The sequence below is a fragment of the Trifolium pratense genome, linkage group LG5 (genome assembly GCF_020283565.1).
Source record: "Trifolium pratense cultivar HEN17-A07 linkage group LG5, ARS_RC_1.1, whole genome shotgun sequence".
In the NCBI taxonomy this organism is placed as follows: Eukaryota; Viridiplantae; Streptophyta; class Magnoliopsida; order Fabales; family Fabaceae; genus Trifolium; species Trifolium pratense.
This window is the reverse complement of record NC_060063.1, coordinates 47,969,663-48,096,241: the sequence shown is the minus strand read 5'-3', so window position 1 is coordinate 48,096,241 and position 126,579 is coordinate 47,969,663. Positions and strand designations below refer to the sequence as shown.

The following is a 126,579-nucleotide window of genomic DNA, read 5'->3' as shown; positions in this document are numbered from 1 at the left end:
TCGGGTACGGAGAAATCGACATTCTCTCCTTTTTGTATCACCCACGAATATGAAATCTACTCTCTTACCTTAGATCGACGAACTCACGAACTTTGCTCTTGGATCTCTAGCTTTCTCTCTTGCCCTAGCTCCTCCTCAAGCTCTCCCTTCTCTCTACTTCTCCAAAACAAAGAGAAAATGACTTCTTTCTCTCTCTAAGGGCTTCATATAGCGCCCCCCTTAAGTCCAAGGCCCATTGAGCCTCAAGCCCAATTGCTTAGCCCAACTCGCGTCAACTCTCACTAACTCGCGCGTTAACTAATGCTCTCGATAAATAACATAAAGTTACTATAACCCACTTGGGTTGGTGCATTGGTATTGGCTTGGGACCTGGGAGTGTGCTCCTCTTGAGGTCTGAGGTTCGATTCTCTCTGGCGCCAATTTGAGTGGGCTAATTTAGCTTCTTCAAAAAAAACTTAAAGTTACAATCTTACTTAAAAGTCATGTCACCAAATAAATAAACACTTACATAGTTAATAATAAATTTGGGCCGTTACACCTAGAGTAGGCTGTTATGATAAACTAGGTCAACAAATAACTGTGTTATTTTGTTTCTTGTGTTTTACGTTTCTTTATTGTTCATCTAGTACTGTGCTGACGTGAAGTTAGAACATTAGATCAAACATCATTTCGACTTACAGTGTTGAAGCATTGCTTTCATCATCGATATACTAGCATGCCAGAATTTCAAAGCTTTCCAATCTTCCATAACAGTTTGTTAATCATTACTTTTCAGCCGTTTTTTGACAGTCATTGATGGCGAGGACGTTTAATCCATCCTCCCATCAATGGTCTTGGCTCCGAGTCGGGGCTATATAAAGCCTTCTCATGCTGACACAACTACATTCTACTTCTATCTTAAAACATTTGCTTCACGCACTTGATTAACTTTAGCGTCGGAGCAACTGCAGGTACAATACCCCTTTTCACTCACCAGAGCTGAAGAGGAGCACCACCGGACAAGGTCAAATCTGGCTAACCTTCATTAATAACTTTATTTTACGATAAAAGTATAATTAACCATAATAATCACAACTATTTTCTGGTCCTTACTAATCTAATACAAAAAGTCAGCTATACCTAAGGGAAAAAATTACATAAAGAACATGGTCCTCACGACTAAGATATGAATGATCATGCAGGCATTACACAAATATTTTACATTTCATGTCTCTTCTTTATAAGTAGTTACCTACCCATTGGCCTTCCACAACTCCAAATTTCCTTTTCTTCCTCAAAATCTCAATCATGGAGAGCTTCTGTCGCGCCGCGAAAAATTCTCGAGTGTAAACACTCGAAAAGAAACAGAGTCGCCACCGAATTTTATTTATCCCAAGGAACGGAAAGGAAAATATCGAGAAAACCTTGAGGGGTGAGAGAAATGGGTTCGGGAGTTGGTTATGCGAGGGGAAGGTATTAGCACCCCTCACATCCATTGTACTCAACGGGAACCTTTTAGAGGGAGACTGTTTGTTTGCTTTAATGTGTTTTTAATATTTGCTTAATTATTTGTTTCTTGCTTCATCGATAGAAAAATGTTTATTATTGTTATTATTATTATGGTCACAGGGAAAAAGGTTTTGTTTTTTTATTATTGTGCCCGACATGATGTTGAATCCTGCTCCTACGTATTCCAAAGTGCAATCGGAAAATTAGGGTTTCGTAGTTCAGGGTAAAAAAAGTTTGTGGATTGGTTGCTTTTAGACGCATGACGTCTAAGTCGCATCCTCATATTTAAACGCTGCTTGTATGCTCGCACTTCGGAGGCTTAAACGTGGTTTGTATTACGAAGAATGTCGCATTCTTGTATTTAAACGCTTCTTGTATGCTCGCACGGTGGAGGCTTAAGCGTTGTTTGTGTTACGGAGAAAGGACGAAAACGTCACGCATTTTGTGAAAAGAGTTTTACTTTTACTGCGTGCGTGGGCAGTGAAAAATGTTTGAGTGTGTTGAGTTGATTTTAGGAATTTTGTGTAAATGTTTTAGAATGAGAATGGTCCGAGACACGATTCATACGTCAGGGCCTCGAAACCATTCGGGTAGAGAAAGTCATATGTCAGTCCCTTCCTTTTTCATTCTATTTATTGATTAAGTGTTGAATAAATTTAAGCAAGACGAAGAAGAAACAAACCAAGCAAACAGAATATAGACAATATATACATATATGCACCAACTGAAGCTTTTGTCAATCTTGTCGATTTGCTTAATCATACTTATTTGAAAGAAAAAAAAAGTTGAGTTATGGAGTTTTTTAAAGTAAGGTAGTGCTTTTGAAAGTGTCAAATCAAGTAAGCAATCCAAACATTAAATATGAACTTATTAAAATAAGCATTTTGATTAATTAATCACTTAACTAATAATCACTTACTTAAGTGTTTAACCATTTAAGCACTTAGTAACTTAAGCACTTTTAATCAAACAACTTAAATGGTTACTCACTTAATCAAGTATTTAATTAATTGACTAATTAATCAATAACTCAAATAATCATTTCCAAATGATAAGCACTTATTTAAATAAGCACTTATGTGAATAAACTCTTATTTGAATAAGCACTTATATAAATAAGCACTAAAAATTAAGCAAAACGTAACTGTGGGTGCAAAGCTGGGTTCTGGAGGTGAAGCAATAGCAATCTGCAACACCAGGCCCAGCCCAGACTAATTTTCGTCCAAACAAAAAAACAATAAACAGAAGATGATCCAGAGTGGCATGAGAACAGAGGCGCACAGTAGACGTCACAGATCTCAGCCTTTGGATTACATCAGACGGATGTGATTTAAAAATCATATAACAGATCTCGGTCCTTGGATTAATCTGACGGACGCGTTTTAAACTAAAGAGGGAGCCAATGACGTGTTGACACGTCATCGTCTTCAACCTCAAGCTTCTTCCTCACCATGAAGAACAACAACACAGCGGCCATTAAAGCTTCAAATGAAGCTCGGCCCTGAACAACAACATCAACAAAACTTTGCCGAAAATTAAAAGTTTATATACCGTTTTGCTTGGTTTTTCGCGTAGATCATAAATATAAACTTATATTTTTGAAAAGGTGTTTGCATCTCAAACAAAGTTCGAAACTTTAAAACCCAAAAAAACTTTAAAATTCACATTTGTACGAATTAAACAAAATAAAGGGTTGTAAAAGCTTCATATGATGTTCAGGAGTAAAAAGTGTTTAGAATCTTACTGGTTTCGAGCTTTGTTTTGGTGGGTTAACACCTACTCTTTTCTTTGCTATTTTGAACTTTGAGTAAGCTCCTCTTGACGGTTTTCCTTCGTTTTTCTTGTTGTTTCAAGCTACTGAAAGTGTTTAGAGGCTTTTGGGTGAAGAAGATTGAAGTTTGGAAGGTGTTTGAGTCAATTTCGGATTTTGGAAAAGTGATGAAAAAATGAGATTTTTCTGCTATTTTTCTCTCCTCTCGCCCTCCCCTTGTTCTTAATTCGCTCTCAATTTATGGAGAGTGTTGCTAAGCTCTCATGTCCATTGGATAAAAATTGGATTAGCAAAGATCAAAGAAGAATGAAATGACATGAACTTTTCCTTGCTTACATTGTTGGTGAAGACCAAAACTAAAAATGGAAAAAGTTGAAAACAAAAATCCTTAGAACAGGGGTGGGAGGCGCAGCACTGGTTGCTGTTGCTACTTTTCTTTTTTCTTTTTCTTTTTTTTATTTTATTTATTTTTTATTATAATAATAATAATAATAAAGAGAATGTTAACTTGTGCCCTTAAGGGCACATGTTAAGAAGCTAAATGTGGAAAACATTTATTGAAATTGTGGTGTATTTAATTATCTAATCATTAAATTCTTTGTATCATTAAATGCTATATTTCTATTTTTAAGTAGCTTAACATGTGCCCTAAGGGCACAAGTTAACATAACCCTAATAATAATAGGATGAAAAATAATTGTAAAAAGAGGTTAGGACAAAATTATGGTATGACAGCTTCCAAAATGAAAAACAGATTATGGTTGATCCACATTCATTGAGAAATTCACCTATCAAACAAGTGTATAACCAAGAAACTAAAAAGTTGCCGACTATAATCACTACACCCCCTACTACCCTTTTGCACCCTCCAACACTACAACCTCCAAAACTAAGGTTTTTGAGCCTAAGTCTCCCAAATTCAGTAAACTCATCGCCACGGTTCGATTCGGTTGAAAAGCTGAAATTCGGGAGCTCGGGACCACTTTTTTGAGAATCCATGGTTGTCAAACTCGCGAGTAGACTCTTAAACTCGTACGAGTTTACGTATCTAGGAAGCAAAAACGAATTGAATTGCACATAGAATCGATTTTTATAAACTCGCGTAAACTCGAGTAGATTCGCATAGACTCGTATAGACTCGCGAGTCTATAAAATTTTCTAAAAAAAAATATATTTTGCATTTTTTTATTTATAAAAAATCCCCAAAATACAAAACTTTTTTTTGAAAAAAAAAACAATTGAAAACCCTTAAACATATTTTTCTACTATATGTATGTACTACGTACCAAACGTTTAGAATTAGAAACCTTGAAACTAGTTGCCGGCAAGTTTACAACAACGTCGAAAGAGTCTCTTCCTCCCTTCATTGTAGCGGTGCTTTCACGATCATCTCTCTGATCCTCCAAGTTTGTGTTTCATTCTCTCATTGTGGCTGTGCTTTGGATGTTTGAAGACATTATCATATATGTTTTATGATTTTTTTCTGTATGTAGTAGCCAATTAAAAAGTAGCTAGTACATTATTTACCTACTTTGCTATTTTGTTTGTTTTATTATGGAGTTTTTTTTTGTTAACAATAACAAGCTTGTTTGGAGTTTGAAATTTGAATTTCTATGTTAAGCGGGTGTTCTATTATATGTCATTTATGAGTAACTTATAGGCTTTTGAAACTCATTTTTAAGTTTCCATAAACTCGTACGAGTCAAGTCTGCGAGTCGAATCTACGGCCCTTTACGAGTCTGAGTAGACTCGCGAGTTTGACAACCTTGCGCGAACCTACTACTAATGTGACCACTACACTTCAAGAACTTCTTCAAGAAGCTCATTTTGGGAAGAGTAAATCATGTGGTGATGGAAGAGAAAGTGCTTCTTTAGAGGAATTTGATTTTGATCAATGGTTGACTAAACTAAGTACAAAAGATTTAGAAAAATGGGAGTGGCATTATGGTACTTTCACAAAAACAGAACAAGAACATGTTATTAAGGAAAGTCAAAGTCCTAAGAATGTTTTTAAACAAATGAAAACAACAACATCACATGATGGATTCAAATGCAATGCTCTTTGTCTTTTTCTTCCTAATTTTGCTGGTAAAATAAAACCAATTAAAACAAGAAAAGAATTTACAGAAAAAGTTGCGGCAACAATGTCTAGGAATGTTTCATTGGAGAATTTTGAATGTGGCTCTTGGGCTTCTGCAGCTATGTCTCATGAGATTGATGGAGATTCTAATAACTCTTACTTTGATCTTCCATTGGAGTTAATGGAATATAATGCTTGCTGCTATTGAAGTAGATTCACATTCACCTATTAATTGTTCTTCTGCATCTTTTGGTTATGAAAAAGAAATTAAAGGGGTTTTGAAATATGGCTCAGCTAGAGGGAGTGTTAGAAAATCGGATGCGTCAACGCGACACATTCGGTTTTCTTTATCACCTTCTTCTCCATCATACCCTGCATCTCCAGCATTTTGTATTAGTCCTCGTTTGAAAAAAGCTAGAGAATATTTTAATGCATTCTTAGCAGCAGCACAAACTGCATGAAAGTGTTGGAGATCATTGATCATCCTTCAACACTCAGAAAAGTTGTATTTGTAGGTTGTTCTGTTACCATTATAAATCACTTGTTGATGTATTTCATGTTTTCAATTTTATGTAATCAAAGATGTAGTCTAACTATTTGAGTTCTGTAATCTCAATTAAGTTAAATATAAGACAGCTCTTGACATTTTGGAAATGAATTAAAGATTCAGAAAATTAGAAGCTGATATATCATATATGAAATTCAAAATAATGAAAAATAGAATTACTACATTTCATTAAATAATGAAACCTATTGTGCAGAAAGTGGTCACAACACAAACAATATTCTGGAATTATCACAATTATACAGTACTGCAGAGACTATAAAAACATAAACCAGAAAATCAACGTTACAAAGAAAGATGTTATAATTCCATCCTCTAAACAAGAACTTCTGCTTATCTTTCCTGTATTAACGTGTCTTCCAGTGCCAATTGTCGTGGAGACATTAATCGGCAAAGAACCTACATTGTCGAATTTAAATTAACAGCACGATCAGAATCAAATATAACATCGACAATAAACAATTATATATAGGCCTATGAAATTCACTATATGTATCTGAAACTTACAGTTATAGTCAGCCCATCCAATGTGTTGACCGTCTAGATCATAAACAAAAATTTTGTCTTTCAGTACGAGATCTGCCAAAACACTAAATGGTGCTGTTAGTAGTATAATACATGTAGTTTTGAAAAAAAGACCCTTAACAAATTATGAACAATAATATTGAAGTACAAGAAATTATATTCTAATTTTTAAATTGATATACCGCCTAAAATTGTCGTGCCTTGACCTTTGATCTTCAGAAATCCAATACACCACACTGCTACACCATTATTCTGTAACATGCATCGTAGCAATTAGTAAGATAACATATGGTATATAAAAACCGAACAAAGAGAAGCATAGGCTGAATATTGAAGCTTGAATACTTACAATAGGATTTTGCTGTATAAGGTAGTCTTGGGGCCTTAGATTCAGTGATACAGCGAAATTGAGACTCACTTTAGGGAAAATGTCAGTGACACTATATAAGCACGTTAACGAGAAAAGAGTTAGAGAAAAAAGAGCATAATTGGCAATAAGAAATGCATAAAAAGTAAAAAAAGTAAAATAAAAAATTGTATGAAGTATTGAGCTTAACCTGTCAGGAGTTACGAAACACTGATATCCCTTGAATGAAACAGTGTGTACAGATTGTGGTATTGCAGTGGTAATCTGCAGTAGTAAAAAATTATTTTTCTATTAACGTTTGATAAAGTTCTAAGCAAGCAAAATACATCAAACATATGTTTGATAATGGAATGAAACTCACCGCATCAACAAAAGGATCATACGCCTCTTCTGCAAGGTATGCCAAAGTTGTTCCAGAATCAACAATGGTACCTCTGTCTTTCGATGTTGCAAATACTGATGCATCGATTTGCAATGCCCAACCATTGACAGATATGCTCTCTAGATTTAAGTTGTAATGACGCCTAAAATATGCATGAAGGGTGCAGTTAGCTAATGACACGACCCGACCTCATGTATTAAATTCTATCAATCCAAATGTATCAAAGTATTTTATCCTTAAGAGGATACAAATGTCTTAGGCGGAAACAACACAACTCACAAGACCACCCCTATTCCTAATAGCCTAGTGTTATCGGCCAACACTCGGTGGGATTTAGTCCCACATCGGATAGATAGGACTCTTGAGAAGAGTTTATAAAGAGGAGGAAATCCTCACCTTACAAGCCGGTTTTGTAAGGATGAGTTAGGCCTAGATATTCGTGACATGGTATCAGAGCCTATCGGATCTATCGTTGGGCTTCCGACATCTTTCACGCTTCAGACCCATTGCGTCGGGCTGAAGCGTGAGGGGGTGTGTTAGCGGCCAACACTCGGTGGGATTTAGTCCCACATCGAATAGATAGGACTCTTGAGAAGAGTTTATAAAGAGGAGGCAATCCTCACCTTACAAGCCGATTTTGTAAGGATGAGTTAGGCCTCGATATTCGTGACATAGAGAAGATACGAAACAATATTTCGGCTTTTCTAATGACTTGTAAATTTATTAAACAACATTACAAAATTTTTACAATTCTAATAACAAGATATGCAACCTCAAAGAGTACATTAATTTCTAAAACAGCAAAACCAACTTCAAAACTCAAAACATATATTTACCAACAATCATATTCAGCTATGATACCATAAACAAATTTGAATATATGTAGTCTATAAAATTTATCTAAACTGCTAACTTGGAATCATTGTATTGTTATCAAGACAAAACAGCTGTTATAACTTAACTTCAAATTTCATCAAAAAAAAGTAATAAGTTTAAACTTATTGCTAAACTTGAATCTTAACCTTGTTTATAATTAATCTTACATCACCTATACCATAATTTGGGTATTTAAACTCTTAAATTCTCACTCTTAAATTCTCACTCTTAAATTATGCATAAAAACAATAATGAATTAATAAGTTTAGACTTACTGTGATAGATCAAGCGATGTATACACAATATCAGCCTCTACGATTTCGCTCCACCAACGATGTCTCCACTCAGACAATGGGAGAATACTCTAGGAGTAACCCCTTGCGCGGAAAGCTGAGAGATAACCGAAATATCTTGGTGGCCAAGTCCGATTATTCCATCGAGTGCTTTCTCAGATTTAGAAAGGTATCCACTCCTATAGTTACTACACCTGCTCAATTCACAAAATAACGGTTTCCAATATTAGAATAAAACAATAAACAAGAAAAAAAAAACGATACTATCAAGTATCAACCATATTAGGCTCAAGAAAACTCACCCGAAAACAATAGGAGCTGAAGAAATTTTTGTCACAGCTCCTTCGAAAATAGTGTCCAAATGTAGTCGGTCTGACATGTAATAACCAGACGTGCCAAGCAATGGTCCACCATCAATTCCATACTTAAGATTGTAATAACACTGATTGTTCTGACAGGTTCCAGTATTGCACCTTTGGTCAGAACAAGGGATTGAGGATGAGGTTGATGAATGTTTAGGCTCAAAAAATTTGAGCTCAATCTGTGACAAAATCCATAAACCATATTGATTATTGTTATGTACATTTGGGAAATCAATTTTTGTTAACCTATATTTCTATTTGAGATATTTTATATGTAATTACTTTTCTGACCATTTCAATCTATATGTTTGGCTATCTGTTGAAAGACTATATATCAAACTATAATGACTATATGCAAGATATATAGAGTATGAGCATCTTGCATATATGTTTGGTTAATCATTTATATTTGTTATAGATGCATCTTTCAATAAGAGACTTTTCTTGGTTAATCCATGTTGGGAACATAGAATCTCAATACAATGTAAGAATATTTTACAAGAGTATTAATAATGGTGAACAAAATTTATACATCTACTCTAATTCACCCTAACCAATACTAAATTTTGGATGATTTTCTTTTGATTCGGCTTGCATAATTATATATGCGTCGTTAAAAATATATATCCAGTTTACTTATTCTTTTATATCAGTTAAAGTTTACATAAAAATATAGCATCTATGTACCGGTGAAGAGGTACCTACCTCTTATGCAATTTCACATATACCTACAAAAGTCCTATATGTAAAAACCAACACAGAAGCTTTAGCATAAACAGGGGGCCAAAACCAGAACTCAAGTACAGCAGAAACATAGCATAATCAGGGGGCCAAAACCAACACAGAAGCTAGAAATTACTATGATTATAAATAAAAATATAATGATTTTTTTTTATAACATATGTTCATCTTTGCTCCATGAAATATATGAACTTTCCACTAACAAAAATGATCAAGATTTAAATCAGTCCATTAATACCTTGATCGAATTACTATTTGTGATTTAATATTTCAACGTATAATATTACAATGCAATTTACCTCCAGTCCACTTGTCTGTGGACAACCATTGCATGAGCTGCAACTGACCCAGGTAACATCGCTTCCGGTGTCAATCTGGACGTGAAATTCAACCGGAGGAGTACCCAACGATATGTTTGTATAATATAATCTGGAAACATCACACACACACACACAAAGAGAATATATATAAGATATTATCCAAAATTCAATTTTTTTGCCATTCGAATATATAACTAGAAATTGATTAACAAAAGGTAACAATAATTAAAGACAAGATTAAAATTTCTAAAAATTACCCGAGGAGTGGAAGCTGGGAGTTACCATAAACCTCAAAGTAAACAACATCTTTTGAAGACTTGAGAATTCTACCATGTCGGGTCGTGTCTCTAGCTCGTAGTTGGTCCAAGTCAATTCCATTATTCGACGGAAAAGCTCTTTCCAACGTAAGAGCAAGCGGTGATGCCGCCGCGGTAGTTAAGATGGCGGCGGTGATGATGAAGATAACTGAAGTAAAATACAAAATTCAGCCAATGCTATAGAACACCAAAATAAGCTCTACTAGCACCTTATTTCAAATAATAAGCTCAAAATTCTAACCAATAAAAGTATACAACCAGCCCCTTAATTCAAGTAATATGCCAACAATTTGTATATGTACGTAACAAGTAAAATTCAAGAAAAAGAACATCAAAGCCAAAAACAAAAAGAAATTATCCATGGAAAGATCTATCTTCTTAAGTGAACTAATTAAGCACTTCAAAGGACTTCAAACTAGAACAATGGAGATGGTACAATATGATAGGTACAACCCCACATTGATTGAGGTCTATCAGCACGATTTTGGGTATTAAGTCGATATCTCCGACTAGGTAGTATCCCACTACCCTCCCCATAATTTTCTGGGCCAAATGAGCACCAGTACCTTCACATAGAACAAAATTTCAACATGAAAGAAAACGTAAGTATTTGAATCAACCTATTAGTTTTTGCACATGACTTCTGAAGTATCAACCTCTTAGTTTGCTAGTATGCTATGGATTCTAAATGCAGGGCAACAAAAGGAATATAGTTCAAACTTACGACAATTTATATTTTGTAACCTTCGTCGTTAGGGAATTTAACAAGAATAAAATGTTCAAAAAGGAAAACCTGACATTATTAATAATTATAAAAAAATATAATTATAAAAAATCTTCTAGTCACAAACCAAAAGTGTAAAATAAAAAAACTTGTTAATAATTTTAAATAAAGTTTAAGAATGAAGGCAGAAACTCACAGCCTATACTCAATATATCTGTCATCCTTGTACTCCTTCAAGGTGCCAATAATTCGTCTCCTTCCTCTCTCGATATGAAACCGAGTTGGGCACAACACATTAGATCACTCGCCGATTATACACGCATCAACTCTATTATAAGGAATAAGGGAAACTTGGTCTAAGTCAAGTGAGCAGCAGAAAACCAAATTTTCTCCTTGCTATGTATATACCGCACAAGAATCTCATAGCATTAATGAGAAGGACACCCTGAAACAACATTCAAAAAGACCCGTTTGAGATAACAAATTAAAGATTTGGTTTTACAAAGTTTTCAGAGTTTTAAAAAATGAAGGCAAGTCCATGATCGCTGTGAAATGAAGTACAATACCTATTTGGTTGAGTATTCAGAAAGGAGGATTATGTAAAAAATGAAGGCAAGTTCATGATCGATCAATGTGAAAACGGGGAATATTTATCCTGATGTGAGCGAGCCAAAAATAGAAAAAGAGACATCAAGCTTCAAAATTTTGTATTCATATTAATTAGAGTAGTACTTAATAACTAAGATTTTTCAAAAGGTTTTATATATATTGCTTCACACTATCTCGTTTGACACTGAAAATTTTAAGTTCATAAAAGGGGGATTATGTAGCACTTCTATTGATAGTTGATACAATTTGTATGCTCAAAAAAATATATTTATATAGTAGTACTCAATTATTAAGTAAAAAAAAAGTGTTTCAGTTTGTCACTTAATTAGAGTTCTTAACAACTAAGATTCCATATAAGTTTTTTTTTTTTTTTTTACCGTTTTTAATTTAACTTTAAAACTTAATTTAACTTTAAAACAATTGGGTCTCATTCTCATATATTCACTCATTTGGGAATTGGGATGGTACAATACACACACCTTTGATATGCTTAGAAATGTTTGAATAAGTGGAGGGGTCCATTGTACAAATTTATGTGTCACAAAGCAACAGTGATTTATGTGTCACAAATTTATGTTTGAATATTAAAGTAATGATATTCTAGTTTCTAGATTTGGTACTAAAGGAAGGGGAAGATAAACATTTGTTGTCTCTTGAATTGTGACACAAATTTAAAAGCAATGTGCATGTAAACTATCCATATATAGTACGTGAAATGGAGAGATATATTTTCTTTTTGACACAAAAGTATTTTTTCGTGCAGTGCAGTGTGTGTATGTTTTTAGCTTACTTTTTTCAGTTGTGGATTGGAGAATAATATTTTGGGTGGTGTTGTGCTCTTCTGTTGTGGTCTTTGTGGATCAAATTTTTTACTTTCTTCAATGTGACTACTAGGTGAGAATAATCATGTGGATTTATTTTTCATTTTCAATTTAAATAAAATTAGAAAATGATATCTACAAATCTTAATTAATTCAACCGATACAAATTTTGAAATTATTGACTTTGTATTTGTGAGTTTTCAATGATTTGTTGTTTCGTTTATTAATCAAAATTAATTATTTTTTAGGTTGATTCACATTCAAATAGTTTTCAATGGTTTACGTAGGTTCGATAATATTTTACGTAGAAATTATTTAGTTTGTGTGTACGAGGTTTCAATGATTTTCAACACATGATGGATTCAAATGCAATGCTCTTTGTGTTTTTCTTCCTAACTTTGTTGGTAAAATAAAACCAATTAAAACAAGAAAAGAAATGTTTCACATTCACCTACTTCTGCTACATCTTTTGGTTATGAAAAATAAATTAAAGGGGTTTTGAAAATAGGATTCAAATTCTTATCATCTTCTCCATCATACCTTGCATCTCCAGCATTTTGTATTAGTTTTGAGCTAATATTTTTTTCTTTTTGAAAGGATTCAAATTCTACAACAAAAATTTTATTGTTTCGATATTAGTTTTGAGAAATGATGAAAAATTATGAGGTATTTTAACCAAGTTAAATTGAGTGAATTCCAGAATCCTCCAATGAGATTTATAATATAAATAAAAACTTATTCAACATCGATTGTTTTCCATGGTCAATTATATGTTATCATTTCCATAGTTATTTTGAAGAATGAGTTAAAGATATTGTTAATCAATGTTAATGAAGAAAATACCAAAGTAACTTCAAATGTGATGTATAAATAAGTTTTTTAAATGTATAAACATCTATATATATAATTTCTAGATAGTTATGCAACCACTAATCTAACCCTAATCCACGTCAGTTACTTATATCCAATTAAACCACCCAATAATGTCACATCACTTCTACTTACATCATTGTCATCTCTATACATTTTTTCATATCATACATTTATATACCTATGACTTTTCATTATACACTCACTCAACTAATAATAATAGGTTTTACTAAATTATACGCACTAATTAATCTTTTATACTATATATTGAATTATAGTGTCCAATTAAGAATCAAATGCACAATGTATGAGTATGACCACAAACCGTTTTCATAGCGACATGACAATTTATGGATTACCAACTTATTTTGGTAGACGCAATAGGATCCATTGTAATCTTTTCGAAAAGTATAAACACATCTTTAATATCTATCTTATATTTACATCACTTTTTTTATTATTATTATTTTGTTGTTGTTGATGTTATTATTATAATTTTCATAATAATTATTGTTTCAATTTATACGAATGATTTTTCAAGATTACAATATAAAATACCTCATAATACCCGTGCATCACACGGGTGTGGGACTAGTATATATATATATATATATATATATATATATATATATATATATATATATATATATATATATATATATATATATTATATTATATTATACCCAAAAGTGACCATATGTATTTATTTTAAAAAGAAAAAGAAAAAAGACAATATAAAATTGATCTATACTGATGCCACGTTGCCATGTGAGAGAAATTCCAAATTTTATAAAATAGTAAATATGTAACCATGGTGAAAATGCTACTCTATCCGGACACAAATATGAGAAAAAATAATTATTTATGTGGTGTTTAAGAAATTTAGTTAAGTGTAATTAATTTTCTTGATTTAATGCAAAACATGAGTTAAGTTCACTGTTTTATCCTTTGAAAAGTGATTTATGCCTTAGAATCATATAAACTTTTGAAAGTAAAATGATTAAATAAGGATATATTAGGAATAGTAGTATTAAATAATTTAAAAGTAGTTGACTTTTGTTTATATTTGTGTCCAGAATTTAAAGTATTTTTTTCTTATATTTGTGTCCGGAGAAAGTACAAGGAGCAGTTTGTCCTTTTACCAATCCGGTATTGCCAAAGATATATATTTGAGGCGCTTGAAAATCGTTCCCAGAAGTATTTTAGGGAACAATTGTTAGGCGTAAAAATTTTGTTTTGGCAACAATTGTAAAACGTCGCCAGATCGATTTTTAGGCAACAATTTTTATGTGTTGTCTAAAAAAGTGTTGCCATAGACCATATTTATTGTAGTGTCGTTTTCATTTCCAAACTTTTCGTCCTGATCTTCGCGTAAACATTTTTGTACATGGGGCCCACGAAAACTATGTTTCTTTCCTTCCTACTATCAATCCTCTCACTTTCACTAGAAACAAACACACCGTAAGTTCTCACTGATCCTCTCACTTTCCTCTCTGATGTGTTTGGTAAAATTAGCGATTCAACTGTAACACTCAAACCCCTTAACGTGAATTTATTGAATATAAATAAATAAAACACTTATGAAATTATCATAAGTGTTAGTAAATAAATTATCATATATTCACTATCATATCTATAGCTTTAAAAGATAATTATCCTAATAATAACAACTTAATTAAAAAATATAATATATATCTATACTATATATAAAGAGAATACATGAGTTTTGGTGTGAACTTTTCATAATATCAACAATACACTTGATTTTTTTTAGTAGCAACAAAATTTTTTTATTAACAAACTCACCATAAGACACGTCAGTTTTTAGTAGCAAAAATCTTTTATTAACAAACTCGCCATAACATAAAACATATATTTTTTTTTTTACATAACTTAGACAAAGGCAGGCGCGGAACGCGCGTGCCTGGCCCGTTAGTTATTATAAATTCTTTTATTAAAGTAACTTATATTGTGTTTTTTTCATTAAAAAAGACACTCATTATTTTAAGAATTTTATCAAAATTTGTTAGGCCTACTTCTCCTTAAAAGAAGTAGAGAAGTAAAAAATAAGTAAAGTCAAATGGGTATACCAAATCAAATTTCAAAATTCCAACCGTGTCCCACTCTCAACCTTTTTAAATCAAGTGGATTGTATACGATTTAAAATCTCTGATTTAAAAATTTTCCACTAGTGAATATCCAAATTGATTCAAATGTTGGGTTTTAAAGGGTTGTGCCAAACTTAATTGAATCCGCAAATTAGTTTCGTTTGTGGTGCTTAAGGATGTATCCATGGCCAACTTCTTGTTCTGGTGGAGAGTTGGTGTAAAGTGAACCACTCGGTTGTGAGATGGTCACTATGTCCTCACTCAGAAACCTTTAGGTAATGAGTAGAGTATTGTAATATCTCTGAAGCTTTTAAGCAAGGAGATTAGTTGTGTGAACCTACTCTTAAGCTTTGAAGTAAGGAGTTAGGATTGTGTTTGAAGTGTATCTTAACAATTGAGTTGCTACTGAGTTTACATCACGGGTTGTGTGATTGAGAGGAAGTGAGAGGGGTCTCATATCTAGGAGTTCCTAGGTAGAAGTTAGCACGGGTAGTGGTTAAGTGAAGAGTTGTAAATGGGGGAGTTTGGCTCTAAATTAACACTATTATAGTGGATTTTCTTCCTGGATTGGTATCCCCCAGATTAGGTGTGTTTACACTGAACTAGGTTAACAAATAACCTGTGTTATTTACGTTATGCACTTTATTTAACTTTTCTATTGTGTTATGTACTGGTATAAGATGCATGATGTAGCATCTGTCACAGCATCTGTCCGCCAGCCTGCCAGAATTTCACATATATATATATATATTATTTATAAAACCATAATAATATTATTTTTAATTAAAATTACAATATTAAAATCTTAAAGATTGTGTTTGTATACTAATGTGTACAAACATTTCAAAAAGTGCAACTATCAAACATAAATCTCTCAAATATTTGGTGTACAACAACAAACCCCTTGTTGACACTTACCACCAAAACGAAAGCCCTTATCTTTACATTGAAGGGAACACCCATATGTGTTTACTGGACAAGTCCCCGTAAGAAAGCAAGTTCCTGAATTTGTCAAATCAGCTTCTGCTACAATCAATTAAACGTTATTTTAGAAATATCATCTAATATACAAGATATTGTCATTTCAAACCTATGATAGAAATTTTCAAAACAAAAATGCTTCTAAAACTCACAACTTAAAACAGAAATATAAGAATTTAAATTACTGCAAAACATTTTATTTATAACACATCAAAATTTGGTGTACAGCAACAAATGCCCGAGCCAATAAAACAATTGCCACCAAAATGTAGCCCCTTGTTCTACAATAAGCAGAGCAATATAATAAAACGACTTATTTAGACAACTCCCTGAAATAAAACAATTTTCTTGATTTGTGAATTCAACTTATGTTACATTCAATTAAAAGTTATTATAAATATTTTCTAATGTACAAGACATTGTCATTTCAAACATATGATGATATAATTTTTCTTAAAAAAATGTTTCTAAAAAACAAACTTATAATAATCTAAAACACTGTTATCAAATTCTACAATTACAAGACATTTCATTGACAACATAACAAAATTTAGTGAAAGAATTGATTTATTACCAACAAATATCATTGAAGCAAGACACATAACTGCAATTGTAAAACATAGAAGATTGATGTGGATTGTCATTATACTTTGATAGGTTGAGAATTAAGCTGTTAGAATAGGCTATTTATAGTCACAAGAGAAGTTAATGTGTATTGCTTTTTCCTTTAAGGTCAAAAAAACATAATTACGGTCAATAAAATTTATTATATAATAAAAACGTTTGGTTGTATATACTCCCTCGGTTTCTTTTTCTTTGTCGTTTTAGAAAAAAATAATAATAAATTAAGAAAATATATTTTTGCACCTTATCTTCCTATTATACCCATATTTTAATTCATCAATAAATTCCATTTTTTGCACACACTTTCTCTTTCCAAAAAAAAACTGTAGTTTTTTTAAATATATAGCATTAATTTGTTTTATTGAAAATGATAAGAGTATTTGATAATGTGTATAATAGACGAAATATAACATTAAATTATTTAAACGACAAACAATTTGAAACAATTTTTTTTTCTAAAACGACAAAGAAAAAGGAACGGAGGGAGTATATATTAGTAAAAATAATTATATACACGGTCAACGAGATTTATGATTTTACTATATATGCTATATTTTACTTTTTGACCCTTTCATAAAAAAAAATTGAAATGATTTTAATCAAAAAATTTGGTCCGTACATTGAAGATAACTCATGTTTATTCTTCATTTGTTTAATTAATTTTTATAGTAATGTTCAGTACAATACAAAAAACTTTTTTGCAAACATTTTAAAATTTTAACAAGTAATTAATTAAATATGAATTTTCGTGTTTTCGACGATGAATATTTTATATTTAATTCATCTTTTATTTAAAATATATAAATTTTTGTGGGAGGAATTCTATATGAAAATTTTGTTCTTCAGCGGACAGATGTGGGGCACGATGTCTACAAGAAAAAAAAAACACAAGTATAACTAGATCTAAAACTTGAGATCTTCAATTCTTTCACGTACTTGAAAACGTTCTGTTGAGTCTCTCTTTTTTTTTTTTTTGGTTTTCACCCTCTGGTTCTTAGGGGAAGGCCCCCTAGTAGTCCAGAGTTCGGGGCAAGTTCTGGCATCAAGTGGTTCCAGTTCCCTCCCAAATGCAGTTGCGGGGGATCGAACCGTGGTTCTCCCTACCAAGTTTAGCGTCAATCACCACTGAACCAACTAACATTTGGTTGTGTTGAGCCTCTTTATATAGTGGAGAAATAATTATATGGGCACATCCCCAAATAATTATTTCTTAGGCACACACATAAAATAGAAAAAATAAATGTTTAATAACTCAATCACATCATCTAGTATTAATTAATTACTTTATTTTTTATTTTAAAGCATGCATGTGTGCCCAACACCTATTATTTGGTGTTGTGACTAAACAAGTGTTCCTCTATATAGTGATGCAACTCTTGAGTCTTAAGGTATGCTTGAGTTTTGAGTTGCAAAAGATAAGATTTGTATTAAAACTAACTTTATCAAAAGATAATGTTTGTTTTAAATATTTCAAAGTTAGTTATGATTCCAATCATATCTATAACAAACAAGCTTGATAACAAATCTTTTGATTACGGACAATCTTTAATTTCGTGTGTATGAGTTGTAACAGAAATGTGAGAGAAACATGCACAAGATAGACTTGTGTAAATCATTCAACCTGTAGTTGTGTCAAGATGTTGCACTCAAGCTAGAACATCTTGTCCCACATGTTGAACTAGCAGATTTGTACTACATCAAAAAATTAAAGAAAATTTTGTCAAAAAAAAAATTAACTTCGAAAAATTTATCTATTTTGACTAATTTTCTTTTCGAAAAAATACCTAGAAAATAAATTCTGAAGAAATAAATTTTTTTTTTTAAAGAAATAAGAAGCCAAATGATTTTTTTTCCTGATGATTGTTTGTTTTTGCGCAGGTCTTTGAGGGCCAGTCATTATCCAAAGCTGTCAAAGAAAATGGTTGGAAGGAATAAAAAAAGCTACTTTTACATATGTTAAGGACGGAATTTGGAAGTGAAATAACTCTTTGAGGGGTCGTCATTATCCAAAGCCGACAAAGAAGTGATGATTAAATTGGTTTTACAAGCTATTTCGGCGTATGTTATGAGTATTTTTCTTATCGCATATACTATAGGACTGAAAAAGATTCAAAAATTGATTATTATTTTTTTTGTTTTGATTGGGGCGTTGGTTAAAACCGTACAGGAATTCGATGGCTAGCTTGGGATTGTATGGCGTGTCCTAAATAAATTGAAGGTCAGGACTTTACAAATTTTCACCTATGACTATGGTTGTGATGAAAGTACAAAAGCAAGTATTTTCGTTATATCGTATCCACAGGGACTAGTGTGATATCAAACGGTGATTTGCAATTTCCATGATTTTAAGTGCGGGTTTTTGTATGATTTGTTTCAAAAACATAAAAGTGCGATCGATAAAAAGGATTTTAAAACTTTGGATAAAAAGAAGTTGTCGGGACTAGATTCGTTATTTCATTAGCATGTATCAATCAACCATCAATATATATATTTCATTCACCAATCATTATTATTATTATCACATATCACGCATCGAACGTATCCGTGTCCAGATTACGCCGTGAAATCTATTATATCTATTAACGTTCGATGTCTCGAATCATTAATCGACATAATAGCATTGAAGTGATTATTAAACTCAAAATCTATGTCTAAACCTTGAAGTTTAATAAGTGATTATCTTTACTCTTGATTTAAAAATATATGTCTATACCATTCAAATCTTAGAAATAAACGATTAAAACAAGATAACACTCATAATGATTGATAAATAAAACATATATATTGAGATTGAATCGACTACATGATCACAAAATAACTACATCTAATCCCAACAACAAAGAAATTTAGCTAGACATGGTAGAAATGAACTTACAAGAACAAGGAGTAAAAGGGATGAAGAACATCTCTTGATTTCTCAAGTGTATTGATGAATCCACCTTACAAAACTCCTCTAGAACTCTTAAACTAGTGTTTTTCACGTATATGAACTATTACAAAATGAGATGATATCAGAAAGTGGCTTCTGACTGCTATTTATAGATTTTCAAAACATAGCAGTTCGCTGAGCGAAATGATGTTCGCTAAGCGAACAGGTTACTTAGGCAAGAGATTTCTTGACACGTAGCAAAAAGCCTGACTCATCATTTATTCGTTGAAGCTCGCTATCTCTCGCCATCAGACCATAACTCTCTGCCTTTGTTCGCTATCTCTCGCTAACCTTCGCTGAGCGAATGTTCATTTGTTGTTCTGCTCGCTGAGGCTCGCTGATCTTCGCCATGGACCCTTAACCCACTGGTTTCGTTCGCTGCAGCTTGCTGTGGCTTCGCTGAGCGAAGGCTTCAAAATCCTGCCTTTTTATAGCCATTCCTAACAAAATGTCTTGGGATTAATTTTTCTTTGATCAATGTTATATTTACATCAAAAAGGGGTTTTAATCAAAATTTCTTCATAAATGTATTGGTAAGTGCCCATAATTCATGATACTTTTTAACTAAAATTGGACACTTATCAGGTTGCTAAGCAAAGATGAACTTTAATAAACAAGCCACAGACATAGTGGCTAAAATTTACAAGATGAGGTAATTTTCCGATACTCTCTTTTTTATTCACATCTAATAATCCTAGTTTTGTTTGATGTAGCCTTTGATTAATTGTTTCAGACCAGATTTTTGGGTTGAACCAAGTCTAATGTCACATATATTGGTCTATATTGACAAACCCTTCACAACCTCACATGGTATTCATTATTCTAACATTTACTTACACCTCAAGTTTATACTGATTTGGATGTCAGGGTGTCTTCTGTAGATGATGATTTGGCAGATGCTAACTAGGATTTTTTATGATGTGGAATTAACATATCCCAAGATGAAATTTCCTAGTTGTTTAACAATAATTTGAGAAACCAATTTTCCGATATACATGTTTTGAGCTTGTCTGCTGCAAGAATGTGATAATTAGCTTAGTGGTTGTAAAGTCTTTTTCTAAAGGGGCAACTGAGTTGGCATGAGTTTTTAAGCATGAAACAATACCATGTGACATCTCATTGGCCCTTGTCTCCAATCAAATAATAGCCCACAAGTAACACAGCCACACAATTTAGCAGAAAATTATTTCCACAAAGACTCCCAATATCTATCTATATATACTCGTCATGACATTCTCAAACAGCAAAACAAGTCATCTACAAAATACAAATTCAAATATTTCTTTCATACATAAGCTGTTGCATTCTTTATAAGTGTGTGTTGCAACTCATAATAAGTTAATAACAATATGGGATTTCACTTACCTGGTATTAGAAAGTCATCTTCAAAGGTTGTGGATGAAGTCCCAAAAGGCTATCTTGCGGTTTATGTCGGAGACAAAATGAAGCGGTTTGTGATTCCCATTTCATTCTTGAATCAACCTTCATTTCAAGAATTACTATGTCAAGCATAAGAAGAATTTGGATACGATCATCCAATGGGTGGTCTAACAATTCCTTGCCGTGAAGATGCTTTCTTAGAACTCACTTCTCACTTCAAAGTTAAATTTCACTAAAGGAGAAATTATGACATAGGATTTAGTTAGTTGACACAAATTGTATAGCACAAACTTTCATTTTTCATTCTTTTGTAAGTAGAAATGACATCCAATTGAGATAATTATGAACAGAGAAATATTTGACTTTTTGATCAAATTTCAGAGAGTTTTTGTAAACATCTTATTTTTGCTCAAAACATTATATATATATATATATATATATATATATATATATATATATATATATATATATATATAAACAGCCAGATTTTTGCATAAATCCTCTTCGTTTTCTTTATGTTATTCCTGTTTATAACATCTTCTGTTCTAACCAACTCATAAAAATTATAATACCACATCACGAACCAACTCTTTCAAAACCTTAAATTGTTAACTGAAATCAAATAAATGGTTTTATATCATATATCTCTATTAACAGTTCAAACTTGATAAAGACATATAGATATTAATGTTTCACTGAAAATCAATCGCTAATGTGGATATTGTGGATTTAATGACTATTCCTAGACTTGGGTCAGTCACCAGCCAGTCATACAATCAGCTTTGATACCAAATTGGGTCATGAGGAAATTTTGGAGGATCATCACAATGATCTAAGAGCAATCACATAAGTGGCTTAGACACCACATTTTCACCCAAAACCTCAAGACATCAGCAGGTATTATGGGACACATTACTTATACGATGCTCAACATCCACTTTTTCATATTCATCAGAAGGTGGTAATAGAAGACCATAAAAAAAGGCTGCAGATCCTTTGGATGTAAGCTTCGGCGTCATTCCAAATGCTAATGCAGGGTTAAGAGACATCAATAAACAGAGCATTGCGAACCAGAGTTAATGTGATGTAAAATTGGCAAATATTCCTCTTTCATGGAAAGAGTGAACAGGTCGCTTAGGAGCCATTGGACTCTTACTCACACTTGACATGCCAACATCCCATGGACCTCTAAAATAATTAATGCATCTCTAAATTGGCGGTATGAGAGCCAAAGCAAATTTCTTCAAATGTTAATACTTATCTGCACATTACTACTAGTCATTGGTCTACTAGGACTAGGAGCATAAATTCAATTAATGGTTGCATGTTATAATGTCTTATGCAGTCAAAATCAATAGCTTTATTTGTCATAACAGCTTGCAGGGCTAGTACGTTGTGAGGAGCACGGAAAGTCCTTTTGATTGTACAGTATTCATCAACACCCCACTGTTTCCAACTGCACAAGTACTACCACACAACATATAATTTAATTGCTAACTGATCAGACATTGTTGTAAGGTGGGAATTGCCCATAAGTAATCACATGCATTGGCAGTTGGCAAGGACCCGACACGCTTTAATTCTCTAGTGAAGTTTTCCGATTCATTGGCTGTGAGGTTGACACTTATGATCTTGAAAACACTTTCATTTTCTCCAACTATGGAAGAGTTTTACACACAAGGTTTTACAGAGTGAGTAATAATTGAATGACCGTGTACATTTTTTATACACTGACAGTGCACAGTCATTAACCTCTTTATTTAACATTTTATTTATTTGATGAAATTGGTTATAAAAATAAGTTACTCTAATACATTGAGTAGCTGATAAAAGTGGTTCTTGTCTTGTTCATACCTTCTGCCAATAGCCAACAAACAATGTTGCTATATTAATGATCATGAGCCATTATGAACCACATTGATAGCTCAGAAACAATGTTAGGAGAAAAGAAGAGAATCAATATAGAACACAAGATCATGAGCCATTATGAACCACAATTTATATTTTTATAAAACCAACCCCGTGAAATTTGCACAGAACTTCGCGGTCCTTGCCTCCCTAAGTAAGTATCAATAGTTGTTTAAGACATACCAAAAATTTGAATACCAGAACTCTTGCATGTACAGGTGGGGTAATATGTTGGTTTTATTTATAGAAGGTGGGACTTATATTATATACATTATCACATTTGGTCTTTGGAAAGACCTCTAGACAATCCCGTGTGATCCTGTACATGCTCTTGTCTCACTGTAGTTAGTTACTATGACCAATCCTAATTAGTATTGTACTATACTAGAGCTCTTCTTAACCAATCACTCAAGTAGCCAATGGTTTCTCAATATTCTTTTATCTATATATATATTCATGGCTTCAAGCATATAGAACCAACATAAATCATTCACATCCTAAAGCATTCAAATTTCAAAAACTTGGTTATTGCTTAAAATAACAGTACCTCATCAATAGTCATTTGACATCATACAGTAATCATTACAAGGCTATGCTCTACCATTAAGCTATTTCCGCCAGCTACGGTAGTGGCGAAGCACTACTGAGCACATCTCTGGTTCTTCATTAAACATGTATACTCAGTTTTATTATTGCAATCCAACTTGGTTAAAAATGATAAAGTTATCATTAGTTACAATTAGTGGATTGAGTTCATTCATCCAATCCAGATCAACACTATCCTCCTCCAAAGAAATACTCTCCCATTCAACATTCATCGATTCTTTCGCCTCACAAATCAATTTATTGTGCAGTAAATAAATATCCTAAAACATGAAGGGAAAGAAAAACTAAGCTCAGTTTATTTGTTTAGCAAAATTTGTTAAAAGAAAAACAAGAAAAGAAGCAAAATGAGCTGCATAATGTTAACCATGACTCCGACACCAATTTCTCACTCTCTCAAACTCGTTATACCCCCTCTTTTCTTAGACCTTCCCGCTTATTAACAAAATTCTATTTTTGGTTAAAATCATAATAAAGTTCTTGGTGTATGGATAATGTACTCTGAAGAGTGCGTCACGCACAGGTGTCCTGACTAGTATCTAATAAAAAATAATACATGAATATCAATTATATTATTTGAAGTTGAAAATGAGATATTTCTCATCCAATAATTATATTATTTGCAGAAGAATGAAACATAGAAACAACAATTATGCAATGTAAATGTGATAAAATACACCAAGACCATATCTTATATGAAAACTGAGAGCTGAATTAGAAGATTCAATTATTAACTAGTGCCCTATCTGCGACTTTAATGTTTACCAAGCATGTGAAAACTTAAAACAATTTAATTCAAGTTATTTTCAATAACATTATCTTCAAGGAAAGGTTCACAAATTTACCTATCAGTGATTCTGTTTCTAGGTAAACCTCTAATTCTTGTGCTTCATTTTCCTATTGTAGAAGACTCTTGCCTGTAGTGTAATCGAGCTTTGGTGCTTCTTTATTAACTTAATGAACAGCACATAATTCACCCACAATAAGAGGAAACAACAGCTTTCCCTCAAGTTCAATGTTAGAGGGTCCCTGCAAGTATAAATAGAGTTGTTAATTACTTGCTTAGCTAGCTCTGCGGTCATAAAATTTGAATTATTTTCAAGTTTTGTTAATGAGATATACACTATTTAACTCAATGAATTATAGTTCCTGTAGTCAAGTTACAATTATGCTTCAACTTTCAACACATTTACATCAAGGTTTAGTTATGATGATATAAAATATAGACAAAAGCATGAGTAACTGAATGTTGATGAAATCTTCCATGTCATCAATGTATTCTTTTAACTGAAACGTGAAAAGGGAAACAGTGATAGATAAAATGTGGTAAAGTTGGAAAGAAAAGGGTTAATGTTGATCAAAGTATGTTTTTAACAACATCTCAAGCTCTTCTATATTTTCTGCATTACGTTCGCTACTTCTCATCCTCTTGTGTACACTCCTAGCAATGCTCAAGCTCTTATCAAGCCTTCTAAAATCAGGTGGTGTTAAAACAGGAGTGACTGATCTATATCCAAGCATAAACTGATCTCCATCAAATGACAGTTATATCCGTTTTTCTTCTCCGTAAGGTACATTTCAGCCATATCACCGTCATCATCCATAAGTTGCTTTATTTCGACTCTAACCTGAATATATAAATACACGTCCATAATATTGGCTCGGCAAACATGGTACCTATCAATTGTCATTTTCAACCGTTAAGAAATAATAACCATAAAATGAACATCACCTTCTGAACCCTCCTAGTAAGGGCAACAAGTCTGCTTTTCTACGAACGATCGCGTTCCAAATTCAATGACCTATGAATTTCCAGATGTGTCAACACGAATCCACAATTTAAGACCTCAGCCTAATTAAACAGGAATAGAAATAATAAATAGTGACCCAATTCATGAAAAATTCATTACCAATTTGGAATAGCCAAAGCATAGTCTAATAATATAAGGATTTTAGTATATTCAATAAACCGTTGATGATTGAAAAATATTAAATTGAAAGTTACTTTACACAAGAGACATTTAACTTACAATAGGAAAAACTAATTCCTTAAGTAATAACATGAATGGTAAAAACAAGAATAAGACAATCAGATTTAAACCATGCATTTTCTGCCTCTAATGAGCCATTGACTTCTTTTTGGCCTAATCAACCTAACCTGATAATGATTTATATTGAAATTTCAGATGTGCCAGAAAGAAAGGATTTTATAGTTAATTATAGTAAGAAAAAAATACAAGAATTAATCGCATGCCATTGCGAACTGTGCACTTGTGGAAGACATACACTGAGAGGGAGAGGGCTTCAGAAGAAATAGAAGTGCTGTCTAAAGGTTGTACATGAGATAGCGTTATATTTTATTGGTGAGCATTGTCCAGGAAGATACTTCAGATAGCGCTTTCTAAGGTGAAACATATATTTTCTTCAGATGTAATATTTTTTTACTAGATACATACTCAAAGGTTAGGACTTTAGACAGCGCGTTTGAAAATAAGCGTTATTAAAGAGGCGTTGTTATTTCTCCACTTTGGTGTAGTGTAAACATTATGAAGAATCATATTATGTGCTCATGTAATAGTTTTTCAATTACTTATTGTGTAGAGTTAGTAAATTCTAATTTCATGAGTAATGAAAGTATGTACTACAATTGTTCTTAACTTATATAATCATGGATTTACACTAATTATTTTAGTGACTATCACTCAAGATGTCAGACAATTTTAGGGACCGCAATCCAAGTGCAAGTGACTCAAATGCCGAAAGAAGAAAAATAGTATTGGCTCTACCTGCAAGCAATGCGCCAGGAAATGATAGTTGCGAAAGAGGTCCTAATATGTCGCCCCAAAGAAGAGAGGTAGATTTACCAAAGTGGAGAAATCAGGGCAGACGACGCCCATATTCTCGTAGACCAAGAAGAAATATACAAAATCTGCTACAAATAATTATGGAGGACCGAAATCACGATACTAATTGTTTAGTTTGTGGAGAAGGAGAATTTATCGGTTGTGCTAACTGCCCCTTCACTTATCATACTTCTTGTGTCGAGAAGCAGGTAATTGATTTTATTTTTATTTTTAGTTTGTTTTGCAACATATATTGATGTATTTGTTGAAGTTGCACATAAATACATACAGAGTAACTAATGAATTATTTGTTTTCTTTTTTATAGAATATATTGCAGAGGGATACCTCCACGAAATTGTTATGTCCGTATTGCATATGCAAATATTGTGAAGTCATTAATCAATATTTAGTCACGTGCTGCCAATGCCACGAGAAGTGTAAGCTTTCTTTAATGGTTAAAACATTGCATATTGGCAACATGTGTTGAACCTTTTGTGAATTTGAACCCAAGGTTCAACACATGTTGCTAATTTGAAATGTGACTAAATACTGATTAATGTCTCAACAATATTTGCATATGCAATAAGGACATAACAATTTTGTGGAGGTATCCCCCTGCAATATACACTATAAAAAGGAAACATAATTCATTAGTTACTGTGTATTTATTTATGTGCAACTTCAAAAATACATCAATCTACGTTGCAAAACAAACTAAAATAAAATAATTCAATAACCTGTTTATCGACACAAAAAGTATGATAAGTGGAGGGGCAATTAACACCGTTGATAAATTCTCCTTCTCCACCATCTCCACAAACTAAGCAATTAGTATTGTGATTTCGGTCCTCCGCAATTATTTGTAGCAGATTTTGTATATTTCTTCTTGGTCTACGAGAATATGGGCGTCGACTTCCCTGATTTTCCCACTTTGGAAAATCAACCTCTCTTCGTTGAGGCAGCATATTATTAGGACCTCTTCCACAACAATCATTTCCAGGCGCATTGCTTCCAGATAGAGCCAATACTATTTTTCTTCTTTCCGCATTTGAGTCACTTGAACTTTGATTGCGGTTCCTAAAATTGTCTGACATATTGAGTGGTAGTCACTGAAATAGCTGTGATAAAATTCTTAAGTAGTGTAAATTCATGATTGTATAAGTTAAGAACAATTGCAGTACATACTTTCATTACTCATGAAATTAGAATTTACTAACACTGCATAAGAAGTAATTGAAAAACTATTACATGAGCACATAATATGCTTTTTCATAGTTTTTGGACTACTGAAAATGCTTACTCTAGTAATTCAAAAATGCTAACCAAATTGGAATTTGTTTAGCCAAACTGTAAGGTCGTGTTCCTTCATGCATTCCAGTAAATATGAAAAATAAAAAGTGTTGGTACCAAGTCTTGGTACTAGTGAATTTTTATTATTTGACTGACTGAACCAGTGAAATAAAAATGAGAAAGAAATGGTCCAAAAAGAAAAAAATATAATAAAAACATAGGGCCAAATACATATATAAGACATCCACTGTAATGATTTATAAGTCAGAAAAATTCAAAATCAAATAGGTCACAACAGCTAGATCAATATTGGAACAAATCTTAAAATTTGTAAATTAATGCAAAACAACTAATGCAGCTTCCAAATACATAAATAATATTGTTAATAAGGCCATTCAGTTCAATATAAATACACTAGCCTACCATTACCTTTTCCCATTACTTTAGGGTTTGCAATTTCAGACCAATTTCAACTTTTAGCCAATAGCTCACTGCTAGAAACGCGAACCTAGTCGGAGAAGACAGACTACTCAAGTCTAAACGCGTTGTCTGGTGACTCGCTCTTCTGGTACGTATTTTTTCATTCTTGTTATTAGATCAATTCTTTCATTAAATTATTCACTGCATATTTTCAAAAAAAAATTCCAACTCTACGCAGTATTTCATATATTTAAATTTGCTTTTTCAGTTGTCGCTGCTCAAACATCAAAGGAGTCCAAATAATCTACAAGTGAGAAACATAAGGCGAAGATCTGGTTCCAAAATTGACGGTATGTTTGCTCATTTTTAGAAATTTATGAAATAGTTGAGATTTTAATATGCATTTAATAATTACCACTTCCCCCATCAGGGAGAAGTGTTCGGATCTCTTCGATTGAAATGTGAATTGTGTAGATGGCAACCTCATTATGTATTTGGAAGCTTCATTATTTGTTATGCTTGATTAATGCTTCATTATTTGTTCTACTTGATTTTGAAATTTTAAGACTTAGACTTCATTAAAGTGGATTGTTAGTGTGTGTGTATTTGGTGCTTAATTGCTTGAATTTTATTTGTCATGGATAATATCTTTCCTCATCAATCATTTTTGTTTCATCAATTCATAGTCACTTGAAGAAAGAACATATGTTTATTTGTAACAGCTAGTTTTTGTGAAGAATCTTATAGATGAAAGTTTTTGACAGATGAAATTCCTGGCACACAGTGGACAGGTGTTGCTCAAGATGTAGCAACACTTGTCTGTTGTAGACAGATGTTGTCACAGGTGCGCCAACACTTGTCTATAAACAGAGTAAATAACATAAAACGATACAAACAGTAAAGTAAATAACACACGAGAGTTGTTAACCCAGTTCAGCCTAAAGCCTACTCTGGGGGATACCAATCCAGGAATGAAGTCCACTATCAGCAGTATTACTTCGAAGCTAAACTCACCCGTTTACAACTTCTCACTTAATCACTACCCAATGACCCTTCTACCTAGGAACTCCTAGATATGAGACCCCGTCCCAATTCCCACCTTAGCAACACAGACAGCGCTGCTATTCAACTCAGACGATTACAACGATTGGAGACACACTCCTAAAAACTAGGATTCACTCTTGCTTAAAAGCTTGCGAGTAAACCACACAACACAATAGAACAATCTCCGTACTTCAAAGCTTAGGAGAAGTTCACACTTACAACTCAATAACACTCAGGTCCTAAGCTTGCATCAATGAGACACAAGATAGGCTCACAATTAACACTCTAAAATCCCTAAAACACACGCTTTGTAAGAACACGATTTTAGATGCTTGAAACCATATGCTTGCCTTCGTATTTATAGTAGTAGAACGACTTGGGCTTCAAGACAAAATTAGGGCTTCTAGAATTGCGGCAGCAGTGATATATTTTTGAAAACAATAGTTATATTTTTGAAACCGCAAAAATATATTTTCCAAAAATATAATTCCTTTGGAAAATAAAACTATGGTTTAGCTGCCTCATGAAACACATTAAACACGTGCGCCTTCCTCTGTAAGAAACCTTGACATAATTCTTCAAACAGATCTTCAAAAGATTGAGTAGAAAATAAAAACATCCAGCTGGCGCGCGCAGAACAGAGTCAGGTGTTGTTCCAAAGTGTCACAACATTTGTCACAACACTTGGGGTCAGCACACTTGTCTCAACACTTGGCTAAAATATGTTTTTGCAAAATGTAGCCAACATACAAAAACCCAACAATCTCCCCCTTTGGCAAATTTTGGCTAAAACAATATTAGACCAGTATATAGAGAGATACAGTATTACTTTTCCTTCGAGTCAACATGAACACACAACTAGGAAAGAAAGTAACACATAATTAAAAACTACTTCCAAGATAGTTAAGTAGCATCAGAGGCAATGCAACAGCGCAACAAAACATCTAGCCTCATGGAACAACACAAGGGAGAAATAAACTCCCAATAGTAGATGCTTAGAAATAGGAGAAATAAACTCCTAATAGTTTAAGGCGCATTTCATCAACATAAGAACAACAGGGAAAAATAAATTCCCATAAACATCTGAGAAAAATAAATTCTCAGTCATAGTAGATAGTGGACTCAATAGTCAGGTGCCATAACTCTTGGCACAACATTTGTCATCAAACATTCAGGCGATCAAGAGATAATTTCACTCACACTCCCCCTGAATTCATGCATACACACTCCAGAGAAAGAATATTTACTACTCCCCCTCAGTACATGCATATTACTCACACTCCCCCTCAATACGAGCATACGAACACTAGCACAAAAACAGTCACCAGATGTGAGAACATCTGTTCACACACTTGTCACACACACACACTACTCCCCCTTTTTAGCCACAATTTAGACAAACATCATGCATAGGAAATCATAGTGTACCAGAGCATAGAGAATATCAGTGTGCAGTTATTACAGACCATAGAGCACACACAGGTGCTAGAAATTCAGGGCCTAGCCCATAAAAGAACAACAAAAGAAACACCAAAAGTACATCAGAAACAAATATAAGGAAACATCAGAAATCAGATTGAAGAACTTTCATCAGAGTCCTCCATCACATCCTCAGAACCATCCTCAGACTCACTAGCCTCTTTTCCTTCTTGTCCGTCAGGCTCACCCTCAGCCATTTCAGCAGCTTCCTCAGCCTTGAGTGCCTCAATCACACGGTCTATTTTCAGCTTCCTGGCCTCAAGAGCTCTGCTGGTCTCAGTCAAGTCTGCAATCATCTGCTTCCTAGAGAGGACTCCAGCCTGGACAGATGTGCCAACACCTGCTGCAACATTTGTCCCATCCAGCAGTCTCTGCTCAATCACCAACACCCCTTTCCTTTTGCAAGAAACATCAGAACTTCTTAGTATATCTGGGTGTTGTTCAAGCATAACGTTGCATAGCAGAGTGGGAAAAGCAACTGGTTTCTCAACAGCATATGTTAAAGCATGGCTCAAAGTTTCTTGAAAGAAATAAGCTCCATAGTCAAAGTTGGCTTTTGTACCCACAGCATAAATGAACTTACCCAATCCTCTTGCAATATCACCTGAGTGGGTGGTTGGTACCCAATTATGGGCAGCAATCCTATTTAAAACAGCATAGAATGGTGAGAGGGAAGTTGCAGACAACTTTGCCTTGCTTGGCCACACCTTAATTTTTCCACCAGTGAGGACCTTGCAGATTTCATTATCTGTGGCTTTCAGAGGAGCCACTTCTTCAGAATCCCTTTGCAAATATTGGTTGATCACAGTTGGAGAGAATTGAACACACTTTCCTCGTACAAAAACTTGCCTATATTCAGGGCTTTTTGGATCATTGCAGTCTGCAGCCACATTAATCAAAAATTCCTTCACAAGCCTGTCATAGCACTTGTCCAAACCAACCACAGTTTTCATCAAACCTGCATACTCAAGAGTTTCTACAACACTAGGGCATTCAAGGATATCAGCTTTCAAATTTCTTTCCAGAGCTAACCTTCTATGATACACAAACTTCCACCTTGCAGACCCATTTTCCAGATGAAATGAAACATTATCTAATGGAGCAGATGGAACAGATTGAGGAACCTTCTTCCTTCCTACACTTTTCCTAGATGTGCTGCCAGATGCAGCAACATCTGTCTCCGGTTCAAAATCAGAATCACTAGTTGGAGGGGCCTTTCTTTTCTTGGTCTCTGACCTAGGGACCACTTTACTGACAGGTTTTGGAGGTCCATACACAGGCTTTTTACCAGTAGCCTTTCCAGCATTAGAGGGTTTGGGAGTTTGGACAGGTGTGTTAGTAGCCTCTACAGCTTTACCAGCCCTACTTCTAGTCCTCCTAGCCACACTAGCTTCAGAATGTGCAGGAATAGCCTTATCACTAACAGTAGTTTCATTTTCATTAACAATTATCACCTCAGGAGTTTCATTCACAACTTTATCAGAACCAGCTTCTTTATCAGTATCCTTAGGTGGGGGACTCTCATCAGACTCAGAATAGTCCACAAGGTTTTCTTGTGCCAAAAATGTGGTAACATCTGGCACCACATTTGGCGCAGTGCCATGTGTTGCAACATTCGGCGCAACATGTGTCTCAGGAGCAGTTTTCTTAATGGACTCATTAGCAACAGGATTATTGGTCTCAGTAGAAGCACCAATATTATCATCATCAGCAACAGGGGAGTTAGGAACACTTTTCCCCAAATTTTCAGACACAGTAGGTTTCTCTAAACCTAGGTTTTCAACAGAATTTGGAGCATCAGAGTTTTGATTAAGTGAGTTCTTACCAGATGTGTCAACATTAGCCTCTGCAGCTTTTACGACAGGAGTAGCAACACCACTCGATGGAAGTGGATCAACATGCAGTTCAGACATTGTAAAACTTCTTCTTGATTCAGACTTCGATTTCTTGCTCTTACGCTTTGAAACTTTAATCGAAGCGGAGGGAGATGAAGGATTTGTATTTGTTCGAGATGATTTATCCTTCTTTGCAACAGATTTTCTCCTCATCGTTGGACTTGTGGAAGGTATGGTGGTCAGAGGAACAGCATCGATTACCACCTTTTGTAGTGATGGAGTAGCATCTGACTTTGTTGGTGAAGATTTGACAGAGTTCGACATGATTTGGAATTGAAGTTTTCTGAGAAAAGACAAGGTTGGAGAAATGTTGATGCGGAAGATGGATAGTTTTTGAGCGTGAGAGAGAGAATGAATGAGGAGTAATGATTGTGGTTGATGGAGGTTGTGGGAAGTTGAATGAGAACTTCCTTGATTTGCGTGTAACTTAAAGTGATGAGAGGTAGTTACACGCATTGCCTGCTGTAACTGCTATTTGTCTTCAAAAAGGCAAATTCCAAGTTTGCCTCTTAAATTTTCAAATTGACTTGCATCCAACGCTTTAGTAAAAATGTCTGCTAATTGTTCTTCCGATGCAATGTGCTCAAGTGCAATAATTTTTTCTTCTACAAGCTCCCTTATAAAATGATGACGTATATCAATGTGCTTAGTCCTACTATGTTGAATAGGATTTTTAGAAATGTTTATAGCACTCAGATTGTCACAGTAAAGTGTCATGACATCTTGCTCCACACTATACTCCTTCAACATTTGTCTCATCCATAACAATTGAGAGCAACTACTCCCAGCTGCTATATATTCTGCCTCAGCTGTTGATAGAGACACACTATTTTGCTTCTTACTAAACCAAGATACTAGATTGTTTCCCAAGAAGAAACAAGCACCAGAGGTGCTCTTTCTATCATCAGCACTTCCAGCCCAATCTGCATCACAATATCCAATTAAGGTAGAATCATTACCATGAGTGTATAGAATACCATAGCCACATGTTCCATTGACATATTTGAAGATCCTCTTTACTTGAGTCAGATGACTCATCTTAGGCTCAGATTGGTATCTAGCACAAACACCAACTGCAAACATGATATCAGGCCTGCTAGCTGTGAGATATAGTAAGCTCCCAATCATACTTCTATAGAGACTTTGATCCACATCAACCCCTTTCTCATCTTTGGTAAGCTTCAAGTGTGTAGGTGCAGGTGTCCTTTTGTGACTGCCACCTTCCATACCAAATTTCTTCACAATGTTTCTTGCATATTTTTCTTGAGAGATAAATATGGTGTCTTCCATTTGTTTGACCTGAAGACCTAAAAAATAAGTTAGTTCACCTACAAGACTCATTTCAAATTCAGATTGCATTTGATGCACAAAATGTTCCACCATTTGTCGCGACATTCCACCAAATACAATATCATCCACATATATCTGAGCTATCATTAGCTTCCCTTTTTCTTCTCTTACAAATAGGGTTTTATCATTACCACCCTTCTTGTATCCATGGCTGACAAGAAATTCAGTCAATCTTTCATACCATGCTCTAGGGGCTTGTTTCAATCCATAAAGTGCTTTCTTTAGTTTGTAAACATGGTTAGGAAAGCTTGGATCTACAAACCCTTTTGGTTGCTCAACATATACCTCTTCATTTAGATAGCCATTTAGGAATGCACTTTTTACATCCATTTGATATAGCTTGAATTTCAAAATGCATGCCACAGCCAAGAGTAATCTTATGGATTCCAAACGAGCAACTGGAGCAAAAGTCTCATCAAAATCTACTCCTTCTATCTGGGTGTATCCTTGTGCTACAAGTCTGGCTTTATTTCTAGTAATATCACCATTTTCATCAGTTTTGTTCTTGTACACCCACTTTGTACCAATAACATTTATACCATCTGGTCTAGGTACTAGATCCCATACCTCACTTCTTTTGAACTGAGTTAGTTCCTCCTGCATAGCATTGATCCAGTATTCATCAGTCAAAGCTTCTTTAACATTCTTTGGTTCAATCTTTGATATGAAACATGAATTGGAGATTGCTTCTTTTGATCTTCTTGTTGCAATTCCTTGATTTGGATTTCCAATGACAAGTTCCAGAGGATGATTCTTCTGTGTTCTAGTAGATGGTCCCTTGTTTGGTCTAGGAACCTCTGTAGTAGACTCAGAATGTTGATCAGGTTCAGGTTCAGTTTGATCATCATCAGGTGTTGGGACAGGTGTTATGACATCTGTCTCTTCAGCTGGATCTGCACTTGGTGTATCACTGTCATCAACAACAACATTAATTGATTCCATCAAAGTTCTTGTTCTGGAGTTAAAAACCCTGTACGCTCTGCTGTTGGTTGAGTAACCTAAAAATATCCCCTCATCACTTTTGGGATCCAATTTTCTCCTAGGTTCTCTATCTGCTAAAATGTAACATTTTGACCCAAATACATGAAAGTACTTCACAGTAGGCTTCCTATTCTTCCATAGTTCATACAATGTTGTAGTAGTACCTTTCCTTAATGTTACTCTGTTGTGAATGTAACATGCTGTATTCATGGCTTCAGCCCAGAATTTGTAAGGAACATTTTTGGCATGCAACATTACTCTAGCAGATTCCTGTAAGGTTCTATTCTTTCTTTCAACCACACCATTTTGTTGAGGTGTAATTGGTGAAGAGAATTCATGAATTATTCCTTCAGCAGCACAAAAATCAGCAAATTTAGAGTTTTCAAATTCCTTACCATGGTCACTTCTGATTCTTACAATACCACAGTCTTTCTCTTTTTGAAGTTGTACACAAAGGTTTTTGAATTCTTCAAAAGTCTCAGATTTTTCCCTAATGAAATTCACCCAAGTATACCTAGAGAAGTCATCAACAATAACAAGAACATATTTCTTACCTCCAAGACTCTCAACTTGTATGGGCCCCATCAGATCCATATGTAGTAACTCAAGAACTCTAGAGGTGGACAAGTGTTGCAACTTTTGGTGCGACACTTTGGTTTGCTTCCCAATCTGACATTCACCACAGATATTGCCTTCCTGTATCTGTAAGATTGGTAGTCCTCTGACAGCTTCCTCTGATATGACTCTCTTCATGCTCTTCAGGTTAAGGTGTCCTAATTTTTGATGCCACAGCTTAACCTCTTCATTTTTAGTTAAGAGACATGTAGATACATTACCTTCTTCAAGAGGGATCCACAAGTAGCAATTATCTTTTGATCTAACACCCTTCATAAGGATGTTTCCTTCATTATTGCTGACTAGACATTCATTTTTTGTAAAGTTGACTCTCATGCCTTGATCACATAGTTGGCTTATACTAATTAGATTGGCAGTTAGGCCTTTTACAAGGAGAACATTTTCAAGTTTTGGTAGACCATTGTCAATCAGTCTTCCAATACCTTTGATTTCCCCCTTTGCTCCATCTCCAAATGTCACAAAGCTTGTGGCATAGGATTTTACCTCTTTCAAATACTTTTCAACACCAGTCATGTGTCTGGAACAACCACTATCAAAGTACCAATCTTCTTTTGATGATGCTCTGAGAGATGTATGAGCAATCAAACTTTTCCCACTGCTTTCAGCTGTATACTCCTTGGTATTTGTTGTATCATCTTTTTGCTTCCATTCCATCTTTGTTTTAGTGATGGATTGATCAGATTCTTGTGGAATTTCACTTGGATAACCATATAGTTTGTAGCAGTAAGGCCTTATGTGCCCCTTTCTTCCACAGTGATGACATCTCCATGAATGGTACCTGCTTCTTGGTCTAGGTATAAACCTAGGTCTCTGCCATCTTTGCTGATGTGGTGCCACATGTGGCAACACTTGTCTCTGCTGTCTGGGAGACAGGTGTGGCGACATCCTGTCATGCATTTTTGGAGGTGGTTGTTTACTTATCTCAGGCATATATTTCCCCTCTTTGTTGTAATCCATAATCCTATTAACATTTTTGTATTCATACCCAATACCAGTTTTGGATTTGCTAGGAACAGGCAGAGTTTCCAGGATTTCATCTAGATCACTTCCTTTGAATAGCCTAAGAACATGCTTCTTTAAATTCTCAAGATGAGAGTTTAATTCAGTTACCTCTTCATTTAGATGGGCTATTTCAGTCAGTTGTTTGATCTTGTCAGCTTCTAAGTTGATGATAGTTGCCTTCTGTTCCTCAATGATCTTTAAACTATCTTCCCATTTAGTACTAAATTCAGAGATTCTTGACATATTAGCAGCTCTCTCAGTTTGCAACTTAGTGATTGTTTCTTTTTGTTCTTCAGAGACTCTGCAGACTTCTGCACTCTTCAGACACAGCTTTTTATATGATTCAGCCAGTTCATCAAAGGTCAGTTCTTCTTCACATGATTCAGTGTCAGATGTGCAAACACTTGTCAATACATGTATAGCCTTTGCAGTATCAGTTTCTCCTTCAGAATCTTCATCTGACCAAGTTACAGTTAACCCCTTCTTTTGTTTCTTCAGAAAGGTACCACATTCACTTCTAATGTGACCAAACCCCTCACATTCATGGCATTGAACACCTTTATTTGGAGCTGATTTTTCATCTGTTACAGGTTTTCTGAAGTTCCTGTAAGTGTTGCGCCCAATGTCAGCTGCACCTGTCTTAGGGCGTTTGTCCATTCTCTTCAGTACTTTATTAAATTGTTTTCCCAAAAGAACCATTGCATCAGAGATGCTTTGTTCAGACTCTGTGTCACTCAGTTGATCTTCTTCCTCAGCATTTGAAACAAAGGCAATACTTTTGTTTTTCTTATCCATCTTTTCATTTGCAGCTACCTCATAGGTTTGTAGTGAACCAACCAGTTCATCTAGCTTCATATCTGTGATATCCTTTGCTTCTTCTATAGCTGTGACTTTCATGTCAAACTTCTTAGGTAGAGACCTGAGCATTTTTCTTACCAGCTTTTCTTCAGGTATCTTTTCACCCAAGGCATCAAATTGATTGTCAAAGTCAAGTATGGTCATGTGAAAATCCTGAATGGTTTCATCATCATTCATTCTAAGATTCTCAAACTTAGTTGTTAGGAGTTGTAGCTTAGACAACTTCACTTTAGAGGTACCTTCATGAACAGTCTCAAGAATTGTCCAAGCTTCCTTAGCACAAACACACTTTTTGATGAGTCTGAATATGTGTTTGTCAACACCATTATATAGTGCATATAATGCTTTTGAGTTTGCAAGAGCAAGCTCATCCTCTTCTTTGGACCATTCTTCAGCAGATTTCAACTCAAGAGTTGGTTTGCCATCTTTGTCCATCTTCACAGGTGGAGTCCACCCTCTCAGAACTGCCTTCCAAGTCTTGCTATCAATTTGTTTTAGAAAGGCCATCATGCGGGACTTCCAATAGTCATAGTTTGAAGCACCAACCAGAAGAGGTGGTCTGGTAACAAAACCTCCTTCTTTGTCCATCCTTGCCAGAAAAAGTTTCCCTGGAGCTCACCCTAAAATTCAGAACAGGGTGCCTGCTCTGATGCCAATTGAAATTCCTGGCACACAGTGGACAGGTGTTGCTCAAGATGTAGCAACACTTGTCTGTTGTAGACAGATGTTGTCACAGGTGCGCCAACACTTGTCTATAAACAGAGTAAATAACATAAAACGATACAAACAGTAAAGTAAATAACACACGAGAGTTGTTAACCCAGTTCAGCCTAAAGCCTACTCTGGGGGATACCAATCCAGGAATGAAGTCCACTATCAGCAGTATTACTTCGAAGCTAAACTCACCCGTTTACAACTTCTCACTTAATCACTACCCAATGACCCTTCTACCTAGGAACTCCTAGATATGAGACCCCGTCCCAATTCCCACCTTAGCAACACAGACAGCGCTGCTATTCAACTCAGACGATTACAACGATTGGAGACACACTCCTAAAAACTAGGATTCACTCTTGCTTAAAAGCTTGCGAGTAAACCACACAACACAATAGAACAATCTCCGTACTTCAAAGCTTAGGAGAAGTTCACACTTACAACTCAATAACACTCAGGTCCTAAGCTTGCATCAATGAGACACAAGATAGGCTCACAATTAACACTCTAAAATCCCTAAAACACACGCTTTGTAAGAACACGATTTTAGATGCTTGAAACCATATGCTTGCCTTCGTATTTATAGTAGTAGAACGACTTGGGCTTCAAGACAAAATTAGGGCTTCTAGAATTGCGGCAGCAGTGATATATTTTTGAAAACAATAGTTATATTTTTGAAACCGCAAAAATATATTTTCCAAAAATATAATTCCTTTGGAAAATAAAACTATGGTTTAGCTGCCTCATGAAACACATTAAACACGTGCGCCTTCCTCTGTAAGAAACCTTGACATAATTCTTCAAACAGATCTTCAAAAGATTGAGTAGAAAATAAAAACATCCAGCTGGCGCGCGCAGAACAGAGTCAGGTGTTGTTCCAAAGTGTCACAACATTTGTCACAACACTTGGGGTCAGCACACTTGTCTCAACACTTGGCTAAAATATGTTTTTGCAAAATGTAGCCAACATACAAAAACCCAACAACAGATATAAACTAATTTTGTTTATCAGACAATTCAAATTATACATTAACTAAATCAACTTAATAACACTAATTTTGACCAGACAATCGGAATCAATAACTGCATCACACAATTACCGTAGAGAATCCAATTCCAATTTCAAACTGCTAATGAATGTTTGTGCAAATGTTTCTTATACAAAAATGATTTTTTACGCTAGCTATATAATGTTTTGTCGCAAATATTTTGACAAATAAAATTGCTATTGTATGATCCAAACTTTCAGGGACAACACCAAAGAAGATTGCCTATAATCTTAGGGACCGCGGCCAAAGAACATGCTATGAAGATTTAAGTGATTCTGAAATTGAGTTGCACGTGAGTTTTGACAATGAAAGAGCAGATGATAATAAATTGGTAAACTCAACTAATTTGCAGAACTCAAAAGCAGATTCTATTGACAACAGAATTGTTGTATTAGCTTTAGAAGCAATGAAGACGGCTGACAACACAACTTCGGAAGCTCAAAGAGCAATGAAGACTGAAATGGCGGAAACTAATACAAATATGAAGACTGAAAGGGTGGAACCTAATACAGATCTTCTGAAGACTGAAATGGTGGAACCTGATACAAATCTGAATGCAGCAGGAACAGAAACAAGTAACATATCCGGGGGAAACTCAACAACAGGTGAGGAAAATGTTGCAAGGGAGAGTGGTGCTCAAAGTGAGATTCAGATTGGCCAGGAATCACCAAAGAGAGTCCCAATACTTCCAGACTTGAATTTGGAGCCGCGTCAGGATGACATTTAAAAGAAATGTAAGGGATCCTTAGTATAAATGGTGAATATGTGTTAAGAAGGGATCCTTGGTACTATGTAGAGTTGTGGCTTAACAGTTTCTATGTGTTTTTCTCTTTCCGTGGAGATTTATATTGTTGTTTCAAAAACAAACTTCTCAGGTTGTTAAATTATACTTTGTTTGAGACTCGTGCTTATTTTGCTAAATCTAATAATTATGAATTATTTATATTTTTCATCAGTGGCATATTTATTTAAGTATGAACGCAGTTTTGTCTTTGTAAATTTGACTTCTCGTCATATAGGTTGCTTTTGTTCATACCCTTGTTTGGCATCATCAACTTTAGAATTTTATTACAGAATTGTGTGTTTGTTTCATGCAATTTCAGAATTTGTTCATGAAAAAGAGCAAAGAACATTTACACGACAAATATATCTAATCATAGGAGTTGTTTTTTCTTTCCCAAGGGAAGATGGAAATCACGACAAATCCTTCATTCGAGTAATGAGTAATGACAATTCACAATAGCAAGCAAACAAAACGATAACAGCCTACACATGGGTTGAATCTAACGGAAGGGAAGGGACTAGACTCCCACAACGTAGCAAGCCAAAATTTGAATCTCGTTGCAATAAATGTTCACATTTAGTGTCTGATAGTGCCTAAAAAGAATAACGCGCAAAAAAATTTGATTGAACACTAAAGAGAAATTACTAAGTTTAACAGGTGAATGCTGCAACAAAGAGCATCAATATGGTTTTGATCGGTGCAGTGAAGGGACAATCTGCTACCTTAATAGTATTTGTGCAACACAAACCTATAAAATACAACAGCAAAAAGAAAGTCTTATCCCACTAAGTGGGATCGACATAGATCTTTTGTAATAGCCTAATTAGATAGTACTTGGCAATAAATCAGACCCATTCATGATACAATAATGAAATCAACCAAATTTCAGCACACAAACAAATCAAATTTCATGCTTATATTCATCAATACAATAAAGCATCATTAAGATCAAAGTAATAGAAAATTGAAACCAAAAACTATGTACCTTTGTTAAAATGAAGTCCACTAGCTTGCATTGATGCTTCCTCAAACGGTTCCTTTTAATTAAAATTTTAAAGTAGCAACAATATTACCTATAAAAGAAAACGTGACAAAATATAAGTGGATATAAAATTCAAGATTAAGATTGGTCAAATTGAGAAAATATAAGTTGAGATGAAAATATAAGTGAGGAAAATGTTTCAGGGGAGCGGTGCTCAAATTGAGATTCAAATTGGTCACGAATCACCAAAGAGTGTCCTAATACTCCCTGACTTGAATTTGGACCTGCGTCAGGAAGAGATCTAGAATAAATGGAAGGGATCCTGAGTACAAATGGTGAATGTGAGTCTAAAATTTGGTATTATGCATACTTGTGGTTGAACTGTTTCTATGTGTTTTTTCTCTTTCCATAGAGATTTAAATTATACTTTATTTGAGACTCATGTTTATTTTGTTGTATCCAATAATTATAAACTGTTTATATTATTTATCAGTAGCATTTTTATTTTCAACTAAAAAAATAACGCGCCAAAACTATACTTTGTTCGCATTTAGTGTCCAATAGTGCCTAAAAAAATAACGCGCCAAAAACTTAGCTTGAACACTAATTTCCATAGGTGAATGCTGCAACAAAGAGATTCACCTATGGGAATTAGTAATATCTCTCTTTAGTGTTCAAGCTAAGTTTGGCGCGTTATTTTTTAGTAGAAAAAAAAATGCCACTGATAAAAAAAACTACTTTTTTTGCACAATATGTTGCTATTACATTATTTATGCAACACAAACCTAGAAAATACAACTACAAGTCTACAACAACAAGAACAAGCAAGCAAACCTTATTGTAATAACCTAATTATGTACTTAATGATAAATCAGATCGATTCATGATACAATAATGAGATCAACCAAATTTCAGCACACAAACAAAGTAATAGAAAATTGAAACCAAAATCAATATACCTTTGTTTAAATTGAAGTCCACTAGCTTGCATTGATGCTTCGTGAAATGGTTCCTTTTAATTAAAATTTTAAAGTAGTATGGATTTTACCTATGAAAGAAAAAGAACGAAAATATAAGTGGGGATTAAATTGAAGATTGATTATGAGAATACATAGCGTTGGATAGTGTTTACCGTCATCAGGTATGGTGGCTGGTCTATCACCGGCAGCGAAAAATGGTTGCCATGGCAGATTCCGGCGAAAAGTGGAAAGCAGCTCGGTCGGTGAAAATGATTAGTTATATGTACAACTTTAGGGTATGCTTGGTTCGGGGGTTTCGGAGGGAATCAGAGGTAATATTTTAAATTTTGTGTGTTTGGTTCAATATTTTAGAGGGTAAAAAAGAAAGGGTGATGCTAAACAGTGCCCCGAAGCATTTGTTAAGCATACAAAAAAAAGAAATAAAAGAAGTATGTTATTCAAACACAATTTTGAGACACAAAATTGACACATATGTAGATTTAAAATATCTCCGCTCCCTTCCTTTTTTGTTGGTGTTGTCGGCGACAAATACAAATGTGGATTTTAATAGTTATTTTCTTATAAAAAAGAAATTCTTTTCAATTTAAAAAAATATTCAATACACTTTTATTTTATTTTTCTGCATAAATCGAATATCTCTGCGCGCAACTGCATAGACTAATCCTCCCTCAAACCTTACGTAATTAATTTAACATTGTAATTTCAAAACATTTTTAGTCCCGTTTGTTTTAGATTCTATTTTGTTTAAAAAAGAAGTTAGAATTTGCTTCCGGTGATTTGAGTGGCTTGTATTTGGGTTATTTGGAAGAAGCTAAAATTTGTTTCATGAATAAGTGATTTGAAGGTTCATCTCACCTGGATTGAATTGTGATGACGTCTAATTTAATTTATGTGTCAAGTGTCACATTTGTCTTAAATTATGGTGTATCACACACACTCTGTGTTTGTCTCAAATTTTTCCTAGATATGTTCATGAATAAGACAGTACAAAGTATTATGAGATGTTTAAACTTCAAAAAAAAATTCTCAATATATACTTACCCTAAGAAAGATATATATCCAGAATTGATATCGTATCTAACAAGAATGGAAAAATACGTACCAGAAGAGTGAGTCATCAGACAACACGTTTAGACTCAAGTAGTCTATCTTCTCCGACTAGGATCGTGTTTCTAGCAGTGAGCTATTCGCTAAAAGTTGAAATTGGTCTGAAATTGCAAACCCTAAGGCAATTGGAAAAGGTATTGGTAGTATTTATATTGAACTGAATGGCCTTAATAACAAAATTATTTACGGCTTCATTAGTTGTTTTGTCGATTAATTTACAAATTTTAAGATTTGTTCCAATATTGATCTAGCCTTTATGACCTATTTGATTTTGAAGTTTTCTAGCTTATAAATCATTACAGTGGATGTCTTATATATGTATTTGGCCCTATGTTATTCTTATAATTTCTTCTTTCTGGACCATTTCTTTCTCATTTGATCATTTTTTTTTATTTCACGAGTTCAGTCAGTCATCCAAACCCAGTAACACCTGATTCCAACTAGTGACTCTAGTGTTAATAAACAAGAAATACAAATAAAAATGGCAGTATAGTAATTTAGTGTTGAGGGGGTATTTAAGAACAAACCACTCACTTTGCCCTTCATTCTCCATAACCATTTACAGAAAACAAAATCAAACTCTCTCACCTCTCTCTTTCGTTCCACCACCATCAGCCCAAACCCATATCACATTCCATATAACTCAGCATCAATCTTGCATGCAATTGAAGAAATATATTCATAACAACAGCTAGCGTTAAGTGCCTTTGTTGGTTTGGAGGAAAAAATAAGCAACCCTAATTTGTCAGCGCATTCACTCATCAATTTGACTGCTGGTAAGCATGCATGAGACACAGAAACATCCCAATTCAAACTCAATAAGTGTTGAATGTTTTTAACCAAATTGTGCCCCATAAAGGCTTCTCGGCCTACTTATTTGAGTAACCTAGGCAACTACAATCGAATCACCATTCAAATTTATTCAAATAAGTAGCTCGAGAAGCCTTATGGGGCACAGTTTGGTTAAAAAAATTCAACACTTATTGAGTTTGAATTGGGATGTTTCCGTGTCTCATGCATGCTTACCGACAGTCAAATTGATGAGTGAATGCGCTGACAAATTAGGGTTGCTTTTTTTTCCCTCCAAACCAACAAAGGCACTTAACGCTAGCTGTTGTTATGATCTATTTCTTCAATTGCATGCAAGATTGATGCTGAGTTATATGGAATGTGATATGGGTTTGGGCTGATGGTGGTGGAACGAAAGAGAGAGGTGAGAGAGTTTGATTTGGTTTTCTGTAAATGATTATGGAGAATGAAGGGAAAAGTGAGTGGTTTGTTCTTAAATACCCCCTCAACACTAAATTACTATACTGCCATTTTTATTTGTATTTCTTGTTTATTAACACTAGAGTCACTAGTTGGAATCAGGTGTTACTGGGTTTGGATGACTGACTGAACTCGTGAAATAAAAAAAATGATCAAATGAGAAAGAAATGGTCCAGAAAGAAGAAATTATAAGGAAAACATAGGGCCGAATACAAATATAAGACATCCACTTTAATGATTTATAAGTCAGAAAACTTCAAAATCAAATAGGTCACAAAGGCTAGATCAATATTGAAACAAATCTTAAAATTTGTAAATTGATCGACAAAACAACTAATGAAGCCATAAATAATTTTGTTATTAAGGTCATTCAGTTCAATATAAATACACTAGCCTACCATTACCTTTTCCAATTGCCTTAGGGTTTGCAATTTCAGACCAATTTCAACTTTTAGCGAATAGCTCACTGCTAGAAACACAAACCTAGTCAGAGAAGATAGACTACTTGAGTCTAGGCATGGCAACAGAACCCGTACCCGTGGGTACCCGCCCGAACCCACCCCGAGTTTGACGGGGAAAAACCGATTTGACTGGGTTTGGGTTCGGGTTCGGGTTTGCTATTGTATGATCCAAACTTTCAGGGACAACACCAAAGAAGATTGCCTATAATCTTAGGGACAACAGCCAAAGAACATGCTATGAAGATTTAAGTGGTTCTGAAATTGACTTGCACGTGAGTTTTTACAATGAAAGAGCAAATGATAATAAATTGGTAGACTCAACACATATTTGCATAACTCAAAAGCAGATTCAACTATTGACAACAAAATTGTTGTATTAGCTTTAGAAGCAATGAAGACGGCTGACAACACAACTTCGGTAGCTCAAAGAGCAATGAAGAATGAAATGGTGGAACCTAATACAAATATGATGAAGACTGAAATGGTGGAACCTAATACAAATATGATGAAGACTGAAATGGTGGAACCTAATACAGATCTACCGAAGACTGAAATGGTGGAACCTGATACAATTGTAAATGCAGCAAGAACAAAAACAAGTAACATATCCAGTGGAAACTCAACAACAGTTGAGGAAAATGTTCAGGGGAGAGTGGTGCTCAAAGTGAGATTCAAATTGGCCAGGAATCACCAAAGAGAGTCCCAATGCTTCCGGACTTGAATTTGGAGCCGCGTCAGGAAGACATGTAAAAGAAATGGAAGGGGTCCTTAGTATAAATGGTGAATTTGTGTTTGGAAGGGATCTTTGGTACTATGTAGAGTAGTGGCTGAACAGTTTCTATGTGTTTTTCTCTTTCCGTGGAGATTTATGTCGTTGTTTCAAAAACAAACTTCTTAGGTTGTTAAATTATACTTTGTTTGAGACTCTTGCTTATTTGCTAAATCTAATAATTATGAATTATCTATATTATTCATCAGTGGCATTTTTTTTTAAGTATGAACACAGTTTTGTCTTTGTAAATTTGGCTTCTTGTCATATAGGTTGCTTCTGTTCATACCCTTGTTTGGCTGCATCAACTTTAGAATTTTATTACATTGAATTGTGTGTTTGTTTCATGAAAAAGAGCAAAGAACATTTACACGACAAATATATCTCATCATAGGAGTTGTTTTTTCTTTCCCAAAGGAAGATTGAAATCATGACAAATCCTTCATTCAAGTAATGATAGTGCACAATAGCAAGCAAACTAAACATTAACAATACAATCAATACAATACAGCATCATTAAGATCAAAGTAATAGAAAATTGAAACAAAAAACCATGTACCTTTCTTAAAATTGAAGTCCACTAGCTTGCATTGATGCTTCCTAAAACGGTTCCTTTTAATTAAAATTTTAAAGTAGTAACAAATATTACCTATAAAAGAAAATGAGAGAAAATATAAGTGGAGATGAAATTCAAGAATAAGATTGGTCAAATTGAGAAAATATAAGTGAAGATGAAAATATAAGTGAGGAAAATGTTGCTGGGGAGTGGTGCTCAATTGAGATTTAGATTGGTCAGGAATCACCAAAGAGAGTCCCAATACTCCCTGACTTGAATTTGGAGCCGCGTCAGAAAACATCTAGAATAAATGGAAGGGATGCTTAGGACAAATGGTGAATGTGAGTCTAGCATTTGGTACTATGCATAGTTGTGGTTGAAGTGTTTCTATGTGTTTTTCTCTTTCCGTGTAGAGATTTAAAAAATTACGTGCCAAAATTTGGTACTATGTGTTTTTCTCTTTCCGTAGAGATTTAAAATAGCGCGCCATAATTATACTTTGTGTCCAATAGTGCTAAAAAAATTACACGCCAAAAATGTAGCTTGAAGACTAAATAGAAATTACTAATTTCCATAGGTGAATGCTGCAACAAAGAGCATCAATGTGTTTTTCTCTTTCCGTAGAGATTTAAGATAGCGTGCCATAATTATACTTTGTGTCCAATAGTGCTAAAAAAATTACGCGCCAAAAATGTAGCTTGAACACTAAATAGAAATTACTAATTTCCACAGGTGAATGCTGCAACAAAGAGCATCAATGTGATTTGATCGATGCAACGAAGGCACAATCTGTTGCGTTTACAGTATTTGTGCAACACAAACCTAGAAAATACAACTACAACTTCAACAACAAGAACAAGAACATACCTAGAAAATACAACAACAACAACAACAACAACAACAAGCAAGCAAACCTTATTGTAATAACCTAACTATGAGATCAACCAAATTTCAGCACACAAACAAATCAAATTTCAAGCTTATATTCAGTCAATACAATACAACATCATTAAAATTAAAGTAACAGAAAATTGAAACCAAAGTCCAAATTCAATGTACCTTTGTTAAAATTGAAGTCTAGTAGCTTGCATTGATGCTTCCTCAAGTTGTTCCTTTTAATTAGATCCATAATTAAAATTTAAGTAGTATCAATTTTACCTATGAAAGAAAAAGAACGAAAATATATAAGTGGAGTTGAAATTCAAGATTGATGATGATGATAATGATAAGAATACATAGCGTTGATTGGTGTTTACCGTCAGGTCTGGTGGCTAGTCTATCACCGGCGGCGAAAAATGGCTTTCATGGCAGATCCAGCGCCGAGAAGAGGGGGGACCAAGCTTAAACCCTCAACAATTGTTGTGCACCGTCGGTGTAATTTTTTTTTAAGCTTCAAATATCATAGATAAAAATAAAAAGTGGGATACAAAAAGGGGATCAAGTCTAAACCCTCAACAAAGGAAACAAAAGAACTACCATAGGATATGTATGCAATTAATATGTTTATATAAGTTAATAATTTATCATGTTTGAAAAAATACAAAAATGGAATTTAAATTTTTTATTTATTTTTTAATCAATACATTGAATCTAATTAATATTGTGTAATAAATTAATACATTGAATCTAATTAATTTTTTATTTATTTTTTAATCAATACATTGAATCTAATTTAAATTTTTTATTTATTTTATAAGATACAGTAATAAATTAATATATTTGCGTGAGTTAAGAATTTAGCATGTTTGAGAAAAATACAAAAATTGATTTTTTTTTTTTTAATCTTTAATACATTGAATCTTATGAGTATTATGAGATTATAAGATAAGATATGTATGAAATTTTGGATTTTTAACCCTTTATTTTGTTTGGATTTGTCCAATTTATAACATTTCTTTCATTTGTTTTGCTTTTTACTTATTTTTTGTATCTTGACATTTTCTTATCATCTAGATTTTGCACACTTTAAAAATGTTGTGCACCGTCGGTGTAATTTTTTTTATACAGACATTCAATGACGTGTTGCCACATCATTTAATGAATGTGACACATCATGTGTTTTTAATGACCATACATGATGTGTCGGTATATTATTGGACGCATGTGCAAAATAACTTTACACCGACAGTGCATATAAATTAAATTCTTTTTTGTTGATATATGACTTTATTCAATCAAAAATGATTTTATATAATTAATTTTGTGATTATTCTCGAAAGATTTTTAATCATTACATATATATAGTACAACTATTTCTTATACAAAATACATATTTTAGTTTTTATAAAAAAAAATATCTTTTTAATACTCAGCAATTTTAAAACATTTTTAGTCCCGTTTGTTTTAAAACATTTTTAAAACAATTTTAAATACATATTACCCTTTTTATTATGCTTACACATTTAACTATATTTTTTATAATAATTTTTCAATTAGCTGATAAATTTTTTATGTTTTTAAATGATATTAATTTTACAAAAAATGACATATATTTTTTCGATAATGAGTCGGCCCGAAACCCAATGGGCTAGCCCGACATAGCCCAATTTTTATTTGGGCTACATAGACTTGGGCCAAAAAGGACCGGCTTCATTTGGGCTAGGTTTTTTGCGGCCCGATTCCCCCAAGCCTGTGAGCTAATGGGTCGGCCCTACAGTCTGCCATTTTTTACATCTCTAGATATGAGTGGCTTGTATTTGTGTTTAAAAAATAAGTTAGAATTTGCTTCCTAACTAGTGTCTCATGAGCAGGTGATTTGGAGGTTCATCTCGTGTATCTTGAATTATGATGATGTCCAATTTTATATATGTCTAGTGTCTCATCTGCCTTGAAATATGGTGTGTCTCACCCAATGTTTATCTCAAGTTTTCCCTAGATATGTTCATGAATAAGAATACAAAGTTCGTCAAAAAAAATAATACAAAGTATTAAGAGATATCTAATTCACATTTTTTTTCTCAATATATACTTACCCAAAAAGGATGTCCATCGTGGCAAATTGTTTCCTCAACCAGTGACAATACATATGATAATAGTATCCCATGTCGGTGTTCACTTTTTGAGGTGGTTTGCGAGCTGAGACTGTTCTACCGGTTGCTGCCGCGTGTGTTGGCTTTGTCGTCGTCTGAATTGTAGGGTGTCTTCGAGCTGAGACTTGTCGGCCTAGGTTCTCATTCTACCGTTGTCTCATCAACTTTTAGTCGGAAGGAGCTGTTTTTTGGATTCTGATGGGCCGGTCACTTTTGATTCGAGATTGGGAGTTAACATCGATCTAGTGGCAACTTTGGGGTTGGGTTGGTGTCTTTGGGTTTAGGAGGTGGAGCTTTTAGGTGGATTTTGTTTTGGTGTTTATTTATGGCGTTCCGCACCGACAATTCGACCATAAACACATAACCTGAGAGACCTGAACCCCCAACGGTTCAACAAGTACACAAAACAGAGGGTTAGATAATATAATTAATATTAGTGGATACAACGAGTATCAAACACTAAATCAAATAAATGCAGTTGAATAAATTCAATTCAGACAACTCACACATGTATTAAGTATATTCAGGTATGTAACAGACATACTCATTCACCAATTTGAGGAATACAAACATCCAACAAATAAGGAATACACAAGGACAAATATCATTTATCAATTACGAATGCCACATAATTTCTAATGCATTCTAATGTCACATAATAATGTCATGTCATCTAATGCATATCTATATGCATGTGGTACCAATTCATCATAATATTGAATAACTTAATCCAAGTGTTTTAGATCATCGTCTCTAAAACATTCTAGATCATCGTCTCTAGAATAACAGTAAACTAGATCATCGTCTCTAGGATACTCATCAATAGGCACAACTTATGAATGCATGAAATGTGCATATGCCAAACATAAGGTTCATCCTAAATCATAAACATCAACATCGTTTAATTAACAACATAGTTAATTAACTTCATCAACATTGGATAACATAATCCAAGAATCTCAACAAAATAATTCATCACCATAATTCAATCAACATATTCACCATCATTTAATCCATAGAGATATACTCACATCATTGCATAATCATCTAAAAAGATATATAAATCATGCATCAACAATAAACCATTAATTCCAATTAAATAAGCATATGAAGTTAACTTAATATATATAAAGTATGCCAACATAATAGCATAATGCAGAAACCAAGATTTAACTCAGAAATCTAACTCCGGAATTGAAATCTATGCGAAAAACTGGACAAGATGGATCCCGGATAAATAAGTCAACAAAAAGTCAATGCTGGTCAACAGAACAGAGTTGCAGGTTAGCGTCGGCCAAGTGCGTCGTAACTGCACTATTCATACCGCAGAATTGTTGCAGGACGCGTTTTGGCTCGAAAATACTTCACTAATCACTTAAAACTCACAAAATCACTTATTTAAGCTTCGAAAAATTATATCTCTATTACTAAACTTATGGCTTATTAAAAACAACTTAAAACATCAATTATAAGCATTTATTTCGTGGGTTTTCACTTAAACTCATAAACTTACTAAAATCCACAAGTAACAACAACAACAATTAAAACATGGATTTTTATTACATCAAATTATTTTTAGATCATGCATAAACATATGGAATCAATAAAACAACACAAAGATTCATAAAAATTCACATTTCCTTTAACCCTCACAAAACCCCCCACTTTAGAGATAAAGAGAGTTTGAGCTGGTGAAGAAAAGCACTTCTCCCCTCTCATAAGAGAAATGCAATAGGGGGAGAAGTGCAATGCAATCAGAAGAATCATAGGGAGAAGTGCAATCAATCAGAAACCAAAAAGAAGAAGACAATCAAAGATGAGAAACCAACATTATGCCAACAAAGAGAGGATCAACCAAAGAGAAGGACCAAACCAAATCAAAGAACCAAATTAAACCAAACTGATACAAACGAAACAAGATTTTCCGAGACACGTAACTCATTGATGTCAACAGAATCACCAAAACTATCATGTGCCATCACTTGCAACACAGGAACAAATTAAACTTAGTAACCAACTAATACTCATTAAATTGAAACCTTGACCAATCAACAAATAAAAACTGCAGCCCAACAATCAACAAATTGACTTTTTTTTTTCTCCATGGAAGGTGACCCAATTAACACAAATCGATTGATTTGAATTTTCAACACAGCAAAGTCGTGCAACAAATCAAAAGGAGGCTTAATCACGGAATTGGATCCTATGAAGTCAGCAACCATGTAGTCAGAAGTTGCTAACCGTCTGATCAAAATTGAACGCATAGATCTTGATGCAGTTTTAATTTTCTAAAATATTAAAGTTTCTCACTTTAAATTTAAATCGTCTAATCTCAATCAGACGACCCTGATTTTACTGACTGCATGCAGTCATGGTCTTTGAATGCACTACATCCCTTAATCACACATGTGACAATTACCAACTACAATGAAGAATAAATCTAAGAATAGGAACAAACGACATATCGCAGCGAACAAACTAACAAGACGATTCCCAACAAAACACCAATATTACCAATTTCACTATACCACACAAAGACGATTCCCAGCAGATAAAAATTGAAGTGTAGCAGCTGATTTTAGGATAGGCCGTGATTTTCCAGTACGTAGAGAAATAAAAGCAGCAGATTATATATCATTTCATCAGGCTTAATAAAGAACTAACTATAATTGTGATAGGCTTTATATAGAAGTACAGTATATAATCTTAATCTGTGTCTTTAAAATAGTATTTAGAGAAATAAAAGCAACAAATTATATTTTCAATGGACTGAAAGAAATAACTATAATTGTGATTGGTTTTATTTTTCAAAGAAGCATAGTTGTGTTCCTCATGAGAAGAAATTTTTTTAGTTTGTTTGGAAACTGAGTTTTCCGCAGTTGGAACGTGTGGTAACCTGGAAGCCACACTTTGGAGTGGCAAAGCCGCCCACCCCATTTAGGTCCGACCCGTCTAAAGTCCGTCCAAAAACGGGTCTGGGCGGACCATTTTAGGCATCCGAGTTCAAATGTCAAGCCCCCCGTTTACTAACGAGTTGGCAGGTTGCGGGCCGGCCCACCAAACAACTTTTTATAATTCTTTTTTATTTCTACTTATAGATTTATGATATTATTGACTATTTTTTATATATTTTTTTAAGAAAAAAAAATATTATTCAACGATGCATAATAGAAAATATCGAGTCTCCCCCTAGGGAGCTTCAGAGAATTCTTTTTTACGACTAATCTGGGGCTTGCATGCATAGAAATGTTCGTTTAACTATGTAGTTTCATTTCTTTTAGGCGTTAGCCCTCTACTATACCAAAAAAAATAATAATAAATTATACTACCCTGTCCTTAATTATAAGACTCTGTTTGACAAAAATGTACTATTTTTTTTTTTTGATGTAAACTATTTATTTACCTTTTGTTTTGACCGTATTTTTTTAATAATATATAAATATAAATATTAGCATATACGATCTTGTTCAATTTGTTTTGATGATTATTTTCAAAATATTAAGTTTTTATAATTTTTACTAATAGACAATTAAATATATTAGTGATTAAAATTGTGCATTAATGTACGTGCAGTAGACAAACAAGATCTTATAATTAGGGACAGAGGTAGTACTAGTAAAATTAAGGGTAAATAGGTTTTTACCCCCTACAAAATATGCGAATTTTGTGTTACCCCTGCAAAATAAAAATTTTGGATTACCCCATCGCAATATCAAGATTTTTTGCTTTTGCCCCCTCAGTGGGCAAGTTGGACACTGGCTGGACAAATTTGATGATGTGGCATCTTATGTGGCTTTAAATTTAGTTTTGATTAATTTAATTGATGACTCATAAATAATAATTGCCTAAGTGGATTTTAATTTATTTTTTATTAATTTAAAAAAATAATCTTGCAGAAGAACAACAACATGAACACCTTTCCTTGTTCAACCCCATCAAACCCCGTCTTTCTTGTTGTCCAATGTACGATCCTATGATGATGTTTTTATTCTACTTGTAGAAATTCTTCGACGCAATTCTTGAGTGATTTCACAAACAAGACGTTGGAATGGGTTCATCAATTTGAAATTCTTTGACGCAATTCTTGAGTGGGTTCATCAATTTGAAATTTTGGGGTGCAAAGAGAGTTGTTAAAGATGAAGATTTATGAGTTTTTTAAGTTTTGTTTTAGGGAAAAAAAATCCAAGCTCTTGTTTTTATGATTTTATTAATTTTTTAAGTTTAGTTTAAAAAAATACACCTATTAACTGACATGACATAATAAATAAATAAAAATAATAATAAATTCCATGTATGCGTGTCACGTCAAGATTCTACCATATCATCTGCCTTGTTGTGTAACTGGGAGTATTACATAGAATCTTTATATTATAGGAGAATCCCAATTTTTTTTGCAGGGATAAATCAAAATACGCCTATTTTATAGGGGTAAAATTCTATTTACCCTAAAATTAACGAACTCAAGTCTTGTAGTAAATAATAATAATAATTAATAATATGTTCTTGTAGAAGCAAAAAGCTATGTTTACTTTCATTAAGGAGAGGGTATGGAGAAAACAAATGTATTTTAAAGGTGCTTATTAAATCTGTTTTGCAATCAATTTCAACGTATTTTATGAGCAATTTTCTCCTCCTTTCTCCACTTTGTGATTCACGCATACCATGTTTTGTTTAGTATTCCTCAGTTAGGGTTCCAATTTAGCCCCAAATGAATTTATATATTTTTTTTTTTTTTATTTACTTAAGTTAAATGTTTTTATAAGAATGTAATTATTTAATTGTTTTCAATTATATTTGTTATTAAAAAAAATACTATGTTAATATGTACCGTTTAATTTGCCACATAAGTATCTTTCTCGCCAAACTAGTTAAAAAATGGGATGGAGACCAAAAAATGCAAAACAAATCAAAATAGGGGGACCAAATTGCTTATCTTGTAAAATAAGTGGACCAAAATGGTAATTAAACCTAAAATTTAATTAGTGTTGTACTTGTACTAAAATGGTTTTATAGAAACTTAATTAAATTATTAATGTGGTTTAATTCAGTTCAATTTATAAACTATATATACGATCACCACCTTAAATTATGGATCGAGAACATTTTTGCAAAGGGACCCCTGGTTGGAATTCAATATGCCTAATACAATTAGTCAACATAATTATATATTGTCATTTCTTAGTGTAGTATTTTTTTTTTTTATTTCTTAGTGTAGTATTTAGTTTTATAATATATATTTAGTTTTAAATTGGCAATTTGCTCATATATAATGACTTTAATATATCTTTTTTTTACAGTAATTTGTTAAATTTAAAGTATTTAATTTGGTGACTTATTAATGTGTTGTTTAAAGAGACTTTTTTAACAACAAAATATATTATTATTATTAATAATAACTGATCTCCGTAGACGAACAAAGACTGGGAGAAACAGAACTACAAAAACAGAGGCGTCGTATATAAGCGAAACATCAATGAAGAAAACCAAAACCGACACCACTTAATAGAGGTCAACTTCTAAGCTCATATTTAGAAAGACACTCCTCAGCTTCCAGACCACCAAAGAAGACACCAACTCGACTCATAGATACGCCACTAGACTCTAACTTCCGATCTCGAAGCAAAAGTGATCGGCCCATCAGAATCCAAAAGGCATCTTCGCGAGCCAAAAATTGATGGGGGCAACGCTAGAAAGAAAGCCTAGGCAGATAAGTCCCGACTCATGGTCCGCCTCCAAATTATTAACGCCGACGCGAATGAGGTCCAACCAGATACAAAGAAGACTACAAATCTCAGCAAATTTGGAAACTGACAGAGACTAAAAAAGAATCATGCAAATCTTAACAAATTTAGACGCGATCAGAGAATCAAGTATCGAGATAACTAATCTCACACGACATCAACCACGCACCACGTCACACCTCACCACCTCACCCTCTCGTCACCTCCACCCACCACCACCACTGCTTGGTCTTGAAAACACCAAACCACAACAAATCACTTTCACTCCAAAAATTGGCAACCCAAAAAATGGGCCAGCACCACAGAAACCAAACGAATCCGACCACCACACAACCACCGGAAAACACACAAGACCACTAAACGAGCCAACAAATAGGCAAACCACACTTGAAGTAGGGAACTCGCGACCACACTCCCAGATCTGATGCAAACACCTAGAAAGAACCACCACTAGTGACAAAAAACCGGCGAATAGAAACCATCGGCGAAAAAACAAAAACAAAATTCCAAGCCTTTCGACTTAGAGATCACACAGCCACCAACCCAGAGATTTGGAACCAGAACCAACCGAACCAAGCAAGAACCTTCAGACCGCTGGCAAACATTGGATCTACCATTTACGCGGGCGAACGACAAACACACTTACAAAAACAGAGAGCAAGAGATGAAGACGGAAGAAGCTGCAGCGAGGTCGGACCGTCATGCGATGTGGAAGCTCAGGGTAGGCAGCGTCTAGCTATTTCAATTTTGGCATTTTTTCAGTTGGACTAGGACTTGTAGACAAAATTTAATTAGTGTTTTACTAAAATGGTTTATAAAAACTTAACTAAGTTATCAACGTGGTTTAATTTCAATTTATAAACTATATATATTTTATTTAGTCAGCTAACTTTGTGGCTAGAAGTTCCACATTTATGATGGATAATTGAGGTATACATAATTCAAATTCCGAACTTTACATATAAAATACGACGTCCCTTATCAACCGAATTAAACTCATCTGGACATTTATAAACCACATGTGATCACCCCTTAAATGAGTACATGTATTTATGTATGAGGAAGAGACCACTGATGTCCGATTGGAATTCAATGTGCCTAATGCATTTAATCAACATAATTATATAATGTCAATTCTTATTTTAGTAGTAATTTAATTAGTTTAAAAAAAATTTATAAAATATATTTAGTTTGTTATTTAATACTAGCGATCGGAAAAAAAACATGTTTTATGTTATGGTGAATTTGTTAATAAAAGATTAAAAAAGACGTCTATTATGTGTTATGGTGAGTTTATTAATCAAAGATTTTTGTTGCTAAAAAAAATCAGGCATATTGTTGGTATTATGAAAAGTCCACACCAAATTTTTTTTTTTTATCCTCCCTATATATAATATAAATATATAGAATAGATATCTTGGTCATGTTAAACTTAACTTATTTATATTTGGTGACTTATTAATGTGTTGTTTAAAGAGACCGATTGGGCATCTTATCCAACAAAATAAAAAATGACCAATTGAAATTTGAATTTGACATGCTATTGTGCGGTTAATTTAAAAAGTCCCGTAATAATCTTAATATCGTTGAGAAAATAACTTCGACAGATTAACTGGCGGACATGGTTAAATTCTCTTCTTTGAAATAATTTCTTTGTATGAACTTTGCTCAGTCATGTCCTTGGTTGCAGATTCCCTCTTAGCTTAATTGTATTTTTTAGAGGGTGTTTGTGTTATCCTTTTTCGATGATTAAATTGGAGTTATAGAGGATAAACTTATAATAGATAAGATGTATGCAATAAACTATAATAATAATAATAATAATAATAATAATAATAATAATAATAATAATAATAATAATAATAATAATAATAATAATAATAATAATAATAATAATAATAGCATTATAGCAGCGTTAAAGCAAACTCTTTTTCTTCATATTTAGTTTGAACAAAGTAAGCTAAGCATGGATAAATATTTTTTAGTATGAACAAAGTAAACATTCGCACATGGTTGTCATAGCATTAGCATTCACACATGGTTGTTAGAGGAAATTCTTTTTCTTCATTTTTAGTTTGTCCAAACTAAGGATGGATAAACATTTAGACTTTAAACAAACAATATGAGATTAATTATATGCTACATGTTTCCCTTATTATAATTGTTTATAGCCACTTACCCTTTAATTAATCAAATGCCACATCTATATAAACAGAGGCGCGCGCCATTCACAAATTTAAACAAAAACACAATTCATCCATATCCTTCCATATATACCTTGAAATAAATAATCCTTCGATTAGAAGAAAAACAAAATGACAACTCCCCTTGTAACTGCTGCATTTCGTTCATCTCAGCGTAATCAATGTTACGTGTTCAATAATGAAAAGTATGTGGTTTTGGATTATGGTAGAGGATTTGATAAGAAAACTAGAGTTATTGGTGGTCCAATTCATATTGCTGATGGATTTCCAATGTTTGCAAACACCCCATTTGCAATTGGAATAGATGGTTCCTATGACAATGATGGAAATGACACATTCTTTTTCAAAGGAGATCAATGTGCCAAAGTAGACTTCGCTCCGGATACCGGAGATTCCAGATTACTTATGGGTCCTATTTCAATCACATCCATGTTCCCTGATCTCAACGCAAACACACCGTTTGCGACAGGATTAAATGCTGCAATGAGGTCCAACACTGGGAAAATTGTATTTTTATTCAGTGGACCTCAGGTCGGCTCTTTTAACTATGAGACAAGGCGTCTCGAGCAAACTAGAAGCATTTCCGATGCATTTCCTCAATTTGTTGGTACAGCCTTTGAATTTGGACTTGATGCAGCTTTTAATACTCACGATAGGAATGAAGTTTACATTTTCAAAGGAGAATACTATGCACATTTCAATCTTGTAACTAGCGAGTTTATTGGTTTTATCAGGAAAATCCGTACTGATTGGCCTGCTCTTAAGCGCATAATATAATATATCCTCATGCATGCATGCATGCGGAAAATCGTGTTATTTAAATTTTTCAACTCAATGTAATGTCATGAGTATGTGTGTGCTAATAAGTGTGCTAGGCTAGCTAGCTAGTTCCTGCTAGTTTGCCGCACATCTTGTGGTTTTTTATATCTTGTTTTCTTCATGTTTTATTTTACAACATCAATGTAAGATGTATGTGCGTGTGGTTGTTCGGTTCCTTTTCTTATTGTAATAAATATGTCACTCGATTTACTTTCCATTTGTTCTTAGTAAGACATACATATAATTTTTTCACCTCAACCACCACTTAATTATTTGTCTCGATTTACCCACGACTAAACCATCAATAATATTAATAGGATCTGACTTGTTAGCATGTTCATTAGCTTTATCATCCGACTTATCTTAAGTAAATTAAATAACTAATTAATAGGACTACACACAATCTGTCTGTACAAGTGACTTAAAGGATCAGTAGAGAAATAAAAGAATCTAGCCATGTTGATAAGTGTTAAATGGTATTGAAGATGGGGAGGATTGTGCATAAATTAACTCACTTTGTGTTGGAGTGCAAAAGAAATGTCAAGGAGAGTAATGGTCAAATAATTAAGGATACCGACCAGTTGCCGGTATAATAAAGGATCCGACAATAGGTCTCCCTCATCACGGCAATATTTTACATTAACCTCAATAGGAGTATCAACTGGATTGGCTAAAGTTAAACCCGCCAAAGAAATCAAGTTTTTAGTTAGTATATTGATGGAGAAAAATTCCCTTAGAATCTGAACAAACCACAAGGCCTAAAAAATAGTGAAGATCACCAAGATCTTTCATATTAAAAGAATGCTGGAGCTGGTGTTTAATGCGTTGAATTGCAGCATGATCAGAACCAGTAATAATCATATCATCAACATAGATAAGTAGAAGAACAATACCAGTTGTCGTGCGATGAATGAACAAGGAAGAGTCAAATTAACTTTTAGTAAAAGAAAAACCAATAATAGTTATAATGGTCTATGTCAGTACGCTACTGTGTAAGATTCATAGCCCATTCCAGCAAGATGTTATATGCTGGAAGACGTCTTCGGTGCAAGAAATTGTGAGGCCACCCGTTGGATGATCATATCCAAACTCTTCCTCAACTTGACTCAATAAGTCTTGAAATGATGGTTGGTTCAAATATGATATTGGGATCACAAAGTGCTTCAGTTTCTCTCCAACATACACTGCAACATAGCCCTTTCTCACTTCTGCAGATTTTGATGTTGTTTGGTTGGCAGTTAACGATGCCCGTCAAATAACATTTAAACGGAAACTCATTTTTAGTGATTGTTTGAAGGAGAAGAAAAGACTCAACAGAGAAAAGATATAAAAAACTTTAGAAGGATGTAACTAACACCTGAGGATGCCAATGATTTGTGGTGTGTTTGAAGGCAATTTGTAAGTATATTTATAGTTATTTAGGTTCTTTGGAATTCTAAATCCAAGCTAAATTATTGTTTGAAAGAGTTAAAAGGGTATGATGATATAGCATGTGATGTCTTAAGATTGTACCCCACCCTTTCAAGGGCAACCTCATATTTGTTCATGCATTAACTAGTACTTCATAATTGTGTAAACATGCTTTAGACATGTTTTCATCATTATGATGATAGTGTTGATTTCCAGCTGGTGTATGGTAATGGATATCATAGAAATTAGCCTTTCTTCAAGGGGAGACATTATCTACCATGCAATTAATCTGACATTGACACTTGTGAAAGTCCTCCAAAACTGTATGGTAATGGATCATAGACACTTGCCTTTTTCAAGGGGAGACATTATCTACCATGAAATTAATTTGATGTTGAAACTTGAGCAAGTCCTCCAAAACAACACCATGTGATCTCTCACATGTAATTGTTTCCATAGCTTCCATAACTAACATCCATCACATGGTCCTCCTTCAATTTGCCGACTGTTTGTTACATATCCTTTCATCTATATATATATTCATAGTTGCAGGCATTTAGAATCAACACAAATCATTCACATCCCAACACATTTGAAGTTCTAAAGCTTGAGTCTTCTATATACAATTCTTTCTTTTTTAGATTAATCTCTTCTTTTCAACACATACAGAAATGGGTTTTCGTTTACCTAATATCATCAGATCAAAGGCATCATCTTCAAAAGGTGTCCCAAAGGGATATCTAGCTGTGTATGTAGGAGAGCAAATGAAGAGGTTTGTGATTCCCATATCATACTTGAACCAAATCTCATTTCAAAACTTACTGAGCCAATCTGAGGAACAATTTGGATATGACCATCCAATGGGTGGTATCACTATTCATTGCAGAGAAGATGTTTTCTTAGAAATCACTTCTAACTTCAATTAGATAACTGCTAACTCTCTGTCGATATCACAATACTGACATAGATATATGACCAATTTTGTAGTAGTAGCTTCTCACCTTCAAAAGATTGTCTATTTTGTTGTTATTAGACTTGGTTGTGAAAATGTTCATCTCAATGAGAAAATATTGATTATAACTATTACTGTGTTTCTCTGTACTCCTGCTTAAATATCAATCTGAAAATCAAAGACTCTATTTGCTAAATGTTCAGTTTAGAAAATAAATGAAGCATTGATTCCCTCTGCTGCAGAAAAATGGAAAGTTAAAAGTAACATTCATGATTTAATGATCATAAATGAAGTATATATTGAACAAAAAAACTCTGCAGAGAAAAACATAGTTATTGAATAAGAACTTAGATAACAAAAATTACGGTTTATGAAATAATGATTTTTTTTTTTGCTAGGAAAAAGAAACTTATATTAAAAATGCCTACGCAGAAGAATTGCATGAATGTAAAACAATACAAAATAGAAATCAAAGAGAGTTGAACCTAAAACTATCTCAAGATTCCCACACAACAAAGCACCAAATTCAGCCACCGTTTGTCTGTGTCTTGTATAGAAGTATAATCTGTGTCTTTAAAATAGTATTTTGAGAAATAAAAGCAACACATTATCTTTTCAACGGGCTGAAAGAAATAACTATGATTGTGATTGGTTTTATTTTTCCACAGTTGGAACGTGTTGTAACCTGGAAGCCACACTTTGGAGTGGCTAGTCGATGTACCAAAACAATAAACAAAAAACGGTGAGAACTGCGGCAGCTACGGTTTCGGAAAAGATTCCAAAACAAATATGACCAAACAGAAAACAAACTATTTCAAGAGCGAACCAGTGGGGTATCGCTGAACAAAGCCAAGATGAGCAATATCACAGGTTTGATCGAACCTTATGATACCATGTCAGGAATTATGGCTTGATGTCTTTATTCATTGTATTGCTTCTATATATAATAGTGTGAGCATTTACAACTATTGATTACAAATATTCTATGTCTGATTTTTTGGTCTATTCTAGGAAAGGAAATATATACAATCAAGGACAACCAAATTATTCCCTTATTAACATCCGGTCGATGTTTGGTTTCAAGTGTGAGTGGTTAAGTCTCACATCGACTACATATGGGAAGAATGTTGAGTTTATAAGAGAGATGACCCATTTACCTAATACCTTAAGGATTTGGGTTGGGATATGGCGTCTCCCTCTCTTGTGGTCCTGGAGCATTGGTTCATTGTTTCTCACGAGCTCCCCCGGACTCCCCAACACCTTGGAGTGGCTAGTCAATGTACCCTGGAGGCCAATAGACCTGTACACTATTGATTTGTTAAATTTGTGCAGTTCAGGTGGATTGTCGTTTCATGTATAAAGCTCAAAATTTGTTTAGTTTCATCAATTTCAATTTAACATATCAGAGCATAAAACTCAAAATTCTTTAGATGCAGTTCCAAATAGTTTATGCCTGATACTTATCTTCAGTGCAAGGAATGGTAAGGCCACCCATGGGGTGGTCATATCCAAATACTTCTTCAGCTTGACTTAACAACTCTTGAAATGAAGGTTGGTTCAAGTAACACACAGGGACTACAAACCGCTTATGTTTCTCTCCAACATACACTTCTGCTGATTTGGAAGCCGCTTTTCTAGCATTTATTGATGCCGGTCGAATAACATTTAACCGGAAACCCATGTTTTGTGTTTGTTTGAGGGAAGAACAAACTCAATAGAGCAAATATATCAAAACTTTTAGAAGAATTTAACTAAAACTTGAGGATGCCAATGACTTGTGTTGTGTTTGAAGGCAATTTGTAAGTATATTTATAGTTATTTAGGTTCTCTGTAAACTCAATTACAACCTAAATTATTGTTTGAAATATTTAAAGGGTAAGATAATATAACATGTGGTGATGTCTTAAGTTTGTACCCACACGGCCACACCATTTCAATTACAACCTCATATTTTTTCATGCATTAACTAGTACTTCATAATTGTGTAAACATGCTCTAGACATGTTTTCTTCATTATGATAGTGTTGATGTTCATCTGATATCTGCCTAACAAACTGTATGGTAATGGATTAAAGACATTATCTACCATGAAATTAATTTGATGTTGACACTTGATCAAGTCCTCCAAAACAATACATGTGATCTTTCACATGCACCTATCTCAAATAGTTTCCATGACTCCCATCTATCTATTCATTTATATATATTCATGGCTGTAAGCATTTAGGACTAACTCACAATCATTTACAATCCAACACATTTGAAGTTCAGAAACTTTGGTCTTATCTTCTCTATACAAGTCTTTATTTTCAATCTCTTCTTTTCAATACAACATGGGTTTTCGTCTACCTAGTATCATCAAAAGGGAATCATCTTCAAAAGGTGTGGACGTGCCAAAAGGATATCTAGCAGTGTACGTAGGAGAGAAAATGAAGCGTTTTGTGATTCCTGTATCATACTTGAACCAAACGTCATTTCAAGAGTTGCTGAGCCAAGCTGAGGAACAATTCGGATATGATCATCCAATGGGTGGTATCACTATTCCTTGCGGAGAAGATGTTTTCTTAGAAATCACTTCTCGCTTGAATTGAATATGTGCTAACTCTCAGAGGATATCATAATACTGACATAGATATAGGACCAATTTTTGTAGTTTAGTTTCTCCTTTTCAAAAGATTCTATCTTCTGTTGATATCATACTTGGTTGTAAAAAAGTTCATCTCAATGAGAAATTTATTAAAATTATTATCTCTATATTTCTCCATAAATATCAATCGGAAAATTGAAGCATCTATTTGCTAAATGTTCAGTTAAAAATCTCGAGAAGAAATGCAAGTTTCTGTTTTCAATTTATAAGCAGATGATTTCCTACATACTTTACCATCCATCTCCTAATTATTTATTTTAACGTTGATGTATTCACATAGCTTGAAATCGATCAAAGAAACCCGTGACATCTTATCTAAGTACTCATGGTATGTTATCCAAGCACTCTTGAATTACAATCTCGAATTTTTCTTTTTCCGACTGTTTGCTACGCACTGAGCCATTCAAACAAGGTTGCCACTGAATCATGACCTGTTCTACCTGAGCCAAATTTTTATCCTTCCAGGATCCATCCTTGTATTATATATCATGTTCAACAATTTGGATTTCTATTACTTTGCCTCAAATTATTTGTAATTCTTGTTGCTTGTGAGTTTTCAATTTTTAACTTAATTAATATAATTTCAATGATCCATATATGTAGATCTTCAATCTTTTTATTCACCCCGAATTTTCACTCTAGTATGAGTTTTTCCCTTCGTTTTTGACAGAAATGGTACAGTTTATTCAATCCTCTATTTTGGTAAATCAATGTGTCTTTGCATTCATATATTAATCCATTTAATAACATATAAACTTTTTTTGGGGTAACATATAGTTAAATTATTACTTTTTGTACAGTAGTGAAGCAATGCAAAGGATAATCAGCTGTGCTATTTCTAGCGAATTTTAATTTCGCGAAGCATCACGACAGTGTTACTTAAAATTCAGAAACTACATTACCATACACATGTGGGGTAGGTTTGAAAAGTCAAGCCAATGAAATTACAACATGTATTGTTCGTGATGGTTTCGGGACAAAATCTTTCGCTTTAAGTAGTATTTCTCAAGGAACAATAACTTGAAGAGCATATGAAAGAAAATCTGTCACTTTGTATTATATTTTTTGCTAATTAATAGGATATAATCTCTGTGCATAACTTTGTATTATATTCCTTTGACTAAAATGGAAAAAAAATATTCTGCTGTACAAATTGCCTCAAGTTAAATGATCTATGTGTGCTCTTATCTAATATACTTCTTTGATATTTAAACAAACATCATCAACACATTATTATCGCGTATTCACTTTGCATTTTAACACAATAACAAAAATATAAGCCAATTGTATTAAGCATGCATTATCTCACAAAACAAACTCCAGAATCGGAATCTACGCGAAAAATTGGGTAAAATAGGTTCCGGGTGCAAAAACTGTCAAAAGTCAATGAAAGTCAACGCAATCTAGAATGAACTACGCCGGGCGTGAAAAGGGGTCACGCCGGGCGTGATGACCAGCAAAATTTCAGGATCTATTACGCCGGGCGTGAAAGACCACGCTGGGGGCATAGTGTAAAATGTTGTTTCTGATTTTTTTATGAAAAATGATCAATAATCACTCATTTTGACCCAAAAACTTCATTTTTGATGTTCCAGATCCCAAATAAGTTTGTTTCCATGTAGATAACATATATATAAACATAAATGGATGGTTTGATTTTCAGATCCACAACAAAACACATCAAAAAGTATGAGATTTATACATTTTACTCAAACTCACACACACCCACATGTTCTTGAACAAACATCTACAAATTCCCTCTTTAAATCCTATAAATTCGTTCATACTATTTGTTTAGAGTTTATTAAACATGTTATGAACACTCTCTATCATTTTCTTTAAGAAAACCACCCAAAAATCAAAACGAAAATCGGGTGGAGAAAGTTCGAGTACGGAGAAATCGACATTCTCTCCTTTTTGTATCACCCACGAATATGAAATCTACTCTCTTACCTTAGATCGACGAACTCACGAACTTTGCTCTTGGATCTCTAGCTTTCTCTCTTGCCCTAGCTCCTCCTCAAGCTCTCCCTTCTCTCTACTTCTCCAAAACAAAGAGAAAATTACTTCTTTCTCTCTCTAAGGGCTTCATATAGCGCCCCCCTTAAGTCCAAGGCCCATTGAGCCTCAAGCCCAATTGCTTAGCCCAACTTGCGTCAACTCTCACTAACTCGCGCGTTAACTAATGCTCTTGATAAATAACATAAAGTTACTATAACCCACTTGGGTTGGTGCATTGGTATTGGCTTGGGACCTGGGAGTGTGCTCCTCTTGAGGTCTGAGGTTCGATTCTCTCTGGCGCCAATTTGAGTGGGCTAATTTAGCTTCTTCAAAAAAAACTTAAAGTTACAATCTTACTTAAAAGTCATGTCACCAAATAAATAAACACTTACATAGTTAATAATAAATTTGGGTTGTTACACCTAGAGTAGGCTGTTATGATAAACTAGGTCAACAAATAACTGTGTTATTTTGTTTCTTGTGTTTTACGTTTCCTTATTGTTCATCTAGTACTGTGCTGACGTGAAGTTGGAACATTAGATCAAACATCATATTTCGACTTACAGTGTTGAAGCATTGCTTTCATCATTGATATACTAGCATGCCAGAATTTCAAAGCTTTCCAATCTCCCATAACAGTTTGTTAATCATTACTTTTCAGCCGTTTTTTGACAGTCATTGATGGCGAGGACGTTTAATCCATCCTCCCATCAATGGTCTTGGCTCCGAGTCGGGGCTATATAAAGCCTTCTCATGCTGACACAACTACATTCTACTTCTATCTTAAAACATTTGCTTCACGCACTTGATTAACTTTAGCGTCGGAGCAACTGCAGGTACAATACCCCTTTTCACTCACCAGAGCTGAAGAGGAGCACCACCGGACAAGGTCGACTCTGATCTAGTAAGATCAACATCCTTACCGACTTGGCTAACCTTCATTAATAACTCTTTATTTTACGATAAAAGTATAATTAACCATAATAATCACAAGTATTTTCTGATCCTTACTAATCTAATACAAAAAGTCAGCTATACCTAAGGGAAAAAATTACATAAAGAACATGGTCCTCACGACTAAGATATGAATGATCATGCAGGCACCGAATCTCAATCATGGAGAGCTTCTGTCGCGGCGCGAAAAATCCTCGAGTGTAAACACTCGAAAAGAAACAAAGTCGCCACCGAATTTTATTTATCCCAAGGAACGGAAAGGAAAATATCGAGAAAACCTTGAGGAGTGAGAGAAATGGGTTCGGGGGTTGGTTATGCGAGGGGAAGGTATTACCACCCCTCACATCCGTTGTATTCAACGGGAACCTTTTAGAGGGAGACTGTTTGTTTGCTTTAATGTGTTTTTAATATTTGCTTAATTATTTGTTTCTTGCTTCATCGATAGAAAAATGTTTATTATTGTTATTATTATTATTATGGTCACAGCCTCACAGGGAAAAAGGTTTTGTTTTTTATTATTGTGCCCGACATGATGTTGAATCCTGCTCCTACGTATTCCAAAGTGCAATCGGAAAATCAGGGTTTCGTAGTTCAGGGTAAAAAAAGTTTGTGGATTGGTTGCTTTTAGACGCATGACGTCTAAGTCGCATCCTCATATTTAAACGCTGCTTGTATGTTCGCACTTCGGAGGCTTAAACGTGGTTTGTATTACGAAGAATGTCGCATTCTTGTATTTAAACGCTTCTTGTATGCTCGCACGGTGGAGGCTTAAGCGTTGTTTGTGTTACGGAGAAAGGACGAAAACGTCACGCATTTTGTGAAAAGAGTTTTACTTTTACTGCGTGCGTGGGCAGTGAAAAATGTTTGAGTGTGTTGAGTTGATTTTAGGAATTTTGTGTAAATGTTTTAGAATGAGAATGGTCCGAGACACGATTCATACGTCAGGGCCTCGAAACCATTCGGGTAGAGAAAGTCATACGTCAGTCCCTTCCTTTTTCATTCTATTTATTGATTAAGTGTTGAATAAATTTAAGCAAGACGAAGAAGAAACAAACCAAGCAAACAGAATATAGACAATATATACATATATGCACCAACTGAAGCTTTTGTCAATCTTGTCGATTTGCTTAATCATACTTATTTGAAAGAAAAAAAAAAAGTTGAGTTATGGGGTTTTTTAAAGTAAGGAAATGCTTTTGAAAGTGTCAAATCAAGTAAGCAATCCAAACATTAAATATGAACTTATTAAAATAAGCATGAGAGGTTTTGATTAATTAATCACTTAACTAATAATCACTTACTTAAGTGTTTAACCATTTAAGCACTTAGTAACTTAAGCACTTTTAATCAAACAACTTAAATGGTTACTCACTTAATCAAGTATTTAATTAATTGACTAATTAATCAATAACTCAAATAATCATTTCCAAATGATAAGCACTTATTTAAATAAGCACTTATGTGAATAAACTCTTATTTGAATAAGCACTTATATAAATAAGCACTAAAAATTAAGCAAAACGTAACTGTGGGTGCAAAGCTGGGTTCTGGAGGTGAAGCAATAGCAATCTGCAACACCAGGCCCAGCCCAGACTAATTTTCGTCCAAACATAAAAACAATATACAGGAGATAATCGAGTGTGGCATGAGAACAGAGGCTCACAGTAGACTTCACATATCTGAGCCTTTGGATTACATCAGACGGATGTGATTTAAAAATCATATAACAGATCTCGGTCCTTGGATTAATCTGACGGACGGGTTTTAAACTAAAGAGGGAGCCAATGACGTGTTGACACGTCATCGTCTTCAACCTCAAGCTTCTTCCTCACCATGAAGAACAACAACACAGCGGCCATTAAAGCTTCAAATGAAGCTCGACCATGAACAACAACATCAACAAAACTTTGCCGAAAATTAAAAGTTTATATACCGTTTTGCTTTGTTTTTCGCGTAGATCATAAATATAAACTTATATTTTTGAAAAGGTGTTTGCATCTCAAACAAAGTTCGAAACTTTAAAACCCAAAAAAACTTTAAAATTCACATTTGTACGAATTAAACAAAATAAAGGGTTGTCAAAGCTTCATATGATGTTCAGGAGTAAAAAGTGTTTAGAATCTTACTGGTTTCGAGCTTTGTTTTGGTGGGTTAACACCTACTCTTTTCTTTGCTATTTTGAACTTTGAGTAAGCTCCTCTTGACGGTTTTCCTTCGTTTTTCTTGTTGTTTCAAGCTACTGAAAGTGTTTAGAGGCTTTTGGGTGAAGAAGATTGAAGTTTGGAAGGTGTTTGAGTCAATTTCGGATTTTGGAAAAGTGATGAAAAAATGAGATTTTTCTGCTATTTTTCTCTCGCCCTCCCCTTGTTCTTAATTCTGCTCTCAATTTATGGAGAGTGTTGCTAAGCTCTCATGTCCATTGGATAAAAATTGGATTAGCAAAGATCAAAGAAGAATGAAATGACATGAACTTTTCCTTGCTTACATTGTTGGTGAAGACCAAAACTAAAAATGGAAAAAGTTGAAAACAAAAATCCTTAAAACAGGGGTGGGAGGCGCAGCACTGGTTGCTGTTGCTACTTTTCTTTTTTCTTTTTTTTTTTTTATTTATTTTTTATTATAATAATAATAATAATAGGATGAAAAATAATTGTAAAAAGAGATTAGGACAAAATTATGGTATGGCAGCTTCCAAAATGAAAAACAGATTATGGTTGATCCACATTCATTTTGAGAAATTCACCTATCAAACAAGTGTATAACCAAGAAACCTATGTTGCATGGGTACTCCATTTTAGACCGAGTACCGGTACCGGGTACCGGTACGCGTATGGTACTCCCCCGGTACGTACCGACGCCGTACCTAATTTTTTTGTTTGTTTTTTGCAATGGGTACACGCGTGGTACACCTGTGGTACGCACGTGGTACACCAATCCAAAAAAACACGATTTTTTTTTCTCCATTTTCTTTTATTATTAGTTTTCTTTTTATAGGAAGATTTACGATTTTTATTTGTTTATAATATATAGTTGATATTCGTAGAGATGAATGAGATTTATTTAATATATAGTTGATATTCTTGAAATTGCTAGTCTTACTCGCGGTGAACCTAACTAGAGGTCACTCTTTTTAGTGATGATGAAGAGGGAAATAATTGACTCTTTTTGAGCTAATTGGTTTTTAATTTCATATTTTGATGTTTCGAACAATTTAAATTACATTTAAAGTGTGGTGTGATCTTTTTTATGTTTAATTATTTGTTTTAACAATATAACTATATTATTTGATATATATAATTATATTTAAAAAAAATTATAGGGACGTACCCGTACCTTAATTTTTCTAAAAATAACGTACCCCGTACCGGTACCGTACCCGCACCCGGGCAACATAAAGTTGCCGACTATAATCACTACACCCCCTACTACCCTTTTGCACCCTCCAACACTACAACCTCCAAAACTAAGGTTTTTGAGCCTAAGTCTCCCAAATTCAGTAAACTCATCGCCACGGTTCGATTCGGTTGAAAAGCTAAAATTCGGGAGCTCGGGACCACTTTGTTGAGAATTCATGGTTGTCAAACTCGCGAGTAGACTCTTAAACTCGTACGAATTTACGTATCTAGGAAGCAAAAACGAATTGAATTGCACATAGAATCGATTTTTATAAACTCGCGTAAACTCGAGTAGATTCGCATAGACTCGTATAGACTCGCGAGTCTATAAAATTTTCTAAAAAAATATATATTTTGCATTTTTTTATTTATAAAAAATCCCCAAAATACAAAACTTTTTTTTGAAAAAAAAAACAATTGAAAACCCTTAAACATATTTTTCTACTATATGTATGTACTACGTACCAAACGTTTAGAATTAGAAACCTTGAAACTAGTTGCCGGCAAGTTTACAACGACGTCGAAAGAGTCTCTTCCTCCCTTCATTGTAGCGGTGCTTTCACAATCATCTCTCTGATCCTCCAAGTTTGTGTTTCATTCTCTCATTGTGGCTGTGCTTTGGATGTTTGAAGACATTATCATATATGTTTTATGATTTTTTTTCTGTATGTAGTAGCCAATTAAAAAGTAGCTAGTACATTATTTACCTACTTTGCTATTTTGTTTGTTTTATTATGGAGTTTTTTTGTTAACAATAACAAGCTTGTTTGGAGTTTGAAATTTGAATTTCTATGTTAAGCGGGTGTTCTATTATATGTCATTTATGAGTAACTTATAGGCTTTTGAAACTCATTTTTAAGTTTCCATAAACTCGTGCGAGTCAAGTCTGCGAGTCGAATCTACGGCCCTTTACGAGTCTGAGTAGACTCGCGAGTTTGACAACCTTGCAAGAACCTACTACTAATGTGACCACTACACTTCAAGAACTTCTTCAAGAAGCTCATTTTGGGAAGAGTAAATCATGTGGTGATTGAAGAGAAAGTGCTTCTTTAGAGGAATTTGATTTTGATCAATGGTTGACTAAACTAAGTACAAAAGATTTAGAAAAATGGGAGTGGCATTATGGTACTTTCACAAAAACAGAACAAGAACATGTTATTAAGGAAAGTCAAAGTCCTAAGAATGTTTTTAAACAAATGAAAACAACAACATCACATGATGGATTCAAATGCAATGCTCTTTGTCTTTTTCTTCCTAATTTTGCTGGTAAAATAAAACCAATTAAAACAAGAAAAGAATTTACAGAAAAAGTTGCGGCAACAATGTCTAGGAATGTTTCATTGGAGAATTTTGAATGTGGCTCTCGGGCTTCTGCAGCTATGTCTCATGAGATTGATGGAGATTCTAATAACTCTTACTTTGATCTTCCATTGGAGTTAATGGAATATAATGCTGCTATTGAAGTAGATTCACATTCACCTATTAATTGTTCTTCTGCATCTTTTGGTTATGAAAAAGAAATTAAAGGGGTTTTGAAATATGGTTCAGCTAGAGGGAGTGTTAGAAAATCAGATGCGTCAACGCGACACATTCGGTTTTCTTTATCACCTTCTTCTCCATCATACCCTGCATCTCCAGCATTTTGTATTAGTCCTCGTTTGAAAAAAGCTAGAGAAGATTTTAATGCATTCTTAGCAGCAGCACAAACTGCATGAAAGTGTTGGAGATCATTGATCATCCTTCAACACTCAGAAAAGTTGTATTTGTAGGTTGTTCTGTTACCATTATAAATCACTTGTTGATGTATTTCATGTTTTCAATTTTATGTAATCAAAGATGTAGTCTAACTATTTGAGTTCTGTAATCTCAATTAAGTTAAATATAAGACAGCTCTTGACATTTTGGAAATGAATTAAAGATTCAGAAAATTAGAAGCTGGTATATCATATATGAAATTCAAAATAATGAAAAATAGAATTACTACATTTCATTAAATAATGAAACCTATTGTGCAGAAAGTGGTCACAACACAAACAATATTCTGGAATTATCACAATTATACAGTACTGCAGAGACTATAAAAACATAAACCAGAAAATCAACGTTACAAAGAAAGATGTTATAATTCCATCCTCTAAACAAGAACTTCTGCTTATCTTTCCTGTATTAACGTGTCTTCCAGTGCCAATTGTCGTGGAGACATTAATCGGCAAAGAACCTACATTGTCGAATTTAAATTAACAGCACGATCAGAATCAAATATAACATCGACAATAAAACAAATATATATAGGCCTATGAAATTCACTATATGTATCTGAAACTTACAGTTATAGTCAGCCCATCCAATGCGTTGACCGTCTAGATCATAAACAAAAATTTTGTCTTTCAGTACCAGATCTGCCAAAACACAAAATGGTGTTGTTAGTAGTATAATACATGTAGTTTTGAAAAAAAGACCCTTAACAAATTATGAACAATAATATTGAAGTACAAGAAATTATATTCTAATTTTTAAATTGATATACCGCCTAAAATTGTCGTGCCTTGACCTTTGATCTTCAGAAATCCAATACACCACACTGCTACACCATTATTCTGTAACATGCATCGTAGCAATTAGTAAGATAACATATGGTATATAAAAACCGAACAAAGAGAAGCATAGGCTGAATATTGAAGCTTGAATACTTACAATAGGATTTTGCTGTATAAGGTAGTCTTGGGGCCTTAGATTCAGTGATACACCGCCAGCGAAATTGAGACTCACTTTAGGGAAAATGTCAGTGACACTATATAAGCACGTTAACGAGAAAGGAGTTAGAGAAAAAAGAGCATAATTGGCAATAAGAAATGCATAAAAAGTAAAAAAAATAAAATAAAAAATTGTATGAAGTATTGAGCTTAACCTGTCAGGAGTTACGAAACACTGATATCCCTTGAATGAAACAGTGTGTACAGATTGTGGTATTGCAGTGGTAATCTGCAGTAGTAAAAAATTATTTTTCTATTAACGTTTGATAAAGTTCTAAGCAAGCAAAATACATCAAGCATATGTTTGATAATGGAATGAAACTCACCGCATCAACAAAAGGATCATACGCCTCTTCTGCAAGGTATGCCAAAGTTGTTCCAGAATCAACAATGGTACCTCTGTCTTTCGATGTTGCAAATACTGATGCATCGATTTGCAATGCCCAACCATTGACAGATATGCTCTCTAGATTTAAGTTGTAATGACGCCTAAAATATGCATGAAGGGTGCAGTTAGCTAATGACACGACCCGACCTCATGTATTAAATTCTATCAATCCAAATGTATCAAAGTATTTTATCCTTAAGAGGATACAAATGTCTTAGGCGGAAACAACACAACTCACAAGACCACCCCTATTCCTAATAGCCTAGTGTTATCGGCCAACACTCGGTGGGATTTAGTCCCACATCGGATAGATAGGACTCTTGAGAAGAGTTTATAAAGAGGAGGCAATCCTCACCTTACAAGCCGGTTTTGTAAGGATGAGTTAGGCCTAGATATTCGTGACATGGTATCAGAGCCTATCGGATCTATCGTTGGGCTTCCGACATCTTTCACGCTTCAGACCCATTGCGTCGGGCTGAAGCGTGAGGGGGTGTGTTAGCGGCCAACACTCGGTGGGATTTAGTCCCACATCGAATAGATAGGACTCTTGAGAAGAGTTTATAAAGAGGAGGCAATCCTCACCTTACAAGCCGATTTTGTAAGGATGAGTTAGGCCTCGATATTCGTGACATAGAGAAGATACGAAACAATATTTCGGCTTTTCTAATGACTTGTAAATTTATTAAACAACATTACAAAATTTTTACAATTCTAATAACAAGATATGCAACCTCAAAGAGTACATTAATTTCTAAAACAGCAAAACCAAATTCAAAACTCAAAACATATATTTACCAACAATCATATTCAGCTATGATACCATAAACAAATTTGAATATATGTAGTCTATAAAATTTATCTAAACTGCTAACTTGGAATCATTGTATTGTTATCAAGACAAAACAGCTGTTATAACTTAACTTCAAATTTCATCAAAAAAAAGTAATAAGTTTAAACTTATTGCTAAACTTGAATCTTAACCTTGTTTATAATTAATCTTACATCACCTATACCATAATTTGGGTATTTAAACTCTTAAATTCTCACTCTTAAATTCTGCATAAAAACAATAATGAATTAATAAGTTTAGACTTACTGTGATAGATCAAGCGATGTATACACAATATCAGCCTCTACGATTTCGCCCATGACCAAAGTTCCTCCACCAACGATGTCTCCACTCAGACAATGGGAGAATACTCTAGGAGTAACCCCTTGCGCGGAAAGCTGAGAGATAACCGAAATATCTTGGTGGCCAAGTCCGATTATTCCATCGAGTGCTTTCTCATATTTAGAAAGGTATCCACTCCTATAGTTACTACACCTGCTCAATTCACAAAATAACGGTTTCCAATATTAGATTAAAACAATAAACAAGAAGAAAAAAAACGATACTATCAAGTATCAACCATATTAGGCTCAAGAAAACTCACCCGAAAACAATAGGAGCTGAAGAAATTTTTGTCACAGCTCCTTCGAAAATAGTGTCCAAATGTAGTCGGTCTGACATGTAATAACCAGACGTGCCAAGCAATGGTCCACCATCAATTCCATACTTAAGATTGTAATAACACTGATTGTTCTGACAGGTTCCAGTATTGCACCTTTGGTCAGAACAAGGGATTGAGGATGAGGTTGATGAATGTTTAGGCTCAAAAAAATTGAGCTCAATCTGTGACAAAATCCATAAACCATATTGATTATTGTTCTGTACATTTGGGAAATCAATTTTTGTTAACCTATATTTCTATTTGAGATATTTTATATGTAATTACTTTTCTGACCATTTCAATCTATATGTTTGGCTATCTGTTGAAAGACTATATATCAAACTATAATGACTATATGCAAGATATATAGAGTATGAGCATCTTGCATATATGTTTGGTTAATCATTTATATTTGTTATAGATGCATCTTTCAATAAGAGACTTTTCTTGGTTAATCCATGTTGGGAACATAGAATCTCAATACAATGTAAGAATATTTTACAAGAGTATTAATAATGGTGAACAAAATTTATACATCTACTCTAATTCACCCTAACCAATACTAAATTTTGGATGATTTTCTTTTGATTCAGCTTGCATAATTATATATGCGTCGTTAAAAATATATATCCAGTTTACTTATTCTTTTATATCAGTTAAAGTTTACATAAAAATATAGCATCTATGTACCGGTGAAGAGGTACCTACCTCTTATGCAATTTCACATATACCTACAAAAGTCCTATATGTAAAAACCAACACAGAAGCTTTAGCATAAACAGGGGGCCAAAACCAGAACTCAAGTACAGCAGAAACATAGCATAATCAGGGGGCCAAAACCAACACAGAAGCTAGAAATTACTATGATTATAAATAAAAATATAATGATTTTTTTTATAACATATGTTCATCTTTGCTCCATGAAATATATGAACTTTCCACTAACAAAAATGATCAAGATTTAAATCAGTCCATTAATACCTTGATCGAATTACTATTTGTGATTTAATATTTCAACGTATAATATTACAATGCAATTTACCTCCAGTCCACTTGTCTGTGGACAACCATTGCATGAGCTGCAACTGACCCAGGTAACATCGCTTCCGGTGTCAATCTGGACGTGAAATTCAACCGGAGGAGTACCCAACGATATGTTTGTATAATATAATCTGGAAACATCACACACACACACACACAAAGAGAATATATATAAGATATTATCCAAAATTCAATTTTTTTGCCATTCGAATATATAACTAGAAATTGATTAACAAAAGGTAACAATAATTAAAGACAAGATTAAAATTTCTAAAAATTACCCGAGGAGTGGAAGCTGGGAGTTACCATAAACCTCAAAGTAAACAACATCTTTTGAAGACTTGAGAATTCTACCATGTCGGGTCGTGTCTCTAGCTCGTAGTTGGTCCAAGTCAATTCCGTTATTTGACGGAAAAGCTCTTTCCAACGTAAGAGCAAGCGGTGATGCCGCCGCGGTAGTTAAGATGGCGGCGGTGATGATGAAGATAACTGAAGTAAAATACAAAATTCAGCCAATGCTATAGAACACCAAAATAAGCTCTACTAGCACCTTATTTCAAATAATAAGCTCAAAATTCTAACCAATAAAAGTATACAACCAGCCCCTTAATTCAAGTAATATGCCAACAATTTGTACATGTACGTAACAAGTAAAATTCAAGAAAAAGAACATCAAAGCCAAAAACAAAAAGAAATTATCCATGGAAAGATCTATCTTCTTAAGTGAACTAATTAAGCACTTCAAAGGACTTCAAACTAGAACAATGGAGATGGTACAATATGATAGGTACAACCCCACATTGATTGAGGTCTATCAGCACGATTTTGGGTATTAAGTCGATATCTCCGACTAGGTAGTATCCCACTACCCTCCCCATAATTTTCTGGGCCAAATGAGCACCAGTACCTTCACATAGAACAAAATTTCAACATGAAAGAAAACGTAAGTATTTGAATCAACCTATTAGTTTTTGCACATGACTTCTTAAGTATCAACCTCTTAGTTTGCTAGTATGCTATGGATTCTAAATGCAGGGCAACAAAAGGAATATAGTTCAAACTTACGACAATTTATATTTTGTAACCTTCGTCGTTAGGGAATTTAACAAGAATATAATTATAAAAAATCTTCTAGTCACAAACCAAAAGTGTAAAATAAAAAAACTTCTTAATAATTTTAAATAAAGTGTAAGAATGAAGGCAGAAACTCACAGCCTATACTCAATATATCTGTCATCCTTGTACTCCTTCAAGGTGCCAATAATTCGTCTCCTTCCTCTCTCGATATGAGACCGAGTTGGGCACAACACATTAGAGCACTCGCCGATTATAAACGCATCAACTCTATTATAAGGAATAAGGGAAACTTGGTCTAAGTCAAGTGAGCAGCAGAAAACCAAATTTTCTCCTTGCTATATACCGCACAAGAATCTCATAGCATTAATGAACAGGACACCCTGAAACAACATTCAAAAAGACCCGTTTGAGATAACAAATTAAAGATTTGGTTTTACAAAGTTTTAAAAAATGAAGGCAAGTTCATGATCGCTGTGAAATGAAGTACAATACCTATTTGGTTGAGTATTCAGAAAGGAGGATTATGTAAAAAATGAAGGCAAGTTCATGATCGATCAATGTGAAAACGGGGAATATTTATCCTGATGTGAGCGAGCCAAAAATAGAAAAAGAGACATCAAGCTTCAAAATTTTGTATTCATATTAATTAGAGTAGTACTTAATAACTAAGATTTTTCAAAAGGTTTTATATATATTGCTTCACACTATCTCGTTTGACACTGAAAATTTTAAGTTCATAAAAGGGGGATTATGTAGCACTTCTATTGATAGTTGATACAATTTGTATGCTCAAAAAAATATATTTATATAGTAGTACTCAATTATTAAGTAAAAAAAAAAGTGTTTCAGTTTGTCACTTAATTAGAGTTCTTAACAACTAAGATTCCATATAAGTTTTTTTTTTTTTTTTACCGTTTTTAATTTAACTTTAAAACTTAATTTAACTTTAAAACAATTGGGTCTCATTCTCATATATTCACTCATTTGGGAATTGGGATGGTACAATACACACACCTTTGATATGCTTAGAAATGTTTGAATAAGTGGACGGGTCCATTGTACAAATTTATGTGTCACAAAGCAACAGTGATTTATGTGTCACAAATTTATGTTTGAATATTAAAGTAATGATATTCTAGTTTCTAGATTTGGTACTAAAGGAAGGGGAAGATAAACATTTGTTGTCTCTTGAATTGTGACACAAATTTAAAAGCAATGTGCATGTAAACTATCCATATATAGTACGTGAAATGAAGAGATATATTTTCTTTTTGACACAAAAGTATTTTTTCGTGCAGTGCAGTTGTGGAGAGGATCAACTTTTATACGTGTGTGTGTGTATGTTTTTAGCTTACTTTTTTCAGTTGTGGATTGGAGAATAATATTTTGGGTGGTGTTGTGCTCTTCTGTTGTGGTCTTCGTGGATCAAATTTTTTACTTTCTTCAATGTGACTACTAGGTGAGAATAATCATGTGGATTTATTTTTCATTTTCAATTTAAATAAAATTAGAAAATGATATCTACAAATCTTAATTAATTTAACCGATACAAATTTTGAAATTATTGACTTTGTATTTGTGAGTTTTCAATGATTTGTTGTTTCGTTTATTAATCAAAATTAATTATTTTTTAGGTAGATTCACATTCAAATGGTTTTCAATGGTTTACGTAGGTTCGATAATATTTTATGTAGAAATTATTTAGTTTGTGTGTATGAGCTTTCAATGATTTCCAACACATGATGGATTCAAATGCAATGCTCTTTGTGTTTTTCTTCCTAACTTTGTTGGTAAAATAAAACCAATTAAAACAAGAAAAGAAGTTACAGAAAAAGTAGCTGCAACAATGTCTTGGAATGTTTCACATTCACCTACTTCTGCTACATCTTTTGGTTATGAAAAATAAATTAAAGGGGTTTTGAAAATAGGATTCAAATTCTTATCATCTTCTCCATCATACCTTGCATCTCCAGCATTTTGTATTAGTTTTGAGCTAATATTTTTTTCTTTTTGAAAGGATTCAAATTCTACAACGAAAATTTTATTGTTTCGATATTAGTTTTGAGAAATGATGAAAAATTATGAGGTATTTTAACCAAGTTAAATTGAGTGAATTCCAAATTGCGCCTAAAATTTTGTAAAAATTGCAAATTGGTCCCTATTTTTAAATTCTAAATTTGACTCAAAAGTTTTAAAATTAATAAAAGTAACCCAAAAATGTTACCAACTTTTTAATACTCTGTCCAAACAAAAACATTTAAAAAGGTAGGGAATTCAATTAAATAATTTGAATTGCCTAGAATTCTAAATTATTTAAAATTTCTAATGATCTCATCCTAACACACTCTAAATTTAGCTTTGAATCATAAAATTCACTCATTTTTGTACCCAAAAAAAAAAATCATTCATTTTAAAAGTTCTTCAAATTTATCAGCTAAACAATGAAATGTGTATATAAAGAAACTTTAATTACCCTCTAAATTACATTACCTCAAAGTTCAAGTTTGATAATAACAAAGTTCAAGTTTGATAAAATATATTGACAAGAACAGCATACAAGTTTAAGGAAACACTTCAATTATAAACAATGTGACACAGTAAACAGATACACATATTCATTTTTACTGCACAAATGAATTATGAAAACATCAAATAAGAACAAAGGCACCTCCTATGCTTTCAGACATATCAGAGTAAATACTCAAGTTGAAGACTGGCACATGTTTTGGTTACCGTACTAGTGTGGCAGTGGCAATGGCATGAGAGGGCGTGGAAGAGGAGAAACGAATCAAAGATACCAAATCTATGAATAAAATTAAGAGCTTTGCTTAAGGTTCATACTACCTACACTATTAGCAATTACCAAGTTAATAGCCTATCCCCATGAAGCCAAAAGGCCTAATGGTCCTTCATCAACTTCATTCAATATTAGCAATTTATCAAATATCTAAAATACACTTTAGAACAGCATACAAGTGTAAGAGAAAATAATTGATGGCTCACAACAAATGTACAAGGTCCACTCACTTGCATTATCACAATTCATGTAACCATCATAAAAGAAACTTACTCTGGGAATTTTGTAGATCAATAAGTTACAAGGCAGTAAATATACTATATCATTGCTCAACATTGCTGAGGAAAAGGAACCAGCAGAATCACACCTTATTTCCACCATCACTGAAGTTGCTTCAAGCAAAAGATGCAATGGCGGATCAACGTTATACACTCTGCATAAGCGACATTTTCCAATACATCAACACTATCAATCCAAACCTGTAGAATTAAGAAACATAAGTATTAAATGCACATTTCGAAGACACAAAACATCAAACCTATTTAACATTCATTATACCTATCTGCTAAACGATTATAGCTCAATCATCATTAACGAGCATAGATGAAGCGGAATCACATTACCGAGGTTAGATAAACATATGATATTTTAGTGAAATCACCTTAAACACAATACATATTGAGAAAGGATTATTGATATTGTGAACCCTAAGATGTAGATTCCAATACAGATGCAACCATTGAGTCTCCAAGCCATATCGTCTTGCGATTCGCAGTGTCTTTGTCTGCAGTAAAAATAATAGGACCAAATAGAAGAACATCAGCACATGCAATTCAGCCTATAAACTCAATAATAGCTATTCTAAGTTCCACCTTGAACCACTAAGCCCTGATTTGTGCACCCAACCTAGCCTAAAATTAAGCATGAACCAACACTGACATACTTCATATTCTCAACACTTTCCTCAATTATCATATACAAGCTATAAGGAAGTAAAGTATTGCAACAGTAGTCATTCAACTGGTTGAAAACATGCACTAATCAAAATTCGCTTATGTGTAGGGAAACCAACCTATGGTCTAAGAGATGTGAAAATTGGTTGATCCAACAACAAATGCAGCAACAATCACAGAGATGCGAGAATTGGACATGAAGAAAAGCCTAATCAAAACTAAAATCAACTTAAAATCAAATCCTAAATATCAAATCCTAAACATACAAAAATCAAATTAGAAAAATCCGAACCCTAATCAAAGTTAAAATCTACTTTTAACTCAAATATCTGAAGATAAAATCACCTGAAACAGAAAATCATCAAATACCACAATCAATTGAATCTGAAATCAATTTGAAAACTCTCAGTGAAGAATCGCGAGAGTTTTTGAAGATCGTCACGAATGCTCCATGAAAATCAAACCGCAATGCATATCTAAAACACATAATTACACATTGCTATCACTCGTAAGCCACTGTTTGATCTAACAGAAAAAATTAACTACTATATAGTGCAACAATCAAGTGTAAGAATCATATTTTAAAACCCAAGAATAAAGAACAAAAATAAAGAGCTAAACCTGGATATCAAAATGAGTAATAATTGAATAGAAAAGGAAGTATCCTAACAATTGCAGAAATCATATGAAAGTAATGTTTAGCAGGAGCAGGGTTTTGAATGCCACAACACATCTCCACAATATCCTAAAAACATCCTTAGCAAGAGCTTCCTTTGATTTGATGTATACAGATCCTACTGTAAAGAGGAGACACCTGATCATAATCATAAGATTAACATCTCATAAGCAAGAAGCATACTAAATAGTAAAGCATAAAAACACATAACTGAGACAACTTCAAACCCATCTCATATATAAAAAAACTAGCATGAGTGCTTCAAAACCAAAAGGAAATATTCCAAGGCATCACTAACATTAGTTACACAGAGTTCAAACTTACAATGTCTATTTTGGAAATTTAGAAAATTCAATTGTGAAAATTTGAGTGAGGATAAGAACCAACCAAGACAATAAGAGTGAAAAGAGAGATCACTTTGAGGAGGCTGAACATGTAGTTACAGAGAGTTCAATTTCTAAGCAACTATTGTCATATCCTGATTTAATAATACTTGGACATATTGGGACCTGATGACAGCAGTTTGTCGTTCTCGGGTCAAAATCCAACATGAAACCTCTATTGAACACAGCAGCATTAGTATGGCAAGAGAATTAAATGAAATATCTAATACAAAAGCAAATATAAACTCATTGGCTATATATAGTCCTTAGTATGGAAGTAAGTGCAAGGTTTAGTATCACAGTGTGAGAATGCAAATTAGTTCCTTCTTTCAACAATATCAGAAGGTATTATTATAATATTGAGAATCAACCTAGATTAATTCAAACTTAAAACATGTCATGCAGGCTTGTCATATTGAGAACCAAACTGCAAACATTATTTTTAAAACAACTTCATGAAAAGTTTCAGTTTAACATTTCCTTAGACCTGAAGTTCACACGGCGGCAGTTGATCAATATTCCCGCATGAACCGAAAATTAAACTAATAACAAAACAATCACAAAAATCAAAACCTAGCACCAAAGGACACAATGATTTTGAAGAGAATCCTTGCAACTAACAATGATAAAATCCCCAATTTTGGAAACCCTAACAATTATTTCATGACACACACAAATATATTACCTATAGCCTCAATTGCATAGTAGATCAACCAATTTAATAGAATTAGGGTTATAATGGAAAAAACCCCAAATTAAATTTAGAAAAAGCTAACGATGGAGATTGTTGGAAACATAAAAGGGAGAGATGATTGTTGTTTATGCGTTACCTGTGTTAGGTTGCTATTAACTACGGAGAGAGAGAGAGAGAGAGATATGAGAACCAGCGAAGTTGAATTAACACAACAAGGATGGAGAAGATAGGAGAGCAAAATTCTGACTTAACATAGTTTCTTTAAAAAAATCGGAATATGTATATTTTTCTTCTTTTGTGACCGACCTATTCTAATGCTTTGTTTGGATGTGAAGAGAAAGTGAAATCAAAGAATGTTACAGGATTGAAAGTACAAAATCAATGGAAAGTAAGATGATTGTTGAGTTACTAGGTATAGAGGAAAATGAGAAAAAAGTGAGAGGAAATAAAGTTGTATATTTAACAAATTACATAAGTATCCCTACACAAAAAATAGAAGATTTTTATTTTATATATATATATATATATATATATATATATATAGGGGGCTGCTAATTTAGACTCAGTTGGGTCTAAATTAGCAAGGTGCACCTTTTGAGTTGGACAAAAATACCCTTTCTTTTTTTTAAAAAAAAAAAAAAAAACATATTGGCGCAGATCCAGTGTCGCGCGCCTACCGCAGGACCACCGTTACAGACCGTTGATTTTTATCAGACGGCCAAGAGATGATCTCATCATGGCTGTCGGATCAATCAGACAGTCCAGATCATCCATCTCCATGATAAGCCAGCGCGTGCACCACACTAGATCTGCGCCTGGAGAGAGAAAATTTCATTTTAAAAAAGCAGGACACGTGTCAACTGCTGGGTGGTTGGCGTGTTTTTTTTTTCATTTAATACTTTAAACTCAATTATTTCGTTGTAAATTAATTTTTTATTTTTTTATTTTTATACCAAAATTCATAATTTTTTTTTGTCTACAAATAGAGACTTGGTTCGTTTGATTTGGACACAAAAAAAAAAAATTCAATTTTTCACTACCTTTAATTATCTTTATATACTACTGTGAAACCATTTAGCTGGTAGAATGGTTTCACAGTATAACTCTCTGAAACCATTTTACTGGTAGAATGGTTTCAGTGAGTAATTTCTTAATTGTTTGCTTCTGAAACCATTCTGAAACCATTTAGCTGGTACAATGGTTTCAGAGCGTTGTACTTTGAAACCATTTCACTGATAGAATGGTTTCAGGGGAGTTGATTTTTAATTGTTTGCTTCTGAAACCATTTTACTGCTAGAATGGTTTCACAGTATAACTCTCTGAAACCATTCTTCCAGCTAAATGGTTTCAGAAGCAAACAATAGTTTTTAATTACCGTTTTATCTCATTTAATTAACGAAAAATAGTTTCAGGTCTCAAAAAATTTCATAAAATATACCAAAAGTTCCAGAATATTATCTAATATTTTATTAGAAACAAATAAAAAAACAATTGGTTTCAGAGTACAAATCTATGAAATTATTATTATTATTTGTTAAATGGTTTTAAATAATCAGCGGAATTTGTGAAAATAATTTCATGACTTGAACTAGGGAGAGTGAGGTACACAAGAGGGTTCTAAATAATTCATAGTACTTTACATAAAATTTTGGAAATTTTTTATGGAATTATAATATTTTTAATTACCTTTTTACTCATTTAATTAACTAAAAATAGTTTCGGGTCTCCAAAAATTTCATACAATATACCAAAATTTCCAGAATATTATCTACTATTTTATTATGAAACAATAAAAAAAAAATAGAGCCTCCCTGAGGCCGCACGCGCCCCCACGCGCCTCCGGTGAGAGTGGGCGTGGGCGACGCGCATTGTTCATCGTCCCTCCCACCCGTTTTATGCAGAAACGGGTCGTGCGACCCGGTTTTTGACCCGGTTCGATCTCCCTCAATACTCAACGAAACTCGACGTTCCTTATATGGATTTTGATCGTTTTTCAATTTTACAAAGGTTTCCGGTATTAGTTTTTGAAATCGGCGTTCGATTCGCACGTAAAATGAGGTCGAAATTTGGAAGAAATTTAAAAAATGTAATAGTTGTTCTATTGTTTCAAAAAAAAAAAAAAGGGTATTTTTATGATGCAAATTACATACATGCCCCAGTTGCTCTATTGTTTCAAAAAAAAAAAATGGGTATTTTTGTCCAACTCAAAAGGTGCACCTTGCTAACTTAGACCTAACTAGGGTCTAAGTTAGAAAACCCCATATATATATAAATCCTAGATAGTTGTGGAATTGCCTATCTAAACCCTAATCCACAAACCAATGAAAACCTTTCATTTAGCCACATCATCCACTTACATCCATTTAATGTGGGGTACTAATTGTAATTATTATTATTATTATTATTATTATTATTATTATTATTATTATTATTATTATTATTATTAATAATAATATTTTGGGTTATTATTCATTTTAAATTATTGTTTTATTTTGTGTATTTTATTGTCTTTTTTTCAAAAAAGTTAATGTTTTTGTTAATAATCTTTTGTCCAATCTTTATAAATATAAGGAGTTGGTCGCCCTGTATGATTTTTATCATATTCGATATTTGAGTATGAGTTAAGTTGATTTATCTTTACTCCAATAAGTTTCAAATTAATATAAATGTCAAATTCGATAATACAGTAGTTTTTTGGTAAGAGATAATGAAGTAGTTTATCCAACTCAGAATCCTCCAATGAGATTTATAATATAAATAAAAACTTATGTTTCAACATCGATTGTTTTCCATGGTCAATTATATGTTCATTTCCATAGTTATTTTGAAGAATGAGTTAAAGATATTGTTAATCAATGTTAATGAAGAAGATACCAAAGTAACTTCAAATGTGATGTATAAATAAGTTTTTTAAATGTATAAACATCTATATATATAATTCCTAGATAGTTGTGCAACCGCTAATCTAACCCTAATCCACGTCAGTCACTTATATCCAATTAAACCACCCAATAATGTCACATCACTTCTACTTACATCATTGTCATCTCTATATATTTTTTCATATCATACATTTATATACCTATGACTTTTCATTATACACCCACTCAACTAATAATAATAGGTTTTACTAAATTATACACACTAATTAATCTTTTATACTATATATTGAATTATCGTGTCCAATTAAGAATCAAATAGTTTTTTGGTAAGAGATAATGAAGTAGTTTATCCAACTCAGAATCCTCCAATGAGATTTATAATATAAATAAAAACTTATGTTTCAACATCGATTGTTTTCCATGGTCAATTATATGTTATCATTTCCATAGTTATTTTGAAGAATGAGTTAAAGATATTGTTAATCAATGTTAATGAAGAAAATACCAAAGTAACTTCAAATGTGATGTATAAATAAGTTTTTTAAATGTATAAACATCTATATATATAATTTCTAGATAGTTATGCAACCACTAATCTAACCCTAATCCACGTCAGTTACTTATATCCAATTAAACCACCCAATAATGTCACATCACTTCTACTTACATCATTGTCATCTCTATACATTTTTTCATATCATACATTTATATACCTATGACTTTTCATTATACACCCACTCAACTAATAATAATAGGTTTTACTAAATTATACGCACTAATTAATCTTTTATACTATATATTGAATTATAGTGTCCAATTAAGAATCAAATGCACAATGTATGAGTATGACCACAAACCGTTTTCATAGCGACATGACAATTTATGGATTACCAACTTATTTTGGTAGACGAAATTGGATCCATTGTAATCTTTTCGAAAAGTATAAACACATCTTTAATATCTATCTTATATTTACATCACTTTTTTTATTATTATTATTTTGTTGTTGTTGATGTTATTATTATAATTTTCATAATAATTATTGTTTCAATTTATACGAATGATTTTTCAACATTAAAATATAAAATACCTCATAATACCCGTGCATCACACGGGTGTGGGACTAGTATATATATATATATATATATATATATATATATATATATATATATATATATTATATTATACCCAAAAGTGACCATATTTATTTTAAAAAGAAAAAGAAAAAAGACAATATAAAATTGATCTATACTGATGCCACGTTGCCATGTGAGAGAAATTCCAAATTTTATAAAAGGACAAAACTTACATGCATTTCCTTACATGCATTTCTTACTTTTCCTCTCACAAAGAGGTAGTTTTTTTTATTAAAAAATAATTTTCTTTTATTTTTTCAAAATGAAAAAACACAAATAACCACCTCTTTGTGAGTGGAAAAGTAAGAAATGCATGTATGGAAATGCATGTAAGTTTTGTCCTTTATAAAATAGTAAATATGTAACCATGGTGAAAATGCTACTCTATCCGGACACAAATATGAGAAAAAATAATTGTTTATGTGGTGTTTAAGAAATTTAGTTAAGTGTAATTAATTTTCTTGATTTAATGCAAAACATGAGTTAAGTTCACTGTTTTATCCTTTGAAAAGTGATTTATGCCTTAGAATCATATAAACTTTTGAAAGTAAAATGATTAAATAAGGGTATATTAGGAATAGTAGTATTAATTAGTTTAAAAGTAGTTGACTTTTGTTTATATTTGTGTCCAGAATTTAAAGTGTTTTTTTCTTATATTTGTGTCCGGAGAAAGTACAAGGAGCAGTTTGTCCTTTTACCAATCCGGTATTGCCAAATATATATATTTGAGGCGCTTGAAAATCGTTCCCAGAAGTATTTTAGGGAACAATTGTTAGGCGTAAAAATTTTGTTTTGGCAACAATTGTAAAACGTCGCCAGATCGATTTTTAGGCAACAATTTTTATGTGTTGTCTAAAAATGTGTTGCCATAGACCATATTTATTGTAGTGTCGTTTTCATTTCCAAACTTTTCGTCCTGATCTTCGCGTAAACATTTTTGTACATGGGGCCCACGAAAACTATGTTTCTTTCCTTCCTACTATCAATCCTCTCACTTTCACTAGAAACAAACACACTGTAAGTTCTCACTGATCCTCTCACTTTCCTCTCTGATGTGTTTGGTAAAATTAGCGATTCAACTGTAACACCCAAACCCCTTAACGTGAATTTATTGAATATAAATAAATAAAACACTTATGAAATTATCATAAGTGTTAGTAAATAAATTATCATATATTCACTATCATATCCATAGCTTTAAAAGATAATTATCCTAATAATAACAACTTAATTAAAAAATATAATCTATATCTATACTATATATAAAGAGAATACATGAGTTTTGGTGTGAACTTTTCATAATATCAACAATACACTTGATTTTTTTTAGTAGCAACAAAATTTTTTTATTAACAAACTCACCATAAGACACGTCAGTTTTTAGTAGCAAAAATCTTTTATTAACAAACTCGCCATAACATAAAACATATATTTTTTTTTTTACATAACTTAGACAAAGGCAGGCGCGGAACGCGCGTGCCTGGCCCGTTAGTTATTAGAAATTCTTTTATTAAAGTAACTTATATTGTGTTTTTTTCATTAAAAAATACACTCATTATTTTAAGAATTTTATCAAAATTTGTTAGGCCTACTTCTCCTTAAAAGAAGTAGAGAAGTAAAAAATAAGTAAAGTCAAATGGGTATACCAAATCAAATTTCAAAATTCCAACCGTGTCCCACTCTCAACCTTTTTAAATCAAGTGGATTGTATACGATTTAAAATCTCTGATTTAAAAATTTTCCACTAGTGAATATCCAAATTGATTCAAATGTTGGGTTTTAAAGGGTTGTGCCAAACTTAATTGAATCCGCAAATTAGTTTCGTTTGTGGTGCTTAAGGATGTATCCATGGCCAACTTCTTGTTCTAGTGGAGAGTTGGTGTAAAGTGAACCACTCGGTTGTGAGATGGTCACTATGTCCTTACTCAGAAACCTTTAGGTAATGAGTAGAGTATTGTAGTATCTCTGAAGCTTTTAAGCAAGGAGATTAGTTGTGTGAACCTACTCTTAAGCTTTGAAGTAAGGAGTTAGGATTGTGTTTGAAGTGTATCTTAACAATTGAGTTGCTACTGAGTTTACATCACGGGTTGTGTGATTAAGAGGAAGTGAGAGGGGTCTCATATCTAGGAGTTCCTAGGTAGAAGTTAGCACGGGTAGTGGTTAAGTGAAGAGTTGTAAATGTGGGAGTTTGGCTCTGAATTAACACTATTATAGTGGATTTTCTTCCTGGATTGGTATCCCCCAGATTAAGTGTGTTTACACTGAACTAGGTTAACAAATAACCTGTGTTATTTACGTTATGCACTTTATTTAACTTTTCTATTGTGTTATGTACTGGTATAAGATGCATGATGTAGCATCTGTCATAGCATCTTTCCGCCAGCCTGCCAGAATTTCACACATATATATATATTATTTATAAAACCATAATAATATTATTTTTAATTAAAATTACAATATTAAAATCTTAAAGATTGTGTTTGTATACTAATGTGTACAAACATTTCAAAAAGTGCAACTATCAAACATAAATCTCTCAAATATTTGGTGTACAACAACAAGCCCCTTGTTGACAATGACCACCAAAACGAAAGCCCTTATCTTTACATTGAAGGGAACACCCATATGTGTTTACTGGACAAGTCCCCGTAAGAAAGCAAGTTCCTGAATTTGTCAAATCAGCTTCTGCTACAATCAATTAAACGTTATTTTAGAAATATCATCTAATATACAAGATATTGTCATTTCAAACCTATGATAGAAATTTTCAAAACAAAAATGCTTCTAAAACTCACAGCTTAAAACAGAAATATAAGAATTTAAATTACTGCAAAACATTTTATTTATAACACATCAAAATTTGGTGTACAGCAACAAATGCCCGAGCCAATAAAACAATTGCCACCAAAATGTAGCCCCTTGTTCTACAATAAGCAGAGCAATATAATAAAATGACTTATTTAGACAACTCCCCGAAATAAAACAATTTTCTTGATTTGTGAATTCAACTTATGTTACATTCAATTAAAAGTTATTATAAATATTTTCTAATGTACAAGACATTGTCATTTCAAACATATGATGATATAATTTTTCTTAAAAAAATGTTTCTAAAAAACAAACTTATAATAATCTAAAACACTGTTATCAAATTCTACAATTACAAGACATTTCATTGACAACATAACAAAATTTAGTGAAAGAATTGATTTATTACCAACAAATATCATTGAAGCAAGACACATAACTGCAATTGTAAAACATAGAAGATTGATGTGGATTGCCATTATACTTTGATAGGTTGAGAATTAAGCTGTTAGAATAGGCTATTTATAGTCACAAGAGAAGTTAATGTGTATTGCTTTTTCCTTTAAGGTCAAAAAAACATAATTACGGTCAATAAAATTTATTATATAATGAAAACGTTTGGTTGTATATACTCCCTCGGTTTCTTTTTCTTTGTCGTTTTAGAAAAAAATAATAATAAATTAAGAAAATATATTTTTGCACCTTATCTTCCTATTATACCCATATTTTAATTCATCAATAAATTCCATTTTTTTGCACACACTTTCTCTTTCCAAAAAAAACTGTAGTTTTTTTAAATATATAGCATTAATTTGTTTTATTGAAAAAGATAAGAGTATTTGATAATGTGTATAATAGACGAAATATAACCTTAAATTATTTAAACGACAAACAATTTGAAACAATTTTTTTCTTCTAAAACGACAAAGAAAAAGGAACGGAGGGAGTATATATTAGTAAAAATAATTATATACACGGTCAACGAGATTTATGATTTTACTATATATGCTATATTTTATTTTTTGACCCTTTCATAAAAAAAAATTGAAATGATTTTAATCAAAAAATTTGGTCCGTACATTGAAGATAACTCATGTTTATTCTTCATTTGTTTAATTAATTTTTATAGTAATGTTCAGTACAATACAAAAAACTTTTTTGCAAACATTTTAAAATTTTAACAAGTAATTAATTAAATATGAATTTTCGTGTTTTCGACGATGAATATTTTATATTTAATTCATTTTTTATTTAAAATATATAAATTTTTGTGGGAGGAATTCTATATGAAAATTTTGTTCTTCAGTGGACAGATGTGGGGCACGATGTCTACAAGAAAAAAAAAAAACACAAGTATAACTAGATCTAAAACTTGAGATCTTCAATTCTTTCACGTACTTGAAAACGTTCTGTTGAGTCTCTCTTTTTTTTTTTTTTTGGTTTTCACCCTCTGGTTCTTAGGGGAAGGCCCCCTAGTAGTCCAGAGTTCGGGGCAAGTTCTGGCATCAAGTGGTTCCAGTTCCCTCCCAAATGCAGTTGCGGGGGATCGAACCGTGGTTCTCCATACCAAGTTTAGCGTCAATCACCACTGAACCAACTAACATTTGGTTGTGTTGAGTCTCTTTATATAGTGGAGAAATAATTATATGGGCACATCCCCAAATAATTATTTCTTAGGCACACACATAAAATAGAAAAAATAAATGTTTAATAACTCAATCACATCATCTAGTATTAATTAATTACTTTATTTTTTATTTTAAAGCATGCATGTGTGCCCAACACCTATTATTTGGTGTTGTGACTAAACAAGTGTTCCTCTATATAGTGATGCAACTCTTGAGTCTTAAGGTATGCTTGAGTTTTGAGTTGCAAAAGATAAGATTTGTATTAAAACTAACTTTATCAAAAGATAATGTTTGTTTTAAATATTTCAAAGTTAGTTATGATTCCCAATCATATCTATAACAAACAAGCTTGATAACAAATCTTTTGATTACGGACAATCTTTAATTTCGTGTGTATGAGTTGTAACAGAAATGTGAGAGAAACATGCACAAGATAGACTTGTGTAAATCATTCAACCTGTAGTTGTGTCAAGATGTTGCACTCAAGCTAGAACATCTTGTCCCACATGTTGAACTAGCAGATTTGTACTACATCAAAAAATTAAAGAAAATTTTGTCAAAAAAAAAAAATTAACTTCGAAAAATTTATCTATTTTGACTAATTTTCTTTTCGAAAAAATACCTAGAAAATAAATTCTGAAGAAATAATTTTGTTTTTTAAAGAAATAAGAAGCCAAATAATTTTTTTTCCTGATGATTGTTTGTTTTTGCGCAGGTCTTTGAGGGCCAGTCATTATCCAAAGCTGGCAAAGAAAATGGTTGGAAGGAATAAAAAAAGCTACTTTTACATATGTTAAGGACGGAATTTGGAAGTGAAATAACTCTTTGAGGGGTCGTCATTATCCAAAGCCGACAAAGAAGTGATGATTAAATTGGTTTTACAAGCTATTTCGGCGTATGTTATGAGTATTTTTCTTATCGCATATACTATAGGACTGAAAAAGATTCAAAAATTGATTTTTTTTTTTTTGTTTTGATTGGGGCGTTGGTTAAAACCGTACAGGAATTCGATTGCTAGCTTGGGATTGTATGGCGTGTCCTAAATAAATTGAAGGTCAGGACTTTACAAATTTTCACCTATGACTATGGTTGTGATGAAAGTACAAAAGCAAGTATTTTCGTTATATCGTATCCACAGGGACTAGTGTGATATCGAACGGTGATTTGCAATTTCCATGATTTTAAGTGCGGGTTTTTGTATGATTTGTTTCAAAAACATAAAAGTGCGATCGATAAAAAGGATTTTAAAACTTTGGATAAAAAGAAGTTGTCGGGACTAGATTCGTTATTTCATTAGCATGTATCAATCAACCATCAATATATATATTTCATTCACCAATCATTATTATCACATATTACGCATCGAACGTATCCGTGTCCAGATTACGCCGTGAAATCTATTATATCTATTAACGTTCGATGTCTCGAATCATTAATCGACATAATAGCATTGAAGTGATTATTAAACTCAAAATCTATGTCTAAACCTTGAAGTTTAATAAGTGATTATCTTTACTCTTGATTTAAACAATATATGTCTATACCATTCAAATCTTAGAAATAAACGATTAAAACAAGATAACACTCATGATGATTGATAAATAAAACATATATATTGAGATTGAATCGACTACATGATCACAAAATAACTACATCTAATCCCAACAACAAAGAAATTTAGCTAGACATGGTAGAAATGAACTTACAAGAACAAGGAGTAAAAGGGATGAAGAACATCTCTTGATTTCTCAAGTGTATTGATGAATCCACCTTACAAAACTCCTCTAGAACTCTTAAACTAGTGTTTTTCACGTATATGAACTATTACAAAATGAGATGATATCAGAAAGTGGCTTCTGACTGCTATTTATAGATTTTCAAAACATAGCAGTTCGCTGAGCGAAATGATGTTCGCTAAGCGAACAGGTTACTTAGGCAAGAGATTTCTTGACACGTAGCAAAAATCCTGACTCATCATTTATTCGTTGAAGCTCGCTATCTCTCGCCATCAGACCATAACTCTCTGCCTTTGTTCGCTATCTCTCGCTAACCTTCGCTGAGCGAATGTTCATTTGTTGTTCTGCTCGCTGAGGCTCGCTGATCTTCGCCATGGACCCTTAACCCATTGGTTTCGTTCGCTGCAGCTCGCTGTGGCTTCGCTGAGCGAAGGCTTCAAAATCCTGCCTTTTTATAGCCATTCCTAACAAAATGTCTTGGGATTAATTTTTCTTTGATCAATGTTATATTTACATCAAAAAGGGGTTTTAATCAAAATTTCTTCATAAATGTATTGGTAAGTGCCCATAATTCATGATACTTTTTAACTAAAATTGGACACTTATCAGGATGCTAAGCAAAGATGAATTTTAATAAACAAGCCACAGACATAGTGGCTAAAATTTACAAGATGAGGTAATTTTCCGATACTCTCTTTTTTATTCACATCTAATAATCCTAGTTTTGTTTGATGTAGCCTTTGATTAATTGTTTCAGACCAGATTTTTGGGCTGAACCAAGTCTAATGTCACATATATTGGTCTATATTGACAAACCCTTCACAACCTCACATGGTATTCATTATTCTAACATTTACTTACACCTCAAGTTTATACTGATTTGGATGTCAGGGTGTCTTCTGTAGATGATGATTTGGCAGATGCTAACTAGGATTTTTTATGATGTGGAATTAACATATCCCAAGATGAAATTTCCTAGTTGTTTAACAATAATTTGAGAAACCAATTTTCCGATATACATGTTTTGAGCTTGTCTGCTGCAAGAATGTGATAATTAGCTTAGTGGTTGTAAAGTCTTTTTCTAAAGGGGCAACTGAGTTGGCATGAGTTTTTAAGCATGAAACAATACCATGTGACATCTCATTGGCCCTTGTCTCCAATCAAATAATAGCCCACAAGTAACACAGCCACACAATTTAGCAGAAAATTATTTCCACAAAGACTCCCAATATCTATCTATATATACTCGTCATGACATTCTCAAACAGCAAAACAAGTCATCTACAAAATACAAATTCAAATATTTCTTTCATACATAAGCTGTTGCATTCTTTATAAGTGTGTGTTGCAACTCATAATAAGTTAATAACAATATGGGATTTCACTTACCTGGTATTAGAAAGTCATCTTCAAAGGTTGTGGATGAAGTCCCAAAAGGCTATCTTGCGGTTTATGTCGGAGACAAAATGAAGCGGTTTGTGATTCCCATTTCATTCTTGAATCAACCTTCATTTCAAGAATTACTATGTCAAGCAGAAGAAGAATTTGGATACGATCATCCAATGGGTGGTCTAACAATTCCTTGCCGTGAAGATGCTTTCTTAGAACTCACTTCTCACTTCAAAGTTAAATTTCACTAAAGGAGAAATTATGACATAGGATTTAGTTAGTTGACACAAATTGTATAGCACAAACTTTCATTTTTCATTCTTTTGTAAGTAGAAATGACATCCAATTGAGATGATTATGAACAGAGAAATATTTGACTTTTTGATCAAATTTCAGAGAGTTTTTGTAAACATCTTATTTTTGCTCAAAACATTATATATATATATATATATATATATATATATATATATATATATATATATATATATATATATAAACAGCCAGATTTTTGCATAAATCCTCTTCGTTTTCTTTATGTTATTCCTGTTTATAACATCTTCTGTTCTAACCAACTCATAAAAATTATAATACCACATCACGAACCAACTCTTTCAAAACCTTAAATTGTTAACTGAAATCAAATAAATGGTTTTATATCATATATCTCTATTAACAGTTCAAACTTGATAAAGACATATAGATATTAATGTTTCACTGAAAATCAATCGCTAATGTGGATATTGTGGATTTAATGACTATTCCTAGACTTGGGTCAGTCACCTTTAGTCATACAATCAGCTTTGATACCAAATTGGGTCATGAGGAAATTTTGGAGGATCATCACAATGATCTAAGAGCAATCACATAAGTGGCTTAGACACCACATTTTCACCCAAAACCTCAAGACATCAGCAGGTATATGGGACACATTACTTATACGATGCTCAACATCCACTTTTTCATATTCATCAGAAGGTGGTAATAGAAGACCATAAAAAAGGCTGCAGATCCTTTGGATGTAAGCTTCGGCGTCATTCCAAATGCTAATGCAGGGTTAAGAGACATCGATAAACAGAGCATTGCGAACCAGAGTTAATGTGATGTAAAATTGGCAAATATTCCTCTTTCATGGAAAGAGTGAACAGGTCGCTTAGGAGCCATTGGACTCTTACTCACACTTGACATGCCAACATCCCATGGACCTCTAAAATAATTAATGCATCTCTAAATTGGCGGTATGAGAGCCAAAGCAAATATCTTCAAATGTTAATACTTATCTGCACATTACTACTAGTCATTGGTCTACTAGGACTAGGAGCATAAATTCAATTAATGGTTGCATGTTATAATGTCTTATGCAGTCAAAATCAATAGCTTTATTTGTCATAACAGCTTGCAGGGCTAGTACGTTGTGAGGAGCACGGAAAGTCCTTTTGATTGTACAGTATTCATCAACACCCCACTGTTTCCAACTGCACAAGTACTACCACACAACATATAATTTAATTGCTAACTGATCAGACATTGTTGTAAAAGTAATCACATGCATTGGCAGTTGGCAAGGACCCGACACGCTTTAATTCTCTAGTGAAGTTTTCCGATTCATTGGCTGTGAGGTTGACACTTATGATCTTGAAAACACTTTCATTTTCTCCAACTATGGAAGAGTTTTACACACAAGGTTTTACAGAGTGAGTAATAATTGAATGACCGTGTACATTTTTTATACACTGACAGTGCACAGTCATTAACCTCTTTATTTAACATTTTATTTATTTGATGAAATTGGTTATAAAAATAAGTTACTCTAATACATTGAGTAGCTGATAAAAGTGGTTCTTGTCTTGTTCATACCTTCTGCCAATAGCCAACAAACAATGTTGCTAAATTAATGATCATGAGCCATTATGAACCACATTGATAGCTCAGAAACAATGTTAGGAGAAAAGAAGAGAATCAATATAGAACACAAGATCATGAGCCATTATGAACCACAATTTATATTTTTATAAAACCAACCCCGTGAAATTTGCACAGAACTTCGCGGTCCTTGCCTCCCTAAGTAAGTATCAATAGTTGTTTAAGACATACCAAAAATTTGAATACCAGAACTCTTGCATGTACAGGTGGGGTAATATGTTGGTTTTATTTATAGAAGGTGGGACTTATATTATATACATTATCACATTTGGTCTTTGGAAAGACCTCTAGACAATCCCGTGTGATCCTGTACATGCTCTTGTCTCACTGTAGTTAGTTACTATGACCAATCCTAATTAGTATTGTACTATACTAGAGCTCTTCTTAACCAATCACTCAAGTAGCCAATGGTTTCTCAATATTCTTTTATCTATATATATTCATGGCTTCAAGCATATAGAACCAACATAAATCATTCACATCCTAAAGCATTCAAATTTCAAAAACTTGGTTATTGCTTAAAATAACAGTACCTCATCAATAGTCATTTGACATCATACAGTAATCATTACAAGGCTATGCTCTACCATTAAGCTATTTCCGCCAGCTACGGTAGTGGCGAAGCACTACTGAGCAATTAACTAACGTTATAAGCTATAATCATAAAGCCATCCACCATCTCTGGTTCTTCATTAAACATGTATACTCAGTTTTATTATTGCAATCCAACTTGGTTAAAAATGATAAAGTTATCATTAGTTACAATTAGTGGATTGAGTTCATTCATCCAATCCAGATCAACACTATCCTCCTCCAAAGAAATACTCTCCCATTCAACATTCATCGATTCTTTCGCCTCACAAATCAATTTATTGTGCAGTAAATAAATATCCTAAAACATGAAGGGAAAGAAAAACTAAGCTCAGTTTATTTGTTTAGCAAAATTTGTTAAAAGAAAAACAAGAAAAGAAGCAAAATGAGCTGCATAATGTTAACCATGACTCCGACACCAATTTCTCACTCTCTCAAACTCGTTATACCCCCTCTTTTCTTAGACCTTCCCGCTTATTAACAAAATTCTATTTTTGGTTAAAATCATAATAAAGTTCTTGGTGTATGGATAATGTACTCTGAAGAGTGCGTCACGCACAGGTGTCCTGACTAGTATCTAATAAAAAATAATACATGAATATCAATTATATTATTTGAAGTTGAAAATGAGATATTTCTCATCCAATAATTATATTATTTGCAGAAGAATGAAACATAGAAACAACAATTATGCAATGTAAATGTGATAAAATACACCAAGACCATATCTTATATGAAAACTGAGAGCTGAATTAGAAGATTCAATTATTAACTAGTGCCCTATCTGCGACTTTAATGTTTACCAAGCATGTGAAAACTTAAAACAATTTAATTCAAGTTATTTTCAATAACATTATCTTCAAGGAAAGGTTCACAAATTTACCTATCAGTGATTCTGTTTCTAGGTAAACCTCTAATTCTTGTGCTTCATTTTCCTATTGTAGAAGACTCTTGCCTGTAGTGTAAACGAGCTTTGGTGCTTCTTTATTAACTTAATGAACAGCACATAATTCACCCACAATAAGAGGAAACAACAGCTTTCCCTCAAGTTCAATGTTAGAGGGTCCCTGCAAGTATAAATAGAGTTGTTAATTACTTGCTTAGCTAGCTCTGCGGTCATAAAATTTGAATTATTTTCAAGTTTTGTTAATGAGATATACACTATTTAACTCAATGAATTATAGTTCCTGTAGTCAAGTTACAATTATGTTTCAACTTTCAACACATTTACATCAAGGTTTAGTTATGATGATATAAAATATAGACAAAAGCACGAGTAATTGAATGTTGATGAAATCTTCCATGTCATCAATGTATTCTTTTAACTGAAACGTGAAAAGGGAAACAGTGATAGATAAAATGTGGTAAAGTTGGAAAGAAAAGGGTTAATGTTGATAAAAATGTGTTTACCGATGTCAACTTGTTTAGAGTGTGCTATCAATGACAACAAAGTATGTTTCTAACAACATCTCAAGCTCTTCTATATTTTCTGCATTACATTCGCTACTTCTCATCCTCTTGTGTACACTCCTAGCAATGCTCAAGCTCTTATCAAGCCTTCTAAAATCAGGTGGTGTTGAAACAGGAGTGACTGATCTATATCCAAGCATAAACTGATCTCCATCAAATGACAGTCATATCCGTCTTTTCTTCTCCGTAAGGTACATTTCAGCCATATCACCGTCATCATCCATAACTTGCTTTATTTCGACTCTAACCTGAATATATAAATACACGTCCATAATATTGGCTCGGCAAACATGGTACCTATCAATTGTCATTTTCAACCGTTAAGAAATAATAACCATAAAATGAACATCACCTTCTGAACCCTCCTAGTAAGGGCAACAAGTCTGCTTTTCTACGAACGAGCGCGTTCCAAATTTAGAGTACATACTGATCTTCGATGTCAGTTCATCCAGCAACGGATAAGCCTCAATTTCCAACTCTGCTTCATTTTGCAAATGGAATAGAGAATGTTACAGACTAATTTATAAAAACAAATAAACAGGAATATTAAGAGAAATATCCTAAGCAAGCATATGGATAAAAAATTCTGTAGACACATAATGACAGAATTTTGTACATTAGCACATTTTCATATGATTTCTTGTCCCACCCTTCTTTTTCTATATATATATATTAATGAAGGCCATACTACTGTTGCCTTCAAACCTTTCCATCATACCACAGTAGGTATATATAGCCTCCATGGTTGATGAACTTGGCATAAAATAAACTTGGTTCTCTAATATGTAATAAATATTGTCAATCTACTGTTGAACCGTTAATTGATGTTTCCCACACTTCACCGCAGTAAACATAGCAAGAAGCAATTCCCTCGGAGATGCACAGGTTCACATTTCTATATGTTTTTGTCTCTAATTTCCTCGAACTTCTAGGTAAGAAACACCTAGTGAAATTTTCAACCAACAAACCACATAAGCTATATTATATATAAATATAAAATTGCAATCATGAACTTCTACTAACCTGGGTGTCAAGAAATGTGCATGCCGCCTCCAAAAAAAACTTCAAGAGCTCTGAATTCAGAAGGTAAATAATCACGGGAAGTGGTGCTGTATAAATTTTCAAAATTCCTACCGTCTTTCCTTTGGTTCATGTCAGAATGGTCTGATTGCCAGACCTCGCCTATCTTTGCTCTAAATAATAAATAGTGACCCAATTCATGAAAAATTCATTACCAATTTGGAATAGCCAAAGCATAGTCTAATAATATAAGGATTTTAGTATATTCAATAAACCGTTGATGATTGAAAAATATTAAATTGAAAGTTACTTTACACAAGAGACATTTAACTTACAATAGAAAAAACTAATTCCTTAAGTAATAACATGAATGGTAAAAACAAGGATAAGACAATCAGATTTAAACCATGCATTTTCTGCCTCTAATGAGCCATTGACTTCTTTTTGGCCTAATCAACCTAACCTGATAATGATTTATATTGAAATTTCAGATGTGCCAGAAAGAAAGGATTTTATAGTTAATTATAGTAAGAAAAAAATACAAGAATTAATCGCATGCCATTGCGAACTGTGCACTTGTGGAAGACATACACTGAGAGGGAGAGGGCTTCAGAAGAAATAGAAGTGCTGTCTAAAGGTTATACATGAGATAGCGTTATATTTTATTGGTGAGCATTGTCCAGGAAGATACTTTAGATAGCGCTTTCTAAGGTGAAACATATATTTTCTTCGGATTTAATATTTTTTTACTAGATACATACTAAAAGGTTAGGACTTTAGACAGCGCGTTTGAAAATAAGCGTTATTAAAGAGGCGTTGTTATTTCTCCACTTTGGTGTAGTGTAAACATTATGATGAATGATATTATGTGCTCATGTAATAGTTTTTCAATTACTTATTGTGTAGAGTTAGTAAATTTTATTTTTAATTCGTAATGAAAGTATGTACTACAATTGTTCTTAACTTATAAAATCATGGATTTACACTAATTATTTTAGTGACTATCACTCAAGATGTCAGACAATTTTAGGAACCGCAATCCAAGTGCAAGTGACTTAAATGCCGAAAGAAGAAAAATAGTATTGGCTCTACCTGCAAGCAATGCGCCAGGAAATGATAGTTGCGAAAGAGGTCCTAATATGTCGCCCCAATGAAGAGAGGTAGATTTACCAAAGTGGAGAAATCAGGGCAGACGACGCCCATATTCTCGTAGACCAAGAAGAAATATACAAAATCTGCTACAAATAATTGTGGAGGACCGAAATCACGATACTAATTGTTTAGTTTGTGGAGAAGGAGAATTTATCGGTTGTGCTAACTGCCCCTTCACTTATCATACTTCTTGTGTCGAGAAGCAGGTAATTGATTTTATTTTTATTTTTAGTTTGTTTTGCAACATATATTGATGTATTTGTTGAAGTTGCACATAAATACATACAGAGTAACTAATGAATTATTTGTTTTCTTTTTTATAGAATATATTGCAGAGGGATACCTCCACGAAATTGTTATGTCCGTATTGCATATGCAAATATTGTGAAGTCATTAATCAATATTTAGTCATGTGCTGCCAATGCCACAAGAAGTGTAAGCTTTCTTTAATGGTTAAAACATTTCAAATTGGCAACATGTGTTGAACCTTTTGTGAATTTGAACCCAAGGTTCAACACATGTTGCTAATTTGAAATGTGACTAAATATTGATTAATGTCTCAACAATATTTGCATATGCAATAAGGACATAACAATTTTGTGGAGGTATCCCCCTGCAATATACACTATAAAAAGGAAACATAATTCATTAGTTACTGTGTATTTATTTATGTGCAACTTCAAAAATACATCAATCTACGTTGCAAAACAAACTAAAATAAAATCATTCAATAACCTGTTTATCGACACAAAAAGTATGATAAGTGGAGGGGCAATTAACACCGTTGATAAATTCTCCTTCTCCACCATCTCCACAAACTAAGCAATTAGTATTGTGATTTCGGTCCTCCGCAATTATTTGTAGCAGATTTTGTATATTTCTTCTTGGTCTACGAGAATATGGGCGTCGACTTCCCTGATTTTCCCACTTTGGAAAATCAACCTCTCTTCGTTGAGGCAACATATTATTAGGACCTCTTCCACAACAATCATTTCCAGGCGCATTGCTTCCAGATAGAGCCAATACTATTTTTCTTCTTTCCGCATTTGAGTCACTTGAACTTTGATTGCGGTTCCTAAAATTGTCTGACATATTGAGTGGTAGTCACTGAAATAGCTGTGATAAAATTCTTAAGTAGTGTAAATTCATGATTGTATAAGTTAAGAACAATTGCAGTACATACTTTCATTACTCATGAAATTAGAATTTACTAACACTGCATAAGAAGTAATTGAAAAACTATTACATGAGCACATAATATGCTTTTTCATAGTTTTTGGACTACTGAAAATGCTTACTCTAGTAATTCAAAAATGCTAACCAAATTGGAATTTGTTTAGCCAAACTGTAAGGTCGTGTTCCTTCATGCATTCCAGTAAATATGAAAAATAAAAAGTGTTGGTACCAAGTCTTGGTACTAGTGAATTTTTATTATTTGACTGACTGAATCAGTGAAATAAAAATGAGAAAGAAATGGTCCAAAAAGAAAAAAATATAATAAAAACATAGGGCCAAATACATATATAAGACATCCACTGTAATGATTTATAAGTCAGAAAAATTCAAAATCAAATAGGTCACAACAGCTAGATCAATATTGGAACAAATCTTAAAATTTGTAAATTAATGCAAAACAACTAATGCAGCTTCCAAATACATAAATAATATTGTTAATAAGGCCATTCAGTTCAATATAAATACACTAGCCTACCATTACCTTTTCCCATTACTTTAGGGTTTGCAATTTCAGACCAATTTCAACTTTTAGCCAATAGCTCACTGCTAGAAACGCGAACCTAGTCGGAGAAGACAGACTACTCAAGTCTAAACGCGTTGTCTGGTGACTCGCTCTTCTGGTACGTATTTTTTCATTCTTGTTATTAGATCAATTCTTTCATTAAATTATTCACTGCATATTTTCAAAAAAAAATTCCAACTCTACGCAGTATTTCATATATTTAAATTTGCTTTTTCAGTTGTCGCTGCTCAAACATCAAAGGAGTCCAAATAATCTACAAGTGAGAAACATAAGGCGAAGATCTGGTTCCAAAATTGACGGTATGTTTGCTCATTTTTAGAAATTTATGAAATAGTTGAGATTTTAATATGCATTTAATAATTACCACTTCCCCCATCAGGGAGAAGTGTTCGGATCTCTTCGATTGAAATGTGAATTGTGTAGATGGCAACCTCATTATGTATTTGGAAGCTTCATTATTTGTTATGCTTGATTAATGCTTCATTATTTGTTCTACTTGATTTTGAAATTTTAAGACTTAGACTTCATTAAAGTGGATTGTTAGTGTGTGTGTGTATTTGGTGCTTAATTGCTTGAATTTTATTTGTCATGGATAATATCTTTCCTCATCAATCATTTTTGTTTCATCAATTCATAGTCACTTGAAGAAAGAACATAGGTTTATTTGTAACAGCTAGTTTTTGTGAAGAATCTTATAGATGAAAGTTTTTGACAGATATAAACTAATTCTGTTTATCAGACAATTCAAATTATACATTAACTAAATCAACTTAATAACACTAATTTTGACCAGACAATCGGAATCAATAACTGCATCACACAATTATCGTAGAGAATCCAATTCCAATTTCAAACTGCTAATGAATGTTTGTGCAAATGTTTCTTATACAAAAATGATTTTTTACGCTAGCTATATAATGTTTTGTCGCAAATATTTTGACAAATAAAATTGCTATTGTATGATCCAAACTTTCAGGGACAACACCAAAGAAGATTGCCTATAATCTTAGGGACCGCGGCCAAAGAACATGCTATGAAGATTTAAGTGATTCTGAAATTGAGTTGCACGTGAGTTTTGACAATGAAAGAGCAGATGATAATAAATTGGTAAACTCAACTAATTTGCAGAACTCAAAAGCAGATTCTATTGACAACAGAATTGTTGTATTAGCTTTAGAAGCAATGAAGACGGCTGACAACACAACTTCGGAAGCTCAAAGAGCAATGAAGACTGAAATGGCGAAAACTAATACAAATATGAAGACTGAAAGGGTGGAACCTAATACAGATCTTCTGAAGACTGAAATGGTGGAACCTGATACAAATCTGAATGCAGCAGGAACAGAAACAAGTAACATATCCGGGGGAAACTCAACAACAGGTGAGGAAAATGTTGCAAGGGAGAGTGGTGCTCAAAGTGAGATTCAGATTGGCCAGGAATCACCAAAGAGAGTCCCAATACTTCCAGACTTGAATTTGGAGCCGCGTCAGGATGACATTTAAAAGAAATGTAAGGGATCCTTAGTATAAATGGTGAATATGTGTTAAGAAGGGATCCTTGGTACTATGTAGAGTTGTGGCTTAACAGTTTCTATGTGTTTTTCTCTTTCCGTGGAGATTTATGTTGTTGTTTCAAAAACAAACTTCTCAGGTTGTTAAATTATACTTTGTTTGAGACTCGTGCTTATTTTGCTAAATCTAATAATTATGAATTATTTATATTTTTCATCAGTGGCATATTTATTTAAGTATGAACGCAGTTTTGTCTTTGTAAATTTGACTTCTCGTCATATAGGTTGCTTTTGTTCATACCCTTGTTTGGCATCATCAACTTTAGAATTTTATTACAGAATTGTGTGTTTGTTTCATGCAATTTCAGAATTTGTTCATGAAAAAGAGCAAAGAACATTTACACGACAAATATATCTAATCATAGGAGTTGTTTTTTCTTTCCCAAGGGAAGATGGAAATCACGACAAATCCTTCATTCGAGTAATGAGTAATGACAATTCACAATAGCAAGCAAACAAAACGATAACAGCCTACACATGGGTTGAATCTAACGGAAGGGAAGGGACTAGACTCCCACAACGTAGCAAGCCAAAATTTGAATCTCGTTGCAATAAATGTTCACATTTAGTGTCTGATAGTGCCTAAAAAGAATAACGCGCAAAAAAATTTGATTGAACACTAAAGAGAAATTACTAAGTTTAACAGGTGAATGCTGCAACAAAGAGCATCAATATGGTTTTGATCGGTGCAGTGAAGGGACAATCTGCTACCTTAATAGTATTTGTGCAACACAAACCTATAAAATACAACAGCAAAAAGAAAGTCTTATCCCACTAAGTGGGATCGACATAGATCTTTTGTAATAGCCTAATTAGATAGTACTTGGCAATAAATCAGACCCATTCATGATACAATAATGAAATCAACCAAATTTCAGCACACAAACAAATCAAATTTCATGCTTATATTCATCAATACAATAAAGCATCATTAAGATCAAAGTAATAGAAAATTGAAACCAAAAACTATGTACCTTTGTTAAAATGAAGTCCACTAGCTTGCATTGATGCTTCCTCAAACGGTTCCTTTTAATTAAAATTTTAAAGTAGCAACAATATTACCTATAAAAGAAAACGTGACAAAATATAAGTGGATATAAAATTCAAGATTAAGATTGGTCAAATTGAGAAAATATAAGTTGAGATGAAAATATAAGTGAGGAAAATGTTTCAGGGGAGCGGTGCTCAAATTGAGATTCAGATTGGTCACGAATCACCAAAGAGAGTCCTAATACTCCCTGACTTGAATTTGGACCTGCGTCAGGAAGAGATCTAGAATAAATGGAAGGGATCCATTCCTGAGTACAAATGGTGAATGTGAGTCTAAAATTTGGTATTATGCATACTTGTGGTTGAACTGTTTCTATGTGTTTTTTCTCTTTCCATAGAGATTTAAATTATACTTTATTTGAGACTCATGTTTATTTTGTTGTATCCAATAATTATAAACTGTTTATATTATTTATCAGTAGCATTTTTATTTTCAACTAAAAAAATAACGCGCCAAAACTATATTTTGTTCGCATTTAGTGTCCAATAGTGCCTAAAAAAATAACGCGCCAAAAACTTAGCTTGAACACTAATTTCCATAGGTGAATGCTGCAATAAAGAGATTCACCTATGGGAATTAGTAATATCTCTCTTTAGTGTTCAAGCTAAGTTTGGCGCGTTATTTTTTAGTAGAAAAAAAAATGCCACTGATAAAAAAAACTACTTTTTTTGCACAATATGTTGCTATTACATTATTTATGCAACACAAACCTAGAAAATACAACTACAAGTCTACAACAACAAGAACAAGCAAGCAAACCTTATTGTAATAACCTAATTATGTACTTAATGATAAATCAGATCGATTCATGATACAATAATGAGATCAACCAAATTTCAGCACACAAACAAAGTAATAGAAAATTGAAACCAAAATCAATATACTTTTGTTTAAATTGAAGTCCACTAGCTTGCATTGATGCTTCGTGAAATGGTTCCTTTTAATTAAAATTTTAAAGTAGTATGGATTTTACCTATGAAAGAAAAAGAACGAAAATATAAGTGGAGATTAAATTGAAGATTGATTATGAGAATACATAGCGTTGGATAGTGTTTACCGTCATCAGGTATGGTGGCTGGTCTATCACCGGCAGCGAAAAATGGTTGCCATGGCAGATTCCGCCGAAAAGTGGAAAGCAGCTCGGTCGGTGAAAATGATTAGTTATATGTACAACTTTAGGGTATGCTTGGTTCGGGGGTTTCGGAGGGAATGAGAGGTAATATTTTAAATTTTGTGTGTTTGGTTCAATATTTTAGAGGGTAAAAAAGAAAGGGTGATGCTAAACAGTGCCCCGAAGCAATTGTTAAGCATACAAAAAAAAGAAATAAAAGAAGTATGTTATTCAAACACAATTTTGAGACACAAAATTGACACATATGTAGATTTAAAATACCTCCGCTCCCTTCCTTTTTTGTTGGTGTTGTCGGCGACAAATACAAATGTGGATTTTAATAGTTATTTTCTTATAAAAAAGAAATTCTTTTCAATTTAAAAAAATATTCAATACACTTTTATTTTATTTTTCTGCATAAATCGAATATCTCTGCGCGCAACTGCATAGACTAATCCTCCCTCAAACCTTACGTAATTAATTTAACATTGTAATTTCAAAACATTTTTAGTCCCGTTTGTTTTAGATTCTATTTTGTTTAAAATAGAAGTTAGAATTTGCTTCCGGTGATTTGAGTGGCTTGTATTTGTGTTATTTGGAAGAAGCTAAAATTTGTTTCATGAATTGGTGATTTGAAGGTTCATCTTACCAGGATTGAATTGTGATGACGTCTAATTTAATTTATGTGTCAAGTGTCACATTTGTCTTAAATTATGGTGTATCACACACACTCTGTGTTTGTCTCAAATTTTTCCTAGATATGTTCATGAATAAGACAGTACAAAGTATTATGAGATGTTTAAACTTCAAAAAAAAATTCTCAATATATACTTACCCTAAGAAAGATATATATCCAGAATTGATATCGTATCTAACAAGAATGGAAAAATATGTACTAGAAGAGTGAGTCATCAGACAACACGTTTAGACTCAAGTAGTCTATCTTCTCCGACTAGGATCGTGTTTCTAGCAGTGAGCTATTCGCTAAAAGTTGAAATTGGTCTGAAATTGCAAACCCTAAGGCAATTGGAAAAGGTATTGGTAGTATTTAAATTGAACTGAATGGCCTTAATAACAAAATTATTTACGGCTTCATTAGTTGTTTTGTCGATTAATTTACAAATTTTAAGATTTGTTCCAATATTGATCTAGCCTTTATGACCTATTTGATTTTGAAGTTTTCTAGCTTATAAATCATTACAGTGGATGTCTTATATTTGTATTTGGCCCTATGTTATTCTTATAATTTCTTCTTTCTGGACCATTTCTTTCTCATTTGATCATTTTTTTTTATTTCACGAGTTCAGTCAGTCATCCAAACCCAGTAACACCTGATTCCAACTAGTGACTCTAGTGTTAATAAACAAGAAATACAAATAAAAATGGCAGTATAGTAATTTAGTGTTGAGGGGGTATTTAAGAACAAACCACTCACTTTGCCCTTCATTCTCCATAACCATTTACAGAAAACAAAATCAAACTCTCTCACCTCTCTCTTTCGTTCCACCACCATCAGCCCAAACCCATATCACATTCCATATAACTCAGCATCAATCTTGCATGCAATTGAAGAAATAGATTCATAACAACAGCTAGCGTTAAGTGCCTTTGTTGGTTTGGAGGAAAAAATAAGCAACCCTAATTTGTCAGCGCATTCACTCATCAATTTAACTGCTGGTAAGCATGCATGAGACACAGAAACATCCCAATTCAAACTCAATAAGTGTTGAATGTTTTTAACCAAATTGTGCCCCATAAAGGCTTCTCGGCCTACTTATTTGAGTAACCTAGGCAACTACAATCGAATCACCATTCAAATTTATTGAATAAACTAAACAATTTTAGCTTCTGCAATCTAAATGCAAAAGATTCAAATATCGAAAGAATAAAAGTAGTATTGGCTCTACCTGCAAGAAATGCGTCAGGAAATAATGGTTGCGATAGAGGAAGGGGTATAATGCAATAGATTCATTATGTTTTCCTTATTAGTCTTGTGAGTTCTTATACTGCTAATGTTCATGTAACCAGTTGAGCTAGAGCAGCAAACATTTTGCGATCTTAAAGTTTCGAATAAGACAAAATACTTTGTTGCTTTCAAGGTATTCTTTTAAATCTCCTTATTGCTATTGTATGATCCAAACTTTCAGGGACAACACCAAAGAAGATTGCCTATAATCTTAGGGACAACAGCCAAAGAACATGCTATGAAGATTTAAGTGGTTCTGAAATTGACTTGCACGTGAGTTTTTACAATGAAAGAGCAAATGATAATAAATTGGTAGACTCAACACATATTTGCATAACTCAAAAGCAGATTCAACTATTGACAACAAAATTGTTGTATTAGCTTTAGAAGCAATGAAGACGGCTGACAACACAACTTCGGTGCTCAAAGAGCAATGAATACTGAAATGGCGGAACCTGATACAAATATGATGAAGACTGAAATGGTGGAACCTGATACAATTGTAAATGCAGCAAGAACAAAAACAAGTAACATATCCAGTGGAAACTCAACAACAGTTGAGGAAAATGTTCAGGGGAGAGTGGTGCTCAAAGTGAGATTCAAATTGGCCAGGAATCACCAAAGAGAGTCCCAATGCTTCCGGACTTGAATTTGGAGCCGCGTCAGGAAGACATGTAAAAGAAATGGAAGGGGTCCTTAGTATAAATGGTGAATTTGTGTTTGGAAGGGATCTTTGGTACTATGTAGAGTAGTGGCTGAACAGTTTCTATGTGTTTTTCTCTTTCCGTGGAGATTTATGTCGTTGTTTCAAAAACAAACTTCTTAGGTTGTTAAATTACACTTTGTTTGAGACTCGTGCTTATTTGCTAAATCTAATAATTATGAATTATTTATATTATTCATCAGTGGCATTTTTTTTTAAGTATGAACACAGTTTTGTCTTTGTAAATTTGGCTTCTTGTCATATAGGTTGCTTCTGTTCATACCCTTGTTTGGCTGCATCAACTTTAGAATTTTATTACATTGAATTGTGTGTTTGTTTCATGAAAAAGAGCAAAGAACATTTACACGACAAATATATCTCATCATAGGAGTTGTTTTTTCTTTCCCAAAGGAAGATTGAAATCATGACAAATCCTTCATTCAAGTAATGATAGTGCACAATAGCAAGCAAACTAAACATTAACAATACAATCAATACAATACAGCATCATTAAGATCAAAGTAATAGAAAATTGAAACAAAAAACCATGTACCTTTCTTAAAATTGAAGTCCACTAGCTTGCATTGATGCTTCCTAAAACGGTTCCTTTTAATTAAAATTTTAAAGTAGTAACAAATATTACCTATAAAAGAAAATGAGAGAAAATATAAGTGGAGATGAAATTCAAGATTAAGATTGGTCAAATTGAGAAAATATAAGTGAAGATGAAAATATAAGTGAGGAAAATGTTGCTGGGGAGTGGTGCTCAAGTTGAGATTTAGATTGGTCAGGAATCACCAAAGAGAGTCCCAATATCCCTGACTTGAATTTGGAGCCGCGTCAGAAAACATCTAGAATAAATGGAAGGGATGCTTAGGACAAATGGTGAATGTGAGTCTAGCATTTGGTACTATGCATAGTTGTGGTTGAAGTGTTTCTATGTGTTTTTCTCTTTCCGTGTAGAGATTTAAAAAATTACGCGCCAAAATTTGGTACTATGTGTTTTTCTCTTTCCGTAGAGATTTAAAATAGCGCGCCATAATTATACTTTGTGTCCAATAGTGCTAAAAAAATTACACGCCAAAAATGTAGCTTGAACACTAAATAGAAATTACTAATTTCCATAGGTGAATGCTGCAACAAAGAGCATCAATGTGTTTTTCTCTTTCCGTAGAGATTTAAAATAGCGTGCCATAATTATACTTTGTGTCCAATAGTGCTAAAAAAATTACGCGCCAAAAATGTAGCTTGAACACTAAATAGAAATTACTAATTTCCACAGGTGAATGCTGCAACAAAGAGCATCAATGTGATTTGATCGATGCAACGAAGGCACAATCTGCTGCCTTTACAGTATTTGTGCAACACAAACCTAGAAAATACAACTACAACTACAACTACAACTACAACAACAAGAACAAGAACATACCTAGAAAATACAACAACAACAACAACAAGCAAGCAAACCTTATTGTAATAACCTAACTATGAGATCAACCAAATTTCAGCACACAAACAAATCAAATTTCAAGCTTATATTCAGTCAATACAATACAACATCATTAAAATTAAAGTAACAGAAAATTGAAACCAAAGTCCAAATTCAATGTACCTTTGTTAAAATTGAAGTCTACTAGCTTGCATTGATGCTTCCTCAAGTTGTTCCTTTTAATTAGATCCATAATTAAAATTTAAGTAGTATCAATTTTACCTATGAAAGAAAAAGAACGAAAATATATAAGTGGAGTTGAAATTCAAGATTGATGATGATGATAATGATAAGAATACATAGCGTTGATTGGTGTTTACCGTCAGGTCTGGTGGCTAGTCTATCACCGGCGGCGAAAAATGGCTTTCATGGCAGATCCAGCACCGAGAAGAGGGGGGACCAAGCTTAAACCCTCAACAATTGTTGTGCACCGTAGGTGTAATTTTTTTAAAAAAAAAAGTGGGATACAAAAAGGGGATCAAGCCTAAACCCTCAACAAAGGAAATAAAACAACTAACATAGGATATGTATGCAATTAATATGTTTATATAAGTTAATAATTTATCATGTTTGAAAAAATACAAAAATGGAATTTAAATTTTTTATTTATTTTTTAATCAATACATTGAATCTAATTAATATTGTGTAATAAATTAATACATTGAATCTAATTAATTTTTTATTTATTTTTTAATCAATACATTGAATCTAATTTAAATTTTTTATTTATTTTATAAGATACAGTAATAAATTAATATATTTGCGTGAGTTAAGAATTTAGCATGTTTGAGAAAAATACAAAAATTGATTTTTTTTTTTTTAATCTTTAATACATTGAATCTTATGAGTATTATGAGATTATAAGATAAGATATGTATGAAATTTTGGATTTTTAACCCTTTACTTTGTTTGGATTTGTCCAATTTATAACATTTCTTTCATTTGTTTTGCTTTTTACTTATTTTTTGTATCTTGACATTTTCTTATCATCTAGATTTTGCACACTTTAAAAATATTGTGCACCGTCGGTGTAATTATTTTTTACACACACATTCAATGACTTGTTGCCACATCATTTAATGAATGTGACACATCATGTGTTTTTAATGACCATACATGATGTGTCGGTATATTATTGAACGCAGTGCAAAATAACTTTACACCGACAGTGCATATAAATTAAATTCTTTTTTGTTGATATATGACTTTATTCAATCAAAAATGATTTTATATAATTAATTTTGTGATTATTCTCGAAAGATTTTTAATCATTACATATATATAGTACAACTATTTCTTATACAAAATACATATTTTAGTTTTTAAAAAAAAAAAAATCTTTTTAATACTCAGCAATTTTAAAACATTTTTAGTCCCGTTTGTTTTAAAACATTTTTAAAACAATTTTAAATACATATTACCCTTTTTATTATGCTTACACATTTAACTATATTTTTTATAATAATTTTTCAATTAGATGATAAATTTTTTATGTTTTTAAATGATATTAATTTTACAAAAATGACATATATTTTTTCGATAATGGGTCGGCCCGAAACCCAATGGGCTAGCCCGACATAGCCCAATTTTTATTTGGGCTACATAGACTTGGGCCAAAAAGGACCGGCTTCATTTGGGCTAGGTTTTTTGCGGCCCGATTCCTCCAAGCCTGTGAGCTAATGGGCCGGCCCTACAGTCTGCCATTTTTTACATCTCTAGATATGAGTGGCTTGTATTTGTGTTTAAAAAATAAGTTAGAATTTGCTTCCTAACTAGTGTCTCATGAGCAGGTGATTTGGAGGTTCATCTCGTGTATCTTGAATTATGATGATGTCCAATTTTATATATGTCTAGTGTCTCATCTGCCTTGAAATATGGTGTGTCTCACCCAATGTTTATCTCAAGTTTTCCCTAGATATGTTCATGAATAAGAATACAAAGTTCGTCAAAAAAAATAATACAAAGTATTAAGAGATATCTAATTCACATTTTTTTTTCTCAATATATACTTACCCAAAAAGGATGTCCATCGTGGCAAATTGTTTCCTCAACCAGTGACAATACATATGATAATAGTATCCCATGTCGGTGTTCACTTTTTGAGGTGGTTTGCGAGCTGAGACTGTTCTACCGGTTGCTGCCGCGTGTGTTGGCTTTGTCGTCGTCTGAATTGTAGGGTGTCTTCGAGCTGAGACTTGTCGGCCTAGGTTCTCATTCTACCGTTGTCTCATCAACTTTTAGTCGGAAGGAGCTGTTTTTTGGATTCTTATGGGCCGGTCACTTTTGATTCGAGATTGGGAGTTAGCATCGATCTAGTGGCAACTTTGGGGTTGGGTTGGTGTCTTTGGGTTTAGGAGGTGGAGCTTTTAGGTGGATTTTGTTTTGGTGTTTATTTATGGCATTCCGCACCGACAATTCGACCATAAACACATAACCTGAGAGACCTGAACCCCCAACGGTTCAACAAGTACACAAAACAGAGGGTTAGATAATATAATTAATATTAGTGGATACAACGAGTATCAAACACTAAATCAAATAAATGCAGTTGAATAAATTCAATTCAGACAACTCACACATGTATTAAGTATATTCAGGTATGTAACAGACATACTCATTCACCAATTTGAGGAATACAAACATCCAACAAATAAGGAATACACAAGGACAAATATCATTTATCAATTACGAATGCCACATAATTTAATGCATTCTAATGTCACATAATAATGTCATGTCATCTAATGCATATCTATATGCATATGGTACCAATTCATCATAATATTGGATAACTTAATCCAAGTGTTTTAGATCATCGTCTCTAAAACATTCTAGATCATCGTCTCTAGAATAACAGTAAACTAGATCATCGTCTCTAGGATACTCATCAATAGGCACAACTTATGAATGCATGAAATGTGCATATGCCAAACATAAGGTTCATCCTAAATCATAAACATCAACATCGTTTAATTAACAACATAGTTAATTAACTTCACCAACATTGGATAACATAATCCAAGAATCTCAACAAAGTAATTCATCACCATAATTCAATCAACATATTCACCATCATTTAATCCATAGAGATATACTCACATCATTGCATAATCATCTAAAAAGATATATAAATCATGCATCAACAATAAACCATTAATTCCAATTAAATAAGCATATGAAGTTAACTTAATATATATAAAGTATGCCAACATAATAGCATAATGCAGAAACCAAGATTTAACTCAGAAATCTAACTCCGGAATTGAAATCTACGCGAAAAATTGGACAAGATGGATCCCGGATAAATAAGTCAACAAAAAGTCAATGCTGGTCAACAGAACAGAGTTGCAGGTTAGCGTCGGCCAAGTGCGTCGTAACTGCACTATTTATACCGCAGAATTGTTGCAGGACGCGTTTTGGCTCGAAAATACTTCACTAATCACTTAAAACTCACAAAATCACTTATTTAAGCTTTGAAAAATTATATCTAACTATTACTAAACTTATGGCTTATTAAAAACAACTTAAAACATCAATTATAAGCATTTATTTCGTGGGTTTTCACTTAAACTCATAAACTTACTAAAATCCATAAGTAACAACAACAACAATTAAAACATAGATTTTTATTACATCAAATTATTTTTAGATCATGCATAAACATATGGAATCAATAAAACAACACAAAGATTCATAAAAATTCACATTTCCTTTAACCCTCACAAAACCCCCCACTTTAGAGATAAAGAGACTTTGAGCTGGTGAAGAAAAGCACTTCTCCCCTCTCATTAGCTTATCTATAAATTATAAAATCAAACCCTCATACCTTGTCTTGGTTGGATTCTCTTCTCCACCTCTTGGTTTTCTCTCAAACTCACTTGGCTTGTTCTTCTTTCCATTTCTCTTCTTTTCCTTCTGGTTTGTTCTTTTGTGACAAATAAAAAAAAATGGTTTTTATCTTTAAGTTACTTAATAAGTAGGTTTTTCTATTTTTTTTCTTCTAATTAGCACCCCCCTCCATTCTACTCATCCCATCATTTAATCTCCCTTTAGGCCCAATTATCACTTTAAGCCCAAAACTTAATCCCACTCACAAGGCCCAATTCACATAAACCCACTAATTAATTAAAATTGGTTAAAACTCATAAATACTAACTTACGAAAGTTACGCGCCACATAATTAAATAAACACAAATAAATTAATAAATGGCCTATTAATAAAATTGGGATGTTACATAAGTGATGAATCAAAGGCTTACAAGTTGTATGATCCAGTAAAGAAGAAAATCATAATCAGTAGAGATGTGGTTTTTGAAGAAAAGAAAGGATGGGAATGGAACAAGTCTGACACAAAGAAGAATAGCGAAATCACTGTTGATGAGATAGAAGAAGAAACTAACGAACCAGTCACAATTCAAACAAATAAAAATGATGGTCAGATAAATGGTGGCAGTAATTCAGATATGAGTGAACCTATAAATCCAAATTTTTCTTGAGAAATCATCTGTAAAGGTGATGAAGTACATCCAATCATAGTTCAGACAAATAACAATGATGGAAATGATGGTCAGATAAATGGTGGCAGTGATTCAGATATGAGTGAACCTATAAATTCAATTCAAACTTCAAGTGACTCTGATAATGAAGTTGAAATTCAGGCTACCTTAGCACCAAGAAACAGAAGACCTCCAGCTAGTTTCAATGATTATGTATCAGGAAGTGAGCTTGATGATGGTGACACTACTAGAAAACACCATTTTAGCTGCCAATTTTAGCGTCGGCCACCGACACCGACGCTACTAGCGTCCGCTTAGCTTCGGTCAGACTCACTCTACAGGGAAAATTATTTTTGTTGTTGTACAAAAAATATTAGCGTCAGCTTAGCTGACTCTATGCTGTATTAAGGTGACGCAAAAGTTTCAATAATTGTTTAGAGTCGGCCAGTCCGATTCTATTCTTTTTACTGGTAAATAAATTTAATTCTTTAATGGTCTAATACGATTATTATTACTCTTTTATGACTTTTTATTATACAAAAATCATCGTTTTCCCTTTTTTTCCTCTCTCACCAAAAACATTTCAATCCTATCCTAATCCTATCCTACATCTCATTCACTCAAAAAAAAAAAAACCCTTAACATTCAAACTTTACTTTCCCAAAATTTCACTCACCCTTTTTCGTTCACCATAAACCCTAAAATTGTTTGTGGCTTTGTATTGATGGGGGGATACAAAGCTTTCACCCTAGTTCAGATCCACCCTCTTTCACCCTCGTTTCCATTCTGGTTCCGATTCATACTCCATCACCCTCGTTTTCGCTCCGGAAACCACCGCCCTCCAAGATCGTTCCTCCACGAGTATGTTTTTTCTAATCATCTCCATTGTTTTTTTTTTTTTTTTTTTTTGCGACAAATTAACACTCCTGTTGCAGGTTTGTGTTAAATTCTTGTAGTCATTGTTTCAGATGCGTTTTGGATTAGCTTTGCCGATGTCGGAGCTTTGTGTCTCCATCTTCGCCTCTCTGTCACAACCTTCGTTTTTATTCTTCTTCTTCATTGGGTGAGTTTTCCAGCATTATTGGGATATAGTTTAAGGGTATTTAAAAAAGCCTAAATTATAAGTATAACTTTACCCCAATTCCACTTTCTAATGTATTAAATTAACATATCTGGATTTTATTATTGATTTAAATGTTTTTGTTTTGGGTTGATTAGCTGTGAGGACCTAGACCCATGTGTTGATACTGTTTTAAGAGGAGACATGGGACATTTAGACCTAAATATCGAAGCCTCTTCGCGTTTCTCGGTCACAGTCTCTTCAACGTGATTATGGGTCGTAAGTTTTTGCTACCTCTCTTTTGTACTTTGTCAAATTGGATAAATAAATTATGTGTATTAGTAATTGTATTTTTTTATGATGTGGCTTTTGTACTTAGTCAAGCATCTGAATCATTTATAAGATGAATAAAGCAACAACAAATAAATGAAACATTTTCATGATGAGTTATATGCATTTTCACTCTTTAACTCTTCGCTTTGAAAACATCTGAATCATTATGTTATTGTTTTTGCTCTACGGTGAACATTTTTGTTGATCTAGGAAGTGTTTGATAGGAACCAATGATTTGTTTTTTAGCAAAAAGGTTTTGACACATATACTTTAATGATTTGTTTTGTTAAAAGCTGGAGTTGATGGCTTAATAGTTGTATTGCGTATATTTTCATTGCACTTTGGTCTCTTTATTTCATTGAACTATATCCATTTTCCTAGCTTTTCTTTTTGGCTTGTATCACCGTGTTTTCATAGCTTTTCTTTTCATTGAACATATATCTTTAGGCTTATATTGCTTGTTAGTTGCTAGTTGTCAATACACATTAGCCAATTCCCTTAATCCTTAAAGTAGTTTTTTAGAATAATCACTTGGGATAGCTGCTTTCTCTGAGTTTTTATGTAGTTTCTTTTGCTTTTGATACTCATATATAGTATATTTGCAAATGTATATGTGTGAATATGTGTTCTTTGTTGATGTATGAGTTAGAGTGGAGTGGATTTATTTTCACTCATTGATGCCTCAACCATGTTGTATTTAAATATGCAGTCCAATAAGCATGCTATTCGCTTTCTCCTTGTTGATAATATGATAAGAGGCTGTCCACATATTGTCTTTCTTTAGCTTTTCCCTTTGTAATAATTGGGAGTCGAGATGTCCATTATATATATATATATATTGAGTGTTATTAATTGTGACTTGTTTTTATTATTGATATTGACTTCAATACAAAGCTGATTGTAAAAACTACTTTTTGATGGTGTTGTTGGGACTTCGTTTGTTCAGTTCTGCAGGTCCTCTGATGCCCTGAATAGGTCATCCTTTGCTGCTCTGCTTTTCTTCTTCTATCAGTCTAGCTGTTTCCATTCTAATATGTTGTGTTGGTCTTCTTGTTTGCAGATGGCTGAAGCAGTGCTTCAGTGATGTTGGTGTAGCAGATTTTCTGCTGTCATATCTTTTTTGGGGCACTTGTTTATGAAAAACCTTCCTACAAGCTTAAAGGTAAATACAAGGTTCCAAAGCTCTTACATTTGGCTTATGGTTGGTTTTTATAATACTTGTAAGCGGTTTAATACATGGTTCCAAAGTTCTTTTTTTGGACAGCAAGTCATGTATTATGATGGAATTAGAATGTTCTCTCAATCTGAGTTTATAACATTGACTTGTTGTAATGTGAGATTACATTTTTGACCGAGTGATCATTATTTGTTATGTAGGATTCAGTATATTGTCATTTATTTGGTTGTCTCTACACTCTAAATATCTTGTAGGTGCTTTTTTATTTTGAAGCTATATTGCTATACTAATTAAGCTTCATAGCCAATTTTGATCTTATTTTCTTATCACAGTACTTGAAGCTCAAATTCACTAATAATAACAATGGCTTTATTATATGATTAGAGTTGTAGTAGTAATGGTGTGGCTTATATTATGAATGGTCAAAATAGGCTTTCGTTTTTCTGCACCTATGATATGCAATTTACACAACTTTATTACGTATTATTATATGAATATTAGTAACGTGTTTAATATATAATTTGAATTATCTGGCAGCAGTAGTCACAACTTTAGGAGCTTATAAAAGGGTTATAGGTAGTTTATCAAGGGAAAATAATGGATACAGAAATTATTTATGAGTTAGTTTTCCTTCGCCTTAGCTGATGTTGATTTCATTAAACAAGTTAATCAATGATTTTCTTTTGATTAGCCTTACAAATTGTTAACACTACATTTAACCACCTTTATATTCCATTTCCAACTAACTGAAGCTCTCTGCCCTATTGCTAATACTCTTCTTCATTGTTCATGTTCAGATTCAAGCTTATCGCAATGAAAAAGTCAGGACTTTCATAATGTATATATAAGAACTGACAGGAGATTATATGTTAAATGTACTAGTTACAAGGTATTTGTTCTTCTTATAGAGAACTAGTTGGTGTACATTAGTTACACTAAATCTTGCTTACCATATACTGTAGTTTTATTAAGTTTTTTATTCATGATGGTTATGTGTGCGTTGTATTAAAGTATGGCTGCAACTTACTTTTGAGATTGAACAAGTTTGAACATAGTCAATTGACAGCAATTTTGCTAGTGCTAGTAGTGTACCTTGTTATTTTTAGTTTCTTAAAAAGATTTTTTTACTCTAACTGTGCATTATGACTTTTTGTGCTGGATTTGATGTGTCATTCCTATATTGTTGTATTAGATGCAATAATTATTGGGTGTAGTTTTTTTATAATTTTTTTAAAAAAATTATGCAGTTTAGCGTCGGCTTGATCCGACTCTACCAAATTTGTTGACTTTTCATATGTTGACTTTAGAGTCGGCCTGACCGAGGCTACATGATTTTGTTGACTTTTCGGAAATGGATATAATAAGCGTCGGATACTAATAGAGTCGGGCTTTGAATCGGCTAAGCCGACTCTAATATAGAGTCGGATGGCAGTTGTTCGACGCTACGGTTTAGCTTCAAGGGTTTTAGCCTCAAACCCGACACCGACGCTAATCCGACTCTAAAGGAGTGTTAGCGTCGGTTTTTAGCCATCTAGAGTGGGTTTTCGTCCGACGCTAAAAACAGTTTTTCTAGTAGTGTGACTTGCACAATCTAGCTATCTACACTCCAGCTGATGATCCTAAAACTTATGCAGAAGTTGAAAAGCTTGATGTTTGGAAGATTGCAATGGATCAGGAAATTGAATCTATAAAGAACAATGATACTTGGCAATTGACAACTCTACCAAAAGGACCCAATGCAATTGGAGTCAAATGGATCTATAAAACTAAATATAATGAGAAGGGTGAGATTGAAAAACATAAAGCTAAACTGGTAGCTAAATGATATAGCCAGAAACATAGAATTGATTATAATGAAGTGTTTGCTCCTGTTGCAAGATGAGATACAATCAGAACAATACTAGTTTTGGCTGCTAAAGAAAAAAGGAATGTGTTTCAATTGGATGTAATTAAAAGTGCATTTTTACATGGTGAACTAGTTGAAGACATATATGTGGAGCAACCTCTTGGATATCAGAAGGGAGGCAAGAACAAGGTATACAAATTAAAAAAGGCACTCTATGGCTTGAAGCAAGCCCCCAGGGCATGGTACACCAAAATTGAAAGTTATTTGAAAAATGTTCACATGACCATACATTGTTTGTAAAATATGGAATAGCTGGAAAAATATTGATTGTCAGCTTGTATGTTGATGATTTAATATGTACTAGTAATGATATGGATATGATTCATGCATGCAAAGAGTCTATGAAAAGAAAATTTGCTATGACTGACTTAGGAAGGATGAAATATTTCCTTGGAGTAGAAGTCATTCAATCCAAGGCAGGAATATTCATAAACCAAAACAAGTATGCAGCAGAAATTTTGAAGAGGTTTGGTATGGAAAATTGTAATGAAGTTTGTAGTCCAATAGTACCAGGTTCCAAGCTTGTCAAGGATGAAAATGGAACAACTACTGATGCTAGAGAGTATAAGCAGATGGTTGGATGCTTATTGTACTTGCTATCTACTAGGCCTGATCTGGCTTACTCAGTGTGCTTAGTTGCTAGATTCATGGATAGGCTAACTAAATTGCATGTTACTGCTATAAAAAGAATCATGAGGTACTTAAAAGGGACTCTAGCTGATGGAATTATGTAAGTCACATCACAAATGAGATTGAATTAGTAGGTTGGTCAGATTCAAACTATGCAGGAGATTTGGATGACAGAAAGAGCACTTCTGGATATGTGTTTATGCTTGGAACAAGTGCTATCTCTTGGTCATCAAAGAAACAACCAATTGTAACCTTGTCTACTACTAAAGCTGAGTATGTTGCAGCCTCTCTATGTGCTTGCTAATGTATCTGTTTAAGGAATGTTCTAAGTCATTTGAAGGTTGGACAAGGCATGACAACTTTGATCTACTGTGATAACAACTCTTCTATCAAGTTGTCAAAAAACCATATAATGTATGGTAGGTGTAAGTATATAGATGTGAGATTTCACTTCTTGAGAAATCTAGCTAAGGAAGGAAATGTGGAACTTAAGCATTGCACATCTCAAGAGCAACTTGCTGATCTAATGACTAAACCCTTGAAGATTGATACATTTCAGAAGCTGAGAAGCAGATTGAGAATGATAGCTGCTCAGAAATTGTGAAGTTTTGCTTGTATGTCTGGCTTGATTTGTATGCATGTGCATGAGACCTATAAGGATTGGCGCGCGCCAGTGACCATGCCTGGCCTGCTTTATGTTTTGTACTGCTTTTATTATTCTTTGTTTGTTTTTGTAAGTTTTTGATAATTATATAATCATATAATTAGGGGAGGATTATGTTAGGTATTGGGCCTCTTGTATTTAAGCCCAATACAAATGTGTGGATTACCATTTTGTCACAACAATATGTTTCGTATTTATTCCAAAGCTTAAAACCATCAATAGTCCTTCAAAATCTCTTGAATTGAGTTACTTTTAGTGTGTAATAACGGAGTTATCACCACCAACAAACCAGATCTCATGACCAACTCCATTATTGTCATATCTCACCCCTTTTCCTATTTTTAATATGGACCATGGAATTTTGGAGGCACGATAGTCTTTGTTGCAATTATTAACATAATAAATTATAAAACAATACAAAATGGAACTATATTTGAAATCAGTCTGTCATTTTGGACCCAAAACAAAAGAAAAAGAAAAGATTTCATAAATTTAATGAATATTAAAAAGAACACAAAATAGAATATATAAAGTAAAAGGACCGCAAATTTTAATTTCATTTCACCGATAAAAATAGAATTTGATCTTTCTAGAACTAGAACAGAATTAAAGAAAATAATGTCAAACGCTACTTAAAGTCGTTTCGCTCCTTCAAAATTGCATAAGTAAATAAACTATACTATATGGACTTGACTATGAAATTATTCAATACATTTGGCATTATAATTTTATACAATTAATTATACTAATAGAGTATGAATCTATATTCATTAAAATATTACTGTATTTTCAAAAAAAATAAAATATTACTGTATTAAGTAGTGTGACGTTTAGCAACACCGACCAATCATTAGCGATTGGTTCAGTGATAATTGACGTTGAACTTGATAGGAAGAATTACGATTTAATTATCCGCAACTGCAATTAGGAAGATGATAAAATCACTTAATATTAGAATTGACCTCCAAATACTTGTGGTAAAAAAAAAAATTTAGCAACACGGAATTTGACTGTTCAGTAAATAATTACCGTAATCGAGTTATCTTTTCAGAGAATCAAACCTCACTAAATTTGGAGTTACAAAGAGAGATTAATTACCGTTTTAGTGAAGGTATGTCCCCCAAACTTCTGCAAAAAATCTGCTTTCGAGTCACAACTTCAAAACTTCGCACAGAATTCCATTTGGATCAATAATTCACCAAACTGGTGCCGAAATGACCGCAATCGAGTTAGTTTTCCACAGAATCAAACTCCACTAAATTTGGAGTTACATAGAGATATTAATTATCATTTTAGTGAAGGTCTGTACAAATCAATTATTGTATCGAACTACTACTTGTATTTTTGTCATGTCTCTCACACTTTAGCTCATTTTTTAATAGTATTTACAATTCCGGAAAGCTAACGAAATTACCCTTGTTTTAATTTAAATTTCGTCAAGTTTGGAGTTACGATGTGTTTGGTAGACGATGTTGAATTTGAAGGTCATAAGTAGATTTATGCAAAATTAGTAATTGGACAGACCTTCACTAAAACGGTAATTAATTTCTCTTTGTAACTCCAAATTTAGTAGGGTTTGATTCTGTGGAAAGCTAACACGATTCTGGTCATTTTGGTATCCGTTTGGTGAATTATTGATCCAAATTAAGTTGTGTGCGAAGCTTTGAAGTTGTGACTCGAAAGCAGATTTTGTGCAGAATTTTGGGGACATACCTTCACTAAAACGGTAATTAATCTTTTTTTGTAACTCCAAATTTAGTGTGGTTTGATTCTATGGAAATATAACTCCATTACGGTCATTTCTATATCCGTTTGGTGAATTATTGATCCAAATTGAGTTGTGTGCGAAACTTTGAAGTTGTGACTCGAAAGTAGAATTTTAGGAGGGGCAAAATCCAAAAAATTATAAAATAGGGGGGTAAAAATCCACGTTTTAAAACAGAGGGGGTAAAATTCCGATTTAATCAAATATATAATAGTTTTATGGGAGTTGAATGATTTTATGATGTATTGTGAATCAATCCAAGTCAAAGTCTAGACATTAACATCAGAAACACTAATACTAATTCAAGCAAAGGAGATACACATCTCCCTCACCACAAACATGATGTCAGATTTTGTCTTTATGTTTGAAACTGAGCACTTTGATTTTGATAATACTATACTAAATAAAAGAAATATTATTTAATGTTTTAGAGTATTAATTGGATTTGGATTTTGATAATTGTGTGAAGTTGACTTCATGCAGTCAGTAGATTTGGACCGTCTGATTAAGATCAGACGGCTCAGATTTTAAGGTCAGATTTTAATTATAAAATCTGATTTTAAAATCGGAATCGTCCGATCTTGATCAGACGGTTTAGATGTGACTAATTGCACTGCAGTCAATGTATTAGTGAATTCACTGAACCCGTATCCGTATACTAATTAAAGAACTATAAAATTGTGTATATTATATTTTTTGAAATATAAAAAATGTTTATTTTAATGTAAATTTTATTGTTTTGGGTAGTGCACTGCACCGGAAGCAATGCAAGTATATATGTAATACTTTTCTCTTTTTTTTACGCAATATATATGTAATACCTTAGGGAAGGAAATATAATGTTTATCTTTATCATACACTTAAAGAAAAAATTTAATGTGCAGATTTTTTTGCTAAATTTGGAGTCTCCTCAAACGCCGATTTCTTGACGCATGCTTCTTTTTCAGGTGTTCGCGATCTCCTTAAAAACGACGCAATGAATACCTTCTTTCTTTGTAAATAGTTTTTCTTTTTAATTTTTTTTCTATCTTTTTAACTTCCTTTACCAAAAAATATATATGTAATACTTGTAGCAAACCAAACCAAACCAAAGACACACACAATTGATGTCGATGGCCATGCTCCCTACTTCTTCAACATTGGATAAGAAAGTACATATTTCTTGTAATGTTGTATAAAATAGCTGTACTCGCTCGATTTCGGAGATCGACAAGGAACTAGTAATAAGATGTTCCCTTGTTAGGTTGGAAAGTACTCCACCCTATTTAAATAACTGATATATTTGATTTATAATAATGACTAAATACATTAGTTATTTAATAAATTTAAAAAGAGAATTTTTGTTTATAAATTAAGGCCCGAGGAAATATATATTAAAGTTTGTAGTTTGCTTGCAAGTCATAAATAAAGTAAAGTGTGATGCAACTCTAACACCTATTATACGCACAAGTAAAGTATCAAACTATAGTAAACAAAGTTTGAAGCAACAAAGCAATTAATTTATGTTTATCCATTTTAAGTTTATACATTTTGTTTCTATGTAGGATGTGTTTGTTTCACGTTAACTTAGTAGATTTTTAAAAATAAAAGGTTAAAAAAATTATGTTTGTTACAAGTTTCTTAAATTTTATTTATAAAAAAAAAAAAGAAAAAAAATGATGAGAAAACAAGTTCATACGATGATCAAAATAAATTTATGTGTAACTACTAATTAATATTTTTATTATAAAGGTTCTCTAGGATATTTAAATGTAAATCAAACATGCATATTTATTGACAAATACATAGAAATAGAAACTTCCACTCTTATATTCTCAGGAGACAGGAGACCTATTCTAAAGATAAATTTAGTAAATTTGAAACAAACATCCATTTATATGGTTCAAAAATGTATTTATTCTCATTGTAGCTGTGTATGAGAAGTGTACACAAAGAATGTTAGAGATGTGCTGTCAAAGCAAGAAAATTGCATTTCAAAAGGAATTTTCATTCTAAAATTTGGTTGTTCAATTATAAACAAGCAACACCAATCGTCAGTTGGTTCGGTGGTGATTGACGTTGAACTTAGTAGGGAACTGAAACCACTTTGATGCCAGAACTGACCCCTTACCATATTAAGCAGGTGGTGAAAAAAAAAATTATAAACAAGGAAAGTACTTAATTAAGTATGTCCATGCATATGAAGCCAGACAAGAATGAATTAAAAGGGAGAATTACATTTACTGTTAATATGCATTGATATTAATCACATCACTGATCATACATTGGCAGCTACACCATCATAACCTTGATCGTTGAGTACCTTTCACAAGATATCATTTTATTAAGAAATTAGGGAGAATATAAAAATGAGATATCTTTATATCATTTAATTTAGAGAAATTAAATGTATAACTATTTTATAAATAAGAAACCACCATTGCAGCCGCATCAGTCTCAGTGCGCCTCCTTCCTTCTCTCTACGCCACCACCACACCTAGGTTAAACTATCGTGGCTCTGTGGAGCAGGAGTCCTATGTGTGGGTCATGGCCCATACACCAATAAGGGTAGGTGTTAACCTGTATGTATGTGTCAAATTTTCATTTCAATATTTTTTGAATTTAACATTTGATTTTTATCATATAAAATGATTTAATTATTTAATAACTATTTCTTTCCTTTTTTTTAAGTATCGTTTTAGCCTAAAGTTTTTTAATCAATGTAATGGATTATTATATTTTTTCTAATTTTACCCTCATTTAATCCATCATTTCTTTCTCTTTCAAAATATATTTTGCATATACACTCTTCCTCTCTCAATTTAATTTTATGAAAAATGTGAAGTCGAATTATTGAGAAAGTAAGAGTGTAATTAGAAAATTGTACCTTAAACTATCAAAACGACACTTAAATAGGAACAAAAAATTCTTCTAAAATGACATTTAAAAATGAACGAATGGAGTACTATTTTTATTTAATAGTAATTAATTGGGTTAATATGGTTTTAGTCCTTACATTTTGCCTGATAGTCAAGAATAGTCCCTACATTTTTTAATGGTGAAAAAAAGTCCTACATATTTTTTCCGTCATCAAAATTGGTCCTACTGCGGAATGCTGATGTGGCAACTTGTGGGTCCATTATTTTAATGAGCTGACCAATAATATAGTGACATGTGTCATCACTTTTTAATCACTTAAACTAAATAAAAAGGTAAAAAATCTTAATAAAAAAAATAAACAAAAAAAGAAAAATTCTAGATTTACTAAACCCAGAATCATATCTCTTCATCTTAATACCTTTTTCTTTTCTTTCAAAACCGAGCAACTTTAAAAAATAATCAGAAATCTTAAACTCAAACCACAAACCAACAACTTCAACTTTTTTTTTTTCCAGCAACTCTAACAATAACAACAACCCAAGATTCACACAAAAAATTTGGAAAAAATTGAAATCTTTCATCAAATCTGCAATCACACAAAAATTGAAATCTTTCTTCAATATTTAATAACACAAATTTCTGTAAAAAAAACTGCAATCAAAAGATTCACAACACATTCAAAATATGATTCTTCACATATTCTATCATTCTTCAATTGTTGTGCGATGCTGATAGGAGCAGAGGAGCAAGAAGCAACACAAAGGAACAGTGGTCACGTTTTCGAAGAAGCTTAAGACATGATGACGTTCGTAGGTCGGAGAAGAAGGTGGTGGTCGTGGAAGAAAGTGGTGGTCATGTTTTGTTGATCCGTTAAAATGATATCTTGTTGAATAACGAGTACCTTCAACAAGATATCATTTTATTAAGAACCTGAAGCACATAAAAATTACATGTTTATTAAGAAATTGTGTTTTTGCATTTTATTTTCCTATTATATCATAATTTTAATTCACAAATAAATTCCTATTTTTTGCACAAATTTTTTCTTTTCAATAAATTTAATATATTATGTAATAAAATAATTTAGTTTTTTAAATATATAGCATTAATTAGTTTTATTAATTGACAAAGAGTACAATTGACAATCGTATCGTTAAAATATCAAATGAACAGTTAAATAAAAACGCTAAATTCGACGTAAATGGACAATTTAAAAAAACACAGAGGGAGTATTTAGTTTAGAAATAATGTCATTTTTTATTTTTCAATGTTAAAAATACTTATCTTATGAACAATGAGCAAATTCAAACTTATTATCGAATTAAGTAGATTTTTTATTTTTTTTACAATGAAGTTGAAAATCAAACTCATGATTTCTAATGTATTATGCAAACTCTTCGATCAAATTTAATGGCTTGAATTGAGTTAATAATTTAGATATAAAAGGAAAATAAGGGTTTCATGATTCAATTCAAATCAATAAATTTTGATCGGATCCAATAACATGTACGGCCAAAATGGGTCCAAACTAACCATGAAAAAACATTAGACATATAGCAGTGGCATTTTGAACGCATGTGCGGTGTACCGCCGGTCTGAACACTAAGTATAACAATTAATGTTAATGTAAACTACTAATTTGCGTCAAAAAATGTAAACTACTGATTGAAACTTTAAATAATTTAACACCTAGTACTTATGTTTATAATTATTGTTTCTTTGTCTTTATCATAGATTCTTTGTAGAATCGTGTTCCCAATATCCCGCGTGTTTGTTGTCGTTTTCCCTTTACACGTTTACGATGTGGGTCGGTCGGTGGTCTCACTTTCTCAACTGAAAAATGTTGTTGATATAGGATAGGATTAGTCATAGTATGTGTGTGAGTGTTACCACTTTTTTTACTTTCCACTCCTATAACGTGATTCATATGGCATGCAATATTTTCCGGAAAAATGGCATGTCATAGTGTGATTTATTAATCATTAGTCTTGCCTAAGGTCCAATAACTTGGGAGTTTGTCGGTCCCCATGAGCGTAGCTCAATTGATAGGAACATCACATTATATGTGTAGAAGTCCGAGTTCGAACCTGGGACACTTCACTTATTCACCTTTAAGGTGGATTTTCTAGCTACTAGACTATTTGACAAAAAAAACTTAGGAGTTTGTTCTCACATGCATCGAACTCGGTCAAATTAAATGCAGACTCAAGATCGTATTCTTCGGTTCAACTATTAAGGAAGTTGATATTTTGTAACGGTCGATATTAGAATGATTGACATTTACTGTTAATTAATCATGGTTTCTCAGCCGTTATTCCAACAATCATTAATGGTGAGGACGTCGTATCCGTTTTAATATTAATGGTCTTAGTTCTTCATTCAGGACTATATAAACATTCTCATGCAGAAGAATCAAATAGTGTATATTCTTACCTTCTAAAACTTTCACTTCGGACAAATACTGATTTGAGTGTCGGAATGTCTACTGTTATAATTCCCCTTCGGAGCAACACCATCGATTATGTCGATTTTGATAAGGTAAAATCAATTACTATATATAGTCATACTAGTTACGTGATCTAAATGAATATTGTTTTGTTTTTTAAACGATTAAAGCTAATGATTTGTTGTTAATTGGTATTTTTTTTGTTTTTTTTTTGTTTTGTTGACAAAATTGGTATTTTTTGTTTGAATTTGAATCTATGACCTCTAATTTCTTTTACCAGGGCCGGCTATTAGCATGTTCAGGGTGTGCTACGTAGCCGGACCTCAATTTTATTGGGGCCTCA

General features: G+C 33.1%; 4 protein-coding genes, 8 long non-coding RNA genes and 1 pseudogene across 33 annotated transcripts; 4 read left to right on the top strand and 9 right to left on the bottom strand.

Annotated features, from left to right (window-relative positions):
- Nucleotides 1–6,057: 6,057 nt before the first annotated feature.
- On the bottom strand, nt 6,058–11,130 carry LOC123884877 (annotated as a pseudogene).
- Nucleotides 11,131–23,694: 12,564 nt separating this feature from the next.
- LOC123884876 lies at nt 23,695–25,147 on the bottom strand. 2 transcript variants are annotated; one of them, XR_006800998.1, is made up of 3 exons: nt 24,767–25,147; nt 24,490–24,673; nt 23,695–23,907 (listed from the first exon to the last, which is right to left on the bottom strand). It is a non-coding gene; the product is annotated as an uncharacterized LOC123884876 (long non-coding RNA). The 2 variants fall into 2 exon arrangements; XR_006800999.1 differs by having other exon boundaries at nt 25,054–25,141.
- A 16,064-nt stretch (nt 25,148–41,211) lies between these two features.
- LOC123884875 lies at nt 41,212–43,369 on the bottom strand. Its single transcript, XR_006800997.1, has 3 exons — nt 42,105–43,369; nt 41,932–42,020; nt 41,212–41,256 (listed from the first exon to the last, which is right to left on the bottom strand). It is a non-coding gene; the product is annotated as an uncharacterized LOC123884875 (long non-coding RNA).
- A 1,582-nt stretch (nt 43,370–44,951) lies between these two features.
- Nucleotides 44,952–49,513, bottom strand: LOC123884874. 2 transcript variants are annotated; one of them, XR_006800995.1, is made up of 5 exons: nt 49,087–49,513; nt 47,371–47,504; nt 47,174–47,272; nt 45,281–46,207; nt 44,952–45,244 (listed from the first exon to the last, which is right to left on the bottom strand). It is a non-coding gene; the product is annotated as an uncharacterized LOC123884874 (long non-coding RNA). The 2 variants fall into 2 exon arrangements; XR_006800996.1 differs by having other exon boundaries at nt 44,952–46,036; nt 46,118–46,207.
- A 7,686-nt stretch (nt 49,514–57,199) lies between these two features.
- Nucleotides 57,200–57,865, top strand: LOC123886823 (albumin-2-like). Its single transcript, XM_045936103.1, has one exon. The coding sequence runs from the start codon at nt 57,200–57,202 to the stop codon at nt 57,863–57,865; it is 666 nt and encodes a 221-aa protein (XP_045792059.1).
- A 1,952-nt stretch (nt 57,866–59,817) lies between these two features.
- LOC123884873 lies at nt 59,818–61,542 on the top strand. Its single transcript, XR_006800994.1, has 3 exons — nt 59,818–60,089; nt 60,938–61,139; nt 61,281–61,542. It is a non-coding gene; the product is annotated as an uncharacterized LOC123884873 (long non-coding RNA).
- Nucleotides 61,543–70,462: 8,920 nt separating this feature from the next.
- LOC123886822 lies at nt 70,463–70,981 on the top strand. Its single transcript, XM_045936102.1, has one exon. The coding sequence runs from the start codon at nt 70,463–70,465 to the stop codon at nt 70,979–70,981; it is 519 nt and encodes a 172-aa protein (XP_045792058.1).
- A 228-nt stretch (nt 70,982–71,209) lies between these two features.
- Nucleotides 71,210–74,194, bottom strand: LOC123886821 (aspartic proteinase 36-like). The gene is made up of 9 exons (XM_045936101.1): nt 74,183–74,194; nt 73,841–74,079; nt 73,504–73,731; nt 72,346–72,508; nt 72,175–72,248; nt 71,961–72,057; nt 71,794–71,863; nt 71,594–71,665; nt 71,210–71,484 (listed from the first exon to the last, which is right to left on the bottom strand). Exons 1-9 carry the CDS (start codon nt 74,192–74,194, stop codon nt 71,342–71,344), a joined length of 1,098 nt encoding a protein of 365 aa, XP_045792057.1. The 3' UTR covers nt 71,210–71,341.
- Nucleotides 74,195–74,824: 630 nt separating this feature from the next.
- On the bottom strand, nt 74,825–76,502 carry LOC123884872 (aspartic proteinase 39-like). The gene is made up of 3 exons (XM_045934107.1): nt 76,151–76,502; nt 75,220–75,427; nt 74,825–75,069 (listed from the first exon to the last, which is right to left on the bottom strand). The coding sequence occupies exons 1-3, from the start codon at nt 76,173–76,175 to the stop codon at nt 74,892–74,894; spliced, it is 411 nt and encodes a 136-aa protein (XP_045790063.1). The 5' UTR covers nt 76,176–76,502; the 3' UTR covers nt 74,825–74,891.
- A 2,301-nt stretch (nt 76,503–78,803) lies between these two features.
- On the bottom strand, nt 78,804–81,902 carry LOC123884871. Of its 3 annotated transcripts, none has more exons than XR_006800993.1 (6): nt 81,655–81,902; nt 80,829–80,999; nt 80,436–80,579; nt 80,111–80,241; nt 79,474–79,596; nt 78,804–79,291 (listed from the first exon to the last, which is right to left on the bottom strand). It is a non-coding gene; the product is annotated as an uncharacterized LOC123884871 (long non-coding RNA). The 3 variants fall into 3 exon arrangements; XR_006800992.1 differs by having other exon boundaries at nt 80,387–80,562; nt 81,655–81,901; XR_006800991.1 differs by having other exon boundaries at nt 80,387–80,579; nt 81,655–81,898.
- Nucleotides 81,903–88,058: 6,156 nt separating this feature from the next.
- On the bottom strand, nt 88,059–93,226 carry LOC123884870. Of its 2 annotated transcripts, none has more exons than XR_006800990.1 (3): nt 93,098–93,226; nt 91,679–92,172; nt 88,059–88,224 (listed from the first exon to the last, which is right to left on the bottom strand). It is a non-coding gene; the product is annotated as an uncharacterized LOC123884870 (long non-coding RNA). The 2 variants fall into 2 exon arrangements; XR_006800989.1 differs by having other exon boundaries at nt 88,059–88,221.
- LOC123884869 lies at nt 93,216–109,414 on the bottom strand. 14 transcript variants are annotated; one of them, XR_006800982.1, is made up of 12 exons: nt 109,221–109,372; nt 109,024–109,122; nt 107,965–108,054; nt 104,689–104,706; nt 104,516–104,604; nt 103,555–103,835; nt 98,102–98,151; nt 97,797–98,021; nt 97,431–97,556; nt 97,019–97,326; nt 96,492–96,675; nt 95,020–95,909 (listed from the first exon to the last, which is right to left on the bottom strand). It is a non-coding gene; the product is annotated as an uncharacterized LOC123884869 (long non-coding RNA). The 14 variants fall into 14 exon arrangements; XR_006800983.1 differs by lacking the exons at nt 95,020–95,909; nt 97,797–98,021 and adding an exon at nt 93,216–93,344 and having other exon boundaries at nt 109,221–109,369; XR_006800980.1 differs by lacking the exon at nt 97,797–98,021 and having other exon boundaries at nt 98,102–98,271; nt 109,221–109,370.
- Nucleotides 109,415–114,007: 4,593 nt separating this feature from the next.
- LOC123882941 lies at nt 114,008–117,205 on the top strand. 4 transcript variants are annotated; one of them, XR_006800053.1, is made up of 6 exons: nt 114,008–114,257; nt 114,365–114,459; nt 114,615–114,735; nt 115,736–115,764; nt 115,850–115,951; nt 116,764–117,171. It is a non-coding gene; the product is annotated as an uncharacterized LOC123882941 (long non-coding RNA). The 4 variants fall into 4 exon arrangements; XR_006800051.1 differs by lacking the exon at nt 115,736–115,764; XR_006800050.1 differs by having other exon boundaries at nt 114,615–115,764.
- The last annotated feature ends 9,374 nt before the right edge of the window (nt 117,206–126,579 follow it).

What these genes read in the sequence shown, in the direction of transcription:
- LOC123886821 (XM_045936101.1), bottom strand. An exon ending in ATGATCCTTTTGTTGATGCG is followed by an intron (nt 72,249 to 72,345) that starts GTGAGTTTCATT and finishes TTACTACTGCAG; the next exon opens with ATTACCACTGCAATACCACA. An exon ending in TTATACAGCAAAATCCTATT is followed by an intron (nt 71,864 to 71,960) that starts GTAAGTATTCAA and finishes TGCATGTTACAG; the next exon opens with AATAATGGTGTAGCAGTGTG.
- LOC123886823 (XM_045936103.1), top strand. Translation starts at nt 57,200, where the DNA reads ATGACAACTCCCCTTGTAACTGCTGCATTTCGTTCATCTCAGCGTAAT.
- LOC123884872 (XM_045934107.1), bottom strand. Translation starts at nt 76,175, where the DNA reads ATGACAGATATATTGAGTATAGGCT. An exon ending in AGATATATTGAGTATAGGCT is followed by an intron (nt 75,428 to 76,150) that starts GTGAGTTTCTGC and finishes ATTTTACTTCAG; the next exon opens with TTATCTTCATCATCACCGCC. An exon ending in TCCCAGCTTCCACTCCTCGG is followed by an intron (nt 75,070 to 75,219) that starts GTAATTTTTAGA and finishes TGATGTTTCCAG; the next exon opens with ATTATATTATACAAACATAT.
- LOC123886822 (XM_045936102.1), top strand. Translation starts at nt 70,463, where the DNA reads ATGAAAACAACAACATCACATGATGGATTCAAATGCAATGCTCTTTGT.